The sequence below is a fragment of the Diceros bicornis genome, chromosome 14, assembly GCF_020826845.1.
Source record: "Diceros bicornis minor isolate mBicDic1 chromosome 14, mDicBic1.mat.cur, whole genome shotgun sequence".
Taxonomy (NCBI): Eukaryota; Metazoa; Chordata; class Mammalia; order Perissodactyla; family Rhinocerotidae; genus Diceros; species Diceros bicornis.
Genome location: NC_080753.1, coordinates 20203904 through 20348082, shown reverse-complemented (window position 1 = coordinate 20348082; position 144179 = coordinate 20203904). Strand labels below are relative to the sequence as shown.

General features: G+C 43.1%; 1 long non-coding RNA gene across 1 annotated transcript; it reads right to left on the bottom strand.

Annotated features, from left to right (window-relative positions):
* Nucleotides 1–48637: 48637 nt before the first annotated feature.
* Nucleotides 48638–132438, bottom strand: LOC131413606 (uncharacterized). The gene is made up of 5 exons (XR_009221989.1): nt 132335–132438; nt 70187–70267; nt 68893–68926; nt 68026–68082; nt 48638–48971 (listed from the first exon to the last, which is right to left on the bottom strand). It is a non-coding gene; the product is annotated as an uncharacterized LOC131413606 (long non-coding RNA).
* Nucleotides 132439–144179: the final 11741 nt, after the last annotated feature.

The window sequence follows — 144179 nt, the reverse complement described above, 5'->3', positions numbered from 1 at the left end:
ATGATGTAGCAGAACTGGGGCGGAGCGGAACACAGCATTTGGAGCCAGACAAATCTCCATCAAATTCCAGCTTCAACACTTATTAGCTGTGACACTATGTCTAAGTAACTTAACCCCCGCGTGTCTCAGTTTACTCATTTGGAAAATAGAAAGAGGGATGGTGACAGTACCTACCATGCAGGGCTATTACAAGCGTTCAGTGAAGCAATTTGTGTGAAGCACCTGGCATAATACTTGTATTAGTTAAGGTAACACTAGCTGTTGTATAGTTAAATGCCAAATTCCAACAGTTTAGTATAATTAAAATTTATTTATTGCTCATGTAATAGACTAAATGGGGAAAGCAGGAGACCTTCCTCCGCATGGTGACTCAGTGATCCAGGCTTCCATACTGTAAATCCCTCTTGCCCATCTAAATGGGGAAAGTAGGAGGCTTTCTTCCATGTGGTCATTCAGGGATTCAGGCTTCCATCTTGTGACTCCCCCAACCCCTGGAACCTCAAAATCCTCTACTTCCAGGAGGCAAAGGGGGAAGATAGAGTGGAGAAGCCCTATCTGCTTCTTAAAAGCCCTGGCCTCAGAGGTGAGACTTATCCACTCTCCTTCACATCACTTTGACGAAAACTAGTCACATGGGCTCACCTAGGTGCAAGGAGAGCTAGGAAATGTAGTCCCTGCTTAGCAGCCACCTCTTAGCAATAACTCTACACTCCGGAAGGGGTGCCAAATGTTTCTGACCAACAGCTAGCTATTTTTCTGTAATGCTCCATAAATGGTAGCCATTCTTACTTTATTTGGTATGAAACACACAGTCAAGTTAGCAGTGATTTTGTTGTACAAGAAAACTAAGCATGCTGTAAAATGCTGAAGAATAAGGGAGAAAATTCAAAACTCAGATGATAGAACTAGATGAGTAAACCAGTTTGAAAAGTTCGATAGTATTTGGAACCATGTTTTATTTGGCTATATTTGAAACCAAATAGTATAAGGTTTTTATTAATCCATCAAACAAATATTTACTATACTGATTATATGCAAGACATTGGGTTAGTCCTTGGGTGTGGGCTGGGAAGGGGGTACAGAGATGAGTAAGACCTGGACTTGCCTTCAAGGGTTTATATTTTGGTAGGGGAGGGAAGGTATGCATTTCCTCAAAGAACCACGAAGACCGGCAGTGTGGGCACTGCCCTGAGAAGTGCAAGGTGCTGTGGGATTTGAGAAAGGCTCTCTGTCCAGCATGATTCAGCTGTGTGAGAGCATTCCAGACACTGAGAGTGTGAGTCTGTCCTTGTCTGCTTGCCCCTTGATACCTCTCTACTTGCTCCCCAAAACTCCCAACTTTGTTCTCAGATATCCTAAAACTCTGCTCCATTTCTGCTCTCCACGGCTCAGAGTCCTTTTTGGTTCTGGCTCCTTCGTTTGTCCTTCCTTCCTGTCAGGACCCAGGTTCCCAGACTCCAGTACCTGCACTGAGTCTCCTCTCATGGTAACCCCCAAGACTCTGCTCCAGTGGGCTATACCTCCAAGGTGTGATCTGGTGTCCCAGACGCCATCTAACCCCCTTGGCTCTTTTCTATCTTGGGGTTAGGGGGATGGACCACTGCATGAATAAAACTGCATTTGAATTAGGCTTTGGAAAATACACAGAATTTCGTTAAGTAGAGATGAGGCTTTCATCTCCATAATGCTTGATTCAACAAAAAGGTCCATTGTCACTACCTTCTCAATTTAAATATAATCTTTTCATTCCATCTATGTTTTTGGAAAGGTTGCCATATTTCAGGCATTGCATTGATTGCCGAGGCTGCTGAGATTAATAAGATACAGCAACTCCTGTGTTGTAGGCCTGGCAGTTGGTATCACACCCGTATGATGGATAAGGGAGACAGCGGCTTGGAGAGGTCATGTGACCATCCTATGGCTAATCATCCAGCGAGTAGAATACACAGGATTCCTTTCCCATTCTCCTTCATCCTAGTCCAATGCTCTTTTTACCACTTTGAAAAATACCGTGGGAGTTCAAATAAAGGAACTGAGTTTTATCAAATCGAATTCCATTCAATTAGACATAATACCTTGCAAAAATACTTGCAATGGAATAGGGCTTTCTTGAAGATTGTAAAACCTTCAGCAGTCAAAGAAACAAACCTCTCCATCTCTGTGTGCTGCATCGCTGAAGGACTGCATTAATGAATTAACTGGGGCACGATGCCCAGACAGTTCCTTTGACCAGAGCAGTGGGCAAGTCCACACTGTGTTCAGGAGCAGATGCCGACTCCGACAGTCTAGGCTGTAAGTGTGGGGGACTAAAGGTCCTGGCGTTTGGCTCCTGAGATCCCCACCTGCCCTGCGAGGCAAGATCTGATACACCTGGTGAAAGTGTGCCTCGCTCAGGGTAGCTGAAACCGACGTTTAATTTCGGTTCTACTGTTACTCATTCCTCTTCAGACTCCCCGGCTGGGGTGGCAGGAGGGAGGGGCCTCCTTGTGAGACGGCAGTAGGTTTCCACGATGCATGAAGAGGGATTTAAAGACAGGGATGGATTTGAAAGCAGAGTGGTTAGATGGAGCAGAAGAAATTGGTTGTCCTAGGTACAAGGGGCAGCTTGGGAAACGACAGAGCCGTGGAGCTAGTGGAAGGGATGGGAAGGCAGACCCAGGGCGGGATGTGGGGCAAGGAGGAGGCATGTGTGGGTATTTGTTGTAAGATAACTACAAGGCCTTGAACACGAGCAACATGTTTGGAGCAAGTAAGAGCAACCCCGAGCAGTCGTGGGTGGGGGAAAGAATTCAGAGAGACGGCATCTGAAATGAAAAATGACCAAGTTCACTGCTCTCCCAGCGCCCAGAACCTATCCTATGTGCAGAAACACAACCCTCGCCTGGTTTAAAAAAATGCTGTGTTTTCTGGGGGCCGGCCTGGTGGTGTAGTGGTTACTGCGCTCCACTTCGGTGGCCAGGGATTCAAGGGTTCAGATCTTGGGCACCGGCTTATGCATTGCTTATCAAGCCACGCTGTGGAAGGCTTCCCACATATAAAGTAGAGGAAGATGGGCACGGATGTTAGCCCAGGGCCAGTCTTCCTCAGCAAAATAGGAGGATCGGCAACAGATGTGAGCTCAGGGCTAGTCTTCCTCACAAAAAGAAAAGGCGTGTTTTCTATTCGGGACCAGTGCATCCCTTTCACCCCTGGAGGTTGCGACCAAGAGGTGTGAAGGAATCTCTCTCAGTTCTAGCCATGAGCATCACTTTAAAATACAACTTTTCTTAAATGCCCCACATTTCAAAAGGTAACAAAATCTATATTTGAGATTAGAAAAATAAATTAGCAGGAAAACAGTTCAGCAGAAAGAGGCTAACATGGCCACTGGGGGTGGCTTTCTAACTCTGAGCTCCACAAGGGCCACCTTCCTTGCTCACCTTGGGCCCCCATCTACAGCAAATGGCAGCGACCGCTAAAACAACCCACAAATGAGTGACTAATGCATAAGGAAACCCACTTTAGCCTGGGCTAAAGAGGTGGGAAATCGAAACAGGGCCCCTGTTTCGGATGAGGCTTTGGGGGCCGTGGTGTGAACCCAGAATGTCCAGAGGCCTGACTTTCCTGCCTCTCTTCTCTCGCACCCGACCAGAGAGATGCAGGGGTGGTGGTGGCCTTGGCAGAAACAGGCGGCAGGGAAGGTGTCTGGGTGGCTCATGCATCCCTTGGGATTGACGTAAGAATGAAAGGAGAACATTTACTCGTGGAGGAACCATTTGTTGAGTTCCTCGTATGTGCCAGAACGTGGGGCACAGCAGTGGACAAAACAGGCAAAAATCCTACCCTCATGGGGCTTCCATTCCAATGGGGTGAGGCAGACTAGAAATAAATAGATAAGTCATAGTGGTTGTATGTGAGATGTTGGTACGTGATGGAGAAAAATGCAGCAAGAAAGGGGCTGAGGGAGTGCAGGAGAGTCAGGGAAGGCGGCATTTAAAGCAGATGCCAGACCCAGAGCTGGGTCTGTCTGGGGGAAGAGGGGTCCAGGTGTAGGGAACAGCAGGCGCACAGGCCAGGGGAGCTGCCTGCCAGGTGTTTTCGCCGAGCTGCAGGGAGGCCGGTGTGTCTGAGGCTGAGGGGGAGGGGTGGAGGGTGCTAGGGGATGAGGTCAGAGAGCGGCCAATACTCTAGGCCTTACAGGCCTTGCCTAGAATTGGGGCTTTTACTGTGAGATGGAGCATCTGGAGGTGAACGGAGCAGGACAGGATCTGACTTAAGTTAAAGGGGATCACGCCATGTAGACTTAGGTTGTATGAAAATCTCTTAACACACTGGTGAGAACATAGCACTTAATAAATGTTAGCTGTTGCTCCTATTAAGCTTATTAAAACGCGGTGGGGAGAGAGGATCATGGAGTGGTGAATGGTTTCCTGTAACATATGTGCTACACCTTTGCTCCACCAGCTCCTCACACATAGGTTCTGATAAAACTCGGGGAAATCAGAGAGTAAACATGATTGGGGGTTCCTAGGCCTCAGCCCTGAAATCAGATCAGAGAGTTTCTGATTTTGTGATTAATTGCCTTACGGATGGAATCAGCACGCATGGAGCATCTCCTCCATGTCAGGTGCTAAAGCAGATGCTGGGGATACAGTCATGAATAAGACTGGTGAGTTCCTGCCTCACAGGCGTCATTTTATCCGAATCTCCTCCTTCGGGTGGGATGCGAGATGACATTCAACACACAATTATGCAAATAACGATCCCCTTCTAACAGTGATGAGTGAAACGAAAGATGAATGCAGGGGGCTCTGGAATGCACTGTAGAGGGAGGGCCTAACCTGGCCATCACAAGGGGCTTCTCTGAGGAGGGGACATTTAAGCCAAGACAGGCAAAAGGAGGAAGAAATTGGCCTGGTGGAGAGCAAGGTGGATAGGGCCTTCAGGGAAAGGGATACATACAAAGGCCCTGTAGCAGGAGGTAAATACCCTGTGCCTGGAGAGCAGAGAGCACGCAGAGGAGTGGGATGAGCCTGAAGGGGTGGGCAGGGCCAGTCAGGCAGGACCTTCTGGCACGTGGGGATTGGGGCCTTTATTCTGAGTACAATGGGCAGTGCTAAAGGGCTTTCATCAGGGGAGTAACCTCACCAGACTTGCATTCAGTCACTGGGGCTGGGTGTGGAGGGTGGCCTGGAGGGGGACCAGAGTGGGCTCATGCCCTGTTGGGAGGCCCCCGCAGCAGCATCTGACTGGTCAAATTGCTACACAGTGAGAATTGAGGTGCAACAGGAGGGTACCCCAAATGTCACCCCCACCCACCAGCCTAAAAGCCCTCCTGGTTGGCACCCCTTGTTTGGCTTTTAGCCCTGTTAAGGTGTCCATTTCTATCTATCCCCACCCGAATTAATGCTGTTAGCCCTCCATGTAAAGATCACGGGCGTTGGACTCAACCTGACTTGGGATCCCAGGTCTGCTCCTTCCTGTCTTTGTGGCTTGGGCGAGTCTCTCTGACCACAATTCCTCATCTCTTGAAATGGGCAAAATGACGCTTGGGAGGATTAAAGAAAATAACAACGATTAAGGGTCGGTCCCACTGCCTGCATAGGTAGGGACCTCCACAAACGCTGGTTTCAGTCTATCCGAATGAATCATCTTCTAATGAGAACCAGTCTCTTGAAATCAGGTTTCTCTTCCACAAAAGCACCTGAGAGAGAGTGAAAATCCTGATGGTGTGAGATACAGGAGACCGCGACCTTTACCTCGGGCCTTAACAGCCTGCTGGTGCTCTGAGAATTGAAAATACGGACAGTTTCAAGGGATCTGAGTGACCATGCTGAACACATGCGAGATACAGCCATAAGAAGGTTAAAGTAGTTTCTCTTCTTGTATAAACTCATTTCTAAAATTAACAAACACATATTTAAAAAGGAGAAAAAACCATCAAAATTTTAAATAGAGAAATAGTCCTTAAGTATGGTAAGATTGGGCCCTGTATTTCAACTTGTGTGGACTGTTTGCTTGAGTGTTTGCATATATGTATTTATCATTCATTCATTCATTCATTCAATAAACAATACTCGATTATCTCTTGCATTGCTGACATGAGGCCAGGTGTGATCTATCACTGACAAGATCTGGCCCCTGTGTCTATTTTTTCCACAAGAGACTGTACACTTTCTGACTCGATTCCTCAGTTAGAAACCAAAGGGCAAAGCTCTGGTTTTCAGTTTTACTAGATGTTTTAATTGTTCCTTTAAAATATCAAGATTTAATTGTGTGTATCATCAGCTCTTAAATTACATTATCTTGAAAGTTTTTACTCAAACTCCTAACATTTAAACATTCAAATTTCAACCCCCCCTTTTTTTTTTAATGATGAACCTCAAGTAATTCATCTCATGATGTTACAGGAGATGAAGATGTGGCTCAGAGGTGATTAAAAAACAGAAAGTATACACATGGGGACGTCAAAACTTGTGATGTGCTCCCCGGTCCACAGCGACTCATAACCCACAGAATTCACTGGCTTCTGGTATCGAACATAAGACGCGAGGTACGGACAGTGTGCGTCCCGCCATCCCCATTACGACGTGCCTCTTGTGCCAGATAGTCTAGCCCATGCTAGACCAGATAGCTAGCCCTTGAACAGCATGCAATTGTCGGAATCTTGATAATATAATAAATTTGCCAGGCAAATGGTGAAATATGAGTCTTGGTTCTACTTGTCCTGCAGTTATAAAAATTGCAAAATTTCTATCAAGTAGAAACTGAAAACTCTGAGTGTCGCCTCATGGGGAGCCCTGACGCTCTCACGTCAGACGGTCCTTCTCACCCACCCCCACCATTCTAGTCACGCCATGCCTGTGCCAGGGAGGTACCCCGCAGCTCAGTGCTCAGTACCCAAAACATTGCCTGACCTGAGGCCCTTTCAAATGGGCCTCACGAGCACCTTGCTGTTGGCCTGATCTCCAGCTTTCCTCCGAGGCAGGGAGCTTGTGGTCCTGGAGGCACCTCCCCTCCTGCTGTGCAGACGCTGCAGTCCAGCCCCCCCTCACCCTAGGTCTGCCCTGGCCAGCGTCTCTGCCCTGCAGCTGGGATCTCCCCCATCACCACTTATCTGTTCTAAGTACCATTCTCTTAAGAACCTGGTTTTTGAAAACCACTTCCTACTAATGCACTAATTTGTTACTCCTTCCAGGAAGGAGGTGTTATCTTAAAGTGCTGCTTGGTAGATAATGTCTCAATCCAGTGGCTTTAAAACTGTGTTTCATGGAGTCCTAAGCTTCCACGAATGTGCCTGAGGGTCACCCTACGGAGCCCGGGAACCCAGTTCCCAGGCTCCAACCAGGGCCATGCTGCTTTTATATGCCTCCTACACTGGGGCCATCCAATGGGGTCAGTAAAGGGTGGGCTCTGGAGCCAGACCACCCAGGTTTCAACCTATCTCCACCACCTACCAGCTGTGTGCTGTTGGGCAGGTCATTTAACCTCTCTGGGCCTCAGTTTTGTCATCTGTAAAATATTAACAACAACAGCACATTGTATCTATCTTTATAGGGTTATTGTTGGACTAAATGAGTTACAACATCTGGCATATAGTAAACACTATTTTAGAATTTGCTGTTATGATTTATATGGGGTGCTCTGCAAGATTTCACTTGAAAGAAGTTTTCCAGTGCTTAAAAAAAAAGGTAAAACAAACAAACAAAACCCCAAACTCCCACTACCTTCACTCAAAATATGAATAACTTATTGGAATTCTGCCACCGAGGGCAGGTTTCTTGGCGCCTCTCAAATCCTACCTAAGTGTGGGGCTGAGCTGGCTTCGGGTCTGCACGTAGACTACCTCAACCAGCTCACAACCGGCATTTACATTCGTAGGTGCTGACTTAGCGAGAGGGGTTAAGGGCTATGTCTGGGGCATTTCATTCTTTCTATTTTCCTATGAGGTTTTTTAAAAGTTGTTATTATTAAGCTAATATGTAATACTAGGCCCTATTCATGACACACGCCGAGCAAGAGGCCATTGGCTCACAGTATGACAGGGGCCATGTGAAGAAAGGTTTCCTGACTTTCTAGGAGGGAGGGCAGGTACGATTATCAAAGAATGCTGGGCATGTGCTTCGCTAGAGAGCTTTAGAGCCTGGCACGTGGCCTTCATCTCAGTGTGTGAGGGTCAAGGAGACAAACTTCACAGGATACCTGCAGGTCTTTTTGGGTTCCAGAATAAGCATCTAAATTCTGTTCTTTCCAATTCAGTGCTAATTGTGCTATGACTTCGTGCGTTGTGGATCTGGGTGCAGTTATCCCTCACAGAAGTCATGGGTGTTGGAGGAGAATGAAGGCTTTGGAATTAGGCTCTCCCAACACTGGCTGGCACACCTCGGAGCCTTTGCACCTGACCCCTCTGATCTTCGCTGGCCTCAGATGCTCTGACCTGAGCCTGCCTCCTCCGCCACATCCCCAGGAGTCCTCCCATACCCCAGGCCCCGCTGAATCTCCCATCTCAGGACCTTAGCCTCCTGATTCTGGGCAGAATTGTCCGTCACTAACAGTCTGGGGCTTGTCTACCTCCTGTGGGCTCCACAGCACACTGTGCTGACCCCGCCTGGCACTTGTCACCCTGCATAGTCAGTCTCCCCCCACGTCCCCTTGTCCCCTTGTGAGGTCTTTGAAGGCGAGGCCTGTGTCCAGTTCATTCTTGATCCTCCAGGGTCTGGCACTGGGCCTGGCACATAGTAGGTGCTTAATCAAAGTTTGTGAAATGAATGAATAAACCAGCCCCCCTGCTTTTCAATGATGGTGGCAACACGTTATTGATCACTTGGGACATGTGTCATAGGTAATTTCTAACCAATCTTGAGGTCTTCAAACTTGGAAACCTTGGTCTTTCTTCCTTCCTTTTTGTATTTTTTGTTTTTTTTCATTTGTGCAGACTCAAGGTTCTCCTTGCCTCATGATGTAACTCTCACTTGCAGGAGCAGCCAGGCTGGGGTTAGAGCTTGCCGGAATTCTGCTGCTGCTGAGTTGCCCAGCGAACACCACCTTGAGCGTGGCTGAGGAACCAAGATGAGAACTGAAGCACGTGTTGTTTAACCCCACCAGGGCTGTCCCCAACCCAATGCGGGGCTGTTGGCACAATGCCCACGTACTCCACTATGATGCTCTAAGTGGGGTCCAAAGTATTCCATAGCATGAAATTGTAGGGTCATTATATTATAGTGAGGGCTAGAATGAGGACAGGGCCAATCTTTTTGTGTCTGATTTCGATTTACGGGGTGAGGGTGGGGTGTTTTCACAGGGTTTTATTGCCCTTGGATCTGAGAAATATTTGGTTTTTGGTTGATTAATACTCTGCCATTTATACTGACCACATGGCTTCACTTGTAGAACTCCAAACACACAAGGGCTGCTGGGTAGAATGGGAAACAAATTTTAAGAAGCATCTATCAAAATCCCCCATGACATTTCTTTGTGGGTCGGTCTTCAGTCACACAGGCATCCAAATGTTAATCCTAAAGAAATTCCCAGAGCTTGTGGAAAGAGAGGATTTTCTCATTCATGTCTATCTCTAACTCAGAAGAACGTTATGGTGTTATTTTATTAGCAAAGTAATGATAGTAACTAACATCTGGTGTGTGCTTACTACATGCCAGACACAGTGCTGCGTGCTTTTACACAGATTATTTCATTGATTCCTTGCAATAATAAGTCTATAAAGTAGGTCCCATTGTATCTTATAGATGAGAAAGTGGAGGCTCAGGTGGTTCAGGATGCTTGGGGTGCAGGTGACTTGTCTAAGGTTATCCAAGCAGATGGTCATGGGGCTGGGAATTGAACCAACATCTGGCCCCAAAGCCTGGACACTTCTTTCCCTTACACACACAGGCTCTCCGAATGAACATGGGCCATTTATTTCTGTATATACTGTGGCTGTGTTCTCCAAACAGTTCAGAGCTTTAGAAAATATTTTGAGGATTCTCACTCAGATTGACCAGCAAATACACTTTAATTTTGCTTGAGAATTTCCTCGTTTCTTGTTCCTCTGTCTATTCGGCTTAGAGACCAGCCTCAGGGAATGAAATCTCCCTCCACCTACAGCATATGTTCTCTCCGATTACTCGAAGACAGCAGCTGAGCTGCCATACACAGCCTCCCACCCCAGGACAGGTGCATTTGGTTTAAACAGAAGGTGTCACTGCCCGAGGTCGCTGTCTTCAGCACCTCTCCCCAGTCTCCTCCCAGAAATGGAAAGACCAGGGCATGGTGAGACTGGATTCAGGTACCTTCTTAAACCTTACGCCTTAAATGGGACATTTACAAGGAAAAGAGCCCTTCGGTGGAGATCTCACTGTGAAGTTGCAAAGGATGCGTGCCTTTCTTGACTCCCTCCACCCCCACCGTGGGCGCTCGCAACCAGGGGCCTTCTTGACATCTTTTACTCTCATCTTTACCTCTGAAGAACTGAAGGGAGAAATCACAGGAGTTGGAAATTCCGACGAACCTTTTGCTCTCAGTTGTCTGCTGAGGCTGGGTGAGTCTTATTCTCAGAAGATGGTGAGAGATTGTGGACCGTGGCTGCCGACCAACCTTCATCTGGGGAGGAGGATTTGAGACCCGTTGTCAAAGCGGGAAGGAAAATGAGGCAGTTAGGAAAAAGTGAATGCGGAATGGAATTGTATTTCCTTAAAAGCATTCTTTATCAGAAGAAGCCCACGGCCAGGGTCTCAGGCAGCCGTGGTGGAATACGAGTTGGCTCTGAGGAAGGAGAGGGAGGGCAGAGAAGGGGAAAACCCACCTGGGACATTCGTGAATTTTGAGCTGTTAAAAAGTTGTTGATCTTGCCAGGTTCCAACTTTTGACAGCTGCTAAATAAGGCACCTGAGAAAATAGCTTCAATTTTATAATTTGGAAGTGGGAAGGGAAAATTCATCAGGGCTCAATGCACAGAAAGAGCACAGGGGCTTTCCTGGGCCGGTACAGAGGCTTCTGGCTGTGACTCATTAAGTCTTGGTGTACGGAGAGCAGATCTGGGGTTCTGCAAGGACGAAAGACACATTGCCCGCCCTTCCAGTTTGTCGACTCACAATAACGAGCTTAAGGCAAAGCCCTTTAGGAACTCGCCTCTATGCAATACCCCCCTCTACTGGATTCTTGCATGGAAAACAGCGTCCCAAAGGCCCTCTGCTGCCTTAGAATCTCTTCAGAGGGTTTTCTCTACGTTACAACATATTTTGGCATTGGCCAAGGCAATGTCCCTTGCCCTCTCCACTATTCTCTTGATTAAGATGAAAAATTCTCTAAATGCACACACACCCAAGAAAGATGAGACACATCCCTAAGAGAGATGAATGAAATGATGATCGGGCAGAGCGGAATTTTAGGACTTCAGAAGACAGGATTGTTTCTCTAGTGGGGAATTGAGGACCAGAGAAGGGTAGCTACTTGCTGAAGACACACAGCATGTAAAAGGCAACACTGTGGCTGAGACTCCCTTCTACTGACTGCCACTTTAGTGCTCTTTCTCCTGTGACAGAGTGACGAGTAAATATTCAGGGTGGCTGAATCCCAAGAGAGGCTTCTGTTTATGGAAACCACAGGGCCAGTCCAAGAGGGAGGTGGTCTTTTAGGCTATTTCCCTCTCAGGGTCCCCAGGTCCTCAGTGACCCACAGACCATAAGTCCAGGCAGAGCCTGGGTGATGTGTGAAGCACCTCCATGCCCCGCCCAACCACAGCTCCAGACTCCTCTCTATTAGAGTCACTACTTCTAGGGCAGTGCTGCCCAGTAGAACTTTCTGGAGTGATGGAAATGGTCTTTATCTGCACTGTCCAATATGGTAGCCACTAGCCACATGTGATGACTTTAGCACTTAAAATGTGGCTAGTATGACTGAGAAACTGAATTTTAAATTTTATTTAATTTTACATCCACATGTATCTTACCTAATGGATAGCACAGTTCTAGAAGGACCAGTTGACATATGTGTATCGCTTGGCTAACAAGATCTGGTTTCCTTATTTGGTGTCACCTGGTAATTCGCTGGGCTATGTAGAGGGGACAGGACCCAGGATGTGGCTGAGCAACTTGTGCAGACAGTGCGGGAAGCAAAACACCGGGGTTGTCATTTGCAATCTTGCTTCTGTCCCAGAGAAGCTGCTCGGGTTTGGGAGAGACGTAACTCCTGGGACTCTATTTCCTCACCTGTATAATGGGACAGATTGGTGATTTTTGGCCTTTTTGCCGCTGAAGAGCCCTTTCATTATATTTTTCCCCAATGGACTCCTTGTTTGGAAAACAAATTTGTCTATGCTACAAACAGCATTCACTAAGTAATAATTGCTCCCATTGTTAAATTACAAATTACTAATCAGAACTTTTATCAGCACCGGCTAACCAGAGTAACCAAAATGAATTGATATCATTCATTCTAAAAGAGACCTGAGACACAATTAGCCTGTCCAGTCTCATATCAGGCATACGTACGTTTTATGAAAGGTTTTTTAAAATATTGAGAATATCTCTAGCACTGCCATGATGACTGTCTGCTAGGACATTTAGGGGGCTCAGGGACCCAGGTTAGAATCCAGATGAGGTGATCTCTAAGTTCCTCCTGGGTCTCAGGGCTCTGAGTCTAAGGAGCTTTGACAGGAGGGGCAAGCTGGGGCAGCACTTCTTGGAGGGGGTCTGGGCCTTGTTGGGGGGAGGGGCTGAAAAGCAGACGGGAAAACCACGCAGGAGGATTTCACCTGCCTCACCCTTTTGCTCAGGGCCCTGCGTGGGGGCTGCTGGGAGATGCTAGAGTCACCGGTCCAGGGCTGCCACCAGCTACCACAGCAGGCCATCCTCCCTCCTCTCGGGCACTGTGCCCACCAGCAGGGGACAGACTCTGAGGCAAAGGGCCATTTGCTTCCCAGCATGAGACTCTGCAAGGCTCGTGGAAGTGCCACAGAGAGGGTGGTGGGAGGAAACCCAGAGCAATGAGGCAGAACTTGAGACAAATTTACGCAGGAAGCTCTCAGGAAGCTCCTTGTCCCCTCTGAGTGTCTCTGCGAGTCGAATGGTTTCTTTGAAGGATACACTTTCAGGTCGAGCTAACAGATGTGCAGCACCTCTGTGGATTCTTACCGAGGTTCTTTATGACGGAGAGGATGTTAGTCTACACCGTCACCTAGTACCATGTTGACAAGGAATGCCCCCTTTAGCTCAACACCAACAACCATTCTCCTTGGTTCTCATGTCACCCATTCTTTACCTATTGCTGCTGGTTTGTGGGTATAAGTTTCCATTTTTCAAAAATCTTTCTCACGCCGTCTAATTTTATTCTCCCAAGAATCCTGGCAGGTAGATGGAGCCAACCTCTTTGCTCCTATTTCACAGATGCATCAACTAGGTCTAGAGAATTATGTCTTTGCCATTGATTTTGGGGTTGGATTGGCTAACTTAAAGGGAGCTTTTCTGACTGGTACATTTTCCCTTTTGGCCTTCTCTGGGGCCTAAGTATCCATCTTACAAGGCGAGTATCCTTCTGACACTTTTTTGTTGGTGGTGGTGAGAAAGAAGAGGTTTTATTCACTCCAGTTTTGATAAGGAATCAGCGTTCCCCATCTCAGCAATTTTTGTAGTGCTGACAGAGATGCCAAAATCTTTAGATGGTTCCGAAATCTTGTGAGAACATGATTTTCTCAGTGTTTGTGTGTGTCTATGTGGGGTGTCTGCATTGAACCATTCTTCGAGGGTCCTCAGAGAGGTACAGTCTCTCAAGGCCAGGTGGAAGCTTTGATATGCTGCATTAGTCAAACCAGCTAATAAGCATGAATGTGCTTTTGAAAATCACAGCCCCCTGGGTCCGTGTGGGAACTTTAGTAACAAGAACCCATCATGTCTATTCAGGCTGGGGCTTGGCTGAGCACGATCCACAGGCTGCTTGTATGTGTGTACTTATTTATTTTTAAATAAACATTAACTGAGCATCTACTATTTGCCAAACATTGTCTTACACACTTGCACAGTCATCATCTCTTTGAATAGGGCTCATGTTTAATTTTGGTTTTGTTTGGGGAGAGCACTTGAGCATCTGGAATAAGATTAAAATAATCATAGCTCTCTCTTTTTCCTTCTTAACTTTTCAGATTTTATTTCCCAGGAGATGGGGTTCAGTTGTTTGATTTTACAATTTATGATGATGGAGGATTTTTTTTTTACATTAAATGCTTGCCAAGGAGGTGTGTTCTATTGAGGGTATACATCAGACTGGAATGAGAGCCTGTGGTGAGGGCAGCTTAACCAGAGGGAGGGGACTGCGGTATTAATAAACTGAGATCATAGAGTGACGGGGTGGGGAGCCCAGGGCCTTTGTTGGAAAGATATTAATGGGGATCATGCTTACATTCTTAGCTGAAGAAACTATTTGATCTCCTGAGCATAGCTCTGATGTCTCTTATGATATGTATTAAATGTAAAACCCCCTTCCACTCAGAAAGTCATTTGTCAGATCAAGCGGTTGGAAGTTTCTACAAAGTCCCGGAGCCTCAGACAGAAAGACAGGCATGGCTGGTCCATCGGCAGCTGTACTGAGACGGCAATGCTGTCAACAGGCTGGGGAAGGCTCCAAAAGATGGGCACCTTCACAGCCAATTGAGTGTTGGCACATGGTGTGTTGAGGTCTGAACTTTATGGCTTTGGTGGGCAAACGTGGGGATGGGAAAAACAATTAACCTGACATTAATAAAACGCCTATTATGTGCCAGGGACAGAGCAAGAAACTTTTAAATCTACTTTGTCATCTAATGTGGACAAAGGCCTCATCAACTATGGGTCATGACTCTTCTTTAAGGGTGGGGTAGGGTCAGGGGAGGAGGAGAGAAAGGGCAGGAAAGGGTGGAGAGGAGCCTCAAGCTGCCCTTAGGGCCCATTTTAACCCACAGCCAAACAGAGAAAAAGGATGATTAGTCACTGTCATTTCAGGGGGTGGTTGCTTCTAAAAGATATTCTAGTCGAAACTGTGTCCCCCATTGGGCTAAAATTCCAAACAACTGAGCACTAGTGAATCAGACTTGAAGCATGAGCCACGGACTCCAGGAACCCCCTGTTAAAATGTCCCTAGAATTCCCTGCGAGAGAAGAAAAGTCTTCCTGGGGTCAGCACGTGGATATCTCTCAGGTAATGGAAAACTTGGGTGTTGGTTTAACTGAAAGGGATGGAGACCCAAAGTTTCACACAGATAGATCTCTCCTCTCTCCCCTGACATCCAGGTATCAGCAAAGACAAAGCTTCCCAACCGGAGCCTGTGAAATCTTTGTGTTGGTCTATGCGGGTCAAGTCCAGGCAACAGTTGACATCTGTATGTTAGTCATGAAGGAAGGCGGGGAGGCTGATAATTTATAAGATGTTGGTTTGGTCAAGGCTGTTGCCTGTCTCTGGGACGGCCTGACAGTCAGAGGAGAGAGGCGAAGAGAGGGGAAAGAGAAGAAGACCATTGCTCACTCACCCGAGCCCCACAACCAACTGGGCAGCCAAGTTACTCAAAGGGAATTTTAGGAAAACCAGATGAGAATCAGAAGAAAGCAACAAAATCAGATGAAGCCTGAAAGCAGTTGGTTATTCCAGGGAAAGACAAAACAAAAGATGAGCAGTGATCTAGTAAATGTGATCACGCACATGGGTCGGGGTTAACAATCTTGGCCAGGATTGTTGAAATGTGTGAAGTGCTTTGTATGAAATATCTGATTTCCTCCTCAAAACTATCCTAAGAAGATATGATTAGCACCCACATTTTACAATTGAGCAAACTGGGTCCAGAGGATTTTTCTAGCCCCCAGAATGAAGCAAGAAATATGACTAGTTACATGTTCACTGGGACCGTAGGATCTGAACAATCCAGTAGCTTAGGAGAAACAGAAATATGCCTGGTATTGAAACCAGAGAAAAATGTCTCTTGTGAAATTTATGGATGATCCACTATCATAAAGTAACACAATTTTTAAACCATATGATAACTGAATCTATACATCCAGATGAGTGCTGGGCTGTTGAGAAGACCGCACCCACCCCCCCATATTAATGGCACGATAGCTGCAGCTCCAGGAGCAAGGTGGCTCTCCTTTCCACTGAAGAGAGTTCTGAGGTGTAGAATTCATCCTCCCTGGAGATTGTAGCCAACTTTTCCAGTGACACAGCCACAGCAGGGGATTTGAATATCCTCAGTGGTGGCAGATTGTCATCCTGGGAAAAATGGTTCTAATTTTTTGTAAGTCGAATCAGGTCTGGTGAATAAAGTAAATGTTTAAACTGACCTTCTGAAGGAGAAATGAGAAGGCTGATTTTCACGTACGGTCCATACATCAATCCAATTCCTAGAAAGGAATTCCAAGAATATTTTGGCAGCAGCCTTGGAATAAATGTCTATGGCTTCTGGAGATGACAGCTTTGGGGATAGTGCTCATAGTAGGAATAAGTTCCGATGTATCAGTAAGTCATCAGTTGTGTTATCTCGTGTGTCTTGATTTCCCAACTGTAATGTAAGATCCTGAAAGCTGGGGGCCAGAGCAGATGCGTAGCCTAACTTTTGTTGGTGGAAGTATTTCTTGATTTCACCTCTCCCCATCCCTAGTTTCTCTCAAAGAATCCAACAGCAACTCCATTCTCCGATGCTCTGAACAAAATCCTTGGAATCACCCCAACTCTTTTCTTCCTGTTGCCCTCCACGTCCAGTCTGTCAGGAAATCCGATTGGCTCTACCTGTAATATATACCTGCAGTAAGACCACCTCTCACAACTGCCACTGGCCCTGTCCACTTCCCCTGCCCCTCCTGCCTGGGGAATGGCAGTAGCTCCCTCACCGGTCTCCTTGCCTCCACTTTTGCCTCCCATGGTCTGTTCCCCACCCAGCAGCCCTTTAGAAAGCAGGGCACTCTTCTACTCAGAGCCCTCCAGTGGTTTGGTGGTTGGCAGACTAATGGCCCACATGATGTCCATGGCTTATTGCCTGGAGCCTGTGAATGTGTTACCTCAGGTGGAAAAGGGACTTTGTGGATGTGATTAAGGGTATGGGCCTTGATATGGGGAAGGTACCCTGGATTATCCAGGTGGGACCAACCTAATCACTTGAGTCCCTCAGAGTGGAGAACCGTGCCTTGCTAAGGGCAAGATGTAGCATTGTGGGGATGGAAGAGAGATGTCATGTGAGAAGGACTTGACCCCTTGTTGCTGCTTTGAAGGTGGAGAAAGGGGGCCACAAGCTGGAAAATGAGGTCAGTCTCTGGAAGCTAGAAAAGGTGAGGAAAGGGATTCCTCTGGAGCTTCCAGAAAGAAACCCAACCCCCATGACACCTTGATTTCAGGGAGACCCATGTCGGACTTCTGACCTCCAGAACTGAAAGATAATAGATTTATGTTGTTTTAAGCCACTAAGGTTGTTTGTTTACAGCTATTTGTTAAAGCAGCAATGGGAAACTAATAGAGTTTCTCACCCCACTTAGGTTAGATCCAAAGGCTTCACCACGGCCTGCAGGGCCCCGCGTGATCTGGTCCTGTCATCTCTCTGACTTCATCTCCTTCTACCGCCCCCACTGGCTTACCCCCCTCCAGTCACGTGGGTCTCCCTGCTCTTTCTCTGAATGCCGAGAGGGCTGTGTCCTCAGCCTGGAGTGCTCCTCCTGATAACCACACTGCCTCCTCTCTCACCATTCAGTCTCTGCTTGAAGCTCAGACACCACCTTGCCCAGAGGCTGGCCCACAGCACCCTCATTAAAACCAGCGCCCCCTGCTGACTGCCGTTCTCAGTCCTCCCTCTTACCCAGCTTTGCTCTTCACGCTGTGGGCTGCCACGTGACACACACAGACGGAGACACACCGATGCTTCTATGTGTTTGTTGTCTTTTTCTGTTTTTGTTTGTTTATCGTCTGTCATCACCCACTAGAAAGCAAGCTCCAAGAAGGCAGGGATTTTCCCCATTTTTTCCCTCTGGTGTATTCCCAGTGCCTAGACTATGGCACATAGCATCTGCTCAATAAATACTGATTAATAAAGGAAAAGTGAGTAACAAGGTATTAATTGTCATATGCTACAAGCAAACCTCTTGCTATAATATATTGATAGTTATTAACTTTGGCTGGACACAAAATTAGCCCTCAACAATAAATTCCCCAAACAAGTGATTCATTTTAGGCAATTTTATTTTTTTTTTCTTTAGACTCTGATGAGACTAGCTGCTTGCATCCAAAGCCCAGAGATGGAATAATATCACTGCTGTCCCTACAAACTGCCTGGATAGTAACTTCTGCTTGCAGCACAGGACTGGGGGTGCCAGCACTGCTGCCCCTCTCTGGCTTGGTGACCTTGGGGAAAGCACTTTTCCCTCTGAGCCTTCATTTCCTCCTGTGTGAAGGGGGCCTAGATGACAATTCCTTGGACCTCTTCCACTTCTGAGATCTTCCTGCCCACTGATTCTGTAATTGTTTGGCTCATTTGTGGGGGTTAACTGTGGGGAGGTTGGGGCACCATTTCTTCAGGTGCCTTTGAGAGACAAACGCTCCTTTGTGCTCTGCCTCTGGAAGCACTCCAGATTCCTGGAGCACAGGTGGGGTGTGGGTGTGTCTGCCAGTGTCATCACGAGGAAGGTGGGGGGAAGGGGAGGTGGGGAGGAAACAAACGAGGCAGGGTGGCCCAAGGAGGGGGCAGGGAAGAGAAACAGGTCATGACACATAAGAGTCTTAAACTCTTAGAGAGAAAAAATTTGAATCTGACTGTAGGATGTTAATGGCAGGCATATTGAAGGAGGCAGATGGCTGAGCTAGGAAGCTGGTCGGGAGCAAGGGTTGTGAGTTGACTTCTTTAGACAACAGTTTGGCAATATCTAGTAAAGTTGAAGATATGCGTAAACTGTGACCCAGCAATTCCATTCTGCTATGAACTGAAGTGTGCCTCCCTCCCCAATTCATATGTTGAAGCCCTAATCCCCAATGTAATGGTATTTGGAGATGGGGCCTTTCAGAGATAATTAGGTTCAGATGAGGCCATATGGGTGGGGCCCTCATAATGGGGTTAGCGCCCTTATAAGAGAGCTTGCTGTCTCTCTTGCTCCACCATGTGAAGACACAGTGAGAAGGTGGCTATCTACAAGCCGGGAAGAGAGCTCTCTCAGATACCGACCATGCTGGCACCTTGATTTTGGACTTTTCTCCAGAACTATGAGAAATAAATTTCTGTTGTTTAAGTCACCCAATCTATGGTATTTCCTTATGGCAGCCCAAATTGACTAAGACACACTCCTAGTATTTATACTCTAGAGACACTTTTGTGTATGTATACCAAGAGATAAGTATATTTATAGCACCACTGCTATAGCAAAAAGTAGGGACAAACTCATTTGTCCACCAATAGTAGAAGAAATAAATAAACGGTGATATATTCACACAGTGGAATACTATACAGCAGTGAAAATGAAATGTATTCCTCTAGTCATGTCTATACAGATGAATCTCCCAAGTTGCAGAAGAATATGTGTAGTATGAACTCATTTGAATAAAGTTAAGAATTATGCACAAATCATTAATATATCATTACACATACCTATGTATAGACATACATAGTAAAACTATTGAGAAAAAAAACAAGGTGAAAAAATACCCATAAAATTCAGGAGTGGTTACCCTGGAGATGAGGTGAAGGGAATGGGCACTGGGTGAATGCAGGTGGATTCAAAGCATTTGGAATGTACTCTGTTGTAGGTTGTGTGGTGGGGACATGGATTTTGTTTTGTTATTCTTTATACCTTCTGTATAGTGTTATGTATACTATTATATGTATATATGAAATATTTCATCATTATAAAAAGAATTTAAGCAATGAAACAAAACATAATAAAAGCGTAGGTTTTGGAGGCAAGCCAACCTGGGCTCCACTCCAGGCTCTGCTGCTTCATTAACTTAGGCTCTGAGCAAGGCTCTTCCCTCTGTGACTAATGACACCTCCTCATGGGCATCTGAGGGGAAAACCAGGACGAAATGAGAACAGCCTCACACAGCAGGTGTTCAGCAATGGAGAACGATGATGATGAAGGTGGGAAGAGGACCTGTGAGAGCTACTAGAAACGCCCTTATTCTTCTCAAGATGATGATGGGTGTTGTGAAAATTTTCAACAATAAACGTTAACCTGCACATGAAGCTTTGTAGTTTGCAAACCCTGTCTTCCTTGGAGCCGACAACTCTTGGAAGCAAACGTGAGTAGATAAGTTTGTAGAGGATGAGTGGACTAGGAGGAAAGACTGAATCCCACCATCGCAGTGGGAGATGTTGACACGATGCCCTTAGATCAAGCAGACTGGAGTTAGTACAGATGCAGAGGATTTGAACAACTCACTGAACAGGATCGATTTGCTGGACATACAGGGTGTATCCTGTAGGTCCGGATTCTTTCCTGTGTAAACATTTGTAGAAATTGGCCATATATTAGACAATAAAGAAAAGTTGCTAAATTTCAAAAAATCTGAAAGACATAGATCATATTTTCTGACCACAATGCAATTAAGTTAGATACTAATAACAAAAAGATAACACACATTGGTATATTTAAACATACTTCTAAATAACTTAGGGATCAAGGTAAAATGGTGTAAACTCTGGCAGAGAGATTTTGAAAGCTGTCCGTGGCTAGCACTCTGCTAAGCTTGGGCTAGCCTGGAGAACATGACTAGGTGGGTGATGCCTGTTCTGGGTCCTTGTCCTTTAGGATTCTTCTGCTTCATCCAGGCTTTCAGTGATTGCTGTTGTCTTCAGACCAATGTACATTGTATTTACTGCTTTTACCCTGCACCCTCCGCCCATCACTCCTTTTTCCCATATAAAAATCTGCAAGCTGACTGCCAGGAGTGGAAGAGAACATATATATGTTGAAGGATGGCTATGCACCAGGTGGGATGTATGACATACAGATGAATAAGACACAGTTCTTGCCCATAAAAGCTCACAGTTGAAAGGGGTAAAGGAACATTACTATATCCGCTGTGTTCGTATATATATGAAAGAATATAATGTTCATTATATTCATATATAATCATGGGGCCATGTGCTGAGTGTCTTTGTAGAGGTCTCCATACAGAGTCTGTGGGACGAAGAGGAGGGCAGGACAGAGTGTGCACAGAGGGAGTGAGACGGGATGTGAAACCCAGCATGATCGAGATAAAATTTCAGGTGGATCACAAAGGGTGGGGTAGGGTTCTTCAGTGGGAGAGGTGGACGCAGCCCAATGGAATAGCATGGGAAAGAGAGATGCGGAAGAGCCTGGCTCATCTGGGAAATGCTCAGGGTGTGGGTGAGGGTGGTGAAGGGCCTCCATCTCCATGTAGGGGCCCAAACACAGGAGGCCTCGAATTCTAATGGGTTCAAGTTCTGTAGGAAAAGGGCAATTAACAAGGGTTTTTAGGCAGGGAAGCGACAAGGACTGATGTGGTTTTTTCACAAAAGCAACTGCTGGCAGCAGACGAGAAGATGGATGGGAGGGAGCAGGGAACGGCGGCAGGGCAGCCACGGAGGGGGCCCCTGTGAAGGCCGGGTGAGGGTGATGAAAGCATGATAAATGAATGCTAAGATGCTGGAGACTGATACTCAGTCTTATCCCGCCCAGGAATTTTATATTTTGACAGAGGACACTATCTAAACCCAAAGGAATGAAACTCTAAAGATGGCAATTCCTTGGATGGTGATGAGAGAGGTTTTGGGTGAGGAGTCTAAAGGGGCACTTAGCCATCCTTTAAGTAGGTACCAAGTAGCGGGGGTCACTACTCTGTCTTCTATGAGGTTCTTGTTTGTGGTCAACGTGAATCTTTGCCCATGTGCATTCTAAGTGTTATAAAAATAGTTATAGCTGTAACGGTATAAAAACATAATTCAATCAGATTTGAAAAGGAAACCTCTTTCTCCACCTCGCCCATCCAAGACTCAGCCTAAGCCTTAGCCAACGGATCCTGAGAGCATTCACTTCCCCCAGCTGGTCAGTGCAATGACATGATGGGTGGAAAGCTGGGCCCAGACAGTCTAGAGGCTGGAGGCTCTTCTGCCACAATAGTTCTGTCACAGAAACTGCTGTGGGGCTGGCATCTCAGGAGCCACAGGACCAGAGGGGAGAAGCTGGAGTGGTAGCTCTGGGGAAGAGAACCTTGTTCTCAGGGAAATCCCTCTGTCACCTTCAGATCTGGGATCAGGACTCTCGCTGAAACGGTTTCTTCAACTCTGAGTAATCATTTACCATCCTGGCCACCACTTGAGTGGACAGAGAAGGTGTTTGGTACCCATAGCGAAGGAGCTACTGAGAAGAGTGGTCTTTCCACATTTAAAGATGATGTTAGTCTATCTGCACCCCAGGGCTGGGTTGGGCTCTGTCTGTAGCAGCTGGGACAAGCTTCCCTGAGCCATCCACACTCTCACCTGGCATCCTTGATGTCTACACACAGGCATTATTAAGACAGCTGGCTCAGATTGCGGATAGGGGAGGGTGCATCCATAGCTCAAGGCTACCACCTACCTGGGCCACCCAATATTCCCACACTTGGCATTGTGAGCATGGCGTCTCGTACGTACTCGGCACAGTTTTTCTGGGCTCCTCTCCAGACTTGCCTGGGGCACCTCTTCCCCGTTTTCACATGCTCCTCTGAAGGCACAAATGTGAATAGGACAGATGCACCCAGTGTCAACACAGCTCCAAGAAGACGGAAGCTCAGATTTCCCTGGAGCCTGATTTCGCTGGAGGCCAGCTGAGCTCTGGTGCCAGCATCATGGATGCCCCACCAAGGTCCAGGCATCGCCAGGACCAGAGTGTGCTGGCAGCCCCTGTGGGATCTGCAAGCAATCTAGCTTCTTCCTGCCACTATCTTGGCTTGGCCTTAACATACTCTTGCAGAAATGGACCTGCAGTCAATCAGATAAGCAGATGTGGCAGGAGACAGATGCTCTGGGCAGGGGAAGGGAGAGCTAGGGCCTGGCTGTTTCTCAATCTCTGCAGCTTCTCAATCACATCCTAACCAAGACCAGGATGCCCCTCAGCAGTCCAGCCTGTGGAAGTTGTGGTGGCTGGCACTTGGTTCTCCAGAAGGCTGGAACTTGGGGTGAGGGATGCAGAAGCCACCCAGCATCCTCTGCATGCTCGGCTCACGTGGGAGGGGAGATAGAAGGCAGGTGGAATATGGGTCCCAAAATTCGTAGCTTGTAATCTGGAAGCAAAAGACAGCAACATTTTTTTCCCTCTAAATGTTTGAGAGTGTTTTAGCTTGGCTAATGGCTTGAGAACTTCCACGAAGACTCTGGAGTGTTCTGGAATACTGACAGTGCTTTGGACTTCAGTGTTTAGCCCTATCGTGAAGGGGCTGGCAGAAAGCACTCAGCTTCTAAAACCTGCTGCTGCCCCCACTCCAACATTGCCACTTCCTTTACACGCCTCCTCCTGTCCCAGGATGGCCTGGGACCAGAGCCGGGCTTCGCAAAATGCGTGAGGCAGACAAACCCCATGGCAATAACCCTTTCCCCAATCCCATTCAGGCTCAGAGGGGTAGATTCTTTCTTCTAGTCCTCCAGGCCTTCCCCGAGTGAGACTTAGAATCTGACAGCCAGGAGGACCCTGGGGAGACCCCTGAGTCCAGGGTTTGCAATTTTACACACCCTTGCCCTCTACTGATAAGTGTGACAATTCGTGTTGACCTCATCCTGACCCCTGCAATGGTCAGGCCTGGGCCTGTTTTTATTTGCATCCCTAATGACCAAGGTTTTGTTGAGCTTTATATCTTGTGATGTGAATAATGAAAATAATTTTCAAAAATCAATTTCTGAATATAATATTAAATTATAATAATGGATATGTTTATATTAAGGCTCACAGGCGTGGAGTGAGGGGTTTGCACTTGATCCTGAGGGCAGTGGAGAATCATTTACATAGCTCAGAATGAACGCCAGGCTCAGGGCTCGGTGATTTACACAGGTTTTGCCACTTAATTCTCTCATCAACCCTGTTGAGATAGTATTGACAGTTCCATTACACAGATAAGGAAACTGAGGCTTGGGGAGGTTAAATGACCTGCTCCAGCTGTCATAGCTCAGACGGGCAGAGGCAGGATTAGAACTCATGCCTATTTGGCTTCAAAACCCATGTGTTTTCCAAGATTCTGGGTGCCCTGGGGAGCTGTCACATCCCCTTATGGAACCTCTGGGTCTCTGTCTCACCATTTCCAGGCTGGTGCAATGTCCCCCAGTCCCCTTTCAGATGTAACAGTTGGTTCAAGTTTGCTCAGTTGGGCATCTCTTTCTACACTCAGTTAAGCCTGTCCAAATCTGACGTATGTGACTGAGCTCACACGGCCCTCCACCATGAGACCTTCTCCAGACCACTCTCTGCCAATGCTGGCTCCATCCATTTGTGCCCGATCCCTCATCGCCCTCCAATGCTGTCCACTATGGCTGTGTCTAAGGTCCCCCGTAACCATACGGCTTTGGCTTGGGCCAGGCAACTTCCAGCTCAGGGGCCCATCCTCAGCCTCCCCACCCTTCGAGAAGTGGCTAGGGGTGGAGCCTGGACGGTGAGGTGAGAAAAGGGGAGGCAGATGGGGAGGAGGAGAGCGACGCCCTGGGGTGGAACAAGATTTGGCCAAGAAGTGGTGTCAGTCAGCAGCCACCAAGAGTCTTTATCCCTGAGATTAAGGGAAAAGGAGGAAATTCCAGGTGCAAGAAAGGGTCACACGAGGAGTGTTGTCAGATGGAAGTTGAGATGATGGTAAGAGGTGAGTCAGAGGCAGAAGACCTGCGGTGTGCATTAGGCATTATTCCTGCTGGTGGGTGAGGGAGGAGGCCGTATGCACGAGAGGGAGGATGTTTGGACAACTCCATGGCAGTGACACTTTCTTCCTAATGGGGAGGATGTGGGCCTGGACCTCAGAGCCCCACAAAAGAGCTACTATCTGGCCTGTCCTTTTCATGTCCTAGGCCCCAGGGACAGAGAAGTAGTCTGATAATTAGGGTTTTTAATAACTTCCCTCTCCCTTGATTGCCACGCCCACTTGCTGAGGTGTCATCTCACTTCCTGCCCACCAGACATGGGTCATCTGGGAGGGACATGCTGCTGGGTAAGGCAGACAGAGAAACAACCATGTCCCAGGTAACAGGGCAGGGAACACAGTGGCAAATAAGACCCAAGTGGCCCCTTCCTCAAGAAACTCCAGGGCTACCTGTGTGAAGTCAGCATGGTAGTGTTTCTGAGCCATAGTTTATTTACTCACCTGTAAAATCAGGAAGTGTGTAGCCACCCCAAGACATCTGGAAGGTGTCCAGGTCTTGGTGGGCACTTGAAACCAGGTTAGATTACCGTGTCCTTTTGCACAGGGCCAATGCTCCAGGTTTGTTGGACACTGCAGCTGCTCCTGAGCCCCCTCCTTTCTTCCTTCTAACTCGACCTGATAAGGTTAGCTATTGTGGCTTTTATTTATTTTTATTTTTGGCCCATTTTTAAGTTCTTTCTGTCCTAAGTTCTTTACATTCATTATTTGATTGAATCTTTAAAACAACCCTAAATATTATCATACCCATTTTAGAGATGAAAAAACCAAGGCATAGGCAAGTCAGGTAACTTTCCCAAGGTCACACAGCTAATGAGTGAATTAAGGACTTTAAGGTGACACTCAAAGACTGAGTTAAACTGCTTCAGTTAGGAGCAGTACTGAGGGAGGAAGCAGCCTGACCACACACAGACCCTGTAGTGGTATTTGGAGGGCCAATGTTTTATTTTGAAGAACTACACCAAAAGGTCAAAACAAGGACCAGGTTCAGGATGTTGATGAGTAGGTGAAAACCAAGCGAAATTGCTCACAAACACCACTTAGCTTAAATAGCGCTGGCTAATTTATTTCTATCAATAAACTAAGCAGCAACTGAGAGTGAGCAAGAGCAGTTGGGAAGCACATGCTACCTTGTCTGGGACTAGCCAGTCTCCTCTCATGGCCTCGGTCACCACTCGTTCTCAGCCAGCGCGTTTGCTGGTGGTGGTGTTCCTGTCTCAAAATTCTCTGCCCTGATCTGCACAAGGGGCTGGGGTCACTGAATGGTCAGTGCATGGTGGTCGGCTACTAGTTCATTGTGTTCCAGAGCGATCCAGGGAGTCCGTGTGTCACATGACCTGGGTGGCCAGGCTTGGCATGATTAAATGAGACGCTGATGTGAAACTTATTTGATGGTTAAAAGTATCAGGCCAACAAGCCATGCTGGTGGAGGGATTGGGCATCATCTTTCTTGAAGAGACATAACCTGAAGGTCGGAGGGGCTATCCTTGCTCAAGTTTACAGATGAGGCAAGTAGAAAGCAAACTTGAATCTGGGTCTTCCAACTCTTTGTCTCTCCCAACTAGGGCTGTATTCTGAAATTCTGGACTCCAGACTGGCCTGAAAACATGAATGCTTTTAAATGTATGGCTTTCTGTATAAAGAAGGTAGCTTTAGTGAAGAAGGGACGATATCGTGATTTCCCTTTTGTGTGTCGGAGCTGTGTGCATCCTGCTCCTGACGCAGCTCTGCCAGCATGCGGGCTTTGTTCTCACATGTAGGACGGTTCCTGGCACATGCCACGTGCTGGATACCTACCGGCCCACTGAATGAGTCACGGAACTTTGTCGTTTCCAATCAATACCTCGGCCTCTGAACCCAGGACTTCCAAACTAGTGTTGAAATAGCCTGGGGTCTCAGAAGAAACTTCTCAATTTCACAAAACCCTTTCCTAATGAGGGACATTGTAAACAGGAAACTTGGGAACATAGGCTGGTAGGAGGTGGTATAAAAGTAAAGATAGAAGTGAAACCAAGTTCAGAGAGGAAAGAAAAACAGTCAAGGACTAAATTTTGAAAAGATCTGTTTGTATGTTCACTTATTTATATTATACACCACTTTTTCTAGAAAGTATTTAAGATGACTAAAGTGCGCAGGAGAGGAAGTGGAGATGTGTGCAGTGGGGTATGGAGGAAAAGGCATGGATCGAAGATCCACAGATCCAAATCCTCTGCCTTTTCCTAGGGCTGTGAACTTAGGCCAGTTAATTCACCAGCCTGAGCCTCAATTTTCCCAACTGTAACATAGAGGTTGTCAAAGATATATATATCTTTGACACTATATATAAAGTGCCCATCAGGGTAGCTTCATGGCACACCATGGACCTCGAGTGATTGGAATCTATTATTATTGTTATTTTACCAAAAAGGAGGAGAGAGACGCATCCTCACCATCATCACCATCACCACCACCACCCTTATCATCATCACCATCATCATCATCATCATCGTCACTAATATTTATTGACTGCTCACTATGTGTTAAGCACTATTCTAAGTACTTTACAAACACTAACTCATTTAATCCTCACAACCTTGTAAGTAGAGACATGAGGAAAGAGACGCATAGATTGGTTAAGTAACCTGTCCAAGATCACACACCTGGGACGTGGCATCAGTTAAGTAAGGTGAAAGCTCCTGCCATCGTCAGGCTGTGCACACAACCTGAGCGTAGGGTCATCCTACACATGCTCTAGGATGTAACCAGATGACAAGACCAGTAGCCTTCCTGCTGCCGAGTGACAGACAGAATGTGAAAGAATTCTAACCTGCAAAGCAATATTCAAACAGGAGGCTTTCCAGTGATGGCTCAGATAAAATATACCCTCGGCAAGCACTGTGCACTTCAGATTATCCAAGCTCTCCTTCTTGCATAAAACTAGCCCCTTCCTCTCCCTGCTTGCTGAACAACGGGGAGCAGAGGAACCCCACTGATTTCCTATTTACTCCTTGTAGCCCATCACTCAATGTCCTCAGGCAGGCCAGTCATCTTGTCCCAACAACCGCAGATGAGATGCAGCAAACTTATACCCTTTGGCGCTTGTACTATTGGAAATAAACACACAGAGGAAATCTCTGCTTAAAATGCATGCAATGTTCCTGTACAATACACAGGCGCTTTCTAAGACAGCCATTTCACTTGGTGGTTGGGCGCACAGGGCTCCAAATTCAACAAGAGTGTTAGTGAATTGAACCAATTCATCTGCTTCGACCCAGTGTAAATGTATACACCAGTGCGGCCGTGGGTGTCTGTGTGCAGCCAGGGAGCATTTACACGGCAAGAGTTGGGCCTGAAGAGTTGGGATTGGATCCCTCCTCCCCACTTTGCCCCTGGTGCTCAGCGGATTCTTCCCTTCCTTGTTCAGTGGTGGAAATTCTCTGCACGGGATGAGCTCACAGCCTGAGTTTCTGGCCTCTGGCTGAGGAAACAACGGACCTCTTGTGATGTCCTTTTCCTTTTCCTTTGTGGTTTTGGGCCATCGCAACAAGTGTGGGTGACAGACTCTCACAAACTCAAGGAAGAACAGGCAAAAGGGGACAGCCTTAAATGCTCTTTGACCCAAGCACAGATCTGTCCTTTAGGAAAGGTGCCATCTGTAAATGGAGAGATTTGGAAGTGAAACTATCAGTACATGAGCAAAATATCGTAGAGAATCACTCAACCTTTATCACTCTTCTTTTATCTTGTTACATCCCCATTTTATAAATGAGGAGGCTGAGGCACAGAGAGGTTACACCACTCTCCTCGAGTTGCACAGGTTGCAGTGGCAGATCTGAGATTCACATTTAGAGAGCCTAGCTCAACAGACCGTGTTCAAAATTGCTAGGGTTCCTCTCTGTTGCTTCATTATCTGGGACAGCACAGTCACTATTTCAGCTTTCAGGTGTCTGCTCTAAGAGCCAATTCTTCTTTGTGATAGGTGCAAACTTGGCCAAGTTCTTTCTGGGTCTCAGTTTCCTTGTCTGTAAAATGGGGTAATATTATCCATGTGACATATCCTGTAGCATCATAATGAGGAACAAAGGATATAGAAAATGTAATCAAAAGAAGTGTAGATTGTGAGGCGCAGTTAAGAATTATACATGGTTATAGTGCTTCTTGATTTATAATGTGTTTTACTCATGCTACTAAATCTTCATGCCAACCCTTTCATCCAAGTGTTATCAATCCCAATTCAAATATGAGGAAATTCATACTCAAGGAGAAAAAGTGACTTTCCTAAGGTCCAGGACTTAAACCAAGGTCTTCTGAATTCAAGCCCTAGAGTTTTCTATATGACTCTTTTATGCTAAGAGTTTACAGGTTTCGGGGGGTATGGACAATATTGTGTTCTTTATTTTATTTATGTTACGTTATGTTATTTTTATTTTATTTTATTTTCAAGTCTCCCTAATCATTTAGCATAGTGACTTGAACATGGAAAGGATTTAGTTAATTTGTTTTTGACTGAATGAATCATGAGTGGATGGAGAAGAGGCTTAATTAACCAGAAACTTGGGGAAATGCAAGTCTGATTGAGTTTCTCACGAATCTAGAATCATCCTGGAACAAAGGCATTGAAAATATATCTACAAGGTTCCAGCTCACTCTCTGTCTCTCAGGAAGAGAAGTGTAACACACACGAGTGAATCTTCAATGGTTGCCTAAAAATCTTACAATGTCTCTTAGTCATGCAATTATGGAACTTCTAGAACTAGAATGCATCTCAGAAGTCATCTGATCCAACTTTCTGCTCAGTGGATAGATTCCCCCATCACTGTGAACTCAGTTGATGGCTGGAGACCCAGGCCAACCCATCCCCTCTATCACTTTTCACAGTTGAAATCAGATAATCTGGATTCAAGTATCAAACCGTTTATAAGAAATACAACCTTGAGCAAGTTCTTTAAGTACTCTATGCCTCAGTTTCCTGATTTGTAAAAGCACACTTTGACTCTGCTTTTTTCTCTTACCCTCACACTTGGGAGATGCTCCCATAACAATATATAGAGACCTGCATAATGCTTTTAACATAAACATACACACACTAAATTATTTAATCAGTTCCCTACCAACATAGGTCACTGCCTATTTTTTGCTGTTGCAAATATTCTTATAATAAATACCCTTGAACAGAAAAAAAGTAGTACCTACTTCTTAGGTTGTTGTGACAAATAAATTGATTCACATAAAGCATTTAGAATGGTGCCTGGCACGTAATGAGCACTCTATAAATGCTAGCTATTATTACTTTAATTTTTGTTAACTGAATAATTGGAATAACTGGAAGAGGAAATAAAGTGAGAAAACGTGAAGCCCATTAAGGGAATGTATCAGTTCTGACTAAGTTTAGCTGTGAGCAACGGTTGTCAATGAGGTAGAAGTTTATTTACATCCTACATTCAGGAAGTTTGGAGGTGGTCCGTCCTGGGCTACAACGACACTCCATGGCATCAGGGATTCAGGCATCTTTAATCTGAATCCTCCATTACGTGTGGCTTCTCTTGGTTATCTTATGGTCCCCATCGGCTGCTGGAGCTCTAGCCATTATCACTACATTCCAGCCAGTGGGAAGGAAAAAGCCTGGGGGGAAGGTCAGGGAAAAAGGGCACAACTTTGCTTTTTAAACCACCCCCAGCAAGCTACACATAGCACTTTAACCCTATTGGCCAGGGCTGAGTTACATGGTCATACAACTGCAAGGAAGGCTGGGAAGTATAGTCTTTCATCTGGCAGCCAGGTGACCCACAAAAGTCATGGATCTAAGTGCTGTGGAAGAGGGGGAGAATAGGTATTGGGGGACAATCTGTAATCATTGCTACAGGGAGTTTGGGGAATTTGGGGAAAGGCAGTTCTGACACCTTTGCTTTGAGAAAGAGGAGTCTTTTGGTCCAAGCTAAGATTTTGGGATCCACGCCTCAATGATTTTCATTAAAACCACCTCCTCCCCAATCCATGGCCTCTCTGAGTCCTGGTCCAGCAGGGCACTATAGCAGGGTAGAGACTTCCCCTCCCCATGGTGGGGGGTGCATGCTCTGCTGGCTTAGCTCTCGGATTTACTTGGCAGTAGTCTGAGATGTGCCTGTGAAGATCTGTGCATCATGTGTGGCTTGTGGAATCAGCTTGCATGACTTATGTTGTCAGAGATGAGCTGGATCCCAGGTCAGACCTTGCAAGTTTTAGCTGCTTTTCTTCTATAGAGAAAACCATCCCTGATAGGATCTCTCTAGGGCTCTTCTTCCCACCGTGCAGTGTAGACTTCCCAGTTACTTAAAACATCTGGTAAGTCACCTTCTCGCTGATTGGGACCTCTCTGTATTCATTAGAGGGCTTCCTCTTATTCTGGACCCGATCACTCCTCGTTCCAACAAGTGTTCACCATCTAAAGGAGACCCACCTGCAGCAGGACTTGTGTCTGGATGCACGATAAGTAATTTCTGGAAATCAAAGCAACCTTGGGAGCAATTATTCTCCCTCCATGGAGGATTATCTCTCTTTTTCTCTCCATGTCTCCCTCTTTCCCTCATTCCTTCTATTTGGAAATGCCACATAACTTGGGGCAGGTGTATTGGCCACCTCGTGACCCACTTCCTCAGGCAGAGACCTCAGAGAGGACAGGATGTAATTGGGAGTGAAAGATGGCCTTAGACAAAGGGTAGGACTGAGAGAGATTGCTGCAGTCATGGACTCCAGTGAGGGCCCTTTTGTTTTTCCAAGGAGCTGACCACATTTGTGTGAGGGTATCTCCTGTCTGCGGCCAAATGGCGGCATAGATGGGGTTGGTCTCAACACCCTCCAGCTCCACTTCATAAACCTTCTGCTTCCTCCTGGGCTCCCCTAAACCCAGCTACTTCATGCTCTGCCCATCTTCATCTCTCTCAAGCACCTAACAGTTTTCCATTCTTTTAAATGTTTCTTAGCTACTCCGTTACTAACTTCTCCATCTTAGCGTTTTCACTAACTTCCACTTAGCACTTTTAGGGAACTGGGCTAGAGATGAATAAGTCTCTACAAGAAGTGTTGACTGACTAACCAAGCTTGGAGAAACAATATGATTTGGGGTAGTAAGATAAATGTTAGGAATTTTTTAAAAATCATTAATGTTTTCGTCAAGAGTTTGGTGATCAACCCACCCAAGATTATACAGACAGTAAGTTGCGGAGGTGGGGTTCAAACCCAGATTCTCTGCTGATCACCATCCCCGGCCCCAAGGGGGATTTCAGAAAGGTTAACAGGGTGACATTTGGGGGCAGATGGGTCTTTCAAGATAGGTCTTGCCCCTCTCTCGCAGACTGGCTATGCTCTCCTAGCTTGGACCTGGGCTCAGGGAGTGGGCCTCCAGAATAAACTAAATATATGAGAGCTTGGGTTCACAATTCCACTTGAATCTAGCTGGGAGGAAACTTGACCAGGAATCACAGAACTCTGGAGGTGAACCAGAGGCAAGTTTTTGCAGGAGAAATTGGAATGAGGCTGGGGCAACATTTCCACCTCTTTCTTCTCCTCGACTCAACCTGAGAGTACGTCAAATAATGTGGTTTCAGCTCCGCTTAGCTTCTTTCAACCTGAAAGTCAAAGCTTCTCTCCAAGGGAGGGAAACCTGCATGAACTGAAACTGAAATAAGTTAACTCAAAGCCCTGTGAACTGAAACTGTTGAATTTCACACAGCTCCAGTTCATTTTTCTCTTCTCCCATCCACCCCCACATCCCCAAATCATATTCATTCAGGGAACAAGTCAGATTTAGATGTTTTTCCAATTGCCAGGCTCACAAACCCATCCACAAACCAAAGTTATATTCTATGGTTATAAGTTGGCTAAAAGCGGCAAGGAATTATGCTTGGCTCGTCTACCTCTGGGTTTGACACATTGGGCTAATCAAAAGGATCATTCCATTCAGGGTAGAAAGCTCTCTGCATGGAGGGCTGGACCAATTTCCAGGACACCTGGGCTATTGGAAGGGCTTTCGGGGATGGCAAGCAAATGTCTTCTTTCCTTCCTGCCCTCTCCCAATAGTCTCTTCCCTTCCACAAAAGGACTTGAATATCAGATTTACCCAAGGATAGCTGTTCAGAGGGCCTGACCCTGATGCAACTAAAGGAAGTGGGTGAGAGAAGGTGGGCTCACCTAATGCTGGAAAAACCAGTGGGTGACTATGGAATGTGATTTGGATATTTCCACGTGGGGGATGCCTCCAAAATGTCATCCCCATAGTTCAAAATGCCCACCACTGGGGTCCTAAAGGAGGTCATCAACTCCAGGAAGTGAATTGAATGTAGAAAGCCTGCTGATAGCATAGCAATTCTGTCTCCACTGGGCAAATTGGATAGAAAGAAATAATTTTACAGGACAGGAAAATGTGCCAAGGAGAAATTCCTTTGTCACTTGGGTGGGTTTCTTTACCACTTTGTACTTTACTTGAGTCCTCAACTCATGGGGCAAGAGAAGGGACCTGAGGGGATGAAGGGAGCCAAATGGAATGGAAATGACTATTTAATTGTGTCTATTTTGCAAAGATGCTATCATGTATGGGGTCTTAATTCATTTTCTCATTATGTGTTTACCAATGGCTGTTCTGAAACCAGAGACAAGCCCACGGTCAACTGTTTAGGAAGTAGCTGAGCTGGGATTCAAACTCCCATCTCTGACTCCTTCCATAACTGCAATGCTTTCTTTCTAAAGGAAGGGATTTTCAAGATCGCCCAGGACAATCTGCCCATTTTATTTAAGAGCAAACTAAGGCCAGAAAAGTAAACAACTCACCTACAATCATACAGCTAGGTGGTGTCAGAGCAGGGGAAGACCATGTTTGTTGATTCCTAGACCACGAATCTTTCGACTACACCACACAATTGCATCAAGGAGAACCAAAAAGTCCTTTGCAAAGGCCAGTTAAAAATACCAGAGTATGACTATAGGGCAGAGAGAAGAGTAAGTTATATTTTAGACATTATCAGGGGAAATTATATATGAGCCTTCTTGCCACAAGTTTTCATTATTTCATAAGCAGAATATTTCTTACTGTTGCAAAAATAAACCTAGCATAGCAAATGCTGGAATACTTTGTGAATAGATTCTCTATAGGTATGGAATAAAAATACCACGGTCCAGGTGATTGTAATGTGTCGCCAGAGCTTAGAACCACCGCTAAAACTCAATGTGAGTCCTTTTATTAACTTCTTTACCTTTAAACTCACCAAACTAAATAAAAGTGTTTTTAAATTAACTTAATTATCATAAGTTGTGATATTAAGGCTGTGAATTAAGATCCTGGCTTTGTTGGGTGCCATTTGCAGAATTTCAGTAGACCTACTGGATTGCAGATGGGTAGATGTTTCTCCTTGTCTGGAACCCACGTTATATTTAATGTAGGCGTAATTCAGAGTACATTACCGTGAGAGAAGGAATTCTACTATACGTGCTCTTCTGACCCTGAGATTTTATGATTTAATGTGTATTATGTCACACACCCACCTATATTTATACATAAAATATAGATATCTGTGTACGACTTAACTGAAATGATTGTAAGTTTTTTTTTATTTCTTTGTCAGAGTCAATGATTTTGAAGAAAAGTGACGTTATTTCTGGGGAGAGATTTCTTGCCTCTTCCACCGCCTTGGTGAAAATCTGGCTCGGAACAATACGTCTTCTGTGAAACGTATTGCACAGAAAGTTGTGGAAATAAATCTTCCCTCTCACCACTCGAGCTGAAGTCAAACCGAGTAGAGCACAGAGGCTTTGGAAGGATTGGCGCTCTAAGGAAGAAAGAAGAGTGTCCCGAAGCGGAAGGGGTTGATGGGGGGAGGCCCGGAATAGACTTCCCCTCTGGCAACTGTTGTGTGGCACTGCGAGGGTAGGAGTTAAGGCAAAAAAAGAATAGAAAGCCCTCCTTAATAAATCTTTGGCTCTCACCTTTCACACCTCTTTAGTGGGGAGTCAACAGCATGAAAGGGGACGTGGGGCTCTACTTGCTTAACGCCCAGCTTTACAGATGAGAGAAACCCCACCGGCGAACTGGAGCCAGCCACATCCCAACTCCAACTCCACGAGCAGTCACAGGCAGAGTTCTAGCTGGTGGGCCGCCGTGGGGGCCCAGCTGACTGGGGGCAGGATCTTAAATGGGGGTTCTCTAAGACCCCCCACAGTCTCCAGCCGCTCACATTCATTCTGATGAAGCTGCTTGTTTTCAACTGTTAGGGCTAGAAATCTGGGGGAAGAGCCAGCTGGGTGGATCTACGTCCTTTGTGAGTTAAGATTGTAAATAACATTTATTCTATTTAATTAATTTTAGTCACCTTCTCCACGGGGCCTGCCCGCATCACCTTGTTAAATTGCACCTGACCACCCCCGCCCCCCGCCCCGGCTTACCTCTCCCTTTTTGCCATAGCCTGTGTCACTTTCGCACACGTGGATTCATTGGCTTATTTATTATGTTTATTTCTCCCTGCTCATGGTAAGGTCCTGGTGGCCAGGATCTTTGTTTTGTTCGCAGATGTCCCCAAACCTCTAGTATAGAAGGTGCACAGTAGGTGCTTTGTCAATATTTGTGGACTCAAGAATGAATCAAAGCCCTCACTGTGTGACAGGCACTGCGCTGAGTTCTTTCACGGTGATTCATGGAATCCTGAAAACACCTCCTCAGGGCACATTCTATTACTGTCCCCACCTCATACATGAAGAAACCAAGGCTAATGAATTCAACCGATTGCCAGAAGCTGTCTGAACAGCTTGATGAGTTAGTTCCCCAAAGGTCACTGGCAAAGCCACAGTTGCCCCCTGCTCCCTGTTCCCGCCCCTTCTGTGGTAAAGGCTGGGCTTCCAGAAATTTCTTTGAAGGAGAAGCCCTGTACTCTGTGGTTCTTGAGGCACTTTCTGGCCTTGCTGTGGGTTCCTGCAACCTGATGTTCCAAACAGAGGCATTTGCTAATTTCCTGAAGAAAGCTCCAGGAAGTCTTGTACTCGGGTAAAAGCTGTTCACGGTAGGTGAGAAAAAGGGAAGTTTTCAGACCACCACGCACTCGGAGGTTTCATTTTCAGTGTTGTGTGGAGCTGACAAATAAACCTATCTGAGTTGGCTCTCCTTCGCCTCCCGCCTCACCCCTGCCTCTCCTCTTTTCCAGATTCATGTGAATGTTTTGGTTAACTTTATCCCCGCCTGTGTTATTGTTGTTATACCACATATTAACGTGGTGCTTCTGTAGCCGAGAGGAGTATGGTTGAGTTACAGTAACAAGCTACAAGCTGAAGGAAAGTGCTGTGGTTTTTGGCTGGTCCAGTCCCAGATATACACCCGCACATCTGGACAGGAGATCATGTGACAGCTTGAAAAGCCAGAAACATATCCTGGATACCATAAAAAAATGGGTTCTGTTAAATTAAAAAGGCTTTAAATACTGGGTCAGCTGGTTTGAGGGTCTTTATTTCTCTCTCTCCTTTTTCATTGTTCTGGAATGTGTTGTAAGATTTGTGATTGCTGAAGACTTAATTCAATATTGTGAACCCATCATATTGTGAATTTGTTTGCAAATTTTTCTGAGGTTCAGCCAGCCCTTCTCCACTTTCGTAACTTCAGGCATGGCTGGTCGATTTTGGGATCAGGACTTGGTATCTTGGTAAAAAAAAAAACACTCTAGAAAAAAAAAATAATCTCTCTTCTTTACCACTTGCCAGCCCCTTCCTCAGATCCCTCCCAAGAAAAGCTTTAAAACCTCTGGCCTGTCTCCCTTTACAATCTTTAAGACAGATCCTGGAGGGTAATCAGCTATGAAACATTACTGGTGAAGAGAAATGTCATAGTTCTCTTTGGATAGAATCCAGAACAGATTGGAAATAAAAAGTTTCTTGAGATGAACGGATGTTAAACACCAAAGTATGGTCAAGACTCTATTCCTGCAACTCAGGAAAAAATACATCTATTTTCTTTTTCTTACGCAAATAAAACATTCTTGTGTTGCCCGCTGGACATATCTTTCTCCTTGACTTACCAAGATTGCAGAAACCAGGATTAAACAAGGCACCCATTCCAAAACCAAAAATCTGTTTTCTCAAGCTATCAAAGAATGAATAACTTTGGAAGTGAGCATGTGATAAAAAGACAAGATAGGAAAATTGTGCCTCCTTTCTTTTTTAGGAATAAACAGCCAGTTAGGCAGAGTGTTCTCTGTTGGCATTTGTGTCATCTGCTGGTGATGGTTCATCTTTCAACTTAGGAAAAAGTAACAGAAACAGTATTGGTAAAATACTGCCAGCTTTGGGTTTTCAAAAATATGTGAAATTATCTTATTTTAACATATTCATTAGTTCAGTGCTTCTCTTCCCAGCATTAGACTGTCAGCTTCCTGTGAGCAAAGATCTTGTCTTACTCACTGTTGAGTCCTCAGCGCCTAGAACAAGGTCTCACCTCAGTGCTGCCCAGCTTTGAGTTGGGTGTCTGTGTGCCCTTCTCCGCCTTGCTCTGTGCCTCGGGGCTGACTTATATGAGCTGTGTCAATGGGCTCCGTGATGGTTAAGTTTATGTATCAAGTATATGTGATGGTTAAGTTTACGTTGATTGGGCCTGGGGTTGCCCAGATAGCTGGTAAAACATTTTTTCTGGGGGTGTCTCTGAGGGTGCTTCTGGAAGAGATTAGCATTTGATTCAGTAGACTGAGTAAAGAGATCCACTCTCACCAATGAGGGTGGGCATCATCCAATCCATTTAGGGCCCTAATGGAACAAAAAGGCCAAAGAAGGATGAATTCTCTCTATTCTTAAGCTGGGACGTCCATCTCTTCCTGTCCTCAGACATGGGAGCTTCTGGTTCTCAGGTCTTTGGATTCCAAGATTTACACTAGCAGCCCCCAGTTCTCAGGCCTTATACCACCGGCTTTCTGGTGCTCCAGCTTGCAGATGGCAGATTGTGGGACTTCTTGAACTCTATAACTGCATGAGCCAATTCCTATAATAAATCTCCTCATATACATCTCTATATATCTCTTGGTTCTGTTTCTCTGGAGAAACTTGCCTGACACAGGCTCTCTGGCCCTCTAGCCTACCTTTGGATATAGATGTGGGTAGCAGGGTACATCAGCCTACAGGTTGACTGAGTCCCTTGACTGTATCCACAGATCCTCTCAGGCCCAGGGATGGTAATGGCCCCCTCCTTCTGGTCCCGGGGCACTGCACTATTCCTTGTAATAGTATCTTCATTAAATTCATAAAATGACTCCATTTGAAGCTATCTGTTTCCTCCATTATCTATATCCTGCTGGGGTCCTGACTGACGAAATTAAGATTTACTGAATGAACAAATGAATGAGGCTTCACTGTGGTGACCCATGCTTCGGATAACTGCAAGAAGTCGGTTCCACAGCCATTTCCTCCCATATTTGGTTCTTTAGAGATGTGGTTGTCACCATTATTTCAAGGCTCCAAGGACGTGCTGAAGTTGTTTTTCTCCAGTGACAACCCACAATCTGCTCCAACCCCACCCTTACTTGGTTTCTCTTGTGATCAAAGATACGAACAAACAAAGCAGTTTGCCGCCTTTAAAAAAGTCCATTATTGAATCACCTACCTGTTTGTCCTTTCATTAATTCACGCATTTATTTGGCATTCCATAGCAATGTAATAAGCACCTACTATGTGCCATGCATTTAGGGATGGCAATTTTATTTCATCTTGAATGCCACCTAGGAGATTCCTAGAGCGCGGCATTCCAGAGAATTCTGAAGCAGTCTGAGATCAGTGGGAAAATGTGCCAAGATCAATTAGTACTTCTGCCATGGACAGAGGAGTAGAAGCACATACGACCAGTATTTGCCATCCCTGTGTTAGATGTCACTGAGTGAGGAAAACGGTAAAATGAAAAAATTCTAGTAACAGGATTATTTTTGCTGCTTCATGTTAAAATTGCATGCTTGCTCAAGAGTTTCTGGTATAAAATCACTACCACTCCTCAGACACACCCAAATGGTCATTTGATTGTACAAAAGTAGCACTGACCTGATTTTCATTATTTACATTTTAGTTTGTATTTGCTGGGTTACAAACACAAATTAAATGGAAAATTTTAAATCTAACTTTCCTAAAATGTAAATCACGGACTGCAATGACTAGACAGTCCCCAACCTTAATTAAAATGAAGGCTAGCTAGCTGGTTTTTATCACTTTTGGATAACTTGTCACAACCATCACCCAAAGGTCAAAGGCATCCTTTCTGAAAAGCTTTTCTCTCCAGATCTCTCTTTCTGGATTTTCTGAACGAGGGAACACACATGAGGAAAGTAACTGTCCTTAGCTTTCCATTCTTGATTACAGTCAACATTGGTTCTATATCCACCTCAACTCGTGACACTGGATTTGACACAAGATTTCCTTGAATTGAACTTCCTGCGTCCCGGGCACGCACTCCTCTGGGGTCAGGTTTCCTGACAGCCCTCATTTGGCACCTAATCCTCTTTTTGAACCCTGTTTCTTTTCTACTCCCGAGCTCAGCAGTTCTGAGCCTTCATCTGACAGGAGGGGATTACATACTAAGAGCTAAGATTTATTGAGCACTTATACTGTGCCAGGCTGTGTACTAAATGTATTTTACTAAATGCGTACACATTCGGTGCTAAATTAGTACACTAAAGGTGTAATAAATGCTTTCTATCAGGGATCAGCAAAGCTCTTTCTGTAAAGGGCCAGAAAGCAAACATTTTCAGCTTTGCAGGCCATATGCTCTCTGGTGCAGTTACTCAACTTCACCACTGTAGTGTGAAAATAGCCACAGACAATGTGTAAACAAATGGGGATGGCTGTGTTCCAATACAACTTTATTTACAAAAATGGGCAGTGGGTTCAATTTGGCCTCCAGACTGTAGTCTGCCACCCTTGCTTTATATGAATTGCCTCATTTAATTTGTGTAAAAATCTCAGGTGGTAGGTACTGGTTAACTAGATTAAGACACGAAATACGATGTACTAGAGCCAGAATTCAAACTCAGTCTAGTGGTCCCATTTTTAAACCACCCTTCTTCTGAGTTTTAGAAAGTACCAAACATTGATCCACTTCTCCCTGCACAGGGGCCTCCTGGGACTCCCAGCGTCCCAGCCTGAGTCCTACCAGCTCTCTCCTTCCTCTCTTTCCCTCTCTCAAAAAGGTCACCCTTCTCGGGCATTCATTTCCTCTGAACTCACTGTCTGTCCTTAGCATTAGGTTTGGCATCAACCCCAGCAACTCCTAAATCCTCTTATAGTCTGAGTATTAAGTCCTCTGCCAGACTGGGGTTTCTCTCAGTCTACATACAATTGGGATGAAATCACGGGATGAAACCAAAGAGCTCACATTTGAACAATGCCTGTTCAATAAATATGTTGACTATCTCGTGGTTTTGAGTTCGACCCTTTAGTTCCACTGTTATTTGCCATGTGACCCTAGGCGTATCAAAATTGCTTGGTTTCTTATCTATCAATGGTGATTGAAAAAAAAACAACCCGTAAGTTTGTTGTGAGGACTTGCCAATAAAAGCATTAGGCAGCCATGGAGATAAGGAGTGAGGGGATGCCAAGCCAGACCTTACTGTTTTCCTTTTCATTTCCTTGTTTTGAGGGATGGCTGTAAAAGCACCTTACTCACTGTGAGTTAGTGGTGTGTACTTGCGTCTGGTGGCCCTTCTGTCCCAGGTGAATGAGTGGAAAGCTGCAGTAACATGTCTTCATCTCATGCTCTGGGTACAGAGCCCAGCACAGGGTGAGTGGGAGGAGCACCACGTTCAAGCTTTAGGCCTTGTCATCTGTGCTGAGTGAAACTCCAGCAGAGGATGGGTCCATGGATCCACCCACTCATTGGGCCAATGTTTATTTCATGCCAGCTCTGTGCCAGGCATGACACTGGGCCTGGAGAATGTGGTGGTGAACAACACAGACTAGGTCTCCCATTCTAAGGAGAGTCACAGACACTCAACCACTTCTCACTGAGTGATAAGTGCTGTGAAGCAAACAGGTGCCAGGAAAGCTTATGACAAAGAAGGACCCCAAACTGAGGGGAGGAGAGCTCAGGGAGCTCCTACCTAGAATATGCCTTCACTCTCCTCCACCCACTCACCCTGGCTGTGTGAAGGACCTGAGGACAGAGGAAGTTGGGGGTTCTGAGGAAATGAGCTCAGAGTGCTTAGGGTCTTGGGGGTATGAGTTGAGGCCAGAGAGACAGGTAGAGGCCAGAAGAGGTGGTGCTTTGTAGGTGATGGGAAGGAGTATTGATTTTATCCCAAAGATAATAGGAAGCTATTAAAAGGTGATAAACCAGGAATGATGCGATCATGGATGGGCTAAGAACATGCGGGACCAAAAAGATATTGATTGGTCTTAAAGCTTTTGAGGTAAAAATTTGGCCCCGACCAACTTTCTTATCCTTGCTCACTATTTCCTTACATTCTCCAACCCTTCTCTCTAACAGATGGGTCTTCTCTATATCCCTCGAACCCCTACTCCATTGCCACACCTATGGCAATCCCCTACTCCCCATAGGAAAGTTCTCTCTGTTCCTCAGTACTTACTTAAGTCCTGCCTTCCTTTAGGACCAGCCCGTGTCTCATCTCTTCCGTGAAGACTTCCATGAAGGGTGGCCCTTCATCAAATTACAAACTGTAGTCAACACTATAGGCAAACAAGAAGGAGAAGGCCAAAGTTCTCCTAACTGCTTACCTAAGTTTTACCCCCTAAAGTCCTTTCCAAAAATCTCAGCTCTAGGTCTTCTCTCCAAAACATGTATTTTTTTCTCAACAAGAAATTGTCTACAGGCCATTAAATACTACCCTTGCTCATCCAAATGCTACCCATCTTTCACCATGGACCTCAGAATCACTTCTCACAGGAATCCTCCCTGACCACTGCTGCGGGAAGAGACTTTGATCCATCCCTCCTCTCAAGTATCACCCACTTGTTGGTTATTGTTAATTAATAAGACAAAGTAAACAAAACAGAGCTTTGTCTGCATATCCACCATGCTTCCTAACTTGACGTAAAGTTTTTCAAGGGCAGAGACCATGCCTTGTGACTCTTTCTATATTCCTCCTCACTGACGGAGCATCCTGAAGATGTTCAATAAATACACATTTCTTGATATTTCTTGATATTTTGATCTGAGGTCACATGCTCATTTGCATGCCTGGCTTTGTGGAAGATGAGAGCTTCTAACATTGTCCCTTGAAGTCCTTCTCCCACCCTGTTGTCAGAGAGATTGTCCTAAAACTTACCTCTGTGTGATTTCCCTTCTTACAGCCATCCCCCTGACTCCTTCTTGGCCATGTAATAAAATCTGAGCTCTTTAGAACAGACCTTTCCTGCACCTCTAGCTGTGTTTTAGTTTTCTGCTGTTGTGTAACAAATTACCATGAACTTAGATACTTGAAACAACTCATATTTATTGTTTCACAGTTTCTATGTGGCAAGAGTCTGGGTATGACTTAGCTTGGCTCTCTGCTTCAAAGTCTCAACCAAGCTGAAGTTAAGCTATCAGCTGTGGCTGTGGTCTCATCAGAGGTTCAACTGTGGAAGAATTTATCTCTAAGCTCACTCTGATCGTTAGCAGAATTTATTTCCTTGTGGTTGCAGGACTGAGGCCACCTTTGGCTACTAGAGACCTCCTGCAGTTTCTTGACATGTGGGCTTCCACTTACTTCCTGGCAACTTACTTTCTCATAGCCAGCAAAGGAAGGAGAGACCCCAGGGCGAGTCTGCTAGGAGTCTTATGTAATGGAATAGAATCACTGCCATCACTTTTGCCATATTTTATTGGTTAGAAATAAGTCATAGGCCATTTCTGTTCCCAAAGTGAAAGGGTCATAGAAGGGTATGAACCTTGGAGGTGGGCATCTAGGCTCTGTCTGCCACAGGCTGCATCTTCCTCCACTGCTTCTGAAAAGCGGATTCTGGCAATACCAGATGTTTCTACTTCTGTAAACGTACCACATCCATTTACATCTCTAGGAATTTACATATGCATTTGTATCTGACTGAAATGTCCTTCCCTATTTCATCTTCTCCAGTAATTCTTCTTGAATGACTTCTACCTTAGAAAATTTAATCATTCCTGTGATACCGCTTTTCTCTGGACCCATGTCTGTGGTCATGCTCATCAGGCAGAGAGGTAACTTACCTGTATATCTCTGCTGCATTAGACTGTAATTTCTTTGAGTTTGGGAATATGTGTTCTTCATTTTTCTATCTCCAGTGCTCAGATCTAACATTTGATTAATCAACCTGGAGAATGTGTGAAAGATGGCTTACTTAACGGAAAATGGTCATTGATCTAAAATGGAGGTCTGCAACCTTCTCTTACCCCATAAATTTTGAAAATTTATTTACCCTTTCAGATATTTTTTAGTTGATATCTATACTGGTCGGTTCTTGTTAGGTTATGCTGCTATAACAAACATACTCCAAATCTTCGTGGCTTATAAGAGCAGTCTTATTTCTTGCTTACATGATACCTTGGTGGCAGGTTGTCTACGGCTCTGTTCCGTATGTCTTCTTCCTTCTAGGATCTGGGCTGAAGCAGCACCTGTGTCTTGGACATGCCATTCCTGTAGCAGATGGAAAAGAGAGTTCTGGCTGAACCGTGTGGTGACTCTTAAAGCTTCTGTGCAGCTATGGCGTCCATCGCTTCTGCTCACATCCCATGAGCCAAAGCATGTCACGTGGCCAAGGCTGACTCAAATATATTCCTCTTATAAGAATGAGGCAGCAAACAAGGGAAACGAACATACAGTCTACCACACATCTACAATTTTTAATCATAAGTTTAATAATTGCAAATGTTCTAATTTCTGGCATATTGTGTATGTGCTTTAAATATATCTTTTGTCAAAACTTTAGAGCTCATTCAGTTTGTGAAAATTTCCAGTCATAAAAAACCCCCTTGGCAAAGGTGGTTCACATGTTTAAATAAATCAGTCAGATCAGCCTTATTTTTTGTCAGAAAAAAATCTGACTTAAAATTTCAATTCAAATACACTTGTTGATATGTTCCTATGGCAACTATTCATTTCTAATTCATAGATAGGTGGATAGTCACACAGTTAAAAGCACAGAGCTCTGCCATTAATTGGTGTCCTGGAAGTCATAAGGTTCTGCTCCTTCTAAAGTCCTATTGCTTTGCTGTCAAGAAGTTCCTTTTGGAACAAGGCGTTATTGAATTGTCCTCTTGTTTGGTGTCCCGAGGTTTTGACTCACCAAGGTAATGCCCCAAAGCAAGACTTGAATGGGCAAGAAATAAATCATATTTTGTCAAGTAGGAAAATGGTGCCTGTGAAAGGGGAAGTGAAAAGCAGACATGGCAGACTGGAGGTGCTGGTTTTAAGAGCATTTACGGATGTTGAGGATCTGGAACGTGATTCTCTTAAACTAGTCATGCCTGTGCACCCCCTGGGAATTCTTTGGGCCCCGTAGGAGTACACACACCCAGTTTGAACATTGCTTCTGTAAGACTTGGGATGCTCTAGGTGTGGGTAAAGGTGAAATGAATGGAAGGACCTCAATGAAAAAAAGAACGAGAAAGAAGAAAGTGGAGTAAAAAGTTCAAAGCGTATAGACAAAGTGTGAAACTTGAGGAGTGAAAGCTTTCCCTGGCTGCAGCTGGCTAGAGAGATGACGCAAATCTTCCTCTTGCAGGAGAGAACCAGTGATGGGCTTGGATAGGGAAAGAGAATTGGGGGTGCATCCTGGAGTGACGGGTAAGCATAAGAAGAAAGAGTCCTGGACACCAGCCCATGAAGGATGAATACGTTGGTGCCAGTTTGAGGAAACATCACGTACGTGGTCTCTCCAGTTGATTTCAGAGGAAGTTTCAGGAGTCACTGATTTCATCTGCTCGTCACCAGCATGATTAATACATGCTTCAGTACACGTGCACGCACATACACACTTTCCTATTAATGAAGCCCGTATGCTACGTACAAGAAACAGATCACAAAGCTCTGGAAATACTTTTCTAGGACATTTCCCGTCCCTGCCCCCACTGCTCCATCACCTACCACCCGCCACTTCTTTTTTTTCTTCTTCATCTTCTCTTTCTTTCTTCTCTTTTTCTTGTTTTCTGTCCCTTTCCTGTTCTTTCCTTTTATTCCCATACTCATCCCCAAGGGCTTTACCCTGCTTCAATTTCTTAGTTAGCAACTGAGGCTGATTTAGAAAAAATGAGCACACCCTCAGAAAAGCTCAGGAAGATTTTTAGCTTGGGAAGAGCACCTTTGTTGGAAAGAATTGGGGAAAGGTTTCCAACCTTTGTTGGAAAAAAGGGCTTACTTAAGATCCTTAACTAAATCTATATTTATTATTAAAAAAATATATGTTTGTATAGAATTGTAAGATGCCAGAAGGGGAAAGAAACTTGCAGACCATCTAATTCAAATGTTTATTTTATAAAAGAGGAAACTGAAGCCACAGAGGGGAAAAGATTTGTCCAAAGCTACATAGGACTGGTGATTTTCCACCTTATAATCCATTATGTGCAGGGAAAGTCGGGACCCATGTGTCAAAAACCCAGAAGAAATCTGCTTATTAACACACACGGGGAAGCAAACGTACATATATGGATACAGGAGTTACAGCCAATATAGTAGACATAGTGTGTGCACTCTGTTCTTCATCTCCTTTTCGTTGAATTTTTTATTAAATGTAGCTCCTATTTATCTAAGAGTGAGATACATAGGATAATTCAGTAACTCAATGGCCCATTTGTAACCACGTGGATATGTTCTAGGTCAAGCTAGAAGGGAATCAGGGCTGCACACAGACAGTGCCATATATCCGAGTAGAATTAATTCTAAATTCTGAGGCACGTCATTTTGATTGAAGTCTTAGGCAAAATACATCTGATATTAGGATTATCCAATATGATGTATTCTCCTAGGAAGCATTTGGCTGGGAATTAGGAGACCCGGGTTCTAATCCAGCCCTGCCCCTGGGTTTTCTCTGAATGGCCTTTCCCTCTCAGGGCCTCTATTTCAGCAACTTGAAAGTGTGAATAATACCTCATAGAGCTGTTGTGACAAGCGAATGAAACTGCAAGTGTAAAGCACATGATAAATGATCAAGTCCTGCAATAACATGAGGGACTTTAATTTTTATTACTACCTTGCATTGCCAGGGAGAATTGAGAGTTGTTTTTTTTAAGTAACTGAGAGCTGTTTTCACGCATGCGCTCTCATTGCACTTCTGTCTCTGCAAGGATCTCCCCTTCAGAAAGGCTTTTCTGACTGGCCCCTCACCAGCTACAGTGCTGCCCAATCCCCTTAACAGTTTGCTCTCAATCCTCTTAAGCAGTTCTGGTGTTATCTTTGGCACTTATCGCCCCCTGGCGTGTTATGGAGTATTTATTTTCTTTCTCTTCTATCTGAACGTAAGATCCATGAGGGCACAGGCTGTGGCAGTTTTGCTTACGGCCTTATTCCCAGGGCCTGGAACAAACAGCGCCTGGCACGTAGAGCACGTTCAATCAACTTTTGCTGATGAATGAACAAACATAGGACCTCCTGAGGGAATTTGGTGAAGGCAAGCCCACCAGGAGACACAGTGGCGATGGGGGGGGGGGTGACTCAGGGGTGTGATGATAGCTTGGGTGACTCACAAATTCAGAATGGATGATTTGAATGCCCAGAGTTATCTGAGACTTTTGTCAGAATTTTATCTCTAAATGTCCAGTGATACAAAAGACCAGGAGAGTTAGGCATTGGCAGCTCAGGGTGAGGTTTGCTTCTGCTGGCATCCGTCTAGAGACCTGGGTGAAGCTAACACTGTGGGGAGAAACAGTTCATTCTTAAAACACTATGGGCGGGCAGGAGAGGCGGGGGGTGGGGGGGGGGCGGCCAAACAAGGGAGGCAGATGGGCCTGCGGAACTTAGAGGAGACCCTTCCACCATCCTCAAGTGTGAGTTGGCCTCTGCTGGACGAGAGTCATGATCTGGGACCAACTGGTTTCCCAACCTGGGAAGCCTGTTGATGATTGACTGTACATGTGACAGTCACGGAAGCTTCTGGTTTTGTGAACTGAGTAAAAAAATCCACCCACAAAGAACATGTGGAACACTGACTGTTAAGTGCTCCCGGTGGAAGGGTAGAGATCTCTGATCAAAGCACTGAGCTGGTCAAACTGACCATGGCCAGAAAGTCAGTCTAAGGGTCTGGACCTCTTGCCGGTGCACAGGGATATATTATATTGTATGTATTATGTATGCTATGTTGTGTTGTGTTATATTTTATATATCATACGTGTATACATGCATACACACACATCTCCAGTGTGTGTAAGAAAACGGCAGCAAACAGGAGGAGGCAAGGAGAGAGGAAGTTGGGGCGCCCCGGCTGTCACAGTGAGCCGTGTTGACCGTCAGCCGGAGCCGCATGACATTCCTCTCCTTACCCTGAATTCACAGCACGCTGAGCGCCTCTGCAACGCTCCGCAGTCCAGCCCGAGGCCCTGATTGAAATGATCCGAGCACCGCTTACAAGAAATGCAAGAAAACGGTTAAACGCAGCTGATCCCCGCTGCCGTGCCCTGTGGCCTCGCGCTGGAATGCCAGCCGCCCAGGACCCCGCTCTGGTAGCTGCCACGGTTTGTGTTTGCGCGTTTCCCCCGCACGTGTAGTCCACAGACACGGGTCTGCTGTCAGCAATTCCCGGTCATTTTCTTTTCCGTTCTGGTTTCGCAGCTGGTTCTCCCGGGACACCGAGGCCCGCCCATTAGGGGTCTGCCCTGGGCCGGGTGCGGCTAGAGGATGGGAAGCTGTGGGGTCAAGGGGGTTTGCCTGGGCCTGCTGTCTCCTGAGGAAACAGATGACACTTTGGGGGTGTGCCTGAGTGTGGTAGATGGGGGAGCAGGAGACAGGGGACCCCGGTCCCTGATGCTTTCTAGGGGCCTGGGAAGAGTGTGTGCAGGAGCCATCCTCCGTCCCCGCGCTCTCCCTCTCACCCCTCCCCTGCCCTTCCGTCAACAGCAGGATTGAAGAGGCTCCTTTGGTGTGGCTGTGGGATCCCCGACCTCTATATAGTCCTCCTGCCTTAGAGTAGCGGGGCCCATGTTGGGATCTTTTAAGTCTTCTGTGAAGATTGGGCAAGCTGCTTTTCTCCTCAGGATGCTTTGTCCCACCAGCCAAGTCATGCTCCGTTGAGGTCATGGGAGATGGATTATTTTACACCGGCATTTGCAAACGACGGCTCAGACTTGAATCTACAAGTAGGTGTTGACGGCAGAAACTCGCAGGCATCTGTTTCCATCCCTTTGGCACCCTCCACCTCCAGCATCTGCTCCACACCTTGCGGGCTTGCAGAAAATCTCTGGTTTCCTTTGAGTTTCAGTCTTCCCTGGCATTCAGTGGGAGCCCAACACGTGGATCCCAGAGCGGGGGGAGGCTGGGAGCCTCGGGGTGCAGTGGGGCTGTCTTCCCAGGACAGCAGAGTTAAAGGCTTGGGGCTGAATGGCATTTGAAGTAGCCTTTGGTACCAAAGCTCACCCATCAACAGCCAACGTCTGTGAGGAGGACCACACACCGCTGTTTTCTTTTATAATACACTCCCTCCTTGCCCCCCGCCTCGTGTTAGACTCTGTTACACTACATCTAGGGGAGTTTTTCTTGGCGCAATCATGGATTTGTCTCTACTTTTGACATAGGCCACAGAACAATTGTTCTCAAAGACGGCGAAAAGGAAAATGTAGTAACCGTGACAGAATCCTCTCTTCCACCTGCTCCTTCATTTCCGGCCTCTCTGAGGAGGTTTAGAGGGTACCACGGCTGCTCCCCTCCCTCAGCCCCATAGGCTGCCCCTCCTCCCCTAACCTCCTTCAGACATTGTGCTATTAGTTAAGGAGAATTTTAGAACTGTCCACAATAAACGTTAGACAACTGGGATATGTTTTATTCTGAGATTTTTTTCCCCCCAGTCAGCTCTGAAAAACTGTTAACTTGGACCAGGATTCTTTAGACTCCAAAGGAGCTAAGATTGTGAATGTAAAGAGTCAAGTCTTTAAAGTACCACGGCTTCTGTTCTTCTCCACATCCAAATTGGTGGTCAGTTGCTTCACTGACTTGCTGTCCATTTCTAAAACTCTTCCAAGTTGGGTGCATTGTCCTCAACAACGTATATAAAAATCAGCTCCTGATCTCTTACTGAAAAACTTCAGTGCCTCATGGTTACCTGCAGGATGAAGTCCAAAGAGTTAGCCAAGCTGCTAAGTACAGTTGTTTAGGTTGTACACTGCACAGTGCTAAGGTGCACCATACTCTGAACAACCATACTGAGGCCTTGTAATAAGCAAAGCATTCAAGGCTCTTCACAGTACATTTCCAAGCAACTCTTCTAACGTTATGTTCCCTAAGCCAATAGGTGTACTTTTAACTTTAGCCTGTCTGGTCTCACCCAACACACCTTGAAATTCCTACATCTGGACCTTTGCACAGACTCTTCCCTTAGCATGAGGAGCACTGCTTCCTCAACTCCACCTAGTCGAGTCTTCTCAGTCCTTCAAAACCTACCTTAAGTTCCACCTTCTTTGTGACATTTTCCATGCCCACCCCACCTGGAAGCCATCATTATTTTTTCTGAACTTCTGTAGTACTTGCTGTCAATAGCCCCATGAGCCACACTCCACACAGCTGGGACTTAGGTTCTCATCCTATGTATTCTATATCTCCAACTAGATGGTGAGCATTTGAAGATCGAGCCCATGTTGAACATCTCCTGAATTTCCTCCAGCACCAGACACAGTGCCTGACACACAAAGTGTGCTCAATAAGTTGTTGATCTACTGGTTGGTTGGTTCAAGTTGTTTTGTGAAGAACCCACTCACCCTCTCCCCAACTCCCTTGTTATTTTACTCCAGTTCCTGGACTTTCATAATAACAAAGATTCCAGAAAGCTGATATAGGCCATTTCCTTCAAATAAACCCATGTTTTCATATAACAAGCAGTAGAGTTTTCTATAAAAGAAACCCTCTGTTTGGGATCCATTAAATATGCCAAATGATAATGATAATAAAACAATATCCATTTATTTAGTGCTTACTAACTATGTGCACATGGACTAAATACTTTACACATACTATCTTATTCAATCCTAAGCAAACCTTGAGGTAGATATTTATATTTTCCCAGCTTCACAGATGAATTACTGAAGGCTCAAATAGATAAAGCAATTTGTCTGAAGTCACAGAGCTAGCTAGTGATGGCGCCAGGATGAACCCAGTGCTTCTGAATCTCAAGGGCTTTAACCACTGGGCTGGTCCACAAGATTTCCCAGGGCCGGTCCACAGCACTTTTGAAGGGCGTGCTGGTGGTAAGGCGCTCTGTGGGTTCAGGGCTGACCCTGATGTGGCCAGAGGACTCGGTTGTCATAGCGTGTCTGCCAGAAACTAGTTAATAGGCCTTATCTTTAAAATGAAGAGATTGGACTAGATTCCTTCTTGTTCTAAGAATTTACGAAGCTACAAAAAAGTAAAGACACGGTCCTTGCTCTCAGGAATTTACAATCTTGTTGGGGAGGAGAGGTGGAAGACTTAGCAGAGGAAGAGCCAGCTAAGGGAGACTGTCCCAGCCAGGTGAGAGGTTGAGATCCGTGGGGTCAAGCACGTCAGCGGATCAGATCAGAGAAGCTGATGCTGTTTCTCTGCAAGCAGAGCGGGAGCTTGGATCTGCCATCAGAGGGATGCCTTTTCTTGAAGAAGGACAATGAGCTTGACCTTCACAACAGGGCCTGGGGAGGCCTGCCAATGGAGTGGCGCATATCGCCACCCCAGGATGTTTATCAGCCAGGCCATTTTGACCCTTCAACGAGATGTTTCTCGAGCAAATTTTTTGGAATTTTGGTGGGCTCTGACCTGCAGTTTTCACTTCCAAAACAACTTGACTTTTCTAAAGTGGTAATTTCATTTTCATGATAATACTAAACTGAAGCCACATGATCTCTAATTGGAAGCAGGTCTTGGGCTGCAGAATTGCCAAGAAGCAGTAAGAAACATGCTTATTCTACTACTTTGCTTGAGGCACTCAGCATTTTTGAATGCCTGGGCAGAAATATAGTTTTTTAAATAAAGCCAATCCCTGAGAGAGGAGGGGGTGAGGGGAGGGGAAGGCGAGGAAGAGATGGGGGTGGTTAGAAATGGGAGAAGGGATCTTTTTTTTTTTAATCCAAAGAGAGGAAGATAATACTCTTTATTTTTGTATTTGAATTGTCCTGTCTGTGTCTGCCATCTTTTGGTATTAGCGAAATCGGGGTGTGTCCTGGGTGTCTTGAGGTGGGGGTGGGAGTGTAGCTGATGTTCTTACAACTTTCAAGTTTGCTGTTCTGATTTCCTCCAGCCCAGCAGAGTGTAGGGCCAACCTCACAGGGATGCTGGGAATTACTTCTTTTTCTATTTTCTTTCTCATATCACTTCACTTGTCGTATTAATTGTATCCTGATGAGAGATGCAGTAACTCCTCCTCCGGTGGCAGTTGGAAGATTGTTTTAATAAGTGTCTCTGGAGGGAGACAAGAAACCAGTCATAGCTTTTTTTTTTCTTTTACAGAGCAGCAAAAAGTGTCCCAGGGAAGGCTCCGGAAAATACTGACATGAAGGAAATCTTTTAATGATGTTTTTAAAAAGAAACAAAACAAATCCCTCTCTGAAAACAAAAATTATATAACGGATTAAACGCATATCAGAACTTTCTGACAGAAGCCAAAGCTGTTTTCTAAATACAGTCGAGAGCTTAGTAATCACATGATGTTTTTTGAGATGCTTTGCTTCCTGCTGCCCTCAGTTTCCTGCAAGGCACCGTTTTAGAGAGATCTGCTGGAGGGGACTCCAGGTTCTGTGGCTCTGTCCCACTCTGTCAGTTAATATTTTCCTGAGTGCCGCTCTGAGCCTCGGCTGGCTGGCAGCTGCACGGGTCTCCTTCTCCTGACGGCAGCGTCTCTCGGCAGCCCTGTCCCTTCCTGTGCCCGCTGTCCCTCCTGCTTGCCCTGTCGCGTCTGGCATTGGGCCTTTCTGCCAGGGCTGCCCATTGCTTGCACTGTACCAGAAGAATCCCTGGCATGATTCTTACTCTCGCTTTCCCACTTTGCACACCATAGGAAAGGAAAGCTATAAAAGGAAATACGAAGAAGGGAGCAAGCAAGGGGCAAAGTGATGGGGGAAAGAGAAAGTTCTAGATTTCAGCTTTAACTGTTGCCTGTAAAAAACCACTGCACCCTGGGTTGGGAAAGGGTAGCTCAGAACTTGGGTTGAAAGAGAAAGTCTTGAGGGTGAGAATATTTAGAAATGCAACCACAATGCCTCAAGATAGATGTGACTCAGTGACTTCCCAAAACATGGATTTCAGATAAATATCACGTTACATCCTTCTTGTACTTTTCATTTGATTTTTCTAAGGCGATCATTGACGTTTTTAATCTAAACCCTGCTGGCTTACGCACTCACTGCAGTTTCCAAGGAAGGCATGCAGGTGGTGAAGGTCCAGTAGGGACATTTACTTTCTCCTGATGTTCCCAAGGACCCCTGGGCCCTGAAGCCCTAAGAAGCCAGAACATCTGGTCCATTTCAGCAGTTTATTCACAAGTTCAGCCAGTCATCTGGATGTTTTATCTATACAGTGCCAAACATCTGGGTTGACATTTTTTTAACCAGACTTACTAGATGTTTTGGCATTGTGTAGACAGGAATTCAATTTTTTAATAGATATTTCTCTTCTCATCTGAGATTCTTAGTAACCAGTACTCTGCTACAAGGAAGGAGATACAAAAGAAGACTTTTTTTTTTTTTTTTTTTTTTTTTGCTGAAGACTTTCTTAATAAGTCTGCATTTATGCAATCATTGAAAAGTAGACAATTTTGCCGATTACATTTTTGGGAGTATCCAAACAACTTTAAATAATCAGTTTGATTGCTGTACATTTTTGGAGGTATCTACACAATTCTAAATCAGTGGTTTGATTGCTTTGCTTTTTCACTGGTAGACAAAATTGACCAAAATAATATGGTGTGTTGATCTTAACAAAACACAACCTTAGATGTTCCAAATTCATTTTCAAAGAATAAGAACTTTAATGCTTTTGGCAAGAGCTTACAAACATTGAGAATTGAATGACTCTTGAAAACAATTTATAATTAGGTTATCTCTGGATTTTTAAAAATATTTATTCTTTTAAGTAAGATTGTAAGACCTTGGAGGACAGATATGATTTTTAAAAAAGCTTTATCATCTAATTGGTTGCTGCTGTTGAGAATGGTGGTGGTGGAAATGATGGTGTTAGGGGCAGATAGAATGGGAGTTTAAATTTTTTCATTTAAAGAGTTATTTTATGCTGTTTATCTTTCCCTTGTATGTTTTAGACTGTAAGTAAATGAAAATGTAGTGATTTGTACATTGAAAACTCATGGTGTTTCAAAACACTAGTGAACTGGAAGCACCTTTCTTTCTCCCCAAAACAGCAGGAGAAGTTGATAACTTGCTAAATTTTTTGTGCTATGTTGCTTCAGTCTTGGGGGAGGGAGGAACTAGGTATGTGAACAAAGATTTGCCCTTATTCTGGGTGCATTTTTACCATCAACTCTCTGTGTAAGCCTTGACCAAATCCCTTCTCAGTGCACGAACCTGGGTGAAAGTAGGGAAAGGCAGAGAGTGGTGTTGGTCTGGGTGGGAGATCTAAGAGGTCAGGGCTCTTTCTTCTCCTAAGGCGAGTACAGAAATCAAAGAGCCAAAGGCAGCTGTTAAGAGTTCGAGTACAGAGCCAGGGGGTGATCAAGCAGCAGCAGGAGCAGGTCAAGAGTGATCAAGCACTGGTCCTAGGGGATAGTCTGGAACAGGGACAGTTAAAGCTGGAACAGCTGAGTCCATCCAAAATGGTTTTTATGTGCTTGATACATTGTCTGTTGGAGACCAGTCATATTTAAATGGCCAGAAATGGGACAATGCCTCATGTCTTAAGATTCTCCTTTGTTAACTCAGAGGTTAGTTACTTCCTACTCTGAGATTGTGTGGTTCTATATGAGAAATGATGCTCACGATTTCCTATTGGTGAAAACATCAGATGTTAAGTTGTTTCTGAATTTCATTTGTCCATGCTCTATTGCCTGTATGACTTTTCAAGAACGAAATCATGCACTTCCTGCAGCAGACGCTCAATAAATAATGCTGACCAACTGACCATGATAAGTAGAATTTACCTTTTAGGTAAATGAAATTTCACATAGTGAAATTTAAGGTTTTCAGGGACAATATTTAGGATTCTAGGCTACCTCTTGTTTGTCCCACTTTTGAAAATGATATTCCTCTTCTTGGTTTCTCTCTAGGAGTATGTTTTAAGGCCAAAGAGTAGTTGGCAGTGCTTATGTTAACACTGAGGATATATGGAACATCTTTGTTCTGCTCATCCCATTATGCATTCAGCTTCTCATAAGGGCTAATCGTTGGCAAGAATATGAAGTTGGGAAAGGTTTGCCTTTAGAACCCTTTTACACTTCTGTGGTCTTCTTGTTTCCACTAGACATTAAGTTCCTCTCTGAAAGAGCTTTGTTCCCTTGTTGCTCTTTTATGAATACTGGTAGGCATTTAACAGATGTGATCCATAACTAGGAGAAAAACAAACCTAGATGACAGAGAAGTTGAAATTGGCAGAGAAGAATTTTAAAACTCTTATTTTACCTATGGTCAAAGAGTTAAAGGGAAATGTGAGAGTAATGAGGAAACAGATAGTAAATCTCAACAGAGAAATGGAAATTACACACAAAAGAAGAACCACATGGAAATTCTAGAGTTAAAAAATGTAATATTAGAAATGAAAAACTCAATACAAGGGCTTAATAACAGGTTGAGCACTGAAGAATAAAAGAGCAATGAGCCTGAAGATAAGAAAATAAACAATCCAAAGTGAAGCACACACACAAAATAGACAAATACAAAAGGAACAGAACATCAGTGATCTGTGGGACAAAAATATCTATCATATGTATAATTGGAATCCCAGAAAGAAAAGACAGAAAGAATGGGAGAGAAAAATATTTGAAGAAATTAAGGTTGAGGTTTAAAAAAAATGATAAAAATATGATTCTACAGATCCAAAAAGCTCAATGAACCTGGAGCAGGATAAACACAAACCTAGGCGTTTCATGATCAAAATGCTGAAACCCAAAGATAAAGGGAAAAATCATAAAAGAAAAGAGACACCCTACAAACAGGGGAACAGGGATAAATTTGTATGTTGGGATCTCACTAGAAATGACACAATGTAGAAACCAGGATAAAAGCATCTTTAAAATGCTGAAGGAAAAAAATTCAGCCAAGAATTCTGTATCCTACAAAAATAACTTTCAAAGATTAAGGTAAAAAAAAAATACATTTTACATAAACAAAAGCTCAGAGAATTTGTCATCCCCAAACCATCAGTAGAAGAAAAGTTAATCTTCAGTCAGAAGGAAAATGATACCAGATAGTCACAGATCTACAAGAAAGAATAAAGAGATTTGGAAATGCTAAATATGTGATAAATGTAGAAGAACTCCCCTCCAATTTCCTTAAAAGCCAGTAGATGCTTCAAAGCAAAAAGAATAACATTGTTTTGAGATTTATGACATATGTAGAAGTAAAATGTATGATAACAATAGTACGAAGTAGAGGAGGTGGGAAAATGGAAGTATAATTTTGTAAGGCTCTTATGTAATATATGACATGATATGAAATGATAAAATACTTTTTGGTAGACCATGATAAGTTAAAGTTACATATTATAAATCTTAAAAAATAAAACAAAAAACAAAGTGGTATAGGTAAACAGCCAACTGATAAGATAAAATGAAATACTAAAATATACTCAATCTAAAAAAAAGGCAGGAAAAGAGAAAAGGAACCAGAAGCAGACAAGACAAATAAATAGAAAAGATGATAGACTTAAGTCCAACCACATCAATGATTACACTAAATGTAAATAGATTAAACACTTCAATAAAAAGGTAGAATTTATCAGATTGAATTAAAAAGACCCAAATGTATGCTGTCTATAAAAAACCAATTTTAAATGTAAAACACATACATATTAAAAGTATGTAAACTGTAAAAAGTAAAAGGATGTAAAAAGATATACCAGGTACACACTAATCATAAAAAAGCTAGCATGACTATACTAGTATCAGACAATGTAGACTCAAGATAAGGAGTATTTCCAGAGACAAAGAGGGACATTTTAAAATAACAGGGTTGGGCCGGCCCCGTGGCTTAGCGGTTAAGTGCGTGCGCTCCGCTACTGGCGGCCCGAGTTCAGATTCCGGGCGTGCACCAACGCACTGCTTCTCCGGCCATGCTGAGGCCGCGTCCCACATACAGCAACTAGAAGGATGTGCAACTATGACACACAACTATCTACTGGGGCTTTGGGGAAGAAAAGGAGGAGGATTGGCAATCGATGTTAGCTCAGAGCTGGTCTTCCTCGGCAAAAAGAGGAGGATTAGCATGGATGTTAGCTCAGAGCTGGTCTTCCTCGGCAAAAAGAGGAGGATTAGCATGGATGTTAGCTCAGGGCTGATCTTCCTCACACACACAAAAAATAATAAAATAAAATAACAGGGTTAATTCATAAAGTAAACATTATAGTTTAAAATATATGTGAACCTAATAACAAGACTTGAGAAAATATAAAGCAAAAAACTTACAGAACTAAGAAAGTAAAAGGCAATTCCACAATTATAGTTGGAGACTTTGACACTCTCTTTCAGTAACTGCTAGAACAAGGAGAAAATCAGTTAAAGCGTGGAAGACTTTATTAACACCATCAATTAACTTATCTAATTGACGTTTGTAGAATACCCCACCCAACAACTGCAGAGGACAAATTCTTTCCAAGTACCTGCAACTTTAATTAAGCTTGATCCTATTCTGGGCCACAAAAGAGGTATCAATAAATATAAAAAGACTGATATCATACAGAGTATGTATTCTGACCACTCTGGAATTAAATTAGAAATAAATTATAAAAACATGTCTAAAGCAAAAGAATGAGACTAGATGACTGTCTTTTACACCACTCACAAAAATTAACTCAAAATGGATTAAAGACTTAAATTCAAGACCTGAGACCATAAAACTCCTAGAAGAAAACATAGGGAAAAAGCTCCTTGTCATTGTCTTGGCAATGATTTTTTGGATATGACGCTAAAAGCACAAGCAACAAAAGCAGAAATAAACAAGTGGGACTACATCAAACTGAAAAGCTTCTGCACAGAAAAGGAAACCACCAACAAAATCAAAAAGCAACCTACAGATGAGAAAAAATATTTGCAAATCATATATCTGATAAGGGGTTAATATCCAAAGTGTATAATGAACTCAAACAACTCAATAGTGAAAAACCAAATCATCTGATTAAAAAATGGTCAAAGGACATGAATAGACATTTTTCCAGATAAGATATACAAATGGTCAACAGGTACATGAAAAGGTGCTCAACATTGTTAATCATCAGGAAAATGCAAACCAAAACCACAATGAGATATCACTTCATATCTGTTAGAATGCCTATTATCAAAAAGACTAGAGATAACAAGTGTTGGCAAGGATGTGCACTGTACGAGGGATTGTAAATTGGTACAATCACTGTGGAAAACAGTATGGAGGTTCCTCAAAAAATTCAAAATAGAACAACCATATGATCCAGCAATTCCTCTTCTAGCTATATAGCCAAAGTAAATAAAATCACTATGTCAAAGAGATATCTGCATCCCCATGTTCATTGCAGCATTGTTTACAATACCCAAGACATGAAGGCAACCTACGTGTCTATCAATGGGTGAATGGATAAAAAAATGTAGTGCATATATACAGTGGAATATTATTCAGCCATAAAAAAGAAGAAAATCCTTCCATTTGTGACAACATGGATGAAGCTTGAGGGCATTACGCTAAGTAAAATAAGTCAGACTGAAAAAGACAAACACTGCATGATATCAGTTATATGTGATATATAGAAAAATATCAAACTCATAGAAACAGAGTGTAGATTGGTGGTTACTAGGGGCAGGGGGTGGGGAAAACGGGTGAAGATAGTCAAAGGATATAAACCTCCAGTTTTAAGAATAAGTTCTGGGGATCTAATGTACAGCATGGTACAAATATACAATACTATATTGTATATTTGAAAGTTGTTAAGAAGAGATCTTAAAAGTTCTCATAACATCAAAGAAAAAAAAAAGATAACAGTCATGCATCACTTAATGACAAGGATACGTTCTTCAAGGATACCTTCAAATGCATTGTTAGGCTGTTTCATCCTATGAACATCATAGAGTATACTTACACAAACCTAGATGGTATATATAGCCCACTACACATCTAGGCTATATGACACTAATCTTTTGGGAACAGAATTGTGTATACAATGTGTTATTGGCCTAAATGTCATTATGTGGCATATAACTGTATGTGAAGTGTTGGATGTATTAACTAACTTTATTGTGGTAATCATTTTGCAATATATATGTATATCAAATCATCACATCATACGCCTTAAATTTGCACAATGTTATATGTCAATTATATCTCAATAAAGCTAGCGAAAAAAGAATAAAACAATAGTAGACATATTGGAAAAGGAAACAAAGCTTGAAGATCCTGCCTTCTACCAGTCTCACAGCCCTGATTTGACAGTGAGGGTGGCCTGAATAGTGAGGGACTGCTCAGTGGGCAATAACAGCAAAATCTCTGGCAGAAACTCTTTCTTTCTGGTCAGAGGACCAGAAAAAGGGGCCCCGGTGAGCATAAGAGTTTGAGGGAATCCCCGTTTCTTTCTTCCTTTTATTATCTTCTCTCTATCCTGGCCACCACAAGGTTTGCCCCTGCTGTGGAACTATACTACCATCAAGGTGATAGATGGGGTACCTAGAATCTCAAGAGAAAACCCATATCTCTGTTTAAAAAAAAATGGGAAGACGCGCTCCTGTGGTCCAAAATGTGTGGAAGAAATCCATTTTTTTCTCTTTTCTTTTGTACTTTCCCCTGAGGCAGCTTCACTGCGTATGTACTACACAGAAGTACATAACAGCATAGGAGGCTAAAGCTCTGAGAGAAACCCATATTTATTGCCAGAAGAACTGGGGAGAGGAGTCACAAGGAGGTAGAAGATATGGAGAAAATGCCTTAGGGGAGAATGCTGGAAGAGAAAAATCCCCAAGGAACAAAAATCCTGGGCTCACCCCTGAGCTATGAATGTGTAGGTCAGAGCCAAAGAAGCATAGCAAAAGTCTTTGAGAAATGAACCAACACATAAACTGCTCAGGTCCAGATTAACTTCTGAGTGGTACAAACCAAAAAGCAGAGCAAAGGCTATGAAAACTGACGTGCCGTAGGAACAAATACCCACAAGAAGCAAGGCAGGACTTGTAGTATGAACCTAAACTGGTTGATTGTATAATAATCAGAATATGAAACATTTCAAGAGGATTTTAACAGGACCCAGAGTATCATAACACAATATTCATATTTCCAAAATGCAATCCAAAATTAATTTACATATAAAAAAACACAAAATGGGACCAATTTCAAAGGAAAGGACAATTTACAGATGTCAAACATATGGTGACCTAGATGGTGGAATTATCAGGGAAAGACATTAAAGCAACTATTAAAGCTGTGCTCTTTGGGACAAAGGTAAAAGCTTTTGAAATGAATGGAAAGAGAGACATTATCAGTCGAGAAATACAAATAAAAAATCAAATGGGGCCTGGCCCAGTGGCGCAGCAGTTAAGTGCACACTCTCTGCTTTGGCAGCCCGAGGGTTTGCAGGTTTGGATCCCAGGTGCGCACCGACGCACCGTGTGTCAAGCCATGCTGTGGTGGTGTCCCATATAAAGTAGAGAAAGATGGGCATGGATGTTAGCTCTGGGCCAATCTTCCTCAGCAAAAAGAGGAGGATTGGCATCAGATATTAGCTCAGGGATGATCTTCCTCACACACACAAAAAATCAAATGGACATTTTAGAAGTACAATATCCAAAATAAAATTTATTGAATAGGCTAGATAGCAAAATGGAGATGACAGAGAAAAGAGTGAGTAAATTTGAACATAGATTAATACAAATTATCCAATCTGAAGAACAGAAAAAATGATTGAAAAAAATGCAAACAATCTCACAGAGCTCTAGGACAATATCAGAAGTTTTAAAATTTATGTCAATGGAGTTTTGGAATGATAATATAGAGATTGGTATGAAAAATTTGAAGAAACAAAATCTAACACTTTCAAAATTTGGTGAAAATACAAATATATAGATTCAAGGATCTCTGCAAACCCCAAACAACATAAACCCAAAGAAAACCAAACCCAAATACATCTAATGAAATTGCTGGAAACTGAAGATAAGGGGAAAAAATCTCTACGATATCTAGAGAAAAACACCATGTTACATATCGGAAAACAAAAATTCGAATGATGGCAAATATATCATCAAAAATAATGGGATGCGAAAAGACAGTAGAATAATATCTTCAAAGTGCTGAAAGAAAGGAACTATCAATGTAGAATTATACATTAAAAAAACATAGTCCTGGAGAATGAAGATGAAATAAAGACATTCTCAGGTGGTAGAAAACTAAGAGAATTTTTGCCAGCAAACCTACTGTAAAAGATGCTAAAGAAATTTCTTCAAGAAGAAGAGACTATCAGAGGAAAATTTTGTATTTCAGGAATGAAAGAAGGGCAACAGAAATGGTAAATATATGGGTAACTACTATAAGACTATTTTTGTCTTATGTTCCCTAAAATACATATGGCTGTTAAAAAAATTATAATTTTGGTGTATGCAGATGCAATATATATGTCAATTATAACAAAAAGGGGATGTGTAAAGGGACATATATGGTGGTAAGCCATCTAAATATTACTTGAAGTTTTCTATATCTCACTTCAAGTAAAATATTAACTTTATTTAGTCTGTGAAAGTTAGCTGTGTGATCCCTAGAACAACCACTAAAAAAATACAGTGAAATGTAGTCAAAAAGTGAACAAATAAATTGTTCAAATAATCCAAAAGAAGGCAAGAAAAAGGGGAAAAAAATATAAGGACAAACAGAAAATAATAAAATGATAGATCTAAATCCAACCATGTTAATAATTACATTAAATATAAATGGCCTGTACATGCTAATTAAAAGACAGAGACTGTTAGATTAGATAAACGACACTTGAGTGACAATCCATATTGAGTTAAATTTCAGGAGTTTTAGGGGTAATGGTTGCTGGGAGTATGTGTTACAAATGGGAAAAAGAGGGGCAGTAGATTAGAAAATAGTTGGTAGCTAGTAGTTAGAGTAAGTAGTTTAGAAAGAGTGAGTTGAGTTTTGTGATACAACCTGCATCACAGGGGCTTGTTTTTCCTGTGTTGAAAATTATGATTCACAATCACAAAGTTTTAACCAAGTTCAGTTATTTTGCCAAGTGACCATCTGTCACTTCCACCTGGGTTGGGTGGTTGCACTACACTCTTCTCTCTGCTTTCAGGCACAAATACCTTGAGACTTGCAAAGTTGCATCTTGGTAGCAGAAGGAAACCCATATCCCTGACCACGTAAGCCTATTAGTCATCTTTACTTAGCTCAGGCCTCATCTATGCATTGGGTTCTGCTCCTGGGACTTGCATCTTTCTCTGGGGAAATCTTACCTTTACTGCTTGTGTTATTGCTATTGCCCTGGAAACTGCCATGGGAAGAGCTGGGTTTTGCCCAGGATCATGATAGGATCTCATTTATTCCAAGCCCACACTATCGGAACAAAGCTAGTGCTCAAGTTTCCTGTCCATCTTGATGGATAATATGCCCTCAGATTTTATTTTATAGCCATATTGAAGACAGGTTTTGTGTCTTCTATGAAACTCAGGCTAAAGACATCCATTGTATTTTCAAGGTCTCATATAGAGGGCTCTGTGTAATATTATGGGTATATTTTAGCACCAGGGAAAGACTTTGTCTCATTAGCAAATATCATGTTTCCCTTTTTGCCTAGGCTGCTGGGAAGCTTCAAGCTAAGCTTAGTTTTCAAATGTTTTTACTCTTACATTTAGGCATTTAACAAAACAACATCTACTCCCATTAAATTTTTTACAATCTCTCTTTAATTTTCTATCTAAGGGTCATTTAATGCATTATAATGTTGCAAGCTCAGTGCCTGAAGTTCCAAAGTATGTAATTATGCATGTACGTACGTAAATATTTAAAGTATGTAATAATGTAAAGGATATCTGCCACTAAGAAAAAAGTACTAGATGCAAAGAGGATATTATCCATATGGAAAATTCATTGAAATGTGTATAAATAATATAAATTAAACTCTATATAATTAAACGCTAAAAAATCCTACTAGTAAAACAAAATGCAGGTTATAAGATATTCATGGGCAATATTCCCATGTTATATTCTCTTGTTTTTGCTTTTTTCACAAAAACATTGATGGAAGCAATTAAGCTCCACATAGAATTTACATTCTTCAAAAAATGGATTGCAGCAGGAGACTGTGGGAATTGACTTCTACCTAGATGACAAATGATTATTCTCTAGGGTGTTATGAGAGGTTTGGGGATTCGATCGGAGATGTAAAAGACATTTTCCACTCCAAACAAATGGACTGAAGGTATATTTTATTATATAGAGGATAGTAAAGGCGATAGTCTGCAAACAGATCCAAATAGGTCAAATATTAAGAGGGAAAAAACATCAGCCCGACTGGAAAGGGAAAACACCCACATCGGCTGAAGAGAAATGACACAAATCAACCGGAAAGAGAAACACCAGGTTGACCGAAAAGAGAACACATCAGATCAATTACTTTATATCAAATTAATTACTTCACATCAAATCAAAAACTCACAATATCCACGCCCCACTGCCGGGAGAGTCCTGTCAATCGACGCGGCTGGGCAAGGATCACACGTCCTGGGCAAGGTGTCCCTTCCACAGGTGGAACTCTCATCAGGTCTCAGTTTCCAGCAGTTTTTATACCATCAGTAATTTTCAGAGTAAGCAATTACAGAGTTTGCAGAGCAATCATTTAGTGTTCCCAAGCACAAAATGGTTATCAGTGGCGTACGTGCACTGAGCCCCCTGGCTAACGTCCCAGCCCAGTAGTTGTGTACGTACATTGTTTTCTTTGGTTATGGTCCCAGCCCGGCACAGATGGCCAGTCCATCCCGTGCTACGACGCTCCGAGAGCCTTGAAATGTTACAACTTGCAACTCCCTCCGTGAGAGAAGGGCCAGTTCCCACCACGCAGAAAGCAGCTTTTATATTTCTTTTTGTGTTGGTGGCTGTAGGTCAATGGAGCGGCCAAACATGGCTGTACTCATGTCAAGATATATTCGGCCGTGGCCGTCTCCATTAACCATAAGACACCATACGCACAGAAAATGAACTTTGTACATAAGTACATAAGGCACATCCAAGAATCCAAAATCCAATGACGACAATAATTATAAAACTATCTCGCAATAAAGGACCCAAACCCCAAGGTAACCAATCAAATAACCCCTTAGAATATGAAATGTTATTAACTTGATCTTGCAAATCATGTACAGCATCAAAGATAACATTAGATAAGGTAACACTTAGGCCTAACAAACTAGCTTGTAGAAGTCCAGACCAGCCCCCATCACAGAGGGTAGCAGAAGGCAGGGTAATAGAGAAATTATCTTATATTGAGAAGTTGCTTGATGTTTTTGAGACCAAATTTCTTGGCCATTCATAGTCCAGGTTATAGGTCCCACTGGTGTAGAGCAGTTGGTCCAGCAGTGCAGGGTCAAAGGTTGTCCTATGGAGACATTAGTTGGTGTGTAGGTCTGCAGCAGACACGGAGGTGCAGCACAGCATAGCAAACACAGCAGGAGTATCTATTCACGCAAAGAAACAGAATTTTTAGGAACATGATATAATTGTTCATTTCCTGGATACATTACTATGAGTGTTGCAGTGGGCCCTTGGGTCACTACTTCTGCGGCACATGGAGCCACATTGGGTGGATGTGTCACCCACACCTTTGCTCCAGGTTTTCATCCATCTGTAGACCCAAATCCTTGTATTCCTCTTTTAGTTAATTCACTTGGAGGCTGTCCTTGTGACACATTTGGAGTCAAAAGGGGAAGCACCAATAATTGTCCCACTCATTCTACAGTTAGTACTGTGTCACTACCATTATATAATATAAATTTTATTTCTCTTTGGTAATCTGGATCAATGACTCCTCCCAGTACATCAATACCTTTTGCTGCCAGTCCAGAGCATCCTTTTAACAAACCAAAGGTATTTTTGGGGAATTGTACCCCTATCCCAGTAGGGACTATAGACTGCTTCTTAGGGGGCAGTTGAATAGAATGAACGGTAGATAAATCCAATCCAGCCGCTTCGGCCGTGGCACGAAAAGGCGGTTTAGCAGACTGCGTCAGGGGCCGACAAGTTAAGGTCATAAGCTCATGGGTGGCGGCTGCCACTTCTGTAATCTTTGCTGGCAACAACCTTGACAGAAGAGTCTCATTAGGGCCTAGTGGCCTGTTATTTAACATATTTAGAGCAGTACTTAGATGGTTGTGCCACCCCTTTAATGAGCCATGACCGAGTTTCCTCAATTGTTGTTTAAGCAATCCATTCATTCGTTCTATGAGGCCTGCAGCTTGGGGGTGATAAGGTATATGATAAATTCATTCTGTATAATTTTTCTTGGTATAAGTTTGAATCAACTTACCTGTAAAGTGGGAACCGTTGTCACTCTGAATTTGCCTTGGTGTTCCATAATATAACTTAATTATATCTAATAATTTTATGGCACTCTGTTGGGTGGCCACTTTAGCTGGTATAGCCAATAAATAACCAGAATATGTATCAACAGCAGTGCAGGCATAAGTATATCCACAAGAATTTGGCAATGGTCCAATAAAATCTATTTGCCAGGTATGGGCGGGAAATAATCCCTTTTGGATATGACCTTGGTAGGGGTGTGGAACTCCCCGTTTATTTAACTGTTGGCATAATTGACATTGTTGTACTGCAGTGGCAATATCATCATGGGTGACAAGGATTCCCCTTTGTTGTGCCCACCTGTATGAAGCTTGTTCTCCCAAGTGTCCACTCTTTTCGTGGACCCATTGTGTTAAGCCTGGGTTGTGCGTTGCACGAATCTGCACCAGCTGATTAGCATGAGAATTATGCTTTCGTTCTGCAGAAATTAAAGAACTGTAAGCATCAACATGAAATACAGTAACAATTGTATTTTAGCATCATAATCATATGTCTTTTTATAATTTCTTTTTAAGTTAAAAAAACTTTAATTTTGGCAGAAGTTTATCAAAAATATCAAAAGATTCTAAAACACTTGGTCAAATAGGAAACAATGCCTAGTTATTTATTTAATCAAGTTGACAAGAGAAACAGTTAAAGGCAAACAGAGAGTTAAAACAGTCAAAAAACAAAAACAGAAACCTTAAGGGAGAGACTTTAGTCCTTTTGAACATAGGAAATTACTTTAACAAAACATAGGTGTTTTGTCTTTTACATAGACTTACTCAAAAGACTATCTTTTAATCTCTATATAAAGAGCAGACTAAAAGTTTAAGAACATTACCTTTATAAGAGAGAAAGTCAAATTTTAATTTTTTATCAGCTTACTTTAGCCAACTTGATCATGTGCAAAACTCCTCAGGGCTTTACTTTCACAAACCTTCTGTCACTTATTTTTTACATTTAAAATTTGTCCCATGCCTTTTTCCTTTTCTTAGTACTTTAGGACAAATTTATCTTTCTTAATAAAACAAACAAAAATATCTCTATTCTCTATATCTTTTTTATGGACAACATACATTTTGTTTTTTGTATACAGACTTTCCAGAAATGTGTACTTTCTCACAGAAAATTCCTCAACATGCACGGAACATGTTTATCAATAAACGCAAGCATCTTTCAGTTTCTCCAAGATAAGAAACCAAAGGCAGACAAATCTATGCTTAGTAACCAATTTTTAATGTTTTATCTTATGTGGGAATGACCAGAGACTCAATAAATTTTTATCAACTTAATTTAGCAAAACTCTAAAGCTTCAAGTTACCAGAAAGATTTTGGAAGCTGTTTTTGAAATAACTTTGTCTTTTAGAAGTTTCTGTGTATTAATTAAAGATTGCATTTCATCGTGAGAGGTTTCGAATCCTCTCTTTTAAGGGTGACCCTTAAGGTGAACTCATCAGAAACAGATTTTCCAGAATAGCCATTCCAATTTCAAATTACTTCAAAAGTTTACTTATTTTCACTTGCTTAATTTCAGATCAGAAATTCCGGGGGAGTTGAAGCGAGGAAGCTCAGCAAGAGAGGGGAGGGGAGCAGCAGATTCAGCTTAGGCTGCCGGCATGTTTAATTACTTAATTATTTTCTCTTAAAGAGGCAATATAGTATTCCTGATTTTATTTAAAAACCTCCAAAGATTAAAATAGGCTTCCCACTAGCGGTTTAACATTTTAGCTGGCTTTTTCCAATTGCATAAGCAAATACATCAGTTTTGGTAAATTGAAATTGCCCCATTTTGGTCACATCCAATGGTTCATATCTCGCAGACGAACATCCCAAGATTCACATAATCCTGACCTATAAGTCCACTCCCCAGCCAGAGTGTAAGAGGGAGGGTCCTCCCATCCTGGGATCTCTTCCACCTTGGCTTTAGTTACCTTTTGTTTGAACAGGAAAGCCATCTCCTTAATCGAATCCTGCTCACAGCGCCAATTATGTTATGAGAGGTTCGGGGATTCGATCGGAGATGTAAAAGACATTTTCCACTCCAAACAAATGGACTGAAGGTATATTTTATTATATAGAGGATAGTAAAGGCGATAGTCTGCAAACAGATCCAAATAGGTCAAATATTAAGAGGGAAAAAACATTAGCCCGACTGGAAAGGGAAAACACCCACATCGGCTGAAGAGAAATGACACAAATCAACCGGAAAGAGAAACACCAGGTTGACCGAAAAGAGAACACATCAGATCAATTACTTTATATCAAATTAATTACTTCACATCAAATCAAAAACTCACAATATCCACGCCCCACTGCCGGGAGAGTCCTGTCAATCGACGCGGCTGGGCAAGGATCACACGTCCTGGGCAAGGTGTCCCTTCCACAGGTGGAACTCTCATCAGGTCTCAGTTTCCAGCAGTTTTTATACCATCAGTAATTTTCAGAGTAAGCAATTACAGAGTTTGCAGAGCAATCATTTAGTGTTCCCAAGCACAAAATGGTTATCAGTGGCGTACGTGCACTGAGCCCCCTGGCTAACGTCCCAGCCCAGTAGTTGTGTACGTACATTGTTTTCTTTGGTTATCGTCCCAGCCCGGCACAGATGGCCAGTCCATCCCGTGCTACGACGCTCCGAGAGCCTTGAAATGTTACAACTTGCAACTCCCTCTGTGAGAGAAGGGCCAGTTCCCACCACGCAGAAAGCAGCTTTTATATTTCTTTTTGTGTTGGTGGCTGTAGGTCAATGGAGCGGCCAAACATGGCTGTACTCATGTCAAGACATAGGGCCAAATGACCAATGGAGATTTAAGAAAAAGTGTAGATTCTCCTAGGACGACATATTTCTAAGTTGAGTTGCTTGGATTGAGTACTGATGTCATTGCTTTCAAAATCTTTTTTCACAACTCTAAAGACATAGACAAAGCATTAGATTTGAGTTTTTTCCCCTGTGTCTGTATTACAATTCCTCAGGAGGTGTCCTCTAAAAGTTAAAACCTGGGACCAATCTGACTATGGGACATCAGCCCTAAATTAGATCTCTCTGCCTCTTTTCCAAGTTCCTATTCCATACTTTAAGGGTGAAATCAGCACTAAGTGTGAAATCAGGTTGAGTCAAGAAAGGTAAATTGCAAACTCATTACCATATTATCACATTATGCCCCCTTCATTGCCCAACCAGACCTTGCAGAACTCAAGGTTTAGCTGATATCAAGCAACAATTCCAGCAAACCTCCTTCCCCTAGGCTCTGGGATTTGTCTTCTAATAGGCTTCCCTTCCATAAAATGTCAACATGACTGCTTCAGTCACACAGGTCTCTTCCATCTTTGAAGATTCCTCTTCCCAAATTTTTATGATACAAGAGAGGTAGCAGAGCCTCCATCTTATTTTGGGGGGTTAAAATTGCTCTTTTGCTATAGAAATAGTGAGCAACACTTTGAAAAGATCTTTAAGTTAATTCTCTGTTTTCTCACCTTCAATTCCTGTCTGATGTCCTGCTGGATCCTCAATCAGTTCAGCTTTCTGTAGGCCTATAAGCACACATCACATATGCATACATGTGCCCAAGGCAACCAGGAATGAGAAGAGAGAAGATCTAGAGAGTTCTCTAACTCAGGCAAGGGAGATGAATTCAGATAGTCATCTGAATGAAACAAGACAGAAATGCATCCATTTCCGTTATTTCCCACAGTGTCTTTAGTCATGGTGCCTTGGATTGGTGAATCTCAGTCAATGTGTTAAATTAAACACTTGCTATTAAACTCAATTGAATTATTTAAAATGACAGCAAGGCTATGCTGATGCACAGAGACGTCCGTGCTGAGAATGTTCTCTTCATGAGGGCTGAAGCTCAAGTATAAGTAAAATTAATTCCTCATTGCACAGCTGTTTAAAGGAAGTCATAAAGGAATGACTTTTTTTTTCAACATGTCCAAGAAAAGTGAGAATTTGCAAATTTACTTAATAAGTGATTCAGTTTTTTAGGAAAGTGGTTTGAATTCTTCCACAGACAACTGGGGCACAAAATCTCAGAATTTAGGGAAATACTGGAGAACACTGACTCCAACCCTTTCGTTAGGCTCAGAGTGGTGTGGTGACTTGTACTAACACCCCAGAAACTTCTTGGTCTTCATTCCATCTGTTTTCTAGACCACAGACCTTTGCCTGTCATTACCCTCCTAATGACTTAAACTTCTGGAAATTCCATTTATCTGGTATAATTAATGTGGTTAAGCGAACACTCTGAACCTTTAAAATCCATTCCATTCAAAGGCTTAGTAACAACTGGGGAAAAGCAAGCTGAGAGAAGCATGAGCAATCCCACCCTGAAGCACACTTACCTGAGTTAAGTACCCAGGGCTGCATTTGCACCAGCTATAAAAGAAAGTTAAAAATAGAATTAATTTTAGGGAAAACACACTTTAGTAAGGAATTTCTCAAACCTATGATTTGAGAAAGAGAGATCCAATTATCCTCTTTAGGGATAGCTAGTACCCGAGTTTTGCGATTGGGCTCTTAGAAGCATAGTCTTCTGCCAAAGGCAGCAGAAGGGACAGGCACCGTCCACCTCCCTTCTCACACTGAGCAGGACACAGGCTGTGTGACCGCAGCTCCCTGTGACATCAGCTCTTTTCGTACAGTTCCAAAGCCCGCTCCCCGCACAGGTATATTATTGACACCATGAACACATAAAATGCCCCCATACTGTTTTGAATCATTTCATTCTAAGTCTTTTGCCTTTTCAAGTTTTCTATTTTTCTAAGGGAAAACTTTCAGGTTTTGTCTTCTAATCAAAATCCAGTTTGAGATTTCAATCAAAAACAGAAGAAAAAACTCCAGTAAAATGAGGAGAACAGCAATACCCTGAAACTTAAAAGTCAAATTATAGAATACTGGCTAGATTTTATGTTTTAACCACTCAATCTATATGTAGCCATTTAAAATTATTCAGATATTTGTCTATTGGCATGAGAAGATTTTCACATTATGCAGCTAAGTGAAAAAAGTTCACAAAACAGAAGAGCTGTTCTTTTCAGGTTTTTATGATTAATTGCAAGGTATAGACACCCAGTGAAGGAGTTCTATTAAACAAGAGAATCATTTTAGTTCAATCAAATAAGATGATTGTTTTAGCTACAAAGGAATATTCATGGAAATTTAGGGATGGGAACTGTAGCACGGCAAGACATCCAGGGACGAGGATTACTTTAAATCATTACTTTAAATTATTTAAATTATTACTTTATATTATTTTATCCGAAGACTTCGACCACTTAGTTTTTGTTTTCCAGAAAAATTTCAGGACATAGATTTCAATAAACAACCAGTTTAAAAACTGTAATAACGAATGGAAAAGAAAACCATAGGTTAAAGCGAGTAATCTAATTAATGCCTGAAAATAGGGATGTTTTTAACATGCTTATAATTTATACTTGTTTTTTAAACTCCTCTTTTACGTGTCTTAAGCTGAGAATTGTAATCACCTGAAGATCACTTTATTATAGTTTTAATAATTACATATCTTTAGAAATATAATAACATTATTTGTTGAGCGGCTGCTATGTGCCTAGCAGTGCCTGAACACTCGTTCTCTCTTCTTTCCTTTCTCTGGTCAATAAATAAATTATTAAATACCTTCTGTGTGCTCCTTTTCTGGGTTCTCAATATGGAGTGTTGAACAAGTCCGTGTCTGCTTTGTGGGGCTTACAGTCTGCCCTGGAAGATAAGACAAGACAGATGTAGTATGTCAGAAAGTCAAAGTTCCTATAAAAGAAAAAAGGTTATCAAGCAATGGAAAGGGATGGGGGTAGGATGGGGACTAATTTAACTAGGATGGTCAGGGAAGGCCTCTCTGAGGAGGTGGCATTTGAGATGAGGCCTGAAGAGGGGAGACAGCAACATGGGGGAAGTGAACTCCAGGCAGAGCGTACCAACGGCCAAGTCCCTGAGGCAGGAGTGGGTTTGGTGTGTTGAGGAAATGGAAGAATGTCCAGTGGGATGATTGAAGGTGACAGTAGCAGGGGATGAGTTGGAAATGGTAGCCAAGCATCTTAGATGAGTAATAAAAAGTTCCAATGTTCCCTGATTGTTGTGGTGAGCCATTGCATGGTGTCAAGTGGGGAGTATATTTTAAAAGATTCATGCTGATAGTTCCAAAATGAACTTAGGTCTGAATGTTTGACTCCCTCCAAAATTCATATGTTGAAACCTAACCCCTAAGGTGATGGTATTAGGAAGTGGGGCCTTTGGCTCCACCCACATGAATGAGATTAGTCCCCTTATAAAAGCAGCCAGAGAAAGCTTCCTAGTCCCTTCCGTCATGTGTGGACACAGCAAGAAGTTGGCCATTTGCAGCCAGGAGAGGGCTTGCACCAGAACCCAACCATACTGGCACCCTGATCTTGGACTTCCAGCTTCCAGAATGGTGAGAGATAAATTTCTGATGTTTGTAAACTACCCAGTGTGTGGTATTTTGTTATAACAGCCTGAATGGACTAACACAGGGTACAAGGGAAGCCAGCAGGGAAGCTCTTAGAGTGGTCCAGTTGAGATTGGTGGTGGCTTGGACCAGGCTGGTGGCCAGTGATGGTGAGAAGTGATCAGACTTAGGCAGAATCTACATTTTGAAGGTGGATTGGACATGGTGGCGGTGGCAAGGGGTGGGGGAATGAGAGGCTAACAGAAAGAGAAGCAAGTTCATGTCCTCCCTCTTCCTCAGCTTCTTTGCTTTTCATTCATTCACCCAACAAATATTTACCAAGCAACTTCTACATGTCAGGCACTGAACTAGGTACTGAGATATTAGTGAGAAAAATCCAGACGCAATCCTTGTCCTCATGGTATGCAGAGGACAACAAGGAAGAGAGAAGTTAATCAAATGATAAAAAATATAAAATGAAAAATTTCCACTGTGATGAAGGCTGTAAAGCAGAGGTGCTATAGGAGCCTATAAGAGCGGGATTGATCTAACTAGAGAGGTAAAAGGAGGGTTCTCTGAAGAAGTGATGCTTGAGCTAAAGGAGGAGTAGCTGCTGTCTGAGGAAGGAAGAGAAGCCACACAGGGAGCAGTATGAAAAGTCCTGATGCCAGCAGAAAACAAGGGACTGAAGAAGTGCAGCATACTTATAGCAGAGACCATAAAGGGCCTTGTTACAAACTATAGAAAAGAATTCCGGATCTATGTTAAGAAAAATGAGTAGTTGCTGAAGGATTTTAAGTGGTAACAGGATCTGATGTTTGTGTAGAAAATGGTTTGGAGAGAGGCCAGTAAGCATGCAGGTCGCCCCTGGGCAGCTAGATGTTCCTACAGGTGAGAGGTAATGATGTCTCTCACTGGCTGGTGCCACTGGATGGATGCTGGTGCTCTTCATTGAGTGGGAGAGCCTTTGAAGGGAGCCCTGTCCTGGCACGTCAACCTATCCGATTGGCTTTTTCTGTTCTTACTCACAATTCAATGAAACAGAATAAACTCCAGAAGTAAACCTAATGTGTATATGGTTAATTGATTTTTGACAAAGTTGCCAAATAAATCCAATGGCAAAAATTGCATTTTCAACAAATTGTGCTGGAACATATAGGGAAAAAATGAACCTTATTCCATACCTCACACCATACACATAAATTTGTTTGAAATGGATCATAGACATGAACATGAAAGTTAAAACTATAAAGTTTTTAGAAGATCTTTTTGACCTTGAAGTAAGGAAAGATTTCTTAGAGAGTGCATAGGAAATAATAATCATAAAAAGGTGATACATTGGAGTTTATTAAAACTAAAAACTTCTACTCTTCAAAAGCTACTGTTAAGGAAATGAATGGGCAAGTCTTAGACTGGAGAAAATGTTAGCAATCCATTATTTGTTATAGGACTTGTGTTCAGAATATGTAAAGAACTTCTACAACTAAATAATAAAGACAAAACTTGTACAGGCACTTCTCAAAAGAAGGTAAATGAATGGCCAATAAGCACACAAAATAATGCTGAACATTACTAGTCATCAGAGAAATGCAAATGAAAATCACAATTATGTGCATTATTCACTCACTAGAAGGGCTAAAAATAAAAATGCTGTCAACGCTGAGTGTTGACGAGCATGTGGAGCAACCAGAACTCACATACAATACTGTTAGGAGTATAAAAATGGTATTAACATGTTTTAGTCTGCTAAGACTGCCATAACAAAGTATTGCTGACTGAGTAGTTTAAACAACACATATTTATTTTCTCACAATTCTAGAGGCTAGAAGTCTGAGATCAAGGTGTTGGCCGGATTGGTTTCTTCTGAGGCCTTTCTCTTTGGCTTATAGACGGCCAGCTTCTCCCTGTATTGTCACATGGTCTTCCCTCTGTGTGTCTCTGTGTTCTCATCTCCTCTTCTTATGAGGACATTAATTGTATTGGAGTAGGGCCCATTCTAAGGGCCTCATTTTAACTTAATTACTGCTTTAAAGACTATCTCCAAATACAGTCACATTCTTAGGTACTGGGGGTTAAGACTTCAACACATGAATTTTGGAGGGATGAAGTTCAGCCCATAACATCTCACTTTGAAAAATAGCCTCGCAATTTCTAATAAAGTTAAACATACCCCTACCTTATGACTTAATAATTTCACTCTTAAGTATTTACCCAAGTGAAATCACATGTCCTACCCTCCTACCCTCCTACCCCCCAAAGGCTTTGTACAAAACTAATCACAGTAGCTGTGTTCATAATAGCCTTAAAGTGAAAACACCCCAAACATCCATCAGCAGGTGAATGGGTAAATTTCAGTATATTCATATAATGAAATACTACTCAGCAATAAAAAGGAATGATCTACTGATACATGTAACAGCATAGAAAATCTTACAAATGTTATGTTAAGTAAAAGAATCCATATCAAAAAAGGGTAAATACTGTATGATTGCATTTATATAGAGTTCTACTACAGGCAAAGCAAATCTATTGCCAAAGAAATTAGAACAATGACTACCTCTGGTGGTGGTAGTGGGAAGGGATGTTGACTGGGAGGGAACTTTCTGGAGTAATGGAAGTATGCTATATCTTGATGGGGTATGTATTAGGTAGATGTATGCATTTGTCAGAACCAATCAGAGTTACACATAAGATTCACAATATGTAAATTATACCTCTATTAAAAACTTAAATATCTAAATAGTAATAAAAATCAGTCATGCATCTCTTAACGACAGGGATACATTGTAAGAAATGCATTATTAGGTGATTTTGTCATTATGTGGACATCATAAAGTGTACTTATACAAACCTAGATGGTATAGACTACTGCACACTTAGGCTCCATGGTACTTATCTTGTGAGACCGCTGTCGTATATGCAGTCCATTGTTGACGGAAACGCCATTATGCGGCACATGACTGTGTCTAAGAACTGTCACAAAGGCAAATCTGTGTAATTGTTTTCATGCCAGCTTTGTTAACAAAAGCATGAGCAGACGCTCTCGGCGCTGTTCTGCTGGCTGGCCTCGCTGGCCCAGGGCAGCTTCCACACTGCCCTCCTCCTTCAGCTTCTCCAGCTCCTGGGCCAGGTATGACAGTTGCTCTGCAGGAAAGGGCCCCACATCGTCAAGACAGGAGGCAGTGAGAGCTGCACCCCGGTGCTGTTTGTTTTGACCTCTCTCACGTCATCTCCTTCTTCTCCTCCCTACTGCCCACCCTGACAGCAGGAAAAGACTTAAAGAAGCTGCATAACTCACTTCCATGACCGTGAGGCCTACCCGCAGAATCTATCCCACCCTCCACGTCACCACTGGAGGTTGTGCTTCTCTGACTGAGCCCTGACTGATATGGACTTTGGTATATTGATACAGGTGTGGCACTCGGTAACATAAACCATGGGTAGACACACAAACACCGGGAACCATTTCTAGGAAAAGAGTGCAGGGTCCTGAGAGCACGTGTTTATCTTCTGGCTCCCCTTTTCCTTCCTGTATGATCTTGGCTAAGTCACCTAATCCAGGTGAGCCTGCAAAATGTGGGTCATCACACCTCCTCTCATTACCTTGCTGAACTCCCAAGGGTGATACAAAGTGTCAGTTTTGTTTGTGATTATTTCCTTCCTACCGTCTAGGAGTGTGGTCTTATTCAACCTGGGGCCGGGGAGTGGGTGGCTAGGCCTTTCCTGGTCTGTCTTTGGATCCTCTCAAGACCTTTAAGTAAGAGGGAGGAAAAGTTAAAATAGAGGCTAAATGGAAAAATGAGGATCTCAGGGAAACAGGAAACTTGATGTGCTGTGGGATTTCATTTCTCATGTGCAAAGCACATTTTCTCCAACCTATCATTTCTGAAATAAATGATCCACAATCATTTAATGTGAATGCATCCCAGACCTGAGTTGGGCCCATGTAATTTGGAATCAAAAATGACTGACAGGTTGACAGAAAAGTTCTGCCAATAAATTACATACATCCTGTTAATATAGTCTCATACCTAAAAATATCTTCAGAGAGTAAAGGGAAACTGGCAATGGCTATGGATTGACTTGAAAAAAATCAGCCATAAAAACTAAGCAAAATTATATCCACACTCCCCAAGCTGTAGTTAAAATTAATTTGCTTTCAGACCAAAGTCAAATATGCCAGTGCAACATGTCATTCATTGAATCCATTCAGTAAAATGTTAACTCAAACTAGATTTTTGAAGTTGTGTAGACTCAGTAGATAGGATTTCTGTTTTCTTTTTAACAGAACTATAGGATATTACCCTCCTGTAAATGTGGGCTGCATGTAACTCCATGAAGTCTTTCTGTTTCAGGAAGAAGAGCTGGGTGATAGCAATGAAGATAACAGGATTCTAGTTCTGGGCCATCAAATTTGCTTGCCTGCAAGTAGGTGATTATTTAATTCCTATAATACCAGCTACTTGTTGCCTTGTAGCTGGAAGTCACTTCTACACAATTGGACAAGGTACAATTTTACCACAGGAAGCAATTTGGGGGTTTAGACCTTCTTAGATAGCACCTAGGAATTGCCTTCTACCTCCCCGATGGAAGACCAACATCTGGTTGCAAAGGAACTCAAGGTGAGCATAATCTGGGCTGAAATTGGGAAGGCCATTCCTCAGCTACAGCTCCCCATTACTGTTGCCGGTTCAGGTCAGGAAAAGCTAAATAATTTGTTTAACCCAATCCCCTTTCCCTACCTTAAGGGAAAACTCCTATAAGCTCACTGTAAACACAACTATGCCATGTGGGCCTTTCATTAATCTAGTACAAACCACAGCCTGACATACACTGGGCAGGATTTACTTTATTTTTTTTTCTTAGCTCATTTTCAGCACCAGCTTATCCTCACACTTCCTACCCAGAGGTGGTTATTCGTACAGCGTGAGTTTGGGGGAAGACAGGAGTTACCAGAGCCCATCTTTGCCATTGCAAAAGCATTTTCTGGAACCCAGAGATGGTCATGGATTCATAGGGTAGGGTTTGAGGGGATCAGAGTTCACCAAGAAGTGCTGAAAACTCATTTTATAAATGAAAGGACTAAGTCCCAGAGGTCACCCAGCCAGTGAGTGGTTTTCATTCATTTAGCAAATATTTATAGACAGCTACTTTATGCAGATACTGAGCGAGGATGCCATGGTGAACAAGATGGATGTGGTGTCCATCTTCAAAAACCCTCTATTACGAAGCGCTATAGGCTCAGACATAGTTAGGGATAGCCGTAGCTTTGGGCAGGTGGAAAACTGTGTTTATCAAACTCTTTTGACCAAAACCCACAATAACAAAGACACCTAACATTTCATTTCAGTGCATAAAGAATATTTATGTGTATAGATATAGGATATATATGTATATAACTAAAAAAACTATTACTGTATATAAAAAAACAAAAGTTCCAGAAACAATTTTTATGTTTATTAAGTATGATGAGCTTAGGTATTTTCTGTTTTGTTTTTCAGAAATGCTGACTATGATCCTCTGCCTTAGAATGTGAAGGGTTGTTTTGTAGCTGAGCATTCCCCGAAGCTTAGGGGTGTGGTGACATTGGTGAAATTGTGATTTAGGCTTTCGAGGAAGGCTTTCGAGGATTTGAAGGATTATGGTGTGGAGGATGAGGAACCAGCTGCTTTTGCTTGTGTGAGGCGCTGGGGACCAAGCTGGAGGAAGTGGGCTTAAATGGTAATGGCTGAGATTTAGAATAGACAGAGATGCTAGCAGCAAAGGCTGCCAGCAGAACGTTGAGAAAGCTCCTCCCTGGGGAAATGCCATCTGATGGAAATGGAAGCAGTGAGAGGATGAGAGATCCATAGACTCTACAGCATGGGAGTCTGGGGGCTTGTAGGGAGAAGGGATCAGGCTCATTGGAAAGTGGCCACATGGCCTCGGCTGCAGTTGAGACAGAGCACACACACCGGGGAAACATGCAAAGGTTCAGGGACTCATGGATCTGGTCTCTGGGAGACACTCCCCTCCCCATCACAGCAGAACCTATAATCCAACCCGTTATGCAACCCATCTTTCTCAGTGAATTAAAAGGGAGACAAGGGAATCCAGCATTATTCACAAGAGTGGGTTGGTTCCTTCAAGCTCTATGAAGGATCTGAAGATGTTTATTTGGGCCCAGTAAATGTCTCCAAAACAGCAGTGACATGGAAGAATGAGTAGATTTGTTATGTTTTTTGGATGACAGAGCTAGAACCAATGGGTGGTAGAAGTAGGGAGACAGACTTTAACTCCAAGTAAGAAAGAACTTTCTAAGGAGTAAATGCTGCCCAACCCTGCAAGTGAGATCCAAATGACCAAGAAATGGTTGGATTCGTTTGTCCACTCACTAACCCTTCTTGAGCTCCTCCTACGTGCAGTGTACTGTGCCAGCCGGGGGAATACATTGCTCTTGAGTGTCTTGTAGAAAAAATTTCTGCATTGATTGAGAAATAGAGTTTGGTAACTTCTTAGATTTCTTCTAATTCTAGGGTCTTATTCAAGGTTGCAAGGGTGCTTGAAACTTAGGAAATAGATCTGTTAAAATATCATCGGATGAGGGCACCTCTGAATAGTGTTTCCACGGCTACTAGGAGCAAGGACTACCACTGACAGAAATGATCAATATCTTAGACTCATTTAGGGAATTTCGGATGACAAAGAGCCTGTCTTACATAGTTTACTTTTAAGGATTCTCTGCTACTTATAGGGTAAAATCCAAATTGCTTAGCCTGGCGCACTGACCTACCCAGTCATTGCAATGTCATTTCTCACTGCTGCCAAATGGTGATTCTCCATGCTAGCCTGCTTGAATTGCTCATTCTCCTCCAATGTTGGTGCCTATACTCACTCTTCCAGCTTTTTGGAAGTCTCTCCTTCCCTCTCCACTGTGCCCCTCATACTCACAATTCAAAGCCCTTCTCCGTGAAACCTTCCCTGACCTTCTCCTCCGCACTCTCCTTGTTTATTGCACTTCCTGTCTGTATCGGTCATTTGGTATTTCTTACATTGTCTGATGGTATCTCTTGGGTGGATATTTAACTTTGGGCACACGTATAATTCACCTTAACAATTGGATTGCGATCTTCTTGTGGGCAGAGACCACACATTCTACTTTGTTGTATCCTCTTTTGCCACAGGGCAAAGCATGCCTTCAATTCATATGAAGTTGGCGGCAAGTGAACAAAACCTTTCATGATTCGTTCTTGTCATAACACAGTCACAACTCAGGCCTATTGTTTATACGCATGAAGAAAGTCTTGTAGATAACACTGTTGAAAACATTTCAAGATGTCTGTGGCAGGCTCATATTTCACATGGGTTTTGAGCAACAAGGACTTTTATTTTTATTTTATTTACTTACAAACATTCTTACAGCATTTATCATGAGCCAAGCACTACCATTCTGGTCCATGAGCCTTTAAAGAGCATGCCCTTTCTTGTTCTCATTTTCTCTGTCTTGGCCCAGTGGTATTGCACTGCCTGACATGTCATTCACTTATTTCAGTCCTATGTGCTGGTATAAAGAACTGGAATTCTGAAAAGATTGTAGAATCTTCTAGGACAGGCTTCTCTCTTCTTGTGGGTTTGCAGCTGTCTAGAAGGAGCCACACATCTCTGACTTCTTCAGCAAGACTTCTCGTGTTTCTCCACAACCCATTTCTTCTTACAGCTCTCTTAGCCCCATTCTTTTCACACAGGACTCTGCTTTTCTACCTCTTGAACCATTTCAGGACTGTGGCCTAAGATCTCTACTCTCCAGGAGTTTTTCATCCAATAGTGGAATAGAGGATGGGCCTTAAGAACATTCTCAGAAGGAATAGTTCTTCTTGGAGGGCTGTCTCATTGATACATATGAATATGGAAATGTGATATGAAGTATGGTCACATCACACAGGAAACCAGTTTTCTTCTAGCATCAGGGAAGCTTAAGAGGGGTTTATTATTAAACTCTTGCCTTATACAACCCTCCTTACTCCCTCGCCCACCACACTGTCTTTTCTGGGCTTCCATATATCTTATGGAGCAATAATAAGTTAGAGTAAGTTGGAGAATCTGTCTTCGCAAATACAAATCAAAACCTCATTTTCTATAAAAAGAATTTTTCTTAACCAATAGATTTAAGGGGATAGAACTCTGGGATTTGGGTGTTATGACCTTAGTCAGTAACCTCTACATTTCACAGATGAAGAAACTGAGGTCCAGAGAGGCTAAATTATTCACCTGAGGCCACAGGTGCTTTCCTGATAGAATTGGACTTAGACTTTGCATCTCCTGTGTCCTGGTTGGTTGCTCTTCAAAGAGGATGATGACAAATGCCAACAGCTCATGGATATTCCTTTTCCTTCATAGGTTCAGCACCAATGGTCATGCTCTGAAGAAAATAGTTGGTTGACTGCTGTTTTATTTGGATGCACTAACCCTGGGATTTGTTTTGAAGTTGATTGGTACTATTTCCTAGTATCACAGTAGGCTAAGGCTGAATTTATTTTGTTATTCAAATTGCACACTTTTATAAAAAGGCTTAGATGGAAAGCTTGGGAAATCAGATAGGTTGGATCTTGCAAAGAAGTTAAAAAAATCACAGAAAAAAATGTTTTCCAGGTGACAAGAAATGTAAAGATTGTTGGGGGATAATCTTATGGATCCAAAGAGAACATTGAAAGTACCCAGAAGGCTTGTAGAGAGACCATATTTACCAGCTCTTGCCATGAACTAATGGAATTAAGTTTGTTTTAGCAAACATTAATGACTGCTGAATAAATAGAAGGCAGTGTGCTAGACAGGAGCTATAGATGGACATAAAGGAGTATAAGACCTAGTCCTTGCCTCCAGGAACCAGCAAACTAATGGAGAAATGTGAAAGCACTTGAGTAATGCTCTCCAGAATCATGCTTCTGGTTGAAGACAACTTTCCCTTTAAGAAACTGACTGTTCTTTGGCCAAAGATATATGAAGAGCTGCAGTCTCCTTACATCAAGTTCTCAAATTTATCTATAATTTTTTCTAACCCGTCTTGAGTTATTTATAACATCTGTCAGATTCTCGTAATGGAATAACAAGTTCCAAGAGTTTCCCGTGGATAAATGTGAACACTATACCTGTGAGATATCCTTTAAATATATGTTGCTTTAGTGGATAGAGTGTGTTTTTTGTTAGTCCCCATACTACTTTCTCTAAGCTCCTATGAGTGGGAAGAAGGAAGGGATCCACCAGGGAAAGAGCATGGCCATCTTGTTTTCTCCTTTGTAATTTCGCAGATATTTTGCATATATTGGTAACATCCCTTCCAAGTGTTCCCTGTTGAAGAAACTCCTATCGCTTTAATTATTTCAACCCCCTTCTTTGAAATACTTCAGTCTGTCCCTCATTTCTCTCTCCCTCACTCTCTTCCTCTTGCTTCTTTTGCTCTAATTTCTCTCTTTGTTTTCTGAGTTGCCTCACCTGGCTTGTTATGTCTTTCCAAGGTAAGAGAATGAGAACAACGCAAATTACCCTAGTCGGGTTGCGCCATGCTTTTCTTGAGGAGTTGGATAAAGTATCTATATATTTTCTAAAAAACAATCATGCTGATGATGTGCCTGGAATTTTATTGGTCTTTTTGGCCCTGGCTACACATTGGGATGATGTCTTCAGGGAATAGCTTATAGAGTCTTCTGCATTCCTTTCTTGTAACCAGTTGCTTGTGGGGACACCAGTTGAGTTATGGATCTACTGGATGCCAAGTGTTTCTTTTTGCTGTTGTTGGGCTTCCAGCATTCATGCAGAAATTGTTATATATTTTGGCTTGTTTTCCATCCACTTCCCACACCTGTTGGTTGTCTGATTAGGTGCACAAGTAAATTGTCCCAATTTCCCTTTATGTGAATGGATTCCCTCCAAATCCGTCTAATAAGACTCCTGAATCTAAGGCTGACATTCTTCTTGTTGGAATCTCATTTTTTCAGAGTGGCAGCCACCTCAGCACCTAATCTAGTGGTATCAATTATTTTTCCTGCTAGCTGGGGAAACATTTTTACAAACCAAATTTTAAATCTTAAATGGAAGCTCATTGTAGTAGCATTAGCTCATTCATTTATTTAATTGTATATATTTGTGTATGTGTATGTGTGCGTGAGAGAGAGAAAAACAGAGAGAGAGAGAAAAAGGGAGAGAGACAGGGACAAAGACAGAGATCCAGAGAGAGACTCAGCCTGCCTCTTGGCTCAATCATGGCATACCCCAGAGTAAGTGTGAGACGGGAGAGGTGACCCTGTTTTTCTTCACTTGATTTTGGCTCCTTTGAACTTTTCACATTTGAATGACTTAAGGGTTTTTAAAGAGTGAATTTTGGCTCTATGCAATTTTCCTTTATGAGCCAATCTTAGAACCTTACAAGTATAACTACTTAGATTGAATTAGGGATAAGGACTCATATCCTATCCACATCCCTACTTCTTTTCTCTCTTCCCTAATACAAGTTCCAAGGAGTATGGTTTGTAAGTCAGTGAACTACACTAATTCTATTCTATGTGCAAGGAAACCTAGACTTAGACATAACTTTGATTTGCTGAAGGTCTCACAGCTGGTTAGCAAGAGCAAGAAATTGAATTTCTACTCTCTGAGACTCAGGCCATCGTCTTGGAAGGAGCATAATTGGTTTCCCCTTCCTTCTTTTGGTTTAAAAGTTTCCTCTACCACCTTGTATATATTTATTGTTCATGATCTGGTGCCCCCTTATTTCCAGCTGAGATCACATTTCCTATTGATCCGTTGCCAAAGATCTCCCCTTAAACTCTACCCACTTGCTAGTGTCCAGAACATCACTCCCACCCATACCTCTCCATTATCTCAGGCATTGAAGCTTAGATTGTTCTTTGTCAACCACTTATCTGGGCCCTGCTCACGATATGAGCAATGATTCTAGAACACCTTGCACATTAAAGTCTATCTAGTGTCGTGATCTTTGTTAACTATCACCTAACCACCCTTAGATTTGGGGAGATATTTACAATAGACCTGGCCCTGTGTTAAGCACATTACAAAAATTATATTAGTCATCTCTTACCACAACTTCTGAGGTAGGTACTGTTTTCTATTTTCCAGATGAAGAAATAAGACTCAGAGAAACTACACAGCAAACAGCAGAGCTGGAATCTGAGCCTAGGTTTGCCTGACTCTAAAGCCTCAACCTTAGACCTCCAGGCTCTCCTGACTCTCAGTCATTTGGAACCAGAACTTCCTTATGCCATCAGCACGCACATTTATTGTCTAAGTAACTGTAATGTCTAAGGGAATGATGTGAGATGGGCTACTGCTTTATGAAGCAGCCCGAAATGATTTCAACTCCAGTTTATACAGCAAAGACTGTGGATGAACTTGTTCATCAAATTCTGAAATATAGGGCAAGCAGGCAGTTTGGAAGCTTGAGGTAAGTTTAGGGCAAACAAGGAAATAATACTTCTCCTAGCACGTAATAAAGTTATGGAACTCATTACCCTGAGAGGCAGTACAGACAGGAAATGTAAATGGATTAAAAAAGAGTTTGGACAAATTTATGAATGACAGAGTCATAAAAGGCTTCTAACAGAAGCTGGAATATACGAGGTGTGACTATAAAGCAATGAAATTTTTTTTTTTTTTAACAAACACCAGAACTTGTATATCCAAATAAATATATTTTTCCTTCAAAGTAGTTTCCTTGGGAGAATACGTGCTTATTCTGATATTGTGTGCTTGATGGGAACATGTTCGGAACCTGCAGGAATTTAGAGGTTTAATCCACCAGCCTTCTCTTTTACAGATGAGGAAACTGAAAGCTGAAGTCATTAAATAACTTGACCATGGTCACACAGAAGGAGTTCTGGGGTTAGAATCGCAGCTGCTGACTTCTGGTTTTTAGGCACTGCTGCGTGCTGTCTCCTGCTGTAGATTTCTTCGGAACCTGTGACTAATTCTTTAGAGTATCCTAAAAGTGGTAAATCTTTATCCTTTGTGAATGGGTTTCTGAGACAGCCAAAGCTGATTTAGATTTAAGGTTGATGATTAAGATGCTTGTACAAGCTGTATATTAATACTGTTTGTTCAAAACCTGAGAGAATGTTTTTTTAAGAAAGAGGCAGTAAAACCATGTTCCTTTTGCTACCTGTAAACTGGCTTCTAGCTGGCCCCCTTCAGCTGGCCTGAGGAATGTATAATGCATCTTCACCTTTGATAAGCCACGTCTTTGAGCCAGGCTGCTGTGGCGCCTCCTTCTCCACGACAAGTAATGAAAGCACAGCCAAGGGAAATTGCTCTCTCAAGGGGAAAAGGAAGTGAGCAGAAAAGCAGCCCCCCTGGGGTCAGCGGAGGTGGCTTTGGAACTCTCAGAACTGGAAGGGATGCTGTAGGTACCCCAGAGTCCTACTTCAAACAGGTCACAGATATTTTGAATAACGAAGAAGGAGAGAAGAGACTCGACGCAGTAGGGTTAAAACCTGAGCGTAGACCGCTGCTGTCATTGAAAAGATAAAAAGAGAATTGCAGAGAGCAGATGAAAAAGGGGAGAAATGGCTGCGATCCCCCCAGAGGCAGCAAACATGGGTCTCGGGGGTGGATCTCATCAAGATCCGACCAAGGACAGAGGTCACTGGGAGCTCATTGGTTTGTGTTCATTCATGCCCTGCCAGTTGAATTCACTTTGATCACGAAATATCCTTTTCACTTGGGCTTCTAAGAAAAATAGGGGGAAGGGAGAGTGATGGAAGGAGGAGGCAGGCGTAGAGAAACCCCAAAGTCTGTGAAGCGTGTGAGACGCCTTTTGCTTAGGCTTGGAAACTTTGCTTCTCCAAATGGATTCACGGCCTTGAACCAAAGCTAACAAAGAAAAGACAAACATGTCACTAAAAGTAACATGTTGACATGAGTTAATGTCTCAGCCAAAATTTATAACATAACCCAGAAGGAACACGAGCTGCCTGGCCATGCATCCTGGTTGATGGCATGTTTCTGGGGAATTCTGGTAGGAGATATCCCAGAGAGGTCAAGGCCAGCAAGGAAAGCTGGAAACAGCAGCTCTAGGTCCTGTGACTGAGGCTGTTAAAAAAAATTAACCTTTGTTTTGTGATATTTGAAGCAGACAGAACAGAAAACCTGGTTTGAATAGGAATGGAGAAGAATGGTTATCAGATTTGGTGAAATCTTTGAAGGAGGGTCAGTATGAAGAGAAAGGATATATATTATATATATTTATACACACACACACACTCTCATGCATGCTGAAAACGCTCATATAAGTATCCACAATGCATGTTTTCTTTGGGGCTTGGCCAACTCTGCAGTATGGTAATGAAAAGGATAAGACCATGCAGTTCTCCTCTGTAGGTGAGCATATGGATACATGGCCCACTGCACACACATGTGAATACATATACACACTATTTATCTCCCACAACAGAATTATTATATGTCTTTCTTGGCTAAGGAAGGGAGGGGGAAAGTTGAGCCTTAGTTGTAGGTGTGAAGTTGCTAATAGCAGGGAACTGCTTATTCGGAAAACTTCTACAATTCCACTTAATTCCACCTTGGCTCCAACCCAACCCCACAGAGCCTTGCAGATTTAGCAGAGACACAGAGGTTAAAAAACGACCCCAGAATGCTATTTGGGAAAACCCCTCATATCTTGGGCCTCCTGGGTTCCCGGGATGAGGGAACAACAGACCCAGAGCAGCACCATCCCTTTTAGGCATAATTTAGGGGGGGCTTGACTTAGTCTGCGGAGTGGTGAAAGTGTAGATATGGCTGTTGGATCCTTGTTGTCTTACTTAGGAATGGGGCAGCTTTCTGGCTTAAAAATATTTTTTGTGTTTTGTGCTTTTTTATTTTGCCTACCTCTCTCTGTCTTGCTGATCACCAGTCTGGATGCGAATTTCGTGTTCTTGCTGATTCTTTAGTAGACATGTCTGTGGCTCCATAGTGGCCAAGTCTCACGGCCTGTGTCACAGTCAGACCAAAGCGGACACCAAGATGCTCTGAGTCCAGAGAGAAGACTTTCAGCCAGCCCATTTCCACCCCTCTCCATCCAAACCTCTGGCTACTGTGTCTTAGCCTGGGATGCAATAAACCTCTTTAAAAGGTGGCAAATATTATTTCTTTAAAGAAAACCCATTCATTTTCAAATTAGGGTACATGTTTCAGATTGAAAAAATAGTCTTGACAGATGCTAAGAAGTGCGGGACAACCAATACTTGTTAGACTTGCAGGGGAAGAGAAAACACTAGAATCATTTGGTCCATGAGTAACCTCAGGGCTTGAGCAACGAGATATCTACATGTTCTGTTCAGTCTCCTGCGTGTTTATCAAATGGGGCCATGACTAACTGTGGAAGCTTGTTGTCCTTTGACAAAATAAAATAAACCCCTTGCCACTGCCTCCCCCTCCCCATTTCTAAAAAGTTGAACAGAGAGAGTCAATTCTGGTTCTTCCTGGCCCTCTGCTTGAGTGTAGATGGAAGGATCTGTTGCTTCGTGTGTTTCAGGTTTCAAATGAAAACTTCATCAATGAAGAACAAGGAAAATAAACAGGGCTTCAGCGGGAATTTCAGAGTCCCACAAGCCCTGGTGAACACTCTGCAGCCTGAGAATAGCCCCAAAGTCCAGTTCAGCCCTTCTCAGAGACTCTCCTCTCTAGATCTTCTTGTGGCCCCGATCTCAAGACTTTCTCCCACCCCCTAAACAACTGACCACACACACATTATTTAAATAATTTTAAAGGAAATGGAAAATAGAGACTGGTACCATAGATCCGTTTACCTGATCCTTGTGTGATGCTAAAAAAGGCAACATCTGGCCTACTTGAAATCCATGTGGGTTTGAGAAAAATGGCACCAGTCAGAAAAGAAGCTTTTTCTTGTAGCATCTTTTCTGATTTCCTTTTTTTCATTCCACTTTTTTTCCAGACATTCCTCAGACTAATTCCACACAATAAGCTACTGGGACACTAACAGGGAAGTTAAGGCACGAGGTGTTAAGGAACTTGTTCAAGCTGATTCATGAGCCTGGACACTCAAAGAAGATCTGAGTCCTGGTGTGGGGTAGGGAGGTGGCTGAATGGATGATCTCTGGGCTGTGCTGCTCAACCTCGAGTCCCGCGGGAATGTGAGGCTGTGCGGTGGAGTGAAGAGCAAGCACTCACACCAACCAACGCATGTGGCTTTGGAGCCATGGCTCCATCAGTCTAGTTCTGGAAATGTGGGCCAGTTATTTAATCTCTCTGCACTCTCATCTGTAAAGTGGGAATAATAGTGGGTAACATGTTAATTTGACTTGGCGTTTTGGTAGCCACGGTAGAGATTTTGGCATTCACACTAAATTTTACGACACCAAAAGAAAATCATCAAAGGGTTAGCTTTAAAAAATTATCAAATAGTTTATGAGGAAGACACCTTCTTGCCTCCTACCCAACCCCAAGCCTCATTTTAGGGGTGGGAGGGGGTTTGAGGATGGAATACGCTCAGAGATGGGAGTGCGGGTTGGAGATGGGCTGAGGGTTCCATCAAATGGAACATTTAATTATATGACCTTCTGAGCTTTATCAAGAAGGCTCTCTTTAAAATGCCCCTCTTTGGAGGATAAATTCCATGGGTTTGGGGGAGGTTTAAATGAAGTAATGTCTGTGAAGAGCAAAGCATGTGGCAGGTATGGAGTTAGTGTTAGCAATCCGTCCCCCATTTCCTCTTACACCCTTCCATCCTCCCACCCTCCCTCTCTCTGGCTGGTTTCAGAGCTGATGCTCTTCACTCAAAGCTAACTTGCTTCTTAAACGTAATATCTCCAAAACTGAGGCCTGTCACGGCACAGAGGGATGGGTACGAACTTTCTTGGTGTCTGTAGGGAATGCAGCCATAGTCTTCAGTTGATTGAAATATTGTGTTTGTTGAGTCCCTCCATCACCTCAAGCGTCTTCTTCTCCAGAATCCTTGAGGTCTATTGATTCTCCTCCATTCGGGGTCATTAGCTCATCATTCATTTGTCCCCTGCTAGATGGAAGGAGAGTGTAAGACCCTGTCCGGTGTTCCAGGAGCACACAGTGGAGATGAGCTGGGCTCACAAGTAAAAATTGGCAAACAGTAAAGGCTTAAGGGCTGCATTGTTTGGGAGGGGCCAAGTTGAGCCCACCTGGAGGAGGAAGCCAAGTCGACCAAGAATCCTACTTTGACCTTGCTCATCTGAACTGCCCCTTGGGCTCAGAACCATACTGCTCTGGGTCCAAGCTGGCACCTAGGAACAGGGTGTTAGGAGAAGTTCACATCCTGTGATTATTTAAATATTTTTATTTTTAAATTACCCAAGTGTAGCAGGGATTTTCTTCCTCCCCATAGCCTACTTTCTTTTGAGCCCTCATCCCTGTTGGGGAAGAGATCTTTGAGAAAGACATCCCAAGGAGACTTTTTGGCAAAAAAGTCTTGTCAAAGTTGTACATCCTGAGGAGTTGAACATGGGCGAAAGAGAGTTTTGCTGCGTTTGTAGATGCCCCTTTCTGAGGATCCCAGGGACCTGCAGCCTCCTCAGCCATGCAGGGGTCTCAGAGTACCCCCTACAGATGGGGCTGGGGCTGGGAGCAGGCGGGGGGCCAGGACGGTCCCGGAGGTCAGACGCTGGGTTGTGGAAGCACAAGGCAGCTACATTCCACGCTGACACAGACCATCATGAAACTGTTTTTTTCTTATCAAGTAATTTCCATCACTTTCCTACACTCAGAAATATACTTCTTCAACATCATTCTTAAGGCCTGCGGTGGATTCCATGGAATGAAGGCACCCTTTTTAATTTTAATTTTTAACTTCATAGCGTGTTTTTCTGGGTTGCTTGCAATGGCGTCCTCAGAACCTCTCTGCATGGTTTAGTGAGCTGGGGGAAGCATCCCCTGAGAAGGATGCAGAGGCTGACTGGGCCGACATTAGGCGCCACTCCCAGGGGGCCATCTTGACCTCAGCCCCCACTCCTCACAGTGGGGTGGGTCCCAGGCCCTGATATTTGCAGCCACCATACACATGCGGCATTTCAGCCAACACACACAATTACAGTATCCCTTAATTAGAACCCTCTCTTTATCCCAGGGAAAGCCTCAGCTGCTTGTCAATGAAAACATATTTGTACCGTGGCCTTAAAAACACACACACATAAATTGCCAATTATTCCCCATTCATAGACTCTGGCAAGACACGGGGGAGAGCTATTTGCTTTCCCTTAGGCCAAATTAAGACTTGTCTTTCATGGCAACTTATTTGCAGGAGTAATTTTCCACCTCATTTAATTAGGCTAATTGATTCAGCAGTTCTGTCAAGGGGCAACGCGGCACTGGGTGCTTGGGGCAAATTACTCCCGTGCTCTTTAGACTCGCTTTGAGCAATGACCTGATTAGCTTTCCTGTTTTCAAACCCAGGTCGGCCCAGCTCCTGTGTGTCTGACTTTGCGGCACGTGGGTAAGTACATGTGGAGAGCCACTAATTTATTAAGCACTTTGAAAAGAGCTAGGTGCTGAGCCCAGGCCGGTAATTCTATCTAAGGAACAATTAGCTCACTGAAGCGTGAGAGCGAGTTGTAATAACGGGATCCAGAAACAGTGAACTGAGCAGATTCCAATGCAACTAAGCATAGTCATTCTTTTCAACTGTTCATCTGGATTTACAGGAGCCGTGCTATGTATGTGCCATGTTCTAGTACATCCGGTTCATTGATTGTTATGAATGATTTTTAGGGAAAACAAATTAGGGGTAGGTACTTAGATCTTGCTAAATAGCAAATGGGTTGCTACCCTCTATTCCTTTTTCTCCTTCTTTCCCATTTTCTGAGAACTGTGTGTTTCATGGAATGTTAGGTGTAGAGGAATGGCTATGTGATGAAAAGGAACCACTTAGCAGCCAGGGTTCACTGAGGCCATGCTATGGCCAGGCACTGGTCCTTGACTCTTTACGTGAACTCATTCATTTAATCCTCATTACAACCTTATCAACGAGGCACCATCACTACCCCCATATACAGACGAGAAAGCTGAGGCATGAGAGGCTAAGGGGCTGGCCCAAAGTTATACAGCTGGCGGGTGGAGGCAGGATTCAAACTCTCTGCTCTTCACCACCACTCCAGGAAATGCTTGTGGGAGCAGAAAAACAGTGACACGTTTATAAGCTATGAGGGAGGGTCATGTGTTCTATTTTTGTATTGATATATAATCATCCTCCTGTTAAATTAGTGAGGAAGATGCGACTGTGTGTCAATGTTGGTCTAAAACAGGAGTTGGCAAGCTTGTTCTGTAAAGGGCCAGATAGTAAATATTTTAGGCTTTGTGGGTCACATATGGTCTCTGTCACAACTACTCAACTCTGCCTTGTAGCACAAAAGCAGCCATAGACAATATATAAACAAGTGGGTGTGACTGTGTTCCAATAAAACTTTATTTACAAAAACAGATGGCTGGCCAGATTTGGCCCACAGGCCAGAGTTTGCCAACCTGCGGTCTAAAAAATGGTATTACATGGGTTTAAAACATTCGAAAATCTTAAATACAAAACCAAACCTCTAACCCTTCTATTGTCTTTATAATACAAGTGCATTCACGTTTTCATGCCCAGGCTAACTGATTTCTTGACTCTCCTTCTCTCTGTTTTCTTCTTACAGCTGACAATTCAGCGTGTTGCATAAACATGGCCCTGACTTTGCCGTTTTGCCAACCTAAAGCAAGGGTGGTCAGGCCACCCAGGGCAACGGCGCGTGGTGGGTGGGAGACAGAGCCCCTCTCCAATAAACAACCTGGACTGTTTATTGGGCTTTTGAGGCAACTAGGCCTCAGGGAAATGCTGGGAGCCTGAGGTTGGCAGTGACACATAGTGGGGTATTCCTGTTGTCACTGACGGATGCAAACATGCCTTCATCCTGTAGGCCATCAAGAACACCTCTGTAATAATTTTCCTGTCCTGATTAAGTTTGAGTTCTCAAGAAGACTCTCTAAAGCCAAGTTAAATCCTCTGAGGCTTTATGTCTATGATGCAGTCGGCTGTCACCCAGAGGGGGGAAGTACGTGGTGTTCAAGCTTCTCTCACAGAACAAGAGCTGGGGAATGGGGAAGGGATGGGCTTTCCTCCCAGAGAAACTGACATAGCTCAGCCAATATTTTAATTAAAATGATACAATCTTAAGAGGAAAAAAAGATAAAGCAATTTGAACCTTCGTAAATGCAAGAATCAACAACAAAATACAATATCTGTGACAATTTAAAGAAATTAAAAAATGCGACTTCAAAAAAAATGTGAAAGGAGAGATGGTGAGTAGGTGATATAATTTTTTCTTTACGTATCTTTTCTATTTCTCTTGTTATACAAATCATATCCTATGTTTGTAGAAAATCATCAAATATAAACCCATTTAAAACAAAATAATAAATAATAAAATAATGGTCTCACCTCTAAAATAAAGAAGGACAATTTCCTTGCATAGAATCTATAGTTATTATTTCTGTTATTACCTCTGGGGTCAGAGATGTTGTCCAGAATAGAGCTAGAGGCGCATGGTTGTGTTAACAGAGCTTTAAGAAGAATGATGCTCTGATTACTGGGGGGGGAGGGGCAAGGTGGTCAGCCGAGCTTCATGCAGGTTCCTCTGCTTGTTCCAAAGATGTTGTTCTTGGAGATGGCTTCTGACAGGTGTATGGAAATGACTGCAGATCCCCGAGAAAGGCCTAGATTGGGAGAGGAGCTAGGAATCCCCGGGAAGGAGGATAGCTGGGAGTTGGTGGGCTTCCACAGACACCATGAGGTACACCCACCTGGCACCCCTCAGAGATGATGTTCACAGGTTATTGTCGGTTCTTTCCTGGCTGTAGCCTTGCTCCTGTCTTTGGGTGTCTTCTTGCCTTTTATTCTCTTACTTTCTCTCTTCTGTATCCTTTCGTCCCACCACCCCAACCATATTCCATTTTCCTGTTCTGTTTTACCCTGCGGCTGAGGGTGTCCAACCATGAGGAAGAGAGACAGCAATTTCTTCTTACGTCCCTGACAAAGAATTTCCAACATAACTCTGTGGATAAGAGCTGAAGTTCTGAGTCAAAACTTGAGAATCACCAACATTGCAAATGAAAGACTTTCATTGGAAATAAAAGATGCAGGTACGTTTTAGGCTAATTGTAAGAAGGGCATTGTCCCAAGATTCAGAATTCTTAACACGTTTTATAGGCAATGTGATCAGTAAGATTATAAAAATGTCTCTCAGAGAGAATGATTTGAGCATTTTCCATTTTTTTTTTTAGGAAAAAAGGTTTCAGTTTCACTTGTAAACATTAACTACATTTTTTCAACAAAATCTTGGAACTTATTAAATTTTCATTCATTCAACAGGTGTTTATTAAGTGCCTCCAATCTGACAAACCATGTTAGACTCCAAAATATAAAGATGTACAAGACACATTTCCTTCCCTCAGGAGCTTCTTGACTAATTTGTGTTCCACTATGTCATAAATGTACCTGGTACACCTGTCTATCCACTCTTCCTTCTTTGGAAGTTCTGGGTAGGGTGAGTATACATCCTGATTTGCTCAGGACAGTCCCAATTTATGCCTATTTCCCCTAGGGAATTATTGGTAACTCTTCCTTTTGTTCTTTAAAACTCCTCAGTTTGGTTGATATGATGATACAGTGATCCTAAACATAATCTCTGATGAATGAATGGGCCTAGGAAGATGTGTTTTTACCTGGTGACTTGTTCTTTTGTTCACATCTGGTTGAATCAGTAATGAACATCCAAATGAGATTCAATCAGATTCCCCCTCTTAAAAATTTGCACTGAGACCCAGAGGTCAAGCCAGATGGAACTGTGCAATGGAGTTGAGGTCAGCTGGAGTGGTGGCCATATCTGTTACCATAGACAACCCAAAGCCATATTTGCAAACTATCGTTGGGGGAGAAGGAACCGAGAGCCTTGGAAAGAAGCCGTGCAACAAGCAGTGTGAGATCCTGTTTTCTTGTGATTAGTGGGTCAGACACCACCACTGGGCTTGCCAAGAAGCATAGCTTCTACTACTCTCTAACCCTTCTCCCAGTAGATCTCAGAGGGCAACGAGTGGTAGAATGAGACTGTCTATTTGAAGGAGTGCCATGAACCCCTCAAACCATCCTCTGTTGCCCTTCCCAGGGGGCTTCCGCTCTCTGAAATTAAAGGATGAAGATCTCAAGAGAATCACTCATAAGTTTTCATGTAGACTCCTTGAAAGTAAGTCCAGCAAGTAGAAGTTGAACATTTTATTCTCTGAATGTGACATCAAGTCACCAGGCTTGAGAACCCATACTAGGTTGACCAGAGAAGCAGAAAGAACCCTGGGGAGAGGTGGTGCAGTATGCTGCCAGGCAGAGACAAGGACTGCCCCTCTATAGTTCCTTAAATTGTGGAAAATAGACCCTGCACACGTCATGGACCCCAGATTTGGGGTTAGGAAGGGTAATTGGGATTTGAAGCCATAGTCTTGCTAGAGACCAAAGTAGTTTTGGAAAATCAGAGCAAGAAGATGAATCCATTGGCTGGAGGACAAGTGAAAGAGGTGGCCTAGTCTCCCAAGAGACCACCTATGCCTAGGGGAGCTTCTCTAAATTGAGCCCCTTATCAGCAAGGCTGTTGGAATCACCATGTGACCATTTTGAGTTGATAGACAATGAGCCAAATCAGCAATGACGACCAACCAAAGTGAAGTCTGGAAAAGTCTGAAAGCTCACTGTGAACAGCCACATTAGAAGATATATAGCTTCTATCCCTCTGCTCTCCACCCCAACACAAAAGTGGAGAAGAGGAAGGAGGCATTGTGTGAGAGCAGACTGTGTTTCACTCTCCTTTCCCCGGTCAAGCCACTTGAGAGCCCAGCATAGCCTACCCTGAGGTTGGGAAGGTGGAAAGAGAAGAGCTTCCCCTTGAATATGGAATTGGAGATTTAAAATTGAAAGCACTGACTCTTACAGATGAACATGAGACTGCTTTGATAATAAAGCTGATAGGATAGGTATATATCATCTTTATGGTTAAGAGTGCCTCACCCGAGGTTAAAGGGAAGGTCAGCAGAGTCCAGTTGGTGGTGGATACTCAGTAAAGGAAACTGTTTCATGTTTGTCCCCGAGTGAGTTGAGACTCCTCATTAAACCGGTTTGTGGAGAGAATGTTAGAGGCTCCCTCAAGTTCAGCAGCTATCTTCCCTGACAAACCTTGGTGCCCCAGCATGCTCAGCTGCCAGTTTCCTTGCTACCTGACATCATAGTTATGGCTGCCCAAGTCCAGTGGAAATGAATCAAAGAATCGTCTAATGTGGGTCAATCAGATACCCAATTTTATTCTCACATTGCACACATACTTGATAAGTAAGTCATGGCTCCTGTATGAAAAATCTGTTGGACTCTGTGCCCGAGACATAACACCGAGTTTTATGCCATGTTAAGGAAACATTAAGCTGGTTCCCTTAAAAACGGCATCTGAATCCAGCCATCAAATATCGCAACAAATGGTACCGTATATCTCGCCCTCTGTTACTCTTCTTCCTTATCATAATGGTGAAGGAACTTTGGAAGGATGTGTGGATGAGGGATTTAGGCATTTGGATTTGTGCAGGAGACACATGATGCTGGCCAGAAGGAACAGGTGAGAATCTTCACCTGGAACCTACTCTGGGAGGAACTCAAGATCCCAGAAGAGACTGGAGATGAGGAGAAAGTAGCTGCCTGGTTATGACTTTCCAGGCTTTTCAAGACTTCCTGAAACTGACTTCCTTGACGTTTCCTTGATTATAATAAATTTCCTTTTACTTGATTCTGGACTAAAGTATACCAATAGTTGCACCCAGAGAAAGGACAATAATTGTCATTGCAATTCTGAGGAGAAGACACAGGAGCAGCCTTTCCTCCTTTCTTCTGCTTTTGTGAAGAATTTAGACACTCATTTATCTACGACGTGCATCCTTAACAGGGTAATATTGCTTCCAAGGGGGCAAAACCTGACTGGGGAGGGAGAATTAGATATTACTACGGTTTGTGGCTCTCCAAGCTCAACCTTACCCATTGACATAAGCAGGTATACAATATATCTGTAGTATCCAAATCTCACAGGGGTAGGGGGACGATTAGGAAAGAAATGTCCAAAAATCCTTCTTAGGGGGAGATGTAATGATAAAAGTTTGAGAAACACTGATCTAGGGAAGATAAATAGCAAACGGAGCCCTTTCAATCTCAAATGCTGGACGATGTTGTTCCACGTTCACTAGACATACATAAATTCCTCTCTGGCTGACTCATGTGAGAGAACTAGATTTATAGATGGCCTTTGTTTCTGAATGAAGATTTGCCTCTGTTTTCTGGCTTCCCTGGGGGTTTTAGGAGAAGAGAAAGATCCTCCACACACCATATCGTGCCTGTTTTTGCAGGCAGCTTAAATGTTATACAGACTTTGGGCTAGAAGGAATAGTTTCCAAGTTTCATCTCTCTCAGATGCATTATCCTAGCCTACGAGCAATGTTTGAGGTCCCTGGGTATTTTTACGACTTAGCACTGGATCAATGTGACAAAGTGTGGGATTTTTTTGAGGACAATTTATTCCACACAAATAAAAATGTAGACTGAATTCTTAGAATGTAGCAAGGCAGAGTAAGCTGAAGTGAGTTTCTGTGTATGAGTACTACATTCCAACAATATCTGGATGCATTCTCCCTTCATGCTTTGCAAGCTTATGGGCAAAGTTAGTCAGAATTAATCAGCCATATTGTTCTCAAGTAGGAATTGTTGGCCAACGAAAGTCTAATATCTCCTTGGGCCCTGCAGGCAGCAAGCTTGGCACAGTGGGCACATCTCACTCCTCCTCCCCTCAGCCTGATGTATCCACAGTACTCTCTTTTTTGGCATCCTGGCTGCCCTGTGATACTTGCCAGCACCATGGCCCAGTGATTTTTGCCTGGATCCGTGTTCACTGCAGCCAGCCTTGGCAACCTCTCCAGCTGGGGAGGATGTGTGGTGGAGTCCAGAGAAAGGACAGTTTGGGTGAGGCTCAAAAATAACACAACCAAATTGCATTAATAATCCTCGTCTTTTGTACCTTCCAGGGATGCAAAGCTGTTTCAATATTCTGAAATTAATTAATGTAATTCACCATAATAACAGGCTAATGAAAAAAAATCGCACGATTGTATCAATTGATCCAGAAAAAACATTTGACAAGGTTCAACACTCATTCATTATAAAAATGCTCAGAAAAATAGGAATAGAGGGAACTTCCTCAAATTGATAAAGACCGTCTTCAAAAACCCTAGAGTTGACATTACACTTAATGATGAAAGACTGAATACTTTCCGCCTAAGATTGAGAACAAGGCAAAAACCTCCACTCTTATTCAGTATGGTGCTGGAAGTGCTAGCCAGTGCAGTGAGGCAAGAAAATGAAATGAAAGGCATGCAGATTGGAAGGGAAGTAATAACACTGAGCTTATTTGTAGATGACATGATTATCTATGTACAAAATCCTAAGGAATCTAAAAAAAAACACCTCCTTGAACTAATACATGATTTCAACAAGGTTGCAGGATACAAGGCAAGCATACAAACATCAGTTGTATTCCTATATATTAGCAAAGAGTACATGAACGCCAAAATAAAAAAATACAATACCATTGAAATCACTCAAACTAAATGAAATACTTAGATGTAAGCCTAACGAAACCATGTTCAGGACTTATATGCTGAAAACTACAAAATACTAATTAAAAAAATCAAAGATCATCTAAATAAATGGAGAAATATACCATGTGCGTGTATTAGAAGATAACACAGTAAAGACGCAGATTCTTCCCAAATTGATAAGCAGGCTTAACTCAATCCCTGTCAAAATCCTAGCAAGGGTTTTTGTAGATGTAGATAAGATTATTTTAAAATTTATATGAAATTACTTCTTGGCTTTTTGGCTAAGTGTAAAATTTATATGGAAAGGCAAAGGAACTAGAACAGCTAAAACACTTTTGAAACTAAACAGGGAGGAATCAGTCTACCTGATTTAAAGACTTATCTTATAGCTGTAGTAACCCAGCCTGTGTACTACTGATGGAGTGATAGACACATACATCAATGGAAGATAATAGGGAACCCAGAAATAGACCCACACAAATATGCCCAACTGATTTCTGAGATAAGTGCAAAAGCAATTCAACAGAGGAAGGGTAGCCTTTTAAACATATGGTGCTGGAACAATTGGACATCCATAGCTCCTCCAAAAAACGGAACCTTGACCTAAACCTCACATCTTACACAAAATATATCTCAAATGAATAATGGACTTAAATACAAAATCACAAAACTTTTAGAGAAAAATGTAGATGTAAACCTTAGCAACTAGGGCTAGGCAAATAGTTCTTAGACTTGATATGAAGAGCATGATTCATAAAAGGAAAATGATAAATTGGACTTCATTAAAATTCAAAACATTTGCTCAGCAAAAGACTCTGTTAATAAGATAAAAAGAGAAGCTACAGACAGAGAGAAAATATTTGCAACCTACATGTCTGATGAAGGCCTGGTATCTGGAACATATAAAGAACTCTTGAACTAAAAAAAAAATCCAATTAAAACATGTGCTGAAGACATTTCACCAATGAGGATATACAAACGGCAAATAAGCACATGAAAAGTTGTTCAACAATCATTAGCTGTTAGGAAAACGTAAATTAAAACCACAATGGGATATTACTAAACACATATCAGAATGGCTAACAAAAAAATAGTGACACCACCAAATGCTGGAGAGAATGTGGAGAAACTAGATCACTCTCACACGGCTGGTGGGAATGTAAAATGGTGCAGCCATAACTTTGGCAATTTGTTTAAAAACTAAACATTTAACTACTATACCACCCATCAATGACACTCTTGGACATTTATCCCACAGAAAGAAAAATTTATGTTCACACAAAAACCTATACATAAATGTTTATAGCAGCTTTATTCAAAATAGCCCCAAACTGGAAACAACCTCTCTATCCTTCAATGAGTGAATAGTTAAATTGTGATATATACCTAAACCATGGAACTTATTCAGCAGTTAAAAGCAACAAACTATTGGGAGCCGCCCGGTGGTGCAGCAGTTGGGTGCGTGCGCTCCGCATTGGCGGCCCTGGGGTTCGCAGGTTCAGATCCTGGGCGTGCACCGATGCACTGCTAGTAAAGCCATGCTGTGGCAGCGTCCCATATAAAGTGGAGGAAGATGGGCACAGATGTGAGGCCAGGGCCAATCTTCCTCAGCAAAAAAGAGGAGGATTGGCATTGGATGTTAGCTCAGGGCTAATCTTCCTCAAAAAATAAATAAATAAATAAATAAAATAAATAAAAGCAACAAACTATTGATACATGCAACAACCTGGATGAATCTCCAGAGAATTATGCTGGGTGAAAAAAACCAATTCGAAAAGGTTACATACTGTATGATTCTATTTGTGTAACATTCTTGAAATGTCCATCAGTGGTTGCTAGGCGTTAGGGAGGGGTTGAAGGTGAGAGGGAAGTAGACCGGGCCATAAAAGCTCTACACGAGGGATTCGGTGGTGATGAAGATGCTCTGTGTCTTGACTGTATCAATATCAATATCCGGGTGATATCGTAGCATCAGTTTGCAAATTGTTACCACTGGGGGAAACTGGGTAAAGGGTACAAGAAATCTCTCTGTATTATAACTTATAACTGCTTGTGAACCTACAATTGTCTCAAAATATAACGTTTAAGTTAGAAAAGGAGGTATACAATGAAAAGCAAATGTTTCATCTGTCGTTATCTCTCAGTCACTTTCTCTTTCCAGGGGCAATTTTCCTATTTACCTGTCCAGAATATTTTATGAATATACAAGCTCATACAAGAATATATATAATTTCACTGTAGCTTTAGTTTGCACTAATCTTATTATGAATTGTACATCTTTTCATATTAGGGTGATTGTATTCTTTCTCCTGTGAACTGTTCTTATCTTTAGTCTATTTTTCTATTTAAGTCAAGTCTTTTTGTTTTTTTCCTGTAGCAATTTGTAGAGTTTTCATTATGTATTGAGGACATTAACTTTTTATGATATGAGTTGCAATTATGGGTTTTTTCCCACAGTTTGTCTTTAATTATTTGACTTTTTGTGGGGTTATTTTTCCCAGGCAGAAATTTTTAATTTTTTTTTTTTTTGTCAGGAAGATCAGCCCTGAGCTAACATCTGTGCCAATCCTCCTCTTTTTGCTGAGGAAGACTGGCCCTGAGCCAATATTCATGCCCATCTTCCTCTACTTTTTATGGGACGCTGCCACATGGCTTGACAAGCAGTGCGTCGGTGCGCGTCCAGGATCCGAACCCACGGACCCCCAGCCGCCGCAGCAGAGTGCGCGCACATAACTGCTTGCCCCATGGGGCGGGCCCCAGATATTTTTAAGTTTTAATGTGTCAAATTTATTAATCTTTCTTTTTCTGTCTTCTGCATTTTGTGTCACACTTAGAATGGCCCTTTCTTATCTAAAATGATTTTTTAAAAATTTCCCTGCATTTCTTTTAATAGTTTTGTGATTTTATTTTTCATCGGGGATCCAGGCTCTTTCCATCCTTCTCTATTAACGTCCTCATGTGGGCTTTGGTCCTTTTGGTCACAGGACGGTTGCAAGCCTCTAGGCATCAAGTCTACATTCGGAGAAGCAAGCAAGGGAAGAGCAAACTGACGAATGGAGGAAAAAGTCAGGCTGTTTAGTCTGTTCCTTTGAAAAAGCTATCCAGGAAGTTCCAGTTATCAACTTCTGCTTACGCTCATGGGCCAGAACTGGGTCGTGTGGCCTCTCTTAACTTCATGGGAGTCTGGTGATGTGAATAATTTTAGCTGGGTACATTGATATCCCCCTCCCCAAGAAATTGGGGTTCTGTTAGCAAAGAAGAAGGTAATAGCAATATTAGGCAAGAAACTAGCAGTGTCTGCCCCCAGGTTACTTGCATGACACGCAGGTGCATTTTCTGGGTCCCTACTAGTCTCTAAATTTGTGTATTTGTGCTGCGTAACTGACTTCTAGCATCTACTGTTAACCAACAAATTCAAATGCCTTTATAAAAACTACTTTTTCTCTCAGAAGCTTTTAAGCTTTTCTCTTTATCTTGTGATATTCTGAAATCTCTCCCACCCCTAGGTGGGATCTTTTTAGGCCTTCTCCTGAGATTTTATGGGCCTCTAAGAATCTGAAGATTCTTATCGTTCCTCAGCTCAGGAAAAGTTTTTCCCTCCTTTCTTTGATGATTTTCTCCTCTCCCTTTTCTCTGTTACTCCTTCGAAAACTCTTATTGGACATATACTGGATTTAGTAGAGTTTTCCTCCTTGTCTCTTAACTTTGCTATCACATTTTCCATCTCTTTGTCTTGTTGCTTTATGTTATGAGATGTTTGCACAGTTATGGCTTCCAGACACCGCCTTAGTCTTTAGCCTACTTTGTTCTATTGTTGATATGACAGTTTTAATTTGAAAATTACTTTTTAATTTCCAGAAATTCTTTCTTGTTCTTTGAGTGCTTCTTTTTTGCAGCAGCCTGTTCTTGATTTCTGAATGCATTATCTTCCTAAAACTCTGCGAATACTAATTACACTTTTTAAAAATGTCACTTCTGTTCTCTGAATTATGACTGATATCTTTATTCACCTGATTCTCCTCTTGTATTGAATCAGCTTTTCTTCGGTGTTGGGTGACCGTTGGTTGTAGGGCCCCCTGCTTTTGTACAGGGCTGTTTGCCTAACAGGCCCCTCACATAAATAGGACAGGCTGCCTACTGTGTGTATGTGGGAAGGGTGCCAGCTTCCTTTATGATGAGCAAGGAGCAGGCTGATGAGCCCACAAGAGGCAAAGTAAAAGGGCTTCATTTTGGGATATTGCCCCTCGGTGTATATTATTCCTGGGTGGAGCTGCCTTTTTGTTTCACTAAGAATCTAATGGAGCTGATGGCTAGAGTTACCGAACGATTTATTTTAATATGGCCTCAGACTCAACCCCACACCTGGATCCTTTCCAGGCAGAACACCTACTGTCTTTAGACATTAACTCTAAGGTTTTATACTGGGGGCAAAAGTTGCCACCAGATGTAAGGTGCTGTAGGAGGAGGAGAGGTCTCACTGTCTCAGCTGTTTAGAATGCAGTTTAAAAATAATAAATAGCCTCATGATTGCTAAGAGATCTTCAGCAGGATCTGAGGGCCCAGTAAAATGACCGATGTGCATAATGAAAACCATCAAGACTCATTGTTTACAGTTTACATTATGTTGAGAATATTTTGTTCAAGAAGTTAGAGTAGTGTATATTTTCTTTTAGAAAGTTCTGTGATCTCAATTAAAATGTATAACTTTAAATGAGTGAGCTTTATTTATCTGGGAAATGTACTAACAATGTCAGATAAATGAGGCATTAATCTGACTACAGGTGTGTGTGTATATGCACGTGTGTGTATATATATACATATATATTTTTTTTTTATGAAGACAAGGCTTAACATAGTGTCCTGATTATGTGAATCATATGACCATAAGGAATATGTAAATGTATAAAAATTCATGAGAGTTTATTGATAGATTTTGATTCAAGCTTTTGTCCTATTTCAAGAACTGATATTTCCCCCATACTTTTATCACTAATTTTAACTTTGTTTATTTTGCCCAAATTACATTTATCAATATTAGTGAAAAACAAAAATTTTTACCTCACATAAAAAATATGTATGCTTAAAATTTTGTAACTGTTGGCTTTTATTTATTTTCCTTTCAGTTTTATTGATATATAAATAACATACAGGACTGTATAAGTTTAAAGTGTACAGCATAATAACTCGACTTACATATATTCTGAAATGATTACTACAATAAGTTTAGTTAACACTCATCATCTCATATGGATACAAAAATAAAAACAGAAAAAAAGTTTTTTTCCCTGTGATGAGAACTTTTAGGATCTACTCTCTTAGGAACTTGCAAATGTACCATACAGCAGTGTTAACTTAGTCATCATGTTGTACATTACATCCCAGGAAGGATCACCCCAGGTCTTATTTATCTTATAACTGGACATTTGCACCTTTTGACCATCTTTATCCATTTTCCCCACCTCCTACCTCCTGCCTCTGGTAACCACAAATCTGATCTATTTTTATATGAGTGTGGTGGGTTTTTTGTTTGTTTGTTTTTTAGATTCCACATATAAGTGAGATCATACAGTATTTGTCTTTCCCTGTCTGACTTTTTTCACTTAGCATAATGCCCTCAAGGCCCATCCATGTCGTCACAAATGGAAGGATTTCCTTCTTTTTTTTATGGTTGATTAGTATCCCATTATATATATCACATTTTCTTTACCTATTCATCTGTTGATGGACATTTCGGTTGTTTCTCTGTCTTGGCTGTTGTAAATAATGCTGCAATGAACATGGGATTATAGATATCTCTTCAACATAGTGATTTTGTTTACTTCAGATATATACCCAGAAGCAGAATTGCTGGATCATATGGTGGTAGTTCTATTTTCAATTTTTTGAGGAACCTCCATACTGTTTTCCATAGTGGCTGCACTTTACATTCCCACCAACAGCGCACTAAGGTTCCCTTTTCTCTACATCCTCGCCAACACTTATCTCTTGTCTATTTGATGATAGCCATTCTAACAGGTGTGAGGTGGTATCTTATTGTGGTTTTGATTTGCATCTCCCCGATGATTGGTGATGTTGAGCATCTTTTCATGCACCTGTTGGCCATCTGTATATCTTCTTTGGGAAAATGTCTATTCAGTTCCTCGGCCCATTTTTTAATCAGATTGTTTGTTTTTCTGCTGTTGACTTGTATGAGTTCTTTATATATTTTGGATACTAACTCCTTAACAGATATATGATTTGCAAATATTTTTTCCCATTTTGTAGGTTGCTTTATCATTTTGTGGATTGTTTCTTTGGTTGTGCAGAAGCTTTTTATTTTGTTGTAGTCCATCAGTTAATGAGCAGCAACTGATTTTTTAGAACGTTGTTGAAGGGGATGTGGGCAGTCTCTATCCGCAAAGAGTAAGGGATGAGATTGAAGAGCTCAACTGCCCTCCATGAAGACCGAACAGGAAATAGGGAGTCAGGGGCTGGCCAGAGCTGGAGGGGCGCCCGAGGAGCATCCCAGAGGGAGACCCCAGGTGAGGTAGCTGGATTCCTCTTGAACATGGAATAGGAGCTCACATGGTTGTTTAATTCAGGCAAGGATCACCCCATTAGGCTGGAGAATCTGGGGGCATCAATAGCTTGAATTACACAAGCTTTACCTTCTTTACCTTTTTAAAAATACAAATCAACCTTCAGTTCTGATCCTTTTACTTCAGGAAAAGATTCTATGTGAAGGCAGAAGAGGACAGAGAGGTGGTTTTAAATGTAGAGGAATCCTTCTAAAGCACAAGACACTGACAGGAAACTAAGCAGTTGCCTGGGGCCCCTCAAGAAGGCACTATCTGTGTCACCTACATATGTTCCCAGGCTTTCTAAAGAACTGAGTTCTACTTTAATAATGTCCAAATTGTTAGAACATGAACAGTTAGAACACGCATACTTACTGGACAGAAGTCACCTCCAAGATGTCCCTCTGTTGTGTCTGAGAGTCTTACAGGAGGCTGTGCTCTGAGCAAATGCTTAAGCTCCATCATTTTATCTTGCTTCTGGCTCAGAACGGAATACTCTGAGATTGCCCCTCTGCTGTCTCACCCTGGTGCCTGCTGTTGATGACCCAACTGCAGCCTCAGGATGGGGCACTCACTGCTCACCTCAAATTCCCAGGGACATGGAAGATTGTTCTTGGTCTTTGCTAGTGATACTGGAACTCCAGACGTACCTTCTTCAGCCTGTAGGTCATCACAACTGTGGCCCTGCATCCTGCTGCACAGGAATGGGCCACCTCTCTCCATTGCTGTTGCTGCTAGCTCCTTCCACTTTCCCGGAGACAGCTGATTCCCACTACTGGAATGAATCCAGAGAATCTATGTCTTGGAGTCTGGGTCCAGTGAGCACCTGGCCTCTGAGAAAAAATAGGAAAATCCTTTTTCCCAGTCCAACGGTTGTGCCTCATTTCTTCCATTATCCTAACTTCTTTCCAGTGAGAACATCAGGTCACCTGGGGAAAAATTCCACTTATACACACCAAAGTGTGGTCTTCTCTCATTGTTCCAGACAGATAATAACAAAATAGTCTTATATTGGTATATTTCACAAAGCCTAGGTTATCCTGTCTTATCCATTGTCACCTTGGTAAAACTTTCTAGAAATGGTCATTCATTGCTCTCTAGGAAATGAGCCAATGGTTGGCTATGCAAAATGACTTTATTAGGTACCTCTCTTTTCATTTCTCCTCATTCCATTCCCCTCCCTACCCCTTCAGTTTCTTCTTTTGCTTTGTACACTATGAATATGGTTCTTCTCTATTCCACTAGGTCTGTAGACTTACTGAGTTTTGTTGATGCACATTAATTCAACACATATATTCTTTGACATTTATTGTGTCCTAGTTACTGCTGCCAGACTACACAGTTCGCTCCTTCACTAGAGAGAATTCATAAACTCATCTTGCTAGTGTACCATGCATCCAATGGCCCATGTCTGGAAGCTGCCCAAAGAGAAACAAACATGGAGGAAGATCAGAGTCTCTATGCCTGCGAGGGTTGCTAAAGATTTGTCTTAATTCCAAATGGCAGGAATAAAATCCATCTGGGCAGTGTGTCTTAGGAAGCTACATTAAACCAGACGAAGTGTATTCATGTAGATGTTATGGGATTCCAGAGCAAAACCATGAATGAGTGTTTATTTTTAATCCCCATTACAAGGGTCATTTTAATTAAAGTCTTAAGTTAAAGGGAGTTGGTGAGTTTATCAGCCTAACATCTGATCTAAAGTATCCTCTGTTTCTTTGCAGGGCCATGAAATTCTTCATGCTCTGGGAGTTTTGTTTTCCTGAACCCTTTGACACAGAGCTTTCATTGAGAAGGGGAAATGAAGAAAGAAGTGGTGGTTCCAAGGACCATGAATAGCCCCACCCTAGGGGGAGCAGTTTGTGAGCACGGAAAGCGCCCTGGGGTGAGTAAAGGAGCAGCCATTTAGCTGACAAGAGGCTTATTGTAAACCACGGAGGTAAAGGGAATTTCAAGGGAGGGAAAATAAATTGACAGAAAAAGTGTCCTTTCCAAATGCATCCCATTTTCTAGTTTAACTCGTCTCAAACGTGATCCTAGACCAGCAACCCTGCCTAGCTCAAGCCTTTTCTCTCTGTCCATCACTGAACTGAGTTGAAAAATCAGCTGGGAGAGAAAGGTTATTAGGAATAATGAGAAAGCATTGGGCCAAATTTGGTCGAAACTTCACGATTTCTTAGTTTCAAGTCGAATTCAAACGTTTTGGGGCTCAGCTTTTTTTCTCTTGGCAAACCACAATATCCTATTTCTAAGAAAGGAGCTTAAGAAAGACTTCTTGGCCATCAAATAGCTGTTAGAAAACAACATTTAGATGAGTTAAGTGTAAATGAATCAGAAACATGTGGATTAGATTTACCTCAGAGTCCATGTGGGTTTGAAGGAAAAGGAGGAAAAGCCTTAGGCAGAGTGACACTTGGGGTTTCGCTGATCCTTATATGAGTGAAAAATAGGTTTGGGGGGTCATCAGCTGCCAACACTAGGAGGATGTGGTTGGTCCTACGTGTATTGTTATCATCGTTGTTATTATTAATTAGTATTATTGATTGCGTATGTGGGCATTTAGGTATTTTATACTGTTTCTTCTTCTTTCTTGTGCTTGTTGCTCAGACCATCCCTATCAAGTGTCCAGCATGATGAAGGTCAGTGGCAGGGCTGAGCTTAGGACACTGTAAGGGAGGAAGACAATTCCTCCACCCTCTAGGTCCTTCTGGCTGGTCTAAGAATTAAATTGATATGAGACAGAACAACAGGAGAAAATCAAACAAAATTTAATAACATGTATACATGGCAGGAACCTAGGAAAACTGAGTAACTCGCCAAAATGGCTGAAGCCACCACCTTAAATACCATCTTTAGCTAAAGACAAAGGAGGACCTTGCAGGTAGTGGTTTGGGACTTCAAAGCGGCAGAAGGCAATTCACATGAAGATGGAAAAGCAAATATTGGGTAAACAAATGTTTGCTGGGCCATCTGTAGACAATGGGACCCAAAAGAGAACTTTGATAAAAAATGGGCCTTGCTAAGTGCCTTCCTACTTTCCTGTCTACCACACCTAAAGCTATCTATGGTGACAGCTCCTTCCTGGGAGAGGTCTTCTATCTTAAATCCTCTTAGGCAGTTAGAGAGGGAAGGTCAAAGCTTCTTTCTGAGTCTTTGTTCTTAAAAATAATCAAGCCACAGAGATGGATTTTGGGGTGGCAAATTCTGATCTTCCACAACGTGGAACTTACACTTGCTTTACCACTGCATAATGCTTTGTCTCTCTAAACATATGAGAAAAGAATGTGTAAAAGAGCCCTTACATTCCTTAAAAAGGTATTTGTTTTAGATATTATGGGAAGCTTTCCAATATCAAAACTATCTACCTTCCATGACTCAAGAAGCCCAGTGACTTCCCAAAGTAGTATAGAAATCAAAGGAAATTTCAAGGGAGAAAAGGTATATTGACAGAAAGATTAAGTAATGTATTGATGGTTGTACTAAATGGTCTTAATATTCCTCCCATTCTCCCTCATCTATTTACCACCAAATGTTCAAACCCTCCTGCATCTGTGCTCTTATTTCTTTCTATCTTTCAGTGGAGAAAATGTTCTTCACTCCATCAAAGGCCAATCCCTCTACTTGTGTTCTAGGCCTGGGCTATCCAATATGGTAGACACCAGCCACAAGTGTCTATTGAGAACTTGAAATGCATCGGGTATGAATTGAATTTTGCTGTAAGAGTAACATACCTAGTATGAAAAAAGAATGTAAAATAGCTCACTAATAATTGCTTATATCGATTGCATGTTGAAATCACAATATTTTGAATATGGTGTGTACAATGAAATACATTATTGAAATTAATTTTGCTTCTTTCCTTTTTACTTTTGCTAATATGGTTACTAGGAAACTTAAAATCACATATGTAGCTTGCATTATGCTCTAGACCCAACATTCCTCAGGGTCTCAGGGACATCACTCTTCTGATAATCTCATTCCTCTCCTATATCTTCAACCTTTCTCTCTTGTCTGCATCATTCTGTTAGCTTCCCACTTGTGTAAATAGTTCCCTAAACAAAAGGAAACCCTCTTTGGATGTCATCACCTTCACTAGCTTCCACCCTGTCCTGTTTACCATCATAGCCAAGCTTCTCGAAAGCATTGCCTACACAGTCTGCCTGCATTTCTCACCAGTCAACCTGAGTCTGTAGTCTCCTACCGCTAGCTCAAACCTGCTCTTGCTTAAGCCGGAAATGGCCTCCACAGTGCAAAATCCAAAGGGCACATCTTTCCCGATGATCTCTGTAGCATTTGAGATAATTGATAGCTCCCTGCTTCTCAAAACTCTCTTCTCTTGGCCGTTTCCTAGGATGCCTGATTCCCTATTCTCTCTGGCTATTCCTGCTCATCTCTTTTGTTGGATTTACATCTTTCATACTACCTCTAAATGCTGGAGTATCTCAGGCTTCTATCCTGGTCCTCTTCTCACTGTATATTCTTTCCCTACACAACTTCCTCCCTTCTCACGATTTTAAATACCATTTATGCTGACAACTCCCAATCTCAAGTACCTACTGCAGACCTGGAAATACTCAGACCTCTCCTCTGCAATCCAACCCCATCTCTAAGTGCCTACTTGACTCTTCATTTAGGTATCTCTCAGGCATCCCAAAATTATCATGTCCAAAAAGGAACTCTTAGGCTTCTCCTCCAAGGTTTGTTCTTTTCCACCTCAGTAAAGGACATTACTATCCACTCAAGTTCCCATGTCAGAAACCTGGGAGTTATCCTCAACTCCTACCCCATCTTCCACATACAAATATCACCAAGTATTCTCAATTATACCTCAAAATTGTTTCTCAAATCCGTCAGCTTCTCTTCATACCCCTGGCGCAAGGGGTTGTCCTTTCTCCTGGGCTACCACAATTGTCTCTGAGCTGGTTTCAGCAGGTAGTGTCAGAGCCAGAACTCAACCTGAGGCCACGTTAGTGTTCCACATTGCTCGCACACTTGCCTCCTACTCCCTCCCTTTATTGTTTTCCTTACTGCTAGGATGTGGGGGAGCTAGAGCCTCAACTTAAGTCTCTCGGATTTTTGAGTTGGAAGAGCAAAGAAGGCCTCTCTGCTGAGGTGACATTTAAGCTAGTATCAGAATGACAAGAAGGAACCAGGCATAGGAAGATCTGAAGAAAGCATTCCAGGCAGAGAGTATAACAAGTGCAAAGGACCTGTGGTGGGAATGAGCTTGGTGTATTTGAGGAACAGAAAGCAGGCCAGAAAGTTTGGAGTAGGCAGAGAGAGTGTGAGGCAGCTTTGGGAGTCACTGGCTACTCTGTGACAAGTGGATGGCAAGGGAGCCCAGGTGAAAGCCTCAACACGTGTTAGGAGCCTCTTGTGCTAAGTTGGTGCCCTGAGCTAGGTTTTGCCAATGGAGAGGAAGAGAAGGAGAAGTGGATTTCTTTGAGATATATTTTGGAGGTAGAATCTCCAGGATTGACCAGTGGATTGGAGGTAAGAGAGGGGTAGGACTCATTTTCTGAGATGGTGAATACTCAAGAATTTAGATTTGGGCCAGATAAGCTATGAATATGCTAGTCTGAAGTTCAGAAAAGAAGTCAGAAGCTAGAGGTGTGTATTTTAGAGTCATCAGTGTATAGGTGGCATTTAAAGCTACAGGGACAGATGAGAATTTCTAGGGTAGGAGGGTAGAGAGAAATGAGAAGAGGACCCAGGAAACAACACTGACATTGATGGGTAAGTAGGCGAAATGGAACCAGCAAAGGGACGTGGGGAGGAATGGCCAGAGAGGTAGCAGAAAAACCAGGGGAGTTAGGTTTTCCATGTGGGATTCATGGACTCTAGGAGGAAGCAATGTTTCGAGAAGGAAGGAGCAGTCCTCTGTATCAAATGCCACTACAAAGGTGATGAAGATGAACTCCAAAGAGTGTCTTTTGAATCTGACTCAGTGGAAGGTTGTTGGTGACTGATCAGAGAAGTTTGAATAGAGAGGGAGGAGAGTGTAGTTATACTTTTAAGAGTTTTGTTTTTAAGGAATAGCAAAGAAAAGAAGGCCAAGAGAGGCACTTTTTATAGGTGGGAAATAGTATGACCTGTTTGCTTGCTGTTGGGAATGGTCTGGAAGAGACAGAGAGATAAGTGAGGCCGGAGAGTAAGACCCATGTCTGCCCCTCCTCTAAAACCTGTGTTTTAATATCTATTTGCAGAGTGACAGTCCCCAGGGTCATTGCCCACTCCTCTTCCATCTTGAGATTAGCTTGGAGGGTGTGCACTGATTCCTTCTGGGCAAATGAGAGTCTCCTTATGTTTCTCTTTGTCTGGACAACCATGTGACCTCTGTTGGGTTACCCAGAACTGAGCGGGGACGCTTTGGTCTGATAAAGTGAACTCGAGAAAACGGGCTCAGAACCTGTGAGTTTCCCTTTGAACACAATATAAATGCTACTGTGGACCTCAGAGGTTAATCCATTACAACAAAGCAATTAAATTTAGGGACTGTTTGGAAGATAAAAAGCAACGAGTAATAACCAGTTCAGAAAACTCAGCCATGATAGATTTCTATAATTTCCTCTGACTTGACAGAGCCGCGTCTAGTGACCTGAGGTGAGATGGTGTGACTGCCTGCCCAGTGTTGTCAGAAATGCAAGGGGGAGATTATTTTTATTAAACAAGTTACTTCTGAAGCATTGGCCTCTCTTGCTTCCCTTTTCTCTCTCAAGAAGGTCATTTACCAGCTGGTAATGCATTTAACCCTTAAGTGTACAATCAACCTCATGTTAGTCACGAGAACCATTTTACCACCAGAAGTTATCTGAACTGCTTTTTCTTCAAGCTAGGATTCTCAGTTTTGAATTTGAACTGCGTTCTCTCTGTTGTGGACCTACTTTGTTTTAATTGCTTTACTTGCCTACCTTCCTCTGGCTGATTTTGTACAGATTATTGAGAAATAAGATGCTTAGCGTGTCCTCTTTTTCATTACGGTGTTTCATTGATGAGAAAGAAGAGAAAAATGCTCTCACCACAAGGCTGGAGCTGGGATGAACACTTCAGACCCTAGTTTATTATTCTTCGGCTCTGTTCTCTGCACCCCTTTTCATCTCACAAAGCGTGTAGTCATCCTGAATTGTTTATTCCACGGACATTCTTGGCACCCACTCTGCCTGTGACACTGCACTAGGCACCGTGGAGCATGTAAATGCTTAGCCGCGTGGCACCTGCCCTCTGGGAACTGGTCCCTGCTCTGTTTCAGCGGGAAGTACAACGAGGTTGATGACACAGTCATTTTAGGAGATTGTTTTCTCTGTGCCAAATTGCCCTGTCTCATTAATGACAGGCTCAATTTCCATCAGGTTCCTTGATGGGTCTTGCAAGACGTCCAAGACGGAGCTTCCTTCCAGCCCAGAACTGTAATTCCCTGCAGATACGTGTTGGCATCCGCCTGCCACTCGGGAACCTAATGAAGTTAATTTTCAGAAAAAGCAAACACAAATATAACGGTGATCAGGAGAGCAGCCACAACTATCTGAGCCATTTCTTCAATGGAGGAATTAGCACATTAAGTAATTTGCACTGCGTTTTTTTCCACAAAAGATTTAGGAAATGATTGTCCAGTTTGAGGGCTGTGGTTTCAGATTTGTGATGAGGAGACTGAGTTCAAGTCCCAGCTGTGATTATTTGCACTCTTCCCCTTCTCAGCCTGTAGGGCCCAGGTGTCATTAGACCATTTGTCCCACCTACTTTGTGCGGCTGGTGGGAGGATGAAATGAGATAATAACATAAGAGAAAAGGCTTTGTTAAGGAATAAAGTGCTATGCACATGGTAGTTATTATTTCAAAAACCAAAGTTAAGAAGAGATAAAAATCTTAATCTGGGAGGTATTTTTCTACAGAGCTAATTGGCAGGTCATTGCTTTTTTTCTCATTTCTTGTTTGCATGTCAGAGAATTAGCAACCAGATAGGAAGGAAATGCCATTATTAGAACATAGGCTGTCTGGGTGGCAGGGAGGTTCTAGCCGAGGCGTTTTTAGTGGTGTGGTTTCCAGGACTCTGATTTGCGTACCTGGAACTGTCTAGCCCACTGATGACAAAAATACACCCAAGTGATATGTATTATGCTTTGGTTTGACAGAGTGTCTTCAATTTTTACCTTAAAGCTCATTCTTTTGGTAGAGGCATTGACTTCAAACAGATGGTTCAGAATAGTGCTGAGCCCAAAAGTTTCTAGAGAGTCTGGACGTCAGAGGACCAAACTTGGCCTCTGCCACCACCAGCTGCATTGTCCTCCCAGAGACCCAGCGCCCTGCATCTGATAAGACTGGCAAGTGACTCATTAGGCCGTATTTTGTGAAATCCATCTTAGAAATTTCTTATTTGAAAATTAAAATATGTATATGTGCATACACATGCATATACACATCCATATATATATATATATATTTTTTTTTTTTTTTTTTTTTGTGAGGAGATCAGCCCTGAGCTAACATCCGCCAATCCTCCTCTTTTTTCGCTGAGGAAGACGGCCCTGGGCTAACGTCGGTGCCCATCTTCCTCCACTTTATATGGGACGCCGCCACAGCATGGCCTACCAAGCAGTGCATCGGTGCGCGCCCGGGATCCGAACCAGCGAACCCCGGGCCGCCGCAGCGGAGCGCGCGCACTTAACCGCTTGCGCCACCGGGCCGGCCCTATATATATTTTTTAAATCTCTTGTCTTTTTGTTTCTTTATTTGTTCCTTCACCACTTGTTGGTGTTAACCAATTATTTGCTCACCAACTCGTTGTTCACCAACGTACTTTAACAGAGTGTTCCTCAAAGAGTGGGCCATTAAAGATCCACCTTTAAGAGAATGACTTGGAGTGTTTATTGAAAATGCATACCCCTACCTTTGAGACCTATCAAATAAGCCTTTCTGAAGGTGGGGTCCTGCGACCTGCATCTTCAACAAGCTTCCCAGGAGGACAACAAGTACACTCAAGGTTGAGAACTCTTCTTTAAATATTGTCCACAGGAGTTTGCTAGTTTCTATTGCCATTTCTCTCAGGTTGAAAGTTCCTGGGCTAGCACTCTTGATTTCATTTTGAGCAGCTGGATCAACTCTTATTAACTCTACATCCATCTTGAGCTTTGGTAGACCCCTAACCAATTTTGATTTTATTCTTCTTGGCCCAAAGATCATTCTTCTTTCCAGACGGAACAAAAGCAAAGTAGGAGTCAGAGATCCCTGCTTTCATTATATCATCCTTCAAATAAATGGCTTTGAAACCAGCCCCTAGACATCTCTGTGTAGTCAGTCCAAGCCTGCCACACACAAAAAAATCTCTTTTGACTTTTGCTTTGTCACTAGCCTCACTCATTGTGGACCAGGGTGACCAACTGTTCTGATTTATTTAGAACTCTCCCAGTTTTAGCATGGAAAGTTCCATGTTCTGGGAATCCCTCAGTTCCAGGCAAACCAGAATGGCTGGTCACTCTATCAGGACATTGACCTTCTTGACTCTCTTCTTCCAGTTAAAACAAACTTGTATATTCACGTTTGATTTAATGTTCACCTTTTTCCCTATTTCTTAAATGCTCTTCTGAGAGCTTCCTGTGCAAGAATACTGGTTTATTTCAATTGCATTACCATTTTCTTTTTTCAAAAACCAGCTGGAGATGTCACTTGACTTCTGTTGAATGAAGGGATTTCCCACTTAAGCATTCCAGGTATGGAATCAGAGCTGCTCCAGGAACTGGCTGTGTTTTAGCCTCCTGCCTTTCTGCATTGAGTGACATTATCAGCTGGCTTGCTTTCCGTATGTATTAAGTAAGGTCATCCTCTTGGTGTCTTAGATCCTTTGTGTTATTCTCTCAGCCAAAGGTAGGATCTATATGGTTTAGGATTCCTCTGCAAATAGGAAAAGAGCCCAAGTATCAAGCCAACTGGTACTAAAATGGAGCTTAACAAGCCCCTAGCGCTGACAAGGATACCCAAATATCTCCAGTCAATCCCATGCCGTCTGCCAATATCCCCCCACCCTGCACTTCTTGCTTCCATCCTCTGACGTGGGTGGTTCTAATGTTATTTTGGTTATTTTGAAACCACAAGAAGACTGTGTTGTATTGAGCTAAAAGAGGGGATTTCTTGAGATCTGTATTAGTCTTAGTCAGAATGCACACATTTGCAACAGACTTGGGACATTGCACTGTCTGTCTCCTCTGTGATTCTTTGGCTTCAAATGGATGATAAAGTCTTCAAAAATTACTTCAAGCCATACCAACTTTGAATTTTCTTTAAAGTTACACCAGGTCCCCTGCTATTAGAAAGGGGTACAGGAACCAGTACCATTGGCTAAAAATAAATGAACCCCCCAAATAAACCATTTAGCCTACTTGAGCTAGTGCCCTCTTTTGTTTCACTTGAAATTATTAGATAATTTTACATCACAGTAATAACTGCCTCCCCGCTCGTTTTTAAGATCTTCCCAATCTCTGTGAGACATGTTCCCTGCCTGACCTGCCAGGCCATGGAATAATGCCTTCAAATTCTAGCATTTTCTAAAGGCTCTGCTCTTGGCCTCTCCCATCATCTGCATCTGGGTGGCATCATCCATGCTCACCAGCTGACAACAGCCTCCTCCCACCACAGCACATCTTTCCTCCTGTCCTTGTCCCCTCCCTCATGTGTTCTCCAGCAATTTTCAATAACAGGTTTGTGAATTTTAACATAGCTGTCTATCTCCTTGACTTGTGTTACTCAGTATCCCTTTCTAAAAAATAGTCCTCTTCTTTTGAACTCCAGTTTTAAGACCCATCCCACTAAGACTTGGGAATACCTAGGAGAATATGGTCCATGATATCATCTTCACTTTTCTTCATTTATGCATCAAACAAAAGGCTATCTTAGTTTGTAAGTGAGGTCTCCCCTTCTCTCCTCCAGATACAAGGACACCTTTAAACTCCACCTGGAAACATTTAAGAAAACTAAGACCACTAAAAGCCCTCCACAGTGATTGGAATAAATCCTAGGATTAACCTATCACAGTGGAACCAAAAAAAGAAAGGTGCTGCTTTTCAAAGTTATAGTCATGCCACCTCCTAGAAGGAAGGCAGACTTATTAAATAGGGAGCTGCTCTTTTTTTTTAAGAAAACACTTTATTGAGCCTTTGATTAAGCATCATGTTTTATCTATATGGATGCATTTGAGTCAAAGAGAGGCCTAAGATGGCTTTGCATAATTTTTATAAGAATATCGGTGTCTTTTGGGTAAACCTAAAGGCTCACTATTGGGGAAAGGGAGGTAGTAGGCAGAGGCTTGGGGAAAAAATATGATGAGAGAGGAACTCTGATTTGTGAAAGATGTGGAGCCACATGGCGGCCATCAAGACACAAGGAGCGAGACAACCAGTAAGAGGTTCTTCATGAAGGGCTTAGACTACCAACTTTATTAACATTAGTATCTGATATCCACTTTTAAGTTTCTCCTGTCTTCTGTTGTAATCCCACTGTGTTATCCCGGAACTTTCAAAGTCTGTTCCACACAAGGCAAGTGTTGGGTTTGCCTTGGGGGATAAAAGGAGGGTGATCTGCACTTGGGGGTAGTGGTGTGGGTGAGAAGAGCACAGACTGAAATCAGAGATTAGGGGGAAACCAGGAACAAGACCCTAGGGCTGATGGGTATAGGCAAGCTCTAGAAGATTGTAAATACCTTGTAGAAATCCTAAGAAATGCTGGAGACACACTGGATTCCCCAGTTACAGAGGATAAAGCCTCGAGTTATTTTATATGAACATTAGACAGAAGATACACAAAGATTGTAGAGGTTAGACCACTTGACTTATATTATTTATGAGAACCCTTCTTTCTGGATAGCAGACAACTTAAAATCTTTGGTGAAGATAGCAAGTCTCTCAACAGACTTTCATAAACATTATTTCTTGGACCCCAGTCCACTGAGAATTTCATTTGCACAATAATTTTCTCTTTTTTTTTTGCTACATTCCTCTGCCACAGTCACAGATATGTAGCAGTGTTCAGGGACAACCATTCTACTCTTGGACATACACCAAGCACTTCCATTGTTGTGGCTGCAGGGCAATCTGAATCTTCCAAGATGTGGCAGCAGAAGAGGGGAGTATGTGAGGATATGTGAATGTGACTCTGGGACTGGCCCTCAAGGAGGATGGCTGCGTGTGTATCACAACGTCGATGCCTGAACTTGGGCTGGATGTGTGTTGACAGAAGCATCCAAGGATGCCAATATGGTGGACAGGGCTCAGCAGTGAGTATTTGGGCAGAGGCAATATTCTTTGTCTGGAGGGTGGGTGCCTTATGCATCCAGGAACGTATGTCTGTTAGAAGCAGAAGCCCAGCCAGTGGGAAAAAGGATGGTAAATACTCTCCTGAACATAAGGAAAGAGGCTGGGCTAGAAAGATGTGTTCATTGAAATAAATTTGTCAAAGATTATGAACCTCTAATACTCCACCAGCTGCTGATTATTGCCACAGGCTCCTGAGGAAAGGGGCAAAGGGAACATGCTATATTTCTAACTCAAAATTCAGCCCCATATCCTTATCTGGTGTCATCCCTGAGGCACTGGACTGGGTCGTGTGTGAACTGTAAGAACCTCATTTTTCTCCTCTAATCCAAGTCCTAAAGTCGGGTCTCTTTGGCTTCTTCCCCAGGCCTATCTCTGGGTTTACTCTCACTACTCTGATAGTGAGGATGCACACAAAATGAAGAACCGAAGAGAAAGAGAACATTGGCTATGTTCATGCCCATTTCATCTCCTCGCATCCAGAGCTTCACTGCCTAGAACAGAGATCTAACTCTGTCCCAAGACTCCACGATTTTAGAACCTTCCCTCTTGGAAGTGGCACAGGGATGGAGGAATTGAAGAAGCCACCTGGAGAAGAGGGGAAGCCTTCAGCTACTTCTGGAAGTGAGAGGGTGTCACTAATATTCTGTTAGGGTAGAGACTCTCATCAGTGGGCTGTGGTTCAGAGCAGGGCATCCGTCCCCATGGAAACAGTGGGATATGGAGGAACAATGACTGAGAGGATGAAGCTAAGGCCAGAGGCTTGGTGGACACAGAATGCTCACCTTGATCCTATGAGCCATCAGCTTATATGATTAATTTTAAACTAATTTCACACATGCCCATTGATTGGAATGGGGCTTCTAATTTACTGTCTGGCTTAGTTAGGGCTGGCTTGGGCCCTAATGGGTCTAGGGTGGCAATGAAAAGTGTTTGGGTCCTATAGGACATGAGGCTGGGGCAGGAGAGAGAGAGAAAGTTGTCACTGTAAGATGCTGCAGGCTCAGTCTTTCCCCACCAGGGTGACTGACATCCGTCCTCTTTAGCTTACCTGCTCAGCCCTCAGGCAGGATTGGGAAAAGAAACATTAATCTGTAGCAATTTTGCAATGACATCTCTAGTATACTTGGGAGAGGGTCATATTCTCATACAGCAGCAGGAAATTCTCAGATGAACTGCTCATTGCAGACCTAGCCGTGCCTTTGGCTGGTGTCACCCAGTTATTCTGATATATTGTTTGAACATATTGGTTTCTTGGCTAGATGTATTGCGTTTAGTACATTTACAATATGTAACAATCAGTTTGACACTGGCTTGAACAACCAGAAGGGATGCCAAGACCATTTGGATGGATGCCACACCCAATCAGAATGGATGTCATGACCAATCAAACTGGAAGCTGACCGTAAGAAACTGACAGAGCCACACCAGTGCAGACCAGCCGAGGAGCGGCCCAGTTTCGATGAGTGCTCGGAGTAATTAATTCCAATAGAAGCCTTCTACTAGTGAGAATTTCAGAAAGTATGATAGATTTGTTGAGTTTGTGGTTCTTTAAATCCTTGCAAGAGCTGCCTTGAGGCGAGGCTGGTCTTACACATTGCATGGCATACGCAGTGCAAAAACTTCGTGAGGGTAAGGCGGCAGCCAGAGTTTGGCCACTGGCCACCACTCTTCTGTTGAGAACTTTCAAGCAAATATGTGTGGGGGGCGTGGAGGCAGAAAGATAGATGCCAAGATTTAGCTTGAATTCCCTGGAGACAGAGTGGAGGCTGATATGCACACTCACGCACATGTGCTGTCGCTCACATGTGCACGCTCATACGGCACTCCGTGCTGGTTAGTGCTGTTGGGTTCGGGGGACCTGGGCCCAGGCAGAGCCAGCGGCTGGCAAAGGCATTGTTCATTGTATTGTGAGTGACATGAAATCCACCATTTGACAGCCAGCCCACATAGCTGTGGTGACGCGAGAGGCTCACTTTAGATCACGCATTCCACTGCTGTGCATGGATTAATATGGCTTTGAAAGGGCTTTTCTTTCTTTCTTTCAAATTTAATATGAGAGTATATGAGGAAGAACATGGTAGCAATTAGCTGCTACCATGAATTTTATGAGCAGTTTGCTAGAAACCACATTAATGACTCCACGGGTAGTGCTGAGATCCGTTTTGCTATGTTATTTTTTCTCTTTTTCTCCCTTTCCCTCTTAAAAGGCCAGCCCAAAGCTCCAGAATGGTGTCAGCTGCGTGGCCCTTCTCTTTTCCAAGACAGGTAGGCCCAGCTCATCCCTAGCTTGGATCCAGCACAGAGCCTGCCTGGTGGGTCTAGCCTCATTCTGGAGCCTAGAGCAGCTAGACGGATGGGAAATAGTCTGGCCTTGGTTCTGACAGGTAGAGAGAAATCCTTACAAGAAGTGTCCACAGTGAAGTTGCTACCAAAGAGAAATAAAAAATCCTGCATGTTTCTCAATTTTAGCAAGGGGAACTGAAATAAAATGTGGGCATTAGCTAGAAGAAAAAAAAAAAGGAAGTGAATAGTCTTTATAAATTCTCAGTTAGCATGGAGATGGTTTAAAAATATTTTACCCAAAGCCAAGGGAAAGGGTTGGTAGTGGATAAAGGGATTGGGTGCAGGAAGCAACCTCTGCACAGCTTCTTGGGAACGTGTGATGGAGCCAGCTGAGGTCTGTGTTCAACAGTGGTTTCAATTTTTGGATCCGGAATCTTGAAATAAACAAAAGTAAGTTTGTTTCCAAGTCACAAACCTTGATCAGGTCGTAAGAGGAAGACCTGTAAACACAAACAGGTTAGGTGTGGTCCCAGCCACGAGAATGAATCAGCTGGCAGGAGAGGGAAATGAAAAAACCGAACCAAAACATAAAAACAAAGGAGAAAGACCTCAGTCTGCTTGAGGGAAAATAGATATGAGACTGGTGAGAGCATAGCTTTTACTTCTGATTCTTTTCCACGACATCAAAAGTTAGCCACGGAGAGTTCTGGAAGAAGTAGAGCCAGGAAGGTAAACTGAGGCTTCTTCTGCGATGAGGGCACGGGCCACCTGTGGATGAGAGGTAACCCGAGCTGCCTCTTGAGAACAAGCATCTGCACATCCTTTCGTGTCAGCTGAACTGAAAGTTGTGGCTTAATGTCCAGGAAGCTTTTGGGCTTTTGACTCAAGCAGAAATTCAGATTGACTATGAATGAAGAGCTGAGGATCAATGATAAATAATACCTCATTGACTCCTTTTTTCCCTAAAATATACAAAATGGTAGTGGTTTGTTAATGTTGCTTAATCTCAAATGTTTTCATGAAGCAGCATTGTTTTGACTGATAAGAAGTAGAAAAGTCATGACGATAAATCTATGGGGCTTGAATCTTGAACTCACTTGAATGCTCGGCACGTCTGATTGTTGGCAATTGGTTAGGATGACGGAAATGATACCATCAAATTTCATCCGATGGAAACATGATTCAGTGGCCTGTTTCCTGAGATTTCCTGATGAAAACATTGTATTTGAGCTCAGACATGAATATTTCAATAACAGAGAACTAGACTGTTAGTAAACTTGGCTCTCTGAAAACGTTCCCCATTTGAACACTTTCTGATTTGGGTTCAGCTTTTTTAGAATGGACCATCTTATCAAATTTTTGATGCTAAATATTGTCCAATTTGAAAGAGACTATAACAAACATGTGTAAGAGTTACACTTGCATCATTGGTTTAAAATATAGTCAGTGGGGTGTAAATATAAATGTAATTTAAAATGTAATCAATGGCAAAAATGACCCTCGGCCTCTTCTCAAATTAAGCAAAATTAAACACAAGGTCAGTGTTAATAGAAAAAATAACTTGTGCTGGGTACATGAGTTCTCACTTTATTTTGTTTTTTAAACTGTGCATATATGTTATATAAACTCTTTTTGATATCTTTCACCATAAAAAAGTGTAAAAAAGTAACTTGTTGGGAATGTGAGCTCAACTTCCCTCCTACACACACACACATTAGTTAGTATTAGTCAAATCCTCATAAAATGTCTAGTATGGGCCTCAACAATTTGAGTGACCCAGAGAGTCACGCAAATAAAAAGAGAAGCCAGCAAGTATGAGGGAAGGCTGAAGGCACTGGTGTCATGTAACCCGGAGAAGACAAGGACCCGGGTGATTTAATAATGGTCTCCCAGTTTATGGAGGGTTATTATGCAGAAGATGGTGTCCGGCTGTTTTTCATTTCTAGTGAAGACAGAAAAAAATGGAGAGGCTAGAATTGCATCAGGGGAGATTAGAGATTAGAGATGAAGATGCAGGTCCTGGCAGAAGGGTTGTGAGACATTGGAATGAACAACCAAGGAAGATTATGAAATCCCCATCTTTGGAATTCTTAAATTAACATGATCTTCGTGAATCAACGGGGTGGAATGGCTCACTTATCTGCCTGCTAGCTAGGGAGGGACAGCCGAGGGAGGATTTCTGTAGGCCAAGTCCCCCTGGGGCGCCATGACTCGAGGAGTTGAGTGTATCGCCTGCCTGTGGCGGGGAACCCAGTGCACGGAGCCAGGAGCCTGCTGCCTTGTGGCAAAGCTGCTCGTCTGTGTGCTGGGGTAAGCTGACACTTCACGTTCCTTTCGACTCAAATGGCTCCAAAGTCATTTAGGATCTTTCCGACTGCCAACTACCACCTTGAAACAGGAAAAGCATTTTAAACAAATCCTCCAGGACACGCAGGCCGAGGGTGCATTTGTAGCGCTCAGAATACACGGTCACCAGACACCTCATAGAGGCAACTGAAAACTATTAGCACAGCAGGAAACCCCATGGAAAAGAGATGTGGGAAACGGGAAGATTCGGATATTAAACTTATCTCCTCTTTCTCTTTTTAAAACATTTTTTTGACACAAAGCCTAAATTTTCTTGATGACCAGATTTCTCTCCCCCCACCTTTCATTTTTCTTTCTTTTGAGTTCTTTCAAGGTTTTTTTACTTACAAAAAATATTTAAAGTATGACAATTAGATCTTATGGATGCTGAGAAGCAAACCCAGAGAATTTGAAGGAGGCAATTAAATTTTTTTTTGTTAAAAAAATAAAAGCCTCGAGCTTTGCTTCACTTATAAAAGGATACTCTTACTTGTGTCTGTTTTAAATATATTTCTTAAGGTGATGAAACATCCCAGCGAACAGAGCTGTATGTGAAGAGATTTGTGTGGAAAGGAGGATTTAAAAAAACTTTTTTTTCATCTTCCCAAAGCAGCCCAACCTCGGACTTCAAAGGAGCTGAGCAGAACTTCTACCTAAGGGAGGCCTTGCTTCCCCCAGAGGGCTTGGTTTCCATACCATGGTTTTTCTGGAAATGTCCTCTTTCCATACGCTACCTCTGAGTCACGCCTCATTGAGAGTGATGATTATGATCTCCTCTGGACGTTCGGATGCTGCTGAGAATGCGGAGGATATTTTGAGCCCTGGAATTCGGGCTCTGCCACATGTTTGGATTAACAACCAGTTAAACCTTGCTAAGGCAATATTTTTCTATGCAGTTAGTTTTTATACCAAACAAGGTTTGTAGTAATTGGATGCCCTACTTGAGCACAACTGTTTACCAGAAAATAAATCACTCTTGGCATTAAGAAAACATAAGCCCAGGGATTCGCCAGCACAGCATCATCCCGTTCATTTCTCATAAACCTAGCCCCAAACATGTGCATTCTCATCTATGATGACTTATGCTTTGAATTGTGGTCTCTTTATTTCCATGCCCATTATAATGCTTACCTAAACATTTCCCTCTGTTTAGCTGCGGTGCTTCTGGTAACGACTTCTAGTTGGCTGCTGGGAAGTATTTGCCAGCCTTTAGCAAGCCATATGGAAAAGAAAGAAGGAGAGAGAGACAGGGAGAGGGAGAGAGAGAGAAAGAGGGAGGGAGAGAGGGAGAGGAAGAAAGGGAGAGGGAGAGGGAGCGAGAAGAGAAAGATTGGAAGAAAGGGAAGGAGGGAGCAGAAGAAAAGGGGCATAATTTTTTCATGAGTGGCCGTAGAATTACAGAGAATAAGGACTTGAAGCAGGGTTATCTGATTCAGCCTCTGCAATTGTAGATGAGGTCAACCAGAGCATGACTGGCTCCGGGTACCAGAGGAGGCAGAAAGGTGGCATGTGAACTCAGATCTGCCAACTCTTGTTGACCTTGCCCTGTCCTGAAGTTCCTTCTGTCCTCCGGTGGTCTTTTTTTCTCTGGAGATCTTGGATGCCTAAAGAAGAGATTAGAAAAGCAGCATATGGTAGGCCAGGCTCTCTTGGGAAGAGATAATGGAACTAAGCTGAAGTTACAGGTTTTTCCATCATGGTAACCAAGAGAGTCAGCGAGTTCTGGGGAGCAGGACCACACGCTACTGCTGTGTGGTTGTGCCTCCTATGAATGGTCCCGCCCAATTTCTGACAGTCATTTAACGCCAGTCAAAGCCATGTTGGAAGAAGTTATTAGTAATGCAAATGTCAGGTTAAAACAGGAAAATGATCCAAACATATGAGGTTTTCAGACTTTGAGAATATTGTTGAAATTCTTATAGAAAATGGAAAGACAGCCTCCCCTTGAGGAATGATTTATTTACTCTGTTGAACTCAAATCAGAGCTAGCAGCTCTAATCATTCAGAATGAATCTAATTGACTTTCCGTTAATGGGAAAGCCAGATCCAAGTGAATTCTGCTCAAAAACCATAAATGCTATAAAAGGGAAAAAGCACCCAAAAATAATCCAAAAGATTTAGAATTAGCCTCCACATGCTTTAATCTGATTGTGGTATATTAGAATATTTTTGGAGCATTTGTTGCTAATGTGTATTTTTTGTGTGTGTTTGTGAGGAAGACTAGCCCTGAACTAACATCCATTGCCAATACTCCTCTTTTTGCTGAGGGAGATCCTCCCTGGGCTAACATCCGTACCCATCTTCCTCCATTTTATATGGGACGCTGCCACAGCATGGCTTGGCAAGGGGTGCGTTGGTCCATGCCTGGGATCCAAATCTGTGAATGCTGGGCCGCTGGAGCAGAGAGCGCTGGGTACTTAACTGCTACACTGCTGGGCCGGCCCCCGTGTATTTTTGACAATAGGGGCAAATTCATCTGTTTTTTTTTTTTTCTTTTGCTGAGGAAGATTTTCCCTGAGCTAAGATCTGTGCCAATCTTCCCCTATTTTGTATGTGGGACGCTGCCAAAGCATAGCTTGACAAGCGGTGCATCGGTCCGTGCCCAGGATCCGAACCTGCGAACCCAGGCCACTGAAGCGGAGCACACCGAGCTTAACCACTAAGCCACAGGGCTGGCCCCAAATTCATCATTTTTGAGAATTAAAAATGAGTTGCTGAGCATGAGAAGATTTAGTCATTAGTGAAGTAAATATATTTTTTCTTCCGAGCAGACTCTTTCCTTCACTTTAACCAGGTACTGTCATTTGTCAGAGAGACTGGGGTCATGAACGTAGCTTTGAGGGAATTCCCCCCAGTTCACTTATTTCAATGATAAAGTCATTCACATGGAACCACATTGCACTTGGATTCTAGTGTTGAAACTACTTCTTTAGGCCCGATTTGCATACGCTAGAAATATTGAGAGCTGGGACAGAATTAGTGAAGCATCCACGTTGTCTACCATTTTTCTTTGCAAGTACTAGGTAGCAAATATACTTTGGATGAAGGAATCCATGAGTGAATGAAAGTCAGACTGAATCATTTCATCATGGATTACGATTTAGATGTTCCTACTCACATAATCAGTCTGCAGTGATTACTGGGTTGTTGCTGTGTGTAACGCAGCATGAGAGGCACAGAGTGAGACAAACAGATGTGTGTAACAGCAGATGGTTTCTGCCCTCAAGGAGCTTAACACACTGCACAGGGCGGAGCCACGATTCTGAGCCTTTTCCTCCTGGTGACATCATGGGTCAAGTTAGCTACGGCTACACCATCATCCGCCGTGGTCCCCTACCACTCATTTAGAGGCCAAGGTTCCTACCTCTCCTCCCTGCAGGCCTTAACTCTACCCCTTCTCTCTACCTTTCCACCCACTTCCTATGTCAAGGCCCCTGGTGGGAGGACCAGTGCTGATGGGTGTGATTCTTCATCTGTTTGACAGCTACCGAGTATTATTAGGAGAAAACCATATGAAATTGCTGCTTTTGTAGGTCAGAAATAGTTAGCTATCAATAATTTCATATGATTCAATCAAATTTTAGCATATTTGTATGAAGTGGATAATCTATATGCTTTTGGAAGTGTTTTAGATTTTTACAAGAAGTTTGGTCTCTAGGACCCTCCCTCAGACAGACAGGTCCAGTGTCAGAAGCTCATGGGTTTTGGTTGACTGTGCTTCTGGGAGGTGAGAGCTGATGAGGTTTTGTTCATTCCAGCTTAGGTACCCTGAACTGGGCGGCTGCTTTTGGTGTGAAAAGTATTTTGAAAACTCTTGTTTGTTTGCCAGAAAAATCTGATTTGGATAAATACGGCATACAAATTTCAAAGTAAATACAACTATATGAAAAGGTCTAATAGCTTAAAACTATGTGACTTGGTGAGATCCTGTTTTAATATAATCTCTCCTGTTTAAACCCATGCTCCCTAGTGCTCTTTTAGCTTGGAAACCTACCAACCGATTTCATTTGGATTAAAAAACATGTAGTATTTTAAATAACTCAGGTAATACATAAGATACATGTAGATATTAATACATATATATACTCAACCAAAAAAAAAAAAAAAAGAATAAAAAGAAGAGGAAGAGGAGAAAAAAAGAAAGAAAACTTAAACCTCTATGACCACAACATAGAGAGAGCTGCTTTTAATATTTCAGTGAAGATGCTTCTAGACTTTTTTTCCAAATAGGTTATACTTTGAAAATGCAAATATTCTTGGAAGGTTGAGGGGAAACTATTAATCACTGGGGGTTAATTTATATCAAATGCTTTCAGAACTGGAAGTGACTTTAAAATATTCTAGACCAGTCCTCAACCAGGGGTGATTTTACCCCCAGGGGAAATTTGGTAATGTCCAGAGACATGTTTGGTTGTCACAGCTTAGGGATGCTCCTGGCGTCTATGAGGTAGAGGCCAGGGAGGCTGCTGAAGTGCACAGCGCTACCCTCACAACAAAGAATAGTCAGCCCCAAATGTCAGTATTGTCAGTAGGGTGAGAAAGCCTGTTTTAGACCAATTCCCTTATTTTCAGAGTAAGGAGTCCAGAGCTGGAAGATGATTTGCACAAAGTCATTCAGCCAACTGGTGGCAGGAGAGAGATTAGAACTCTTGCCTCCCACCATGCAGTCCAGGGCTCTCTTCGCTGCACTGGAATGAAAGGCTTTTCTCCTAATATCTTGGTGAGACCAGCAGTGTGAATTGAGAAAATACAAATTTTGATAGCCCAAGGGAGGCTCAGGAAAATCTGAAGGGATCATTCTAAAACAGAGGTCTGGGAGGAGAGATAGATCCAGTTAGTAGGAGGTGAGAACCTGGAAACAGAGGAGAAATTAATAGCCGGAGAGCAGAGTAGGGGCGTTGGTAACCAGTTCTTGAAGAGACAAGAAAGAGCGGTGGGAATATATTCCCCCCAAATATTGCTTGCTGGCCAGTTTTATATGGATATTTTTAGGGTGACCAACTCATCCAAGTTTGCCTGGGATTGTCCTCGCTTATAAACGGAAACTCCCATGTTCTGGGAACCACCTCAGTTGTGGGCTAACCAGGACAGTTGGTCACCCTAGGTCCCATTTCCTCACATAAAAATACCTGATAAAAGTTATTCCGTCAAACTGCAAACTAGTTTGGCGTATTGGAGAAATTTGGTGAAGGGTACATGGGACCACTCTGTACATTTTTGCAACTTCCTGTGAATATATAATTATTGCAAAATAAAACTAAAAAAATAGTTTAATAAATGTGATCTGAATGAATAACTAACCTTCTCTTAACTGAGACTTCAGAGTGCTTTCATGTGGCCAGATGGGACAGGCAGACCAGAAAGTTCTTTATAAGGGTGTCATAGGGTCCCACACCTGTGGGCAACAACTTCATGGGGTACACAAAAAGGGCAGTGAGGGTGCCATTTGGTCACTGTACAAACGGTATGGTTGGCATTTAGGCATGGCCATAGGGTTCCTTAATCTTGAAGTAGTCCAAGTCTTCTTATGGTGGAAAATAGTGCAGTTTGGGGAATAAAGAAGGGAGAATGGTTTATACAAGAGAAAAATTACAGAAGAAGCCTCCATAGGAGTTATTCATTTATTTATTCATTCATTCATTCGTTCATTATGGTACCAAACACTCTGCTAATTGATAGAGAATAAAAGTTAAATGAGAGCACTTGTCTTCCCTTGAAGGGTTTTTGGTTTGGCGGCTGAAAAAAGGGTATTAAGGAAAAATACCCCATTTTAACTACAATGTAAAATATACTTCTTTCATAAGAAAGAGAAGGGAACATTAGCTGAATACCTTCTAGATTCAAGTTATTGGGGATGTAAGTTAGACAGCTCGGATCTGTGTCTTCAGGGAAATAAAACAACTGGACTTTACAGAGGCACCTGGAGTTTTCAGTGTATGGACATCTTTAAAAGGACATTTTAATTTAATGGAATTTCTATTTTTTTGGAGGAATGTCCACAAATTGGAAAACGTCAAGTAAAAAGTGTCCCTGATGGGCCTGGGAGCCTGAGCACTGGGTGGAAGTTTTTGACCAGAAGACTTCTCATTCTATTCCATATTTCTTAGCTTTTTAGGTTAAATCTTGGAGAAATTTTATCTAATTTTCCACCGGGGGTCAAGGGCATATGCCTCTTTCACAAGGCCAGGGAAAGTACTATTCTACAGGGTTTGATTTCAGCCTTGCTCGACTCTTAGAAGTGTCACAACCTATTTGCTGAGGCCTGTAATTGCTTTCTCAGGGGGTACAGGGTCTTTCCTTTTACTGTTATAGGTCATCCTTCCTGAGAACAGGAACTCTTGAGATGGATTCTATTTTAGCTGCAAATGAACACTACTATGTGTTTTACCAAGAAATGTATAGCAGGCACTATACTTTAGTGGATCAGGGGAGAAAGAGAGTCAGAAAACAGATGGTAATGGGGGAAAGGAAGAAGGAAAGCACAAATATGCTCAAACAGGAACCGGAAGTAATGGAGGCAAACCTTACCCTCTTCTTTTCATTGAGAATTGCCCATGGCGGGGAAGTCAGAGCGGCCATCTTGTTTTTAGGTGAATCTCTTTTAAGGGTTTTGTCTTTAGTCTTTAGCAAAGAAGATAAAGCCGGAAGAATTACTGGGCAGAGCTTTTAAAAAATACCTACCCCCCGAGTCCTGCCTCCAGAGATTCTGAGACAGTTGGTCTTGGATAGGACGCAAGTGTCAGTATATCCTTGAAGCTCCCCAGATGAGAGCAGTAGTTGAGAACTACCATTTAGCATAGCCCCCTAATTTTTACAGATGGGGAAATCAAGTCCCAGAGGCATTAGGCAATTGCCAGAGCCAGAGGTGGATCTAGCACCCAGGTCTCCTGCTCCCCGTGTAATAATTTTCCAATAATGCATTTGGAAACTCCCACATATAAAGTACAAGACCAGGCACGCTACAGATGCTAGAGAAGTACCACTTCTTTCCCTAATGGACTTCCTATTTTAAACACCTAACATGGTACCTGGCACATAGCAGCACTTAATAAATATTTGCTGAATGAAGGAGCATAACATGCGTTTAATTTTTCTCCCACCCCTACCAGAAGCATTTAAAATAACATGTCCTAAGGTGCTAAAGTGAAATGAAATGACTTTCGCATTCAGTCCCTATCTTAGTGTTTGTTACCTTTTTGTGACTCAACCTATGAGACGATGATTGAGTAGATCATAGAAGTGATGGGAATTTCCATTAAAGTAATGAAGTAACAGTTGGCTTTTCAGCTTGAAATTCTTTCCCTTGTTAAAGAAAGTGAAACATTATCTTGAGTAGGGTAGACTATTTAAATCCTGCTGAATGGGTTTTCAATGGAAGTGATTGAAAAAAACCATTTTTTACTTTTTGGAGGAATTTGTTCCATTCTGTCTCGTGCTTCATTATAAACAGTTTTTTTTTTTTTTTTTTTTTAGCAAAAATTATTCCTTGTGCCATGAATGTGTGGTGAATTCCTCCCAACCACATTTCCACACAGACCACAGGTCTTTGCAATTTTTTTGTGTGTAAAGCCCCCACTGATGATGGCTTAGAACTGAAACCCGATCTAATGCCACTAAACTCTTGGATTGAGAAGGGTCTTAAAGTTGCCTTTGGCAGTTTAGACAGAAGTTAACCCAGGGCCTCTGGTGTCTCTCCTTTACTAGGATTGTTGATGATGCAAGACAAAGCCTAGTTCATACTGGACTGTAAGCTTTTGAGGGCAGGAAACAACTCTGTTTTCCTCACTTTATTCTTCACACATAGTAAGTGCTCTAAACCATGCATTTTCATTGGAGCTGACAATGCCCCAAGTGGTGAAAATGATTCTGGGGGGAGGGGCATGAAAAAAATCTTAGAAATGGTTTATAGCCCTTCAAAGGGTCATAGTACATAAACAGATACACAGTATATCTGTGGCATTAAATTTTCATGGGGAAATTGGGTGAAAAATGTCTAAACATCTCCTTAGGAGAGTCATAATGAAAAAATGTTGAGAAACATCCTTCTATACATATTTATTGACTGACTGAATGAATGTAATGTATGGCTGGAGGCAATGAAATATTCCTGGATAATTGCTCAGAGATGGTGCTTCGTGGATCCATTGTCTAGAGCTGGACAAGTAACATGAGAAAAGACTCCTGTATTCAGAGAGTTAGCCAACTGCCATAACATTTTGACGTCAGTTTGAACTGTTCTCTACTTTTCCAGTTGTCATTTTGATTTGAGATTCAAAGTAAAACCACAGGCACCACGGCTCCTTGGTCTTGCCTATTTGCGTGTGAAAATGGGAGAACTGTATCGTTTCTCTGAAGGTAAAGAACCTGGATACCATGAGAGAAGCAGTGGCAAGGAGCAAAGTAAAGCAATTTCACTGGAATTGACCCACCAACTCTCTCTTACAGAGCATCTCTTCAGCTGTGTCTTAGTTCAGTTATGGCTGTACCACTTAGATTTTGATAACACATGAATCTTAGTTTCCTCATTTCTAAAATGGGGACAACGGTAGGTGCCATAGTCACATCATAGAGTTCTTGTTGGTATCAAATGAGGTCATACATGTGCACAAACACTCTAAAGTGTAAGTTATTAATTGTAGTGTGTTATTATTATCCCAATGATTGAAATATTCTTAGCAATAGATTCCCTATAAAGAAGCCAGGGAGAATTTGAAGGAATAAGATCTTTCCATGCTGAGGGCAGTCAGTGGGCCCTGGGAGATGCCGCATGACATTCCACATGGTTGTACTTGGATGCAAAAAGAGCTGAGAAATGAAGCCTCTGTTGAGCAGTTCCTTCCCAGAAATGGTTTTGTACAATGGAAGGGGAACATAAGGAGGACAGCTAACAGACTCTGCCACAAAAGGCAATAATTTAAAACTGTGCCTAAGTATTCATTTTCCCCAGTGCAAGGGTACAAGAAGTTAAACCATCCTGGGACGGTCCCCTTGAAAGTTATCCCAGTTCCAAATCTTGCCCCCCATCTCTGTCCATGGGTCTCTGCCTCCTTGCCAGAGCACTTCCTTCTTTTCACTTTCGTTGTGTAAATTTCTACATTTTGAGAAATACCATGCACCTATACGAGTTTCTTTCATCATAGGATTCATCCCTCACCCTACGTGAGTTTTTCCCTAAGTCCAATTTATTCAATCTGGAATAATCTACCATCTTGGAAGGTTGCTGAGGGGAAAGTAGGACAGTAGGGCATCACAAGGCAGTCTTTGACATTCCAACACCTTCAGACTAATGCACTGGAGATGTGGGCACAATAAATCTGGTCCCTGTAGAGCTTCCCACGTCAAGACAAGGGACAGTTGCACTTGCTTATTTTTCCAGTTTTCTGGAGTATTGTTGGAACACATACACATACACACTTGAATCTTCTGAGAACAGAGATTAATTCTCAAAGAAATTCCAGTTTCCATCCACAAAGAGGAGCAGAAACACTTTCCTCGCCACCACATCATTTGGTAGACTGCTTCTCTCATCGTAGGGTTAGTGATTTAAGTATTAATGCAGAGTAATTTTAGTTGTTTGAGTTTTTTTCCCCCCATTAATCTTTGACTTTTAAAAGTACTCTTAAACCTTCTGAAAATAAGAATTTTGAAGCATTGGAATTATCATTTGCAACAGTCCAATTAAATCCCTGTACAAATGCCATCCCCTTGCCCAGTCCCTGTAGGGGGTGGGAACAGTTTCATTCTTTCACGTATGACATTTCTACTTCCTTCCACCTGCTTTCTCCTGTCACGCTTATTTGTGCCTAAATGCCTTTGCCTGTCCTGTTTCCCTGACTAGGAATGCCCTTTGAATAATTTTCTTTCATCTTTCAAGACCCAACTCAGTTCTCACTCTCTCCATGAAAACTTCCTGGGCTTCTCTGACGCACACTGTCCTCTTTCTCGGACCTTCCATTGTGTTCCACAAAGTCGAATAAATAGTTGTTCTACATATTTTCTCTCTGTTGTCAATGTTGTATTTGCAGATACACATAGAAGCACTTTATACATACTTATCGGCTGAATGAATGTCAACGTACGACTAGAAACAAGAGAACATTCCTGGATAATTGGCTCTCACCAATAACAGTGTTTCTTAAAACTCTTTGGGAATGAGGAAATTATCATATAGTTCTTTATTCTCACTAGTTTTGCAACTTTGATCAACTTACCTAACTTCTTTAAGTTTTAGTTTATTTGTGTATAAAACAGAGATAAGATAACCACTTTGTCCATTTTTTGGAAGAATTAGAAATAATATAAGAAAAGTGGGTAGCTCATTGCCTGTCATTAATAGGTGCTCAATAAATAGTAACTGTCCTTACTATTATTGTTTTTGTTGTTGTTATTCTCCACAGTACCTAGTATGGTACTGGGCATGTTGATTGACTGTTTAATCCTGTTCAATGTCCTGTAGTGTCCTTCTTTGGTCTGACTGTTTCTGTGTGGTTAGTTCATTGCATTAGGGTGCAAGAAATCTGTTGAGGGAAATAAGTTGGAGGGGAAACAAGAAGACCCAGTAGGAGTGCCATATCTGAGCACCGTAGACCGAGCCAGGTAGAAATGAAAACTTTCCAATGAATTTCCTGGACTGGCGTGAGGTGTTGCCCCCGTACCTTAGTTCAGACTACGTGAGGAGTGTGATAAACCAGGACTCTGAATAGTGGCTTTCATGATGTGGCTCAGATAAAAATCTTACCATTCAATTTTTTATTTACAACTTAGAAATTCTAGATTGGTTGACATTGACTTAATACTTTAAACCAACTGATAGGAAGAAAAATCTGTTACTGATTTACTGGCCTTCTTTCTTTTTTCCTCTTTCCTCTCAGCACTGACTGAAATTCTCTCCAAAACAAGTACTGGGGGCCTCACAGTGCTCAGGGAACTGATGGGGGGAGGGTGTAGGATGCGAGGCATTTGCATCTCATTGTTGGCTTCTAGGGTTGCCTCCCTTCTTCAAACATTCGCTGTCTGGCAAACCTCTATACTTTCCCATCCTCAGGGAAGCCCTTGCCCAGCAGAGGGTCCCATAAACAGGAATCAGCAAACTTGGATTCTGTTCCAGGCGGGCTCCCTTAACAGCCCCTCCCACAAGCTGTACACATCTTAGTAGATACCCTCCCTGGACAGTCCCCTAGCTTTGTGATCTCATCCCCAGATGGGAGGGTCTTGAGGTGGAACATTCCTATCAAGAAGGTAAAGTTACAAGAAGAAAGAAAAGCTGTAATCCCACCATAGTGGGAAGCTCACACTCTGTGTTAGGGTCAAGCCTGGTATAGGGCACCACAAAGGAAAGATAATAATTAAATGTGTCATAACTGGGTACCAGATACAGTGCTAGGTTCTCAACGTGTATTATCTGATTTATTTTTCATAACAGTCCTGGATAGTGGAACTTATTATTTTGAATAAATTAGGCTCAGAGAGCCTATGCAACTTGCCCAATATCCTATGGCTGGTAGGTGGTGGAGCTGAGCAAGGCACTGCGTCTGTAGGGCTTGCTGGCCTCACTAGGGACTTACAGATCACAATAGAGAACTGTGCTCAAAGAAGCGGTGAGAGAACACTGGCCCAGGAGGTGGAGCCCTGGACTCTCCTCCTGCACCGCTGGTCTTTTGAAAGCCAGGGCTTGGACCTGGCCTACGTCACGCCCACTGTATCTTATTTGATAAGTCGTTGCAGGACCAACAAGATTCAAGGGGTGGGGAAAGGAACTTTTTCCTGTACTTCATCTTCATGTTGTACTTCGTGCTCTTCAAAACGCCACAGGAAATATTATTTCATTTGATTCTCTTTTCTAAACACAGCAGCTGGAGAGATTCTTTTAAAACTCAGGTCAGATTCTGTCATTCCTCTGCTGAAAACCCTCCAGGGGCTCCCGCCTCACTCAGAGTCAAAGTGAAAGGCCTTACAAGGCCCTACCCTGTCTGGTCCCGCTGCCGTGGGACCTCAGTTACTGCGCTCCTCCCACTTGTTTTGCACTAGCCTCCCTGGTCTGTGAATGCACTGCCTCAACCTTGCTTCAGGGCCTTTGCACTTGCCGTTCCCACCACTTGGAATGCTTTTCCCCTAAGTGTTCTCTGGGCTCCCTTCCTTACTCCCTTTGGGGCTAAGCCCCAGTAGTGCCCTTTTAGAGATGCCCTCCCTGGTCACTCCCCGGTGGTCTCTGTTCCCCTTCCTGCTTTACTTTTTGCCAAAGCGCCTATCTCCATTAGAAATTCTGTGTGTTTGGCTTCTTCACGTGTTCATCTGCTTCCCCCAGTGAAGTTCCAGGGAGAGAGTGACTTTTGCCTATTTTTTTATGACTCCTCAGGCACTACAACTGTGCCTGGCCTTTAGTGACGATCCATAAATATTTAGAATAAAATATTGAATAAAAGCATGAATTCTCATAGCAGTATGTATTAGTCAGAGCAAGTACAGTCATACGCCGCATAATGATATCTTGGTCAACAATGGACCGCTTAGACAGCGGCGGTCCCGTAAGATTAGTACCATATAGCCTAGGTATGCAGTAGGCTATACCGTCTAGGTTTGTCTAAGTACACTCTATGATGTTTGCACAATGACGAAATTGCCTAGCGACGCATTTCTCAGAATGTTAAGCAATGCCTGAGTGGATTGTGCTCTCAGCTTTACAGATGAAGAAACAGAAGCCCAAGAGGTTGGGTGTGAAGTCATGAGATTGTGGCAGAGCCGGCTTTAGAACCCAGGTGCCATGACCCGCAGACTTAGGCCTTTTGGGCAACAGCTTGCCAAGTATCCATGTGGCTGCTTCCACGCAGGGACATGAACGGCTCTGATATGGGTTCAGGATGGGCTCGATACACAGACATACAGGCTTTCACGCACAGTGGGAAGAGGGTACCACACTACTGCTGTTTCCTGGACAGAGAAATATGCATCTCTGCCCGCTGGGTTCAGATCAGTAGTAATTACGAGAGTCTGGAGGGAAGTGAGAAAAAGCATCAGGGACATTTAACAACCTTTGCTGACCTGCAAATTATTATTTACAGTAACACAGAGCATTTCCTCTGTGGAGGCAAAGACATAGAGTATATTATACATGTGTTTTTTTTTTTTTTTAAATAAGCCTGAATCCTCATTGCTCTCTCCGGAAGCAGACAGAGAACAGAAAGGATGACTGGGCAGGTCAGAGCGGACTTACCCTTAGGAGATGAAAGGAATGAATCCTCACTGTTCTTTATTAAATTCCTCCCAGAAACTCCATGTAGACGATATTAGAAAATCTGAGAATCACATCGTAAACTCTTGAGAGGCTGGATCGGGTCTTGTTTATCGTGCTTCTCCTATTGGCTTAGCGCACTGCTTTGCCATGGCAGATCTGGAGAATTGTGTTTGAATTGACTGCCAGGGCTGGGAGGGGCTTTGATTCTCGTCTCTTCCAACATTGTCCTTGGGGCATAGACCATCAGCCCATCCCTGGCCTGGAGCTGCCCAAGCTGTAATACCTCCCCTGATAGGGAGCCCATTACCTACCACAGCAGCCCATTTTTCTTATTATACCGCTTATGTTGAGCAACTGTCTGCCTCCTGTAAGTCCCACCCTTCAGTTCTAGTTCTGTCCTCTGGAGTGACAGAGAATAAATTTACTATGTCAGTATCAGATAAGTGTTTTTATTTTTATTTTTTATCCCCCAAAGCCCCGGTAGATAGTTGTATGTCATAGTTGCCCATCCTTTTTGTTGCTGTATGTGGGACGCGGCCTCAGCATGGCCGGAGAAGCGGTGCATCAGTGCGTGCCTGGGATCGGATTCCGGGCCACCAGTAGCAGAGCACGGGCACTTAACTGCTAAGCCACGGGGTCGGCCCAGATAAGTGTTTTTACATGCAACAAACAAATACCATATGATTTCCTTCATTAAGTAGTAGATAATAACAACAATAAACAAACACATAGAGACAGAGATTGGATTGGTGGTTACCAGAGGGGAAGGGGGGAGGGAGGAGGGCAAAAGGGGTAATTCTGCACATGTTTGTGGTGATGGGTTGTAATTAGTATTTGGGTGGTGAACATGATGTAATCTACGCAGAAATAGAAGTATAATGATGTACACCTGAAATTTACACAATGTTATAAACTAATGTTACTGCAATAAACAAACAAACAAACAAAAAGTTCTCATTGTTTCACTGGCTGTAAAAGCCAGAACTTGGCGACTAACATTTTTTGAAGCCGGATTTCCCTGAAAGTCCTCCCAGGATGTGTGTGTGTGTGTGTGTGTGTGTGTGTGTGTTACAGGGTGGGAACTGTGTTTCTAGCGTGATGGTGCAGAGCATGGCGTTGGAGTCGAGCTGCTTGGGCTCAGATCCTGGCTCTCACACAGCTATGTGACTTGGGTATGACACTTAGCCTCTCTGTGTCTCAGTTTCTCCATCTGTGAAGTGGAAATAATAATAGTGACACCTTCGTGGGGTTGTTGTGAGGATTAAATGAGCTAATGCCTGTGAAGCATTAGCATGGTGCCTACCTAGCACATAGATGGTGCTTGATCCTGTGAACTCTTGTATGCTAATCACCCTTCCTTCAAGAGGAAGTGCTGCTTCTCTCCGGTTATAACAGGCAGAAGAAACCTGGGGATGCTTGTGGAATCGTCCACGGTGCCTCCGCCTTCAACGCTGCTCTGCTTCCCTCCCTCTTTCTTCTCTATCCGTTCCCAGGCCCCTCCCCAGTGGTCTAGTCCCCAGAGATGGTGTTCAGCTGGACAGCCACCCCTGCCAGGTGGCTGTAACACTTGCACTTGCACAGGGGACCAGAGAAATCCAAAATTCTTCAAAGTCCAAAGGAGTGACTCTGAGGGTGACATCTCAGCATGGTGAGTGAGAAAGGGATATTTGGGGGGATAAACGTTAAAGTCTTCCCAGTACCTCTCACACTGCCTGCCCGTCAACTCACCCACTTGGCGCACTGGTTGGCTGTGTCAGTGGAATCATGCCTTCCTGCCAAATGTTTTAAACTTGACTTTGTCTACCTCCCTAAGTTAAGCCCTTTGATATGGTCAAGGCTGCACGTTACAATGACTTGCCAGATTCATTTAGTCTGAATTAGTGATAAATCACATAAAATGATAAGAAGAAAACATGATTGACAAATGGTATTAATATTCCAAATGTTGTGTGGGAGATCGGGATTTGGCCACTCTGAAATCTATCTCTTTATCTTGGTTGTTTTCTCTGAGGACATTTGACCTCCCCCACTAACTGCCTAAAAAATTTGACATGGTAGCTCCTTCCTGGAATAGATCTATCATGATGGCTGTAAAGATAACGTAGGGTAAATGTTACAATAGGAAAGGCACCAACAAACCCCTCTTATCAGAAGTTCTGTCTCTCTGGCCACATTCTCTGGATGACCCCGCGAAGAGTTGCCAGACAATCATTTACATTTATAAGGGAAATCTCCATTTGTAAAGGTATCTCCCTCTCTGTTTGGAGAAGAGAGGGGGATGAGCTCATTTTTAGTGACATATCAATGTGGAAGGTGAGGCCTTGGGCTACATAATAAACCTTACTCTTGTTTACTGTGCTTTAGTGGTAATCTCCTGTAACTGACTCCCCCCACCCCCAAAATCCTCCTTTGTCATTGGCTGAAAATGATATTTAAGACGAGAATTTCTGCTATTGTGTTGAAAAACGCAGTGTCCCTGCTTTCTCCCATGTATACATGTTATTAAACTTGGTATTATTTTCTCCTGCTAACCTGTCTTGTTGATTATTTGGCCAGCCAGAAAAACCTTAAGGGAAAGGGCAGAGGGAGATTCTCCCTCTTCCCCCGACAGTTTGATGGGCTAAAAAAGAAACATAAAGAAAGGAAGCTGACATTTCTGAGGGCCTGTTATGCACCAGCCCGGGGGATGCTGATCAGATTCTCCCTATTTTTAAAGATGAACAGTGAGCTGCCCAGAGTCCACTGCAATGAATCAAGAATTCCAACCCTAATCTGTCTCCATCCAAAATGAGAAGGCTCAGGGGAGTGGGGGAAATTTGGAGCCAGTGGTAGGAGACCTGGTTTCTAATCACAAGTATGGGACCGAGGGCCGTCTTCTGCTTCTTCACGTGTAAAATAGGAATGAGAATATCTACCTTGCATTTTTCCCAGGATTTGTGAAGTTTTTTTTTTAAAATCATTTTATCTATGTATAATGTTTATTTATGTGCACATGAACAAAAACATCTCCTCCCCAACCCCTGAGAAGTATCAAGGCCTAGTGGAGAGTAAGTGTCTCTCCCCCGGTCCCGAGTCCCGGACCATGCCCTAGATGTAACTCCTTAACCATGTCAGTGTTTTGTTCTGGTGATTCCTACCACAAGCTGAGATAATTCCCTCTGCATCTGTTTCTTGAATTTGTCCAATTTAATCTGCAGCCATTCTCCCCCTGCGATGACAGGGATTTTAGCACACTTACACTCTCTCTCCTCTTCCATGGATTTTTGTACATAATACTATTATCTTCAACCACTCTTGTGGTTACTTTCACAGTGTAAATAATATACTTAAGTCCTCATTTTGTGATTCATTAACTTTTAGGCGGTATCCATTGACTTGCCACTAGAACAGAAGTGACACAGAGGTGAGGATGTCTGTCCCTTGGTTCCTTGATGCCTCTCAGGGCCCAGAACAGTCCAGACACAGGGTAGGTGCTTACTTCCCACTTGCGTGGAAGACTGTAACAGGGGGCAAGAGCACACCTCCCCTCTCCACCCTCCTACCTCCCTTCTCTGAGCTGTAGTATTTACTTTACCCTTTCAAGGTTTATAAGATTCATATTCTAGGTATTCCAAGTTTTATCTGCAGGTTGATTTAAAAAGCTGAAAAGCAATACAAAGAATGTAAAGTATTGTGATTATGAAAGTATTATATGCTGCAGAGCCAAGTAGTTTGACCAAATCCGCATCACTTAGCAGGAGCCCTCAGGGGAGAATGTTCCAGAAGCCAAGAGCAAATGGATTCTCTTTTTTTTACACAGCAAATGCCATTGCAGCCAGTTGCTCTCTGTGGAGGAGAGTTGGGGGCTGTAAAACTCCGAGAGGCCTTTAATTAATGACCCCACAGGCCCCCCGCCATTCTTCATAGCTCAGGCTCTGATTTGGGGGTCTCATCAGGGCTTTGCTGGGAATGGTGCCTCCACTTCCAGGCCAGTTCTCTTCTTGTGTGTATTTTTGGGGTGTCAATTTTCCACTCAGCTTTATGCATCAATACGATCCCATCTTTGTCTTCTAGGCATTTGTGAAATTTTATGGATTGCTGCTGGGACCCTTTTGTGTTTGTTATGGATTTATTCTTTTGTATTTATTTACTGTTATTTCAATGAGGTTTGGGAGGTAGGAGAGGTAAAGTAAGCTCAATCTACCATTTTGAACTTTAGCACTTAATTTGAAAATTTCGAAATTAATAAATATTCCTTCATTGAACAGCCCTGAGACCTTATGGTTCAGGGGAAGAGGGTCATCATTAGCGGGTTTTTGATGGGGTCAGAGAACCTACACTTGCATCCTAACAACAATGCCATTTCACGTCCTTATAGATAAATGAATATTCCCACCCGGACTAACTTGACATGTTCATGTGTCCACGAGATGAGAATAGACAAAAAAGTACAGGAGCAAGCTATGGGAATGAGGGGAAGAATGAAAGAAGCATTTATAATTTAGTTTTTAAGTCCCAATTATTGTTATATATGGGGACCTGTTTTGAAGGCAAAAGAATCAAGACTCATTGCGATAAGGTAATGTAGCAGAAAGTGTTGGGTTGGTGGTGAACAGAAGGAAGTTTGAAACCTAGTTTTGTCTCTTAAACTTTTTGCAAAATGGGTACAATAATATCATCTGGTAGGTTGTGGGGAGCATTGAGCCCAGTGATACACGGAAAGCACCCAACACAGTGCGGTTCTTGGGGGATGTTAATCCTGGTCCCTTAGAGGCCAAGAGATGGACCAGCACAGAAGAAAGATGAAGGATCTTTATGCCAGCTCTGCTTAATTTATTGTAGTCAGTTTCACATCTTTATTCTGTATTTCTGTCTATTTTTGTCTATTTATCTCCCTGTCTCTCTTCCTCTCCTACCCCAATCCCCAAAGCTAGTAAAATCTTTAAGCATACTTTGAAAGAAAATTGCATGGTATCAGCCACAGGAATGTGCTACCATTTCATGGTGGCCACCACAGCTCTCTCCCAGGACCCCAGATGGAGCATCGCAGCTGGGCAGAAGAGCCTTGGTGGGGGGCGGAATGTTTCCTGGGTGCTCTTTCTGTCCTCTCAGTCATTTCCCTTTAGCTAAAATGATCCCATAGTTATGCGACAAATTAGGCCCCTGTGCCATATAGATGCCATCCTTCCACGGCCAGGGGCTGTGGCAGCATTCTACTGAGTTCCTCATCATGGGACTTATGTGAGTGTAGCCCGGAAAATTACTGTCAGGCCCTGAGCGAAGCACATTATGGAACAATCAGGGCTTGGCAGAGAATGATTTTAAAAGAGCTTTGTTTTTTCTACAGCACCACTTTCAAACACACTTAGGCAAATTATTCTTCACTGTCTTGGGGCCAGTGACAGGTCCACATGACCTCCAGGAAAACGGGCATGCCCCTAGCCCGCCAAAGTCCCCGGGTAGCCCTGTCCTGTGCGCACCAGCCTCTTGTCTCTAGACATTTTTCCAGGGGTAAGGCAGATGCCACCATGAGCTCCCCAAACTCCCTGAGGTCAGCACTCTCTTCCCGTGAGGAATTGGAAGCACATCTGCCCGAGTTTGAATCCTGGCTCCACCCTCATTGGCTGTGTGACTTTCAGCAGGTTACCTAACCTCCCTGTGCCTCCGTTCCCCAGCTCCAAAGTGGAGTTAACAATAGAACCTACCTCAGAGGGTTGGAATGGGAATTCAGTGAGTTAGTTTCTACATGAAAAGCCCTCAGGACAGACGTTCTCAACTTTGGTGGCTCAGACCCACCTGGAGGGCTTGTTAAAACACAGGTGGCCTGCCCCACCTCAAGTCTCCCTTCAGTTTGCATTCCTGACAGGTTCCCAGGTGATGTCAATGCCATCTGACTGAGAAGCCCTGTTTTAGAACAATGTCTGGCACAGACGAGTGCTATATGACTTATTTGTGACTCATTATTTACTTGGGAATTAAAAAAAAAGCCACAGTATCTTTGGCATACATGGCATGATTCAATAGTAACAAGTAGAAGATTCTTGATATCAAGTGGATTAGCTAGCACCTAGCCCCCCCCCCATAGCCTTCGAAAGCCTATAGGAGGATTGGAAGACGGTGGGGACTGGAGACCAGGAGGGCAGCCCGGAGGCGTTTCAGTGTCCAGGATCCCAGCTGGCCCGCCCTCTGCTGCTGAATTTATGGGTAAAAAGTGAGACAAGAGCTTGGGAGCCAGAGAAGGTCTGCCTTGCCTCATTCCCCAAGTATTTTGGGCTCAGTGTGGCACCAGGTGTTATGGGAAACAATGACACAAATGATTGGGTCCCTGCCTTAAGTGACCTCAGTTAAGGGGCTCAGTCCAACACACACCAAACAATATGCAAACATCGTCGGCACTCAGGGCCTGATGCGGTGCCACTACAAGCGCTGTAGGAGGTGACCTGTGGTCACAGGGCTGGAGAGCATGCGTCACACTGCCCAGCATCCAGAGCTTGCTCCCCCGCTGAGCAGCTGTATGGCCTTGGAGAAGATGCTCTAGCCGGCTGAGCCTCGGTTATCTCAGCTAGCATGGACAGGACAGCCTCCTCCCAGGTCCCTGTGTCGATAGGAAGCACTGCACAGGCCCGTGAGGGCAGGGACCCCAGTCTGTCCTGTGCCTGCTCTCGCTGGTCCTCCCGGCATGTGGAAGGTGCTCCTTACTCCTTGTAGAATGAGGCACAGCTGAGTAAAGCACTCGCAGTGTCTGGCTGGTGGGGGCTCAGCATGGGTGACTGTCCTTACTGCTATTGTTGTTTTTGCGAGGACTGGCCAGATTAGAGGTGACCAGTGAAAGATGTGGAGAGTGCTCTGGACCTGGAGGGATGGATGGGATGAGGGGGAAAAGAAAGGAGAGTATTTCAGATGTGGCCGAGCGTGTAAGCAAGATGGGGAAGTAAGAAGGAGCACAGTGTGGTCTGGGGAAGCGAGGAGACAGGAGGGCTGAGGAGTAAGACTGCTGGGAGGGGGGCTTATGGGTGAGGGGAGCTCCAGGATCTGAGCTTCCAACAAAAGCGTCCATCTTCTCCCATCCTCTTCTCATGTCATTCTGACACTGTGGCTGCATAAAAAACAAAAGGCAAAGCGCCCAGGTCATGGTTTCTTCTTGTTTCCCTTCTAAGGGACAAATCATTTTGGTAACGAGAATCAACTTGGGCATAAAGGAACATTTCTTAATGTTCTCAGATCATTTCTCGGTGTCTTAGATCATTCCACGCATCAAAACACGGCTTGGGTCCCAGATGCTCGCATCTAGCTTACTCTGATATCTAAGACATTAGAAAGATGGCCTCAAAATACAGTGTTCTTTCACCTTATTTAGTTCCAAAGCTCTTTTATTCTCTAAAACATAGATGTTTCAGGAATGGCCTTGTTGTGGACTTCTAGAAAGTCTAGATGCCAATGTGGTGGCTCATGTGTCCTTAGGATGAAGAATCAGAGGAATCCGAAGCTCCCTACAGAAGGCTAGTGGTGATGGGCTATTAGCACACCCAGCCTTGGAGAAAGAAAGGTTAGAACACCTGCCAAGAGAGAAGAAGGTGCATCCTGTGTTCCCACTGGGCAGCTCTCGGGACAGACTGTAGTTAACTTTGACCTTTTCTGATTACTGCCCGCGCCCCATCCCCCACCTCTCACACCTACACAATCTACTCTCAACACTGCCACAGGGAACCTTTAATAAAATGCACATCTGAGTGTTCTATCTGCTTTTTCTTTCTGGCTTGTAAACCTCCTGTAGGCCCCCCAAAACCACAAGATTGAGTAGAGTTTGGCATGGGGGCTCTTCCCTATTTGGCTCAAACTTAACTTTCCAACTTCATCTCTTGTGCCTCTTCCTCTTCCCGTACAGGACGGCGGTGGCTCCTGAAACTGGTGTCCTACCTAGAAAACTCCTACTCACCCGTCAGGCCCCAGGCAGTGCCACCTCCCTGCCAGGCCTAGTTAGAGGAAGGCACTTCTGCTGTAGCCCACAGTTCCCCAGCCTCCAGCCTGGAGGGAGAAACAGAATTCAGCAAAGCTCATTTCTCCAGCTCTGCCCCACCACTGACTACGGGCACCCCAGCCATCCTTCAAACACCCCCTCCTCCGATTTTCCTGTGAGTCTCCAGAAGGTGTCATCTGCGTGCTCGTGTGTGCAGCTCTCTATCTCCATGGCCTTTGTCACTTCTCTTCTCTGCTGTGGAGAAGCATGCTGCCAGGTCCCCACAGCTGCTATCAGCATGCTCTGGTGTGACTGAGGCCACAGCGCTGTCCCCTGCTGCTGCCTGCGGAAGGCTATGCTTTCTTTCCTGCAGTCACATGTGCGCTGGTCTGGGTCACAGCTCTGAGCTGCAGTGTAACTTCCAAGTGGGGACAATGGGAGAATAATTCTATGAAGAGGCCATGAATAGCTCACACTCACCAAGCCTTTCCTGTGCACCAGCAATGGTGCTAAACACTCCTGTGGATTGTACATTTTAATCCTCATATTTACCCTGGGTGCAAGTATTGTTATTATTCCATTTTTCAGGTGAGGGCCACACCACCAGAGCCTTGCTTAGGTTCTCATGGCTGGTAAAGGGTGACTATGTGTTTAAACCCAGGTCAGTTTGGCTGCAGAGTCCAGACCCTTGACCATCAGGTGGTGTTGTGTCCCTGTCTTGGTACGTACACCAGCTCCCAGGAGATGGAGCACTTCCTTACTCAGTCTATCAGCTAGAACTCTCTATTTTACCCCACAACAGTGTCTGGCACATGGTGGAAGCTCAATAAATATTTAGTGAATGAAGGAATAAATAGAATCTCATTCTAATCTGACCCTCTCACACCTAACTGGTGGGCCTGGGGAGGGTCTCCACATCCTTCCTCACCCTTCAAAATCAGATCAATAATATTGCTTAGATGGGGTTCTTAGAAACCAGGCTGAGATGCTAATGTACAGGAAATGGAACTCACATCTCCCCATGCCTTAATGGCAACAGCATAACCCTCGCTGGGTTTTGCCCCCACCTGCTCATACAGGCCTCAGTCCTCTGCAGAGCCCCACCTGATCCTGGGAGAATGTATCCTGTGTGCCAGCAGTGGTCACCATGTGGTGTCCTCTGCTTCTTCCTCTCCCCCTTGAGTCCTTCCCAATGGTGTCCCCTCCCCTGCCCCTGCTGCCTGCACCCACTGCGAGAATACTGTCGTCATGTTCAGGGCCATCTCCCCTGCGAGTGGCCAGCCCTCAAAGTGGCAAGCCATTCTGTGTTCTGTTCAGATGTGAAAGGGCCACTACCCCACTCTGTGTGACACACTTCAATCAACTGGGACTCGACCAGGTGGTGACATGAATGCCTGATGACTTACCAAGTCCTTTAGAAATCCTATCCTCCAGGGCCGGCCCCGTGGCTTAGTGGTTAAGTGCGCACACTCCACTACTGGCGGCCCGGGTTCGGATCCCGGGCGCGCACCGACGCACCACTTCTCCGGCCATGCTGAGGCCGAGTCCCACATACAGCAACTAGAAGGATGTGCAACTATGACATACAACTATCTACTGGGGCTTTGGGGAGAAAAAAAGGAGGAGGATTGGCAATAGATGTTAGCTCAGAGCTGGTCTTCCTCAGCAAAAAGAGGAGGATTAGCACAGATGTTAGCTCAGGGCTGATCTTCCTGAAAAAAAAAAGAAATCCTCTCCTCCAGCTTCACACTGCAGCCCCTGTCTCCACAGTGAGGGCCCAGACACTCCTTTGGAGCTGGCTGGTGTGTGTGGGGGTGCATGTGTGTGTGTGTGTCTGTGCTGTCCTCCCTCCCCCTCCTCGCTCCCCACACGACACACTAGGCTGCTCATTCCTCTCCTCCCCCATGATGCTAATCCACCTGTGAATATAGATGTTTACGGGTCTTGCTTCCTCACCCTGTTCCCCACTCAGCCAGCCACATATGGATTCACTTTAAGGATTATCTGGGACGCCCCCCCCCCCCCCCGCCACCATCCACCAACTACAGACCTAAGAAGATCAGCTCCTCAGTCCAGACATCAGGTGAGCCAGCCTACTGGGGGGAGTGGGGGCGTATTGAACTTTATCGACAGGTCTGGCATTTCCAGATTTAAGGCCTGGATTTACTATGAAGCTGATGAGGCTTAAGTTTCAAGACGTCTTTCCTCCATTTGCATGGGAGAGGCCCTAGTGCTCATATGTCTTTGTAAAATTTGCAAAAGTAAGCTATTTTAACGCAGTCAGTTAAAGACCGATGGATGTCTCTTTTCTTCCACTCACCTTCCTTCCAACACCTCCCTTCCTGTCAGGTGACATTGGAGTGGCCATAGGCATTTGGGGGATCTAGATAAAGGGCAACTGAGTTGGGGGTACATAAGTTCAGGTTTATTGTGGTGTATCAATGTGGTTTGTCATCATTTCCGTGTGTGGGGTTAGGTTATTGTAAACCCTTCCGGTATAGGAACGACAGGAATACCCCTAATACCCACTGGGTGGGCTCACCCCACATCAAGGCATAAAGGTGCAGGGTCGAAGTCATCGCTCATTTTGACTGTGTCCTAGGGCACCTCGCACTGGTACCATGAGAGTAGTGGGGAAGAAGCAAGATATGAATGTGTGGAGGCCAGAAGCCGTGCTGTGGAAAGTTCTCCCCATCATCAGGTGCCTAAAATTATACGTGGAAGATTTAGTTACTTCATCAATGTCTAATCAAAACCGTTCCCCAAAATACCAAAAAACAAATTTTGATCAACCATGCTAGAAGAAAGAAAATTGCCTTTTTCCCCCTCTGTATAGAAAATAATACTTAAAAATCATTACCTAAAGAATGACGCATCAAAAAGAATTCGCAAACAAAAATGTAGGAAAACCTCTGATAGTATAGAGCTGTGTCAGAAAGTTAACTGATAAAAATACTACAGGTATTGGTTTGGATTTTGCGATGTTTGTGATATTTGATGGCTTTTTTTTTTAACTTTTGTAATATCTTGTGATTTCTTTTCTCATTCTAAATAAAAATTCACATTTGTAACATAATTTGCAATAAAATTTGTTATTTGTAACATAACTGTATTTTTTTCCTTAAAATCTAATTGTATTAGCTGTAGGCCCCACATAACCTGGATCTGCCCTGGGCATGGAGTCAAAGAGTATTTGGACCTCTGCCCCCTTCTGATCTGCAATGTCTAAAGAGCTGGGGTGAGGCAGGGAGAGAAGCCATTGCCAGAGTTTCCTTCCCCTCCTCCACTTCCTGTCATATGCAGCCACGGCAGCCATTAGAAGGTTCCCACTCCTGCAACCCATCAACTCTGGGTATCTTTCTAGGCTTTTTCTCCTCAGATCTTCTCACTCTTTACCAGTTCTCTCAGATGTGATGCCTCAGACCTTGCAGCCCAGCCCAGCCTCAGCCGAGACTCTGAAACTAGTTGCCACTTGTCTTATGCTCTTCAGTCTCCCCTCCTGTACCCAGCCTGACCCCAGCAGCCCCCGTCCATGGGGTGATGTTGGGTCTTTCCTTCCTTTGTTCTCCATTCTCTCTACGGAGGGTCTTGAGATGTGCCCAGGATAGACAAGGCTCCATTACCAAACAAAGATCTTTTCAACATCCTCATTTCCTTCAATTCTGGAAAGAGAGACCCAGAAACATTACCTATTGCCTAAGTCTACAAGGCCAGAGATCACAGGGGTGAGGGAGCGGTGTCTCCAATACCTTTTGAGTTGTTGATATTTGCATTTGAGGTTTCAACACAGACATAGAAAGGCATGAGGACATCCCTATGTCCTTCTCTCCCATCAGTGTGACGGCTTTCCTGGTCACGTGTCAACTTCACTCCCACTAAGAGGAAAAA